Source organism: Onychomys torridus, chromosome 2 (assembly GCF_903995425.1).
Source record: "Onychomys torridus chromosome 2, mOncTor1.1, whole genome shotgun sequence".
NCBI lineage: Eukaryota > Metazoa > Chordata > Mammalia > Rodentia > Cricetidae > Onychomys > Onychomys torridus.
The window spans coordinates 133437873-133582051 of NC_050444.1; the positions used below are offsets into that span (position 1 = coordinate 133437873).

The following is a 144179-nucleotide window of genomic DNA, read 5'->3' on the forward strand; positions in this document are numbered from 1 at the left end:
GGTTTAGGATTCCTGTGAGCTGCCCCTTAAACACAGCCAATAGTAAAGGTGATTTATAATGACAACTAAATAAATTGGACAGGAAACAAAGACAGAGTGTCTAGGAATGTGGCTCAGCTGTATAGCACCCAAGTAATTAGAGTGCTCGGGCTAGAGTTTGAGTCACAGCACTAATAAAAGTGAACAACACAACTCTGAACTCTGCACAGCCTGGTGAGCACCTCCACTGTCCTGTGCCCTGTGCTCTAGCAGTTGTTTACTGTGGCGCCTTTGCTGCTTGACACACTGGACAATAACACATGATCTCAGCTGCTGTCCAGAGGCATGTGTTGTCACCATGACACTGCCATGATGGGTGGATTTAGACCTTAGTAATTGGCCATCAGCACCAATCAGAAGCACCTTGACACAGCCCTGACCCCTGCAATATTGTTACTCAGCCTTGTCCCACAGCTCTGACCCCAACTCTTCCCACTCCCGCTGTTGGTCCTCATCAGCTCTGGAGAGGCAGTGGAGTCCAGGCAGAGGTTCTTCTCCACCAGGATAGACAAGGAGACAGGTTCAGAGAGAAGCAGACAGAACCCATTGAGTGTCACATAAAGAAATAGCCACCTTTCTCTGTTGGGTTTAGTCTTGGATTATTTATTATAGATTCATAGGGAGGAGCTCAAGGAAGACACACACACACACACACACACACACACACACACACACACATACATTAAGTTAGATATGGATGTCAGCAACATGGCCAAAAAGCAGTCACAGGATGGGGACAGAATTTGGAAAAATTGAAAAATCCCAAGTCCCACAGAAAGCATATTTGATAACTGGCAAATAAAAAGATAGAAGAGTGAAAACAGAAAACAAAAAACCTAGAGGCAGAGTGGATGTTACACCTTCTAGGTGAAGACTAAAATGATAAGCAGAACTAACAGAGGCTCATTGCTACCCTAAGGGACTGTACACTGTTTTTTAAATCATTGCTGTACCAAGATGCTTTTCAAACATGGCCCTACCTTTCCATTGCCTAGATAATGTACAATGACCCAGAAAAATCTTCATGATTTGGCAATGGTCACCAGGCTAGTGAATGGTAGAACCAACTACAGGACCTAGCCACATACCCTTTGAATGAGGCTGAATCTGCCACGTCTATAACATGCTTGATTGTTTGAGTTCAAGCTAATGGCAGTACCTGTGATCTAAAAAACACCACTCCTGCTCTTTCAGAGCTGGGCCTACTCCATGGTGGTCATGGGACCATCCCAGAGGTCAACATGAAGGAAAAGTCAAACTTTAGAGGTTTCCATCTGCACTAAGTGAACTCACAGGCCTAAAGGAGAAGATGGCAAGCTTGGAGGAAGGAGAAGCACATCCACACTCTTACATCCAGGGACTCCTTAATTGGCCCCCAGTAGGCAATGCCTCATTAATGGACCATGTGAGAACTGGCTCATTTGGTAAAATGAATAGTTCAAAAGGTTTTCTGGATTTGTATCCAGGGAAGAAAGTTAAGATGACCATGTCAATCAGTGAGAGGATGGCAAGGGAAAGAGTTGACAGGTGTCCTCAGAGAATGCCTTCCTATCCACTCACTTCTTTGCAGCCTGTCCTCTTGATGACACCTTTCATGAGAATTCACATGGGACAAAAACATCTTCACATTTTTTTCCAATTTCTAAGAAGGTTACCCACAGATCTTATTCTCTCCAATTTTACAATCCTATTCTATGGGTGTTCACGACCATGTAACAAACCCATGGGCCACAATGCACTCATGAATATAGACTCTTATCTGGAAGATATTTCTCCTTCCAAGAAAAGTGATAACCAAATGTCCTGCACAGTGTTCTCTTCCCTGGATTAGTTTCTCCTCACCACTGTTTTCAGCATATCCCAGAAATAGCACATAGTGCTCTCCTGTCCTCTTTCATAGCATGAGTTTGTTCCTCAATACAACATAGAGAACTGCCCTTGGGACCACAGATTCAGGCTGTGGAAAGGATGTAGCCACAGTAGACCACAAGAGCTATTTGCTTGTATAAGCTACATGTGCCTTTGTGGACTACTAGAGATATCTGTGGGTACACACTAATATTTGATTGTGCCAGCTTTGAGACCCAGTTATTGGTGCTCAGTTAATTATGGGTACAGATGTGGAAAAAAGAATGATAAAATGAAACAGAAGTGTTGTGGAACAATCTTTTATACTGTGAATACTTATTAATCTCATTGCCTAATAAAGAGCTGATGGCCAATACCTAGGCTGGATTTTGGGTGAGAGGATTCTGAGAAGAGAAAGAGAAGAGTCCCAGGAGTCTCATGGAGATGCAGAGGTAGCAGGAGATCCATACTGGGATAAGGTACTGAGCCTCATGGGAAAACATAGATAAGGACATGGGTTAATTTAATATGTAAGAGCTACTTAGTAACAAGCCTAAACTATTAGCCAATTATTTATAATTAATAATAAATCTTTGCGGTTACTTGGGAGCCAGCTGGTGGACAGAACTGACCATTGGTCCCAACAAAAAAACTCTGCTTACACAGAAGAATTTTCATGCATTAAAATATATTGTTTACACACACACACACACACACACACAGAGCCCTGATTTCACATGATCATTTGAAGGCTTGTGGTTCACATAGCAGGAGACTATATTGCTAAGATGTCAGTACATCCCAAACAAATACATACATTCAATGTGCCTCTAGCATAATCCTAGCATCCACTCTTTTGAAACTGCCAAATAGATCCTAGAGTTCAATGGAAATTGCAAGGGTACCAGAAGAGGCCTGTGGTGGTTTGAATAAGAATGATCCCAAGGCTCTTATATTTGAATGCTTGGTCACCAGGGAGTGCAGCTCTTTGGAAAGATTAAAAGGATTAGGAGGTATGGACTTGTTGGAGGAAGTGTGTCACTGGAGGTGGGCTTTGAGGTTTCAAAAACCCATGTCAAGACCAGTGTCTCTCGGCTCGTGGATCAAGATGTAGCACTCAAACTACTCCAGTTCCCATGAGTGTTATCAGTCTTTCTAGTTGGACTTCCTTTTGGGACTGCCAGCTCCCAAATAATGACATGGAGCCTTCTTATTAATTATGAAAGCTTGGCCTTAGCTTAGGCTTATTTCCAACGAGCTCTTATAACTTAAATTAACCCATTTCTATTCATCTGTTTTGCCATATGGCTTGTTACCTCTTCTCAGTACCATATGTCTAGCTTCCTCATTGTCTCACTGGTGAATCCCCCATGCCAGATTCTAACCCAGAGTTCCTATATCTGCCTGGAAGTCCCACATACCCTCTCCTGCCTATCTATTGCTCATTCGGCTCTTTATTAAACCAATAAGAATAAAACAGTGACACATTTTCACACAATGTGATCAAATATCTGAACCATTTCCCCTTTTTGTCTAAATAAAAAGACTTTCTCTCTGACATAGTAAAACTATATACAATAAGAACAATTATCAGTTAAAATTGCATTTACAATGTCCAGTCCATTTGGGCCAGCCCCAACTTTCTAGGCCAACCTGTGTTGAATATCCCAGCCTTACCCTCTATGAGGAGTGGGTGGGGGTAGGATGGGACAGATAGGGGGGAGCAGAAGAAGAGGAAGGAGGAGAAACAGTGGGCAGTATGTAAAACAAAACAAAAAAAACTTTAAATAAACAAGTAAATCTTAAAAAAAAAAAAAAGTAATAAAGACCTGATTTGATTGGTGGACATGTCCTGAAAAATCTTGGCTGCAGATATGAAGTAAGAAACCAAGAAAAAGTATAAGACAGGTGATGTATAAGCCAATCCTTCAACATGGGAACAGATCAGAATGGATGAGACATGATAAATCTTGTTAGCAAGAGGCCTCGTGATTTATTATTAGATGTGATCCTTTCATATGAAATTGATGGAGATTTGTATTACAGTTTACTTATACAGTCCAAACAGACATATAAAATTGACAGATGTCTTTTACGTGCTCAAACATAGATCAAAAATCACCTTTAGCTGACTTGTGCATACCACATATTCCATACCTGGGTTAATGCAGATATGTATATTACCTTAAAAATTTTATGTGTTTCCACAACAAAAGGACAAGACCAGATATCAATGAAGGAGACAAGTAGCCCAGGTGATCCACCCTCTCATAATGCCTCTATTGCAGTTTCTTCAAAAATATGAAGCTGGGGTACACGCCTGTAATCCCAGCACTCAGGAGGCAGAGGCAGGCAGATCTCTGTGAGTTCGAGGCCAGCCTGGTCTCTAAAGCTAGTTCCAGGAAAGGCGCAAAGCTACACAGAGAAACCCTGTCTTGAAAAACAAAACAAACAAACAAACAAAATGCATCCAGAATAACTTGAAAGCTGCTAGCTGAGTGGTCCAGCCTCACAGACTACTCCCATCAGGACTTCAGCTCAGCTCTGCACTCTTTCCCATCACACAAAGACTGAACAACAAATAAAGCAGCTAGCTCTCCCAGGACTTGATCATTATTTCAATTTTCTCAGGGACCCTAAAAATGTTGTCACCCTCAGACAACATGAAGCCGTCTAGAGAACATGATGCCCACATTCCCAAATGTGAGGGGAGTGGGTTTTGTTGTAGAATATTATTTTAAGGTTGTTACTTTTATTTATGTTGCATTTGTTTAACTCTGTGAAACTACATTGCTGTGCCTATCTAAAACACCTGATGGTCTAATAAAGAGCGGAATGGCCAATAGCAAGTCAGAAGAGAGAAATAAATGAGGCTGGCAGACAGGGAGGATAAATAGAAGGAGAGATCTGGGAGAATAATAAGGAGTGAGAAAAGGAGGAGAGGAAGCTAGGGGTCAGCCACTCAGCCACCCAGCCAGCCATGGAGTAAGAGTGAAAGTAAGATATACAGAAGTAAGAAAAGGAAAAGCCCAGAGGCAAAAGGTAGATGGGATAATTCTTAAAATATTTTTATTTTATAATTAATTTAATTTTACATATCAGCCACTGATTCCCCTTTCCTCCCTCCTCCCACCCTCAGCCTCCTCCCCACCCCCAAATCCACTCCCCATTCCCATCTCCACCAAGGAAAGGTCTACCCTGGGGAGTCAGTCCAGCCTGGCAGATGAAGTTGAAGCAGGTCTAGTCCCCTCCTCCCTGCACCAAGGCTCAGCAAAGTATCTCAACATATGCCCTAGATTCCAAAAATCCAGCTCATGCACCAAGGATAATTTAAGAAAAGCTGGCTAGAAATAAGCCAAGTATAAGTAATAACAAGATTCTGTGTATTTATTTGAAATCTAGGTGGAGAGCCCTCAGAGACCAAAGAATAAAGAGCCAAAAGAAAAGAGCAAAAACAACCAAGTATAGTTTTTGTCATTTGATGGGTTATGGATGTTTATCATTGTTTAGGGGAGTTGATTGCAAATTGTTATTGGTCATGGTTAGGGTAAAAACTAAAAAACCAAAATTAGATTCAGGGATCTCTTTTTGAAAAGATTTTTAAAAAGGGGGGCATAGGAATGGTAGAATAAAAAGGTGGATTACTGAATCTACTTTTAAACTAGAAAGCAACTATTAATCTCAGATATTTTACATTGGCATGGATTTTTGTATATTGATGTAAATTTAAAGTTAGAACATACTGCATATATGTTTCTACTCTTTTTAAGGGATTTTTGTATATTGATACAAATTTAAGGTTATTTAGTTTTAACATACTGTATGTATCTACCATTGTTTAAGGTATTGTACTTATGCAGCTCATTAAAAAATGTAATGTTTGGTTCTAGTCCTTGAAAGTTATTATAAACTATTTAGGATACTAATTAAATGCAGGTTAGCAGTTAGTCATCTATAACATTTAGACTTGTAGTCATATTTGGTATGTTTTCAAGGTCAAACAGATATATTTTAGATAGATAGGTGGTCTTCAAACATTTCAAAGACCTACTTAATTTGGCATTTAAGATGTTTTCAGAACATGAGGCTTTTTATGACAATGTCTGCTCCTGGCAGCACCAATCTACTTCAAAAAGGATAATGGGCATTGAAGAACCTCCATATGGAGTTTGTTTTTATTGTGGCAAATTCAGCCACTCAATAAGAAACTTTTCTTGCCTTAACTGATCACAGTATGCTGTCCAATTTGGACAAGCAGGACACAAAAAAAGGTGACGGCCAAACTTTGCCAAGACAAGGTAGGACAGTCCTGCAAAACTTCCTGCTTCACAGAAAAGTTTGTCAGATGGTCTAGGCCTGTAGACCAAAGATGGATGCCCCAACCTTGGGTGGGAACCTTGGGAGACTCTCCAGACAGCCAGTTGTCCTTGTCATTTCTATAGTTTTGGATATTGTTTGCTCTTCATGTTCTGATTATCAGATGAAATTTTATCTCTCCTGGGTCTCTGATGAGGGTTGAAGATTAGATAGTTATACCTTTTTATACTAGGTAGTTATACCTATGTTTTCTTTGTTACTGTTTTCAGAAAAGAAACTTACACCAGGCGGTGGTGGCACATGCCTTTAATCCCAGCACTCAGGAGGCAGAGCCAGGTGGATCTCTGTGAGTTTGAGGCCATCTGGTCTCCAAAGCAAGTTCCAGGAAAGGCACAAAGCTACACAGAGAAAGTCTGTCTCAAAAAAAAAACCCACAAAAAAAAAAAAGAAAAAGAAAAAAGAAACTTACAAAAGAGATGCAAAGTTTATGAGGTTGAGTGACTTAAAAGCTCATGTTTTTCTAAGAAAATATTTTAAGATCTAAAAAGATATTTTTAGGTAATTCAAGTTATGATAGAAAATAGTTTAGGTATAAAACTTTGGACTCGGGTTGGGAATTTAGTTCAGTGGTAGAGCACTTGCCTAGCAAGCGCAAGGCCCTGGGTTCAATCCTCAGCTAAAAACAAAGTCAAATACAAACAAACAAAAAACACTTTGAACTCATCAAGATAGGATAGATAATAATAATTTCTCTGATTTTACCAAATACTAATAGACTGGACATTGTAAATGTAATTTTATTTAATAATTGTTCTTATTGTATATAGTTTTATTGTGTTAGAGTTTAACCCTTTCCTTTTTATTTAGACAAAAAGGAGGAATTGTTGTGGGATATTTATTTGATTGCCTTATGTGAGGTGCCTTCTGATTACCTTAATAAAGAGCTGAATGGCCAATAGCTTGTCAGGGGAGAATTGACAGGACTTCTGGGGAAAGAGAGGAATTTGGGATGAATCTAGGCTCATGAGGGTGATGCCAGCAAGATGTCTAGCAAGTCAGACATGCCAAATGCAGGAGAGGTAAAAATTCACATAGCAGAGTTTACATTAATAGAATCAGTTCATTTAAGCTATAAGAGCCAGTTGGAAACAAACCTAAGCTAAAGGCCAAACTTTCATAAATCAATAATAAGGCTCCATGTCATTGTTTGTGGGCTGGCAGTCCAAGAAAGTCTGAAGAAGAAGTCTGACTACATACATAGATATCCAAATTTAAAAAAAAAAAAAAAAAGATTGTAGGGGTTGGGGATTTAGCTCAGTAGTAGAGCGCTTGCCTAGCAAGCACAAGGCCCTGGGTTCGGTCCTCAGCTCTGGCAAACAAAAACAAAAACAAAACAAAACAAAACAAAAAACAATTGTAAATAGGCCTTTGTAACATACCATATAAAACAATTAATTCAGAAAGGATCAAAACCTAAAAGTAACTTTTAAAAAATCATCCTGGGAGTAATTTTCATGATATTGGATCAAGAAATAATTTCTTAAGTATACTGCAAAATGACAAGAGACAAAAGTGCTTAGTCAGGTGGTGTGAAGTATGTCTTTAATTCTAGCACTACTAGGTCAGAGATTGGAGGATCTCTGAGTTTGATGCCAGCCTGGTCTGCATAGTGAGTTCCAGAAGAGATGGGGCTACCTAAGAAAAATCTGTCTTTTAAAAAAAATTATGAATTGTATTATATCAAAGTAAAAACTTTTATAATACAAAGGACATCATGAAAGAAGCAAAAATTCTCCCTTGTATGGTGTCCCATCCTATAATCACAGCACTGGGAAGAAAAAATGAAGAAAGACCAAAAGTTAAAGGTTGTCTTCAGGAATGTGGAAAGTTCCAGGATAGCCTAGGAAAATGGGAGAATTCTAAATACAATATATATATATATATAACAGTAATGAGGATTAACTATAAATAAAAGGTACCCATTATCTAAAAATACATGACCCTAGAATAAAACTGGAGGGCCTGAAGTCTTCTCAGGAAAGAATAGTTCAGGCACTGAATCAGATAGGAATCTGCTGATTGGTCAGGTAAGAGCTACTCTGAAGATGAGAGGCAATCCATACCCACCACCAGGAAATGGTAGAAAAGAGCCAGCAGTCACAGTCAACGGTTGGACATGCCCTTGGCTGCTGTCTATGGGGAGAAAAGTTGGGAAGGGTCTGAGGAGAAGCCAGATTTCTTCATTCCAGAGTGGTCATTGGACAGATGAGGTCATCATGTTTCCCAATAGATCACACTGAGTTTATGTGTGAAGTTTCTTCTCTGAATTATATTACTGCTGTTCCACAATCTATCAGCTTAATTCTGGCATGAAAACACACATTGTGTTAGCATATAGGTCTCAACCTTCTGTTCTCTCTACTATCATGCTATCCATAGTTAGCACGTTTTGTGTTGGATTATAGGTATGCTGTTATTTCCAGGAAATACAGCAGGCTACATGATGCATATTACTTGCTAGCTTCTAAGTAGATAAGCTAACCTATCAGACCATGGCCAAAGAACTTGTATTACTTCTGTCTAGACAAAAAACTTTCCACTGGCTGCTGTCAGGCTGGACCATAATACTTGCTTTGGAGTGACATGAAGCAGATCACTCTTGAGAAGCTGAGTCATTGTAAGTTTGTCCACTGTTCCTTTCCTTGTGTTCTAGGGTGACATGTTGGATATACGATTTCTACTTCAGGATGGATAAGAGAGGTCAGAAGGTCATTCCCAACCTACAGCTAAGATAGAGCAAAAATTGGTCCTTTGCAGCTATGATCCAGTAAGATTACTGAGGTGTTTGGAATTGTACCTTAGTGGAGCCTGTCAACCAAGATAGCCCCCTTGGTTCCACAGTTGTTTGTCCTAGTTATCAAGTGCTATGTTGGTCAAATACAAAGACAGCTAAATAAAATAAAGACGTTGTCCCTTTTCCAAAAAGTGATAATCCACTCCAACTTCCCCTGGGTTGTGGTTAACTAATCCACCCTACCATGCCCTATCACCTTGAGAAATGCCCTCTTAATGTCTTTGTTTCTCAGACTGTAGACCACGGGATTGAGCAAGGCTGTGAAGGCATTGTAAAAGAGTGAGATCTGCTTGTCTTGCTCAGGGGAGTAGCTGGAGTTGGGCCTCATGTAGATGTAAGTGCATGGACCATAGAAGAGTATGACCACAGTCAGGTGAGAGGCACAGGTAGAGAAAGCCTTGCAGTGGCCCTGGGTGGACTTGATCTTGAGAATAGCCTTGACAATATGAATGTAGGAGACCACAATGAGGGAAATGGGAATAACAACAAGAAAAACACTCAAGACCAGGTCCACCATCTCAATGACGTGGGTATCCATACAAGCCAGGCTACGCACTGAAGGACCTTCACAGAAATAGTGGTTGACTTTGTTGGGCCCACAATATGGCAGACTCATGGTGAAGAAAGTATGTAACACAGAAAAGAAGAAACCACAGATCCATGTCCCTGCAGCCAACCGTATGCACAGTCCCCAGTTGAGGATGACAGTATAACGAAGTGGGTAGCAAATGGCCACATATCTGTCATAAGCCATGACAGCAAACAAGGTGCATTCAGTAGCAGCCAGAGAACCAAACACACACATCTGCAGCCAGCAGCCAGCAAAAGAGATGGTTTGAGAGTGAGCAAGAAGATGCACCAGCATCTGGGGCATGGTGGTGGTCACATAGCATATATCCAACAGGGCAAGTATACAGAGGAAGAAGTACATGGGAGTGTGCAGCTGTGTGTCCAGGCAGATCAGCATGATGATGAGCCCATTGCCCAGGACTGAGCACAGGTAGATGAGAAGGAACACAATGAAGAGGATGCTGTTGGTTGTGGGGTCACTGGAGAAGCCAAGCAGGATAAATTCAGAAACCCAGCTTTGGTTCTGCCCTGGAATCATCCACATGATGGGGCCTGTAAAAGAGTCATTTTCATCTATGTGTCATCTGACACATGTCAGTTATAGAGTGAGAAAGGGAAGATACAGGCTGGTGATATGGCTCAGAAGTTAAGAACACTGACTGCTCTTCCAGGGACCAGATAATTCAGAGCTGTTTGTGCTTCCAGTTCCAGGGTATCTGACTCCCTCCTGTCACCTCCACAGGCAACAGATTCACATGGTGCACAAGCATGCATGTAGGCAAAACCCCATCTACATAAAATAAATAAAAATAATAATTTTAATTAAAAAATAAAGACTGGTGTGTGGGTTCTGAACACACATTTCAGTTTCTGTGCACACTTCTCAAGTTACTGAAATCTCAATGCCTCAGTCTCTTCATCTATAAAATGAATCTGATGACACTCACGTCTCAGGATTATGATGAATATCTAAAGCATCTCATATAACTGTTGGAAACACCATGTAGTACATGACATGTCATATGCAATCTAAAAGTCTCATTCCACTTCTGGAAAGGCAGAGACAGGGAATCCTCAGAACAGGAGTGCTAGCTACACTAGATAAAATGTTGAGCACTGGGTTCAACTGAGAGACTCTCAATAAGGTGAAGGCAATTGAAGAAGAACCCTACATCAGTCTCTGACCAGATACACATACACACACACACACACACACACACACACACACACACACACACACACACACCACAGACATATGCAAAAGAGAGCAAACAAGTATATGAAGACAGAACACATGGAATTTAGACACGGGCCCTCACACATACAGTCCCATGAGTAATGACAAGTTCACGTGTGCAATGCAGTGGAGTCTTCCCAGGGAATGCTGATGGACCATGTGGATATGGGAGCAGCAAAGTCATTTCTTCCCTCTTCAGTCCTACCTCCCTCTGCACACAAACAATCAACTCCAGGTGTACTGTAGCTTTAAGTGGTAAATCTAAACCAACCAATTATTTAAGAATAAAACCTGATAAATATATTTATCATTTTAGGGAAAGCAAAGGTAACATTCCTTTAAAAGAGCACTTTCCTTGGAGGGAAAAATAATGATAATCTAGCATAAGCAAAGTGAGTACTCACAGTATTTACAGAAAGAATTAGAAAAGCACAAACATAACAACAGATGCTCCGATGGAACAGTGAACAATATTTAAAGGGCATTTCACAAGGCAGCTGTCTAGTGAGCACTGATGAGGCTCAGGTCCTCAGCACCACCACTCATCTGGAAATTGCAGAACACCACAGGGCCAACGCCCACCCTCCTCTTCTCCATCTCACATCCCCACACAACTACAATCATGGCTACAGTAACAGATATGTAGTATTGACACGAGTAGCTGGATCCCATGGGAGAGTAAATTAAAATGATCCCTTTAGTGTGTGCATGGCTGTGTTTCCTAATGTTGAACACACTTAATACATTGTCCAGCAATATAAATGTTAGCCATATTTCTAAAAGAATATGTAAACACATATGCACATACACAGATGTATTCATGGAAAGATATATAAAGGAAATTTCCAAACACCACTCAAAATAGTCTGAACTAGGGCATTACTAATACGCTAAGCACTACAATGGTTAAGGTGGGAATAGACTTTGATGGGAGTAGAAATATGAAAGAGATTTCTAGACATCCTGTCTTCTCTTTCCCTGCCCCCATCCCCTCTCCTGACCAGTCTACTGCTCATGACCCTCACCATTGTCCTTCCTTTCAACCCAGGTCAGGAGCCCATCATCTCTCCAGCAGTTCTGCATCAGCATCTCCAGGTGCCCCTTACCTCTATGTTTTCCACCCCAGTACAATCTTTTCTTTTTCTTTAATTTTTCAAAATTATGTTCATGTGATATACTTTAATCATATCCCTCCACTACACCAACTTCTCCCGGAACCTCTCCACCCAACTACATATTTTTTCATCCCACTTTTTCTTTCAAGACAAAAAAAATACAGAAATTAAAAGAATAAACTAAAAGAAAGACAATCAAAACAAACAACAATAACGGAAAAACCAAACCAAAATCAAATCTGTGGAGAAAGTCTCCTGTTGGCCAACTGCTCCTGAGCATGTGGCCAGCCATAGAGTGTACCTGATAGGTGCAGGGACACTCTATTGAAGAAAACTGATTTTCCCTTTCATGATAGGGATCAATTGGAAATAAGTTCTTGTTTAGGTGAAGATATTTGTGTCCACTTCTCTTTCTCAGAGCTGGGCATTTGTCATCCTCAACATGTTCTTCATGTGACTCCTGCAGTGGTTTTTCAAAGGCTTCCTATTGCTGCTCTGTGGTCCCTGCTGAAAGCATTTTACAAGTTCCCATGGCATATCATTTGAAGTGGGTGCACAGGTCATTCCTAAACCTCCTGCTCTGTGGAGACTAAGCTCAGCAGACAACAGTCTCCTCCATCTCTGCTCTCTCCACACACACATCCCCATACAAGCACTCCCACTGTCCTACATGCCTCTGACTCTCCCACCTGCAGAAACTGCCTAGTTTTCATCATGGAGGGGAATAGAACCTGTACTGTGTTGCCCACACTGTTGCCACAGCAGGATTCAGCTTAGCCAGAAGCCTTCCCTGTTACGCTACACTTCCCACCCCTAACTCTGGTACATGCTGTATTCCTTGTTCATTGGTCTGTTACAATCTGAAGAATCCTAGAGGGGTTTGATATCAATTTTGACACCAAATAACTTGGACAAGCCATTTGTTACTCCTTTGTTAACTGAAACTCCACACAACTAAGAAAGGATTGTCACTGAAGGAGTATAGCTATATGGGTGACTTTCCAACCTTTGCAATAATAAAAAAACACTAATATTTATTGAGTCAATTGTACATTCCAACTATTTTTGCACTAACTTTAGTTTAAGAGCACAACAGTTCACTGAAGGAAGTATTCTTACCTGTGTGTTATAGGTGAACACCTAAGGCCTGGAGAGGGAGGGCGCTTTTTTTTCAGATTGCAAGTTCAGCATGGGAGAAGTGGGGGTTTAGGTGGTGTGTCCTCAGAGCCTGGCTCTCAGTCACCTTCTCTACTTCTGGCACACAGGCTCTGAAGTGGGGAAGTGAGGAAGGCAAAGTCCTCACATTGTCCATCTAGTTGAGTTTATTGAGTCTCAGCACAGGCCAGAGCCCTTCTAGGACAGAGCTGGATGGCTAGTCACAGACCAGCTCCCCTGGTGAGATTTCCCCTCCTGTCTGAATGTGGGAGGCTCTGGGAGGCTGAAAGTAGAAAGAACCAAGGAGAGACCATTTGAGGTGTGATTTCTATGGCATGGGGATAACATTTAGTGATCCACAGCATGGTATTGTTTACTTCGTTTACAGTGTCCCAGCAAGAGAGCAGCTCAATTCTATGAGCCAAGGATTCATAGATAAAGACATCAGGATTTAGTGGCAAGACAGAAAAAGCTACATGTGTTAGCCTCAACCTACAAAACCCAAATCTGGAAGGTTTAAGATCAGGAGTTCTAGGATATACTCAACTATATAGCAAGATTAAGGCCAAGTTGGCTACAGCAGACTAACCAAAGGAAAACAAAACAACAACAAAACAAAAATCATGATTGCTCTGCCCACTAAGTGCATCAAGCTGTGACTCTGTGGTGTGGGAAGACTCCTTCAAAGACATTGACCATCACTGCTCTCAGGGACATGACTTTCTGCTTCACTTGGGATCTTTTAGCTTAGTACTCTATATTCTTTATGTCTCAACTTGATTTGAAACAGAAAAACTCTCTGTAAATGTTTATTAAATTAATAAATGGACAAAGGAAGAAGGAAGTAAGAACACAAGGTTGAGAAAGAGGAAAGAAGAGTAGGTGATGATGGGAAGAGGTCTGTTAGTTTGAGATGTAGCACAGAGGACCTGAGATGGATAGCTAGACTAATTATTACCTCTAGACCCACAGATGCCTGAACCCCAAATACAAGCCAAGCACCAGTGACCATCTTACCACTTGTGAATCCAAGGAATGTGTCACAGAGTTGCTGTTTCTTGGTTATATGAGGTAGGGCTCTAATATAACTGAGTCCAGAGAGTTGGAATTCTAGGCAGCTCAGTCTCCAGAAAAAATTCCAAGATACTGTAGAGTTTGAGGGACTGAATATCTCACTTACTCTGTAAATAGGCCAGCTGGGATCCCTGAAGATGGTCCCTATAAAATCCTGCTTAACAAAGTCAAGCTCAGACATCTTCACCTCCTCTCAGTGGAACCAGAGGCTGAGGTTTTATGGCCCTGCCTCCTCTCTGAGCCTCCCCAGGAGAGCTAGGAAAGGACCACTTCTGTTCCCAGTAGGGATGCTAAGATGATTCCTGGATGCTGTCAACAAGAGCGCTTCAATGAGGCCCTTTGGGGCAGAGCAGGAGGAAAGAACCCACAGGAGGAGGGCAGTGACCTGTTCCCTTCTCTAGACTAACTGGGAATAAGAGCAGCTCAGAGAAGAGGAGGTGGGACCTGGTCACCTGAGACACAGGTCAGGGACTTGAGTTCTCATTCTGATTCCTCTTTTACTGCCCAAATCCTGAGCCCTGACACTCATGAGACCATGTTTGAGTCACACTCTTCTTCCTTCCTCAAGCACCTTGGTGCAATCACAGTCCTCCCTTTTCTGCTGTGCAATACCTAATCAAGTTGCTCAGCCACTCTGCTGCTAATGAAGAGTCAACAACAATCCGGACTGAAGGGTGGGTATGAGAAAAAATGGATTTGCTGCTTTTGCAGAACACCCAGTTTGTTTCTAAGCACACATGTGGCAGGTCACAACAATGTATATCTTCAGTTCTAGAGGATCTGGTGCCCTCATCTGACCTCAGGGAACAGGCATACATGTGCTAGTCATACATACATGCAGGAAAAACGATCATATAAATGTACAAGCAAATAAAAGGGGTCTACTATAGTCACATGGAGGTCAGCAGTAACATCTCCATGCTAGGGAAGTGAGAAAACACTCATACAGCTCATGTCTCTTAGATACAAATAAGAATTTGGGTCCAAATATATCAAGCTCTGGAGCATATTCTGTCTAACTTGCTGTTATTTGTTATTCTGCCTCAATTTCATCTTCCGTAGAATTCTGATAGTAACCTCTTCCCTTCTATGATGGCTTGTGGATAAATGTGATGATGTCAGCACCCTGCCACATGTTCTGGACAGTGTTCCATGACCTAAAATCTCTATCCCTGCCTTCTGTCTGTGTCTTTGTTTCCTAAGGAATCAAAAGGAGAAGCCCAGACTATAAAGTCTTCCTGCTGAGAGTGATTGATTGACAAGGGTTTAGGATTCCTGTGAGCTGCCCCTTAAACACAGCCAATAGTAAAGGTGATTTATAATGACAACTAAATAAATTGGACAGGAAACAAAGACAGAGTGTCTAGGAATGTGGCTCAGCTGTATAGCACCCAAGTAATTAGAGTGCTCAGGCTAGAGTTTGAGTCACAGCACTAATAAAAGTGAACAACACAAGCTCTGAACTCTGCACAGCCTGGTGAGCACCTCCACTGTCCAGTGCCCTTTGCTCTAGCAGTTGTTTACTGTGGCGCCTTTGCTGCTTGACACACTGGACAATGACATATGATCTCAGCTGCTGTCCAGAGGCATGTGTTGTCACCATGACACTGCCATGATGGGTGGATTTAGACCTTAGTAATTGGCCATCAGCACCAATCAGAAGCACCTTGACACAGCCCTGACCCCTGCAATATTGTTACTCAGCCTTGTCCCACAGCTCTGACCCCAACTCTTCCCACTCCCGCTGTTGGTCCTCATCAGCTCTGGAGAGGCAGTGGAGTCCAGGCAGAGGTTCTTCTCCACCAGGATAGACAAGGAGACAGGTTCAGAGAGAAGCAGACAGAACCCATTGAGTGTCACATAAAGAAATAGCCACCTTTCTCTGTTGGGTTTAGTCTTGGATTATTTATTATAGATTCATAGGGAGGAGCTCAAGGAAGACACACACACACACACACACACACACACACACACACACACACACACATACATTAAGTTAGATATGGATGTCAGCAACATGGCCAAAAAGCAGTCACAGGATGGGGACAGAATTTGGAAAAATTGAAAAATCCCAAGTCCCACAGAAAGCATATTTGATAACTGGCAAATAAAAAGATAGAAGAGTGAAAACAGAAAACAAAAAACCTAGAGGCAGAGTGGATGTTACACCTTCTAGGTGAAGACTAAAATGATAAGCAGAACTAACAGAGGCTCATTGCTACCCTAAGGGACTGTACACTGTTTTTTAAATCATTGCTGTACCAAGATGTTTTTCAAACATGGCCCTACCTTTCCATTGCCTAGATAATGTACAATGACCCAGAAAAATCTTCATGATTTGGCAATGGTCACCAGGCTAGTGAATGGTAGAACCAACTACAGGACCTAGCCACATACCCTTTGAATGAGGCTGAATCTGCCACGTCTATAACATGCTTGATTGTTTGAGTTCAAGCTAATGGCAGTACCTGTGATCTAAAAAACACCACTCCTGCTCTTTCAGAGCTGGGCCTACTCCCAGAGGTCAACATGAAGGAAAAGTCAAACTTTAGAGGTTTCCATCTGCACTAAGTGAACTCACAGGCCTAAAGGAGAAGATGGCAAGCTTGGAGGAAGGAGAAGCACATCCACACTCTTACATCCAGGGACTCCTTAATTGGCCCCCAGTAGGCAATGCCTCATTAATGGACCATGTGAGAACTGGCTCATTTGGTAAAATGAATAGTTCAAAAGGTTTTCTGGATTTGTATCCAGGGAAGAAAGTTAAGATGACCATGTCAATCAGTGAGAGGATGGCAAGGGAAAGAGTTGACAGGTGTCCTCAGAGAATGCCTTCCTATCCACTCACTTCTTTGCAGCCTGTCCTCTTGATGACACCTTTCATGAGAATTCACATGGGACAAAAACATCTTCACATTTTTTTCCAATTTCTAAGAAGGTTACCCACAGATCTTATTCTCTCCAATTTTACAATCCTATTCTATGGGTGTTCACGACCATGTAACAAACCCATGGGCCACAATGCACTCATGAATATAGACTCTTATCTGGAAGATATTTCTCCTTCCAAGAAAAGTGATAACCAAATGTCCTTCACAGTGTTCTCTTCCCTGGATTAGTTTCTCCTCACCACTGTTTTCAGCATATCCCAGAAATAGCACATAGTGCTCTCCTGTCCTCTTTCATAGCATGAGTTTGTTCCTCTTGTTCAATACAACATAGAGAACTGCCCTTGGGACCACAGATTCAGGCTGTGGAAAGGATGTAGCCGCAGTAGACCACAAGAGCTATTTGCTTGTATAAACTACATGTGCCTTTGTGGACTACTAGAGATATCTGTGGGTACACACTAACATTTGATTGTGCCAGCTTTGAGACCCAGTTATTGGTGCTCAGTTAATTATGGGTACAGATGTGGAAAAAAGAATGATAAAATGAAACAGAAGTGTTGTGGAACAATCTTTTATACTGTGAATACTTATTAATCTCATTGCCTAATAAAGAGCTGATGGCCAATACCTAGGCTGGATTTTGGGTGAGAGGATTCTGAGAAGAGAAAGAGAAGAGTCCCAGGAGTCTCAGGAGTCTCATGGAGATGCAGAGGTAGCAGGAGATCCATACTGGGATAAGGTACTGAGCCTCATGGTAAAACATAGATAAGAACATGGGTTAATTTACTATGTAAGAGCTGCTTAGTAACAAGCCTAAACTATTAGCCAATTATTTATAATTAATAATAAATCTTTGTGGTTACTTGGGAGCCAGCTGGTGGACAGAACTGACCATTGGTCCCAACAAAAAAACTCTGCTTACACAGAAGAATTTTCATGCATTAAAATATATTGTTTACACACACACACACACACACACACACATACACACACACACAGAGCCCTGAGTTTACATGATCATTTGAAAGCTTGTGGTTCACATAACAGGAGACTATATTGCTAAGATGTCAGTACATCCCAAACAAATACATACATTCAATGTGCCTCTAGCATAATCCTAGCATCCACTCTTTTGAAACTGCCAAATAGATCCTAGAGTTCAATGGAAATTGCAAGGGTACCAGAAGAGGCCTGTGGTGGTTTGAATAAGAATGATCCCAAGGCTCTTATATTTGAATGCTTGGTCACCAGGGAGTACAACTCTTTGGAAAGATTAAAAGGATTAGGAGGTATGGACTTGTTGGAGGAAGTGTGTCACTGGAGGTGGGCTTTGAGGTTTCAAAAACCCATGTCTCTCTGCTCGTGGATCAAGATGTAGCACTCAAACTACTCCAGTTCCCATGAGTGTTGTCAGTCTTTCTAGTTGGACTTCCTTTTGGGACTGCCAGCTCCCAAATAATGACATGGAGCCTTCTTATTAATTATGAAAGCTTGGCCTTAGCTTAGGCTTATTTCCAACGAGCTCTTATAACTTAAATTAACCCATTTCTATTCATCTGTTTTGCCATATGGCTTGTTACCTCTTCTCAGTACCATATGTCTAGCTTCCTCATTGTCTCACTGGTGAATCCCCCATGCCAGATTCTAACCCAGAGTTCCTATATCTGCCTGGAAGTCCCACATACCCTCTCCTGCCTATCTATTGCTCATTCAGCTCTTTATTAAACCAATAAGAATAAAACAGTGACACATTTTCACACAATGTGATCAAATATCTGAACCATTTCCCCTTTTTGTCTAAATAAAAAGACTTTCTCTCTGACATAGTAAAACTATATACAATAAGAACAATTATCAGTTAAAATTGCATTTACAATGTCCAGTCCATTTGGGCCAGCCCCAACTTGCTATGCCAGCCTGTGTTGAATATCCCGGCCTTACCCCCTATGAGGAGTGGGTGGGGGTAGGATGGGGCAGATAGGGGGGAGCAGAAGAAGAAGAAGGAGGAGAAACAGTGGGCAGTATGTAAAACAACAACAAAAAAAACCTTTAAATAAACAAGTAAATCTTAAAAAAAAAAAAAGTAATAAAGACCTGATTTGATTGGTGGACATGTCCTGAAAAATCTTGGCTGCAGACATGAAGTAAGAAACCAAGAAAAAGTATAAGACAGGTGATGTATAAGCTAATCCTTCAACATGGGAACAGATCAGAATGGAAGACACATGATAAATCTTGTTAGCAAGAGGCCTCATGATTTATTATTAGATGCGATCCTCTCATATGAAATTGATGGAGATTTGTATTACAGTTTACTTATACAGTCCAAACAGACATATAAAATTGACAGATGTCTTTTACGTGCTCAAACATAGATCAAAAATCACCTTTAGCTGACTTGTGCATACCACATATTCCATACCTGGGTTAATGCAGATATGTATATTACCTTTAAATTTTTATGTGTTTCCACAACAAAAGGACAAGACCAGATATCAATGAAGGAGACAAGTAGCCCAGGTGATCCACCCTCTCATAATGCCTCTATTGCAGTTTCTTCAAAAATATGAAGCTGGGGTACACGCCTGTAATCCCAGCACTCAGGAGGCAGAGGCAGGCAGATCTCTGTGAGTTCGAGGCCAGCCTGGTCTCCAAAGCTAGTTCCAGGAAAGGCGCAAAGCTACACAGAGAAACCCTGTCTTGAAAAACAAAACAAACAAACAAACAAAATGCATCCAGAATAACTTGAAAGTTGCTAGCTGAGTGGTCCAGCCTCACAGACTACTCCCATCAGGACTTCAGCTCAGCTCTGCACTCTTTCCCATCACACAAAGACTGAACAACAAAGAAAACAGCCAGCTCTCCCAGGAGTTGATCATTATCTCAATTTTCTCAGGGGCCCCTAAAAATGTTGTCACCCTCAGACAACATGAAGCAGTCTAGAGAACATGATGCCCACATTCCCAATAGTGAGGGGAGTGGGTTTTGTTGTAGAATGTTATTTTAAGGTTGTTACTTTTATTTATGTTGCATTTGTTTAACTCTGTGAAACTACATTGCTGTGCCTATCTAAAACACCTGATGGTCTAATAAAGAGCAGAATGGCCAATAGCAAGTCAGAAGAGAGAAATAAATGAGGCTGGCAGACAGGGAGGATAAATAGAAGGAGAGATCTGGGAGAATAATAAGGAGTGATAAAAGGAGGAGAGGAAGCTAGGGGTCAGCCACTCAGCCACCCAGCCAGCCATGGAGTAAGAGTGTAAGTAAGATATACAGAAGTAAGAAAAGGAAAAAGCCCAGAGGCAAAAGGTAGATGGGATAATTCTTAAAATATTTTTATTTTATAATTAATTTAATTTTACATATCAGCCACTGATTCCCCTTCCTCCCTCCTCCCACCCTCAGCCTTCCCCCCCACCCCCAAATCCACTCCCCATTGCCACCTCCACCAAGGAAAGGTCTATCCTGGGGAGTCAGTCCAGCCTGGCAGCAAAGTATCTCAGCATATGCCCTAGATTCCAAAAATCCAGCTCATGCACCAAGGATAATTTAAGAAAAGCTGGCTAGAAATAAGCCAAGTATAAGTAATAACAAGATTCTGTGTATTTATTTGAAATCTAGGTGAGAGCCCTCAGAGACCAAAGAATAAAGAGCCAAAAGAAAAGAGCAAAAACAACCAAGTATAGTTTTTGTCATTTGATGGGTTATGGATGTTTATCATTGTTTAGGGGAGTTGACTGCAAACTGTTATTGGTCATGGTTAGGGTAAAAACTAAAAAAACCAAAATTAGATTCAGGGATCTCTTTTTGAAAAGATTTTTAAAAAGGGGGGCATAGGAATGGTAGAATAAAAAGGTGGATTACTGAATCTACTTTTAAACTAGAAAGCAAATATTAATCTCAGATATTTTACATTGGCATGGATTTTTGTATATTGATGTAAATTTAAAGTTAGAACATACTGCATATATGTTTCTACTCTTTTTAAGGGATTTTTGTATATTGATACAAATTTAAGGTTATTTAGTTTTAACATACTGTATGTATCTACCATTGTTTAAGGTATTGTACTTATGCAGCTCATTAAAAAATGTAATGTTTGGTTCTAGTCCTTGAAAGTTATTATAAACTATTTAGGATACTAATTAAATGCAGGTTAGCGGTTAGTCATCTATAACATTTAGACTTGTAGTCATATTTGGTATGTTTTCAAGGTCAAACAGATATATTTTAGATAGATAGGTGGTCTTCAAACATTTCAAAGACCTACTTAATTTGGCATTTAAGATGTTTTCAGAACATGAGGCTTTTTATGACAATGTCTGCTCCTGGCAGCACCAATCTACTTCAAAAAGGATAATGGGCATTGAAGAACCTCCATATGGAGTTTGTTTTTATTGTGGCAAATTCAGCCACTCAATAAGAAACTTTTCTTGCCTTAACTGATCACAGTATGCTGTCCAATTTGGACAAGCAGGACACAAAAAAAGGTGACGGCCAAACTTTGCCAAGACAAGGTAGGACAGTCCTGCAAAACTTCCTGCTTCACAGAAAAGTTTGTCAGATGGTCTAGGCCTGTAGACCAAAGATGGATGCCCCAACCTTGGGTGGGAACCTTGGGAGACTCTCCAGACAGCCAGTTGTCCTTGTCATTTCTATAGTTTTGGATATTGTTTGCTCTTCATGTTCTGATTATCAGATGAAATTTTATCTCTCCTGGGTCTCTGATGAGGGTTGAAGATTAGATAGTTATACCTTTTTATACTAGGTAGTTATACCTATGTTTTCTTTGTTACTGTTTTCAGAAAAGAAACTTACACCAGGCGGTGGTGGCACATGCCTTTAATCCCAGCACTCAGGAGGCAGAGCCAGGTGGATCTCTGTGAGTTTGAGGCCATCTGGTCTCCAAAGCAAGTTCCAGGAAAGGCACAAAGCTACACAGAGAAAGTCTGTCTCAAAAAAAAAACCCACAAAAAAAAAAAGAAAAAGAAAAAAGAAACTTACAAAAGAGATGCAAAGTTTATGAGGTTGAGTGACTTAAAAGCTCATGTTTTTCTAAGAAAATATTTTAAGATCTAAAAAGATATTTTTAGGTAATTCAAGTTATGATAGAAAATAGTTTAGGTATAAAACTTTGGACTCGGGTTGGGAATTTAGTTCAGTGGTAGAGCACTTGCCTAGCAAGCGCAAGGCCCTGGGTTCAATCCTCAGCTAAAAACAAAGTCAAATACAAACAAACAAAACACACTTTGGATTCATCAAGATAGGATAGATAATAATAATTTCTCTGATTTTGCCAAATACTAATAGACTGGACATTGTAAATGTAATTTTATTTAACAATTGTTCTTATTGTATATAGTTTTATTGTGTTAGAGTTTAACCCTTTCCTTTTTATTTAGACAAAAAGGAGGAATTGTTGTGGGATATTTATTTGATTGCCTTATGTGAGGTGCCTTCTGATTACCTTAATAAAGAGCTGAATGGCCAATAGCTTGTCAGGGGAGAATTGACAGGACTTCTGGGGAAAGAGAGGAATTTGGGATGAATCTAGGCTCATGAGGGTGATGCCAGCAAGATGTCTAGCAAGTCAGACATGCCAAATGCAGGAGAGGTAAAAATTCACATAGCAGAGTTTACATTAATAGAATCAGTTCATTTAAGCTATAAGAGCCAGTTGGAAACAAACCTAAGCTAAAGGCCAAACTTTCATAAATCCATAATACGGCTCCATGTCATTGTTTGTGGGCTGGCAGTCCAAGAAAGTCTGAAGAAGAAGTCTGACTACATATATAGATATCTACATAAAAAAAAGATTGTAGGGGTTGGGGATTTAGCTCAGTAGTAGAGCGCTTGCCTAGCAAGCACAAGGCCCTGGGTTCGGTCCTCAGTTCTGGCAAACAAAAACAAAAACAAAACAAAACAAAACAAAAAACAATTGTAAATAGGCCTTTGTAACATACCATATATAAAACAATTAATTCAGAAAGGATCAAAATCTAAAAGTAACTTTTAAAAAATCATCCTGGGAGTAATTTTCATGATATTGGATCAAGAAATAATTTCTTAGGTATACTGCAAAATGACAAGAGACAAAAGTGCTTAGTCAGGTGGTGTGAAGTATGTCTTTAATTCTAGCACTACTAGGTCAGAGATTGGAGGATCTCTGAGTTTGATGCCAGCCTGGTCTGCATAGTGAGTTCCAGAAGAGATGGGGCTACCTAAGAAAAATCTGTCTTTTAAAAAAAATTATGAGTTGTATTATATCAAAGTAAAAACGTTTATAATACAAAGGACATCATGAAAGAAGCAAAAATTCTCCCTTGTATGGTGTCCCATCCTATAATCACAGCACTGGGAAGAAAAAATGAAGAAAGACCAAAAGTTAAAGGTTGTCTTCAGGAATGTGGAAAGTTCCAGGATAGCCTAGGAAAATGGGAGAATTCTAAATACAATATATATATATATATATCAGTAATGAGGATTAACTATAAATAAAAGGTACCCATTATCTAAAAATACGTGACCCTAGAATAAAACTGGAGGGCCTGAGGTCTTCTCAGGAAAGAATAGTTCAGGCACTGAATCAGATAGGAATCTGCTGATTGGTCAGGTAAGAGCTACTCTGAAGAGGAGAGGCAATCCATACCCACCACCAGGAAATGGTAGAAAAGAGCCAGCAGTCACAGTCAACGGTTGGACATGCCCTTGGCTGCTGTCTATGGGGAGAAAAGTTGGGAAGGGTCTGAGGAGAAGCCAGATTTCTTCATTCCAGAGTGGTCATTGGACAGATGAGGTCATCATGTTTCCCAATAGATCACACTGAGTTTATGTGTGAAGTTTCTTCTCTGAATTATATTACTGCTGTTCCACAATCTATCAGCTTAATTCTGGCATGAAAACACACATTGTGTTAGCATATAGGCCTCAACCCTCTGCTCTCTCTACTATCATGCTATCAATAGTTAGCACGTTTTGTGTTGGTTTATAGGTATGCTCTTATTTCTAGGAAATACAGCAGGCTACATGATGCATATTACTTGCTAGCTTCTAAGTAGATAAGCTAACCTATCAGACCATGGCCAAAGAACTTGTATTACTTCTGTCTAGACAAAAAACTTTCCACTGGCTGCTGTCAGGTTGGACCATAATACTTGCTTTGGAGTGACATGAAGCAGGTCACTCTTGAGAAGCTGAGTCATTGTAAGTTTGTCCACTGTTCCTTTCCTTGTGTTCTAGGGTGACATGTTGGATATAAGATTTCTACTTCAGGATGGATAAGAGAGGTCAGAAGGTCATTCCCAACCTACAGCTAAGATAGAGCAAAAATTGGTCCTTTGCAGCTATGATCCAGTAAGATTACTGAGGTGTTTGGAATTGTACCTTAGTGTAGCCTGTCAATCAAGATAGCCACCTTGGTTCCACAGTGGTTAGTCCTAGTTATCAAGTGCTATGTTGGTCAAATACACAGACAGCTAAATAAAATAAAGATGATGTCCCTTTACCAAAAAGTGATAATCCACTCCAACTTCCCCTGGGTTGTGGTTAACTAATCCACCCTACCATGCCCTATCACCTTGAGAAATGCCCTCTTAATGTCTTTGTTTCTCAGACTGTAGACCACGGGATTGAGCAAGGCTGTGAAGGCATTGTAAAAGAGTGAGATCTGCTTGTCTTGCTCAGGGGAGTAGCTGGAGTTGGGCCTCATGTAGATGTAAGTGCATGGACCATAGAAGAGTATGACCACAGTCAGGTGAGAGGCACAGGTAGAGAAAGCCTTGCAGCGGCCCTGGGTGGACTTGATCTTCATAATTGCTATGGCAATATGAATGTAGGAGGCCACAATGAGGGAAACTGGAATAATGCTCATAAAAACAGTCAAGAGCTGGTCCACCATCTCAATGAGGTGGGTATCCATACAAGCCAGGCTACGTACTGAAGGACCTTCACAGAAGTAGTGGTTGACTTTGTTGGGCCCACAATATGGCAGACTCATAGTGAAGAAAGTATGTAACAAACCAGAGAGAAAACCACAGATACAAATTCCAGCTGCCAACCGTATGCACAGTTCCCAGTTGAGGATGACGGTATAATGAAGTGGGTGGCAAATGGCCACATATCTGTCATAAGCCATAACAACAAACAAGGTGCATTCAATAGCAGCCAGAGAACCAAACACACACATCTGCAGCCAGCAGCCAGCAAAAGAGATGGTTTGAGAGTGAGCAAGAAGATGCACCAGCATCTGGGGCATGGTGGTGGTCACATAGCACATATCCAACAGGGCAAGTATACAGAGGAAGAAGTACATGGGAGTGTGCAGCTGTGTGTCCAGGCAGATCAGCATGATGATGAGCCCATTGCCCAGGACTGAGCACATGTAGATGAGAAGGAACACAATGAAGAGGATGCTGTTGGTTGTGGGGTCACTGGAGAAGCCAAGCAGGATAAACTCAGAAACCCAGCTTTGGTTCTGCCCTGGAATCATCCACATGATGGGGCCTGTAAGAGAATCACATTCATCTATGTGTCATCTGACACATGGAAGTTACAAATGCAAAAGGGAGGATAACAGGCTGGAGAGATGGTTCCAAGGTTAAGAGCACTGACTGCTGTTCCAAGCACCAGATAGTTCAGAGCTGTCTGTGTTTCCAGTTCCAGGGCATCTGACTCTCTCCTTTCACCTCCACAGGTAAGACACACATAGTGCACAAACATGTATGTAGGCAAAAACCCTCACACATAAAATAAAAAATAATACTTTTTAATTAAAAAAAGAATGGCTGGGGTCTGGATTCTGAGCACACTGTTCAGTTTCTGTGCACACTTCTCAAGTTGCTATACCTCCCAATGCCTCATCTCTTCACCTATCAAATGAGGCTGATGACACTCATGTAACAAGACTATGATGAATATCTAAAACATCTCACAGAAATCCTGGAAACACCATGTAACACATGAAATGTTGCATGCAGTCTCCTACTCTCATTCCATCTCTGTGAAGACAGAGAGGGGATCCTCATGTTAAGAAGGCTTCTAGCTACACCAGCTGAAATGATGAGCACTGGGGTCAACTGTCTCAATGAATAAGGTGAGAGCAATTGAGGAAGGGTCCCCTGTCAGTCTCTGAACACACACACACACACACACACACACACACACACACACACACACCAGAGACATATGCAAAATAGAGAGTAAACAGTAGATGAAGATGGAACTATGTCATTCAGACACAGGCCCTCACACATATAGTCCCATGAGTAATGACAGAAGTTCACATGTGCAATACACTGGAGACACTGGAGTCTTCCCAGGGAATGCTGATGAACCATGTGGATATGGGAGAAGCAAAGTCATTTCTTCCCTTTTTAGTCCTACCTCTGCATACAGACAATCAATTCTTGGTGTACTGTACATTGGATTGGTTAATCTAAAGCAACCAATTTTCGGAATCAAATTGGTAAATATATTTAAGACTTCTTTAAAAGAGCACTTTCCTTGGAGGGAAAAATAATGATAATCTAGCATAAGCAAAGTGAGTACTCAAAATATTTATAGGAAGAATTAGAAAAGCACAAACATAACAACAGATGCTCTGATGGAACAGTGAACAATATTTAAAGGGCATTTCACAAGGCAGCTGTCTAGTGAGCACTGATGAGGCTCAGGTCCTCAGCACCACCACTCATCTGGAAATTGCAGAACACCATAGTGCCAACGCCCACCCTCCTCTTCTCCATCTCACATCCCCACACACCTACCATCATGGCCACAATAACAGATATGTAGTATTGACAAGAGTAACTGGATCCCATGGGAGAGTAAATTAAATGATCCCTTTAGTGTGTGCCTGACTGTGTTGCCTAACATTGAACACACTTAATACATTGCCCAGCAATACATATGTTAACTACAGTTCTGAAACAATGTTTAAGACTCAAAGGCACATAGAAACACATGCTCGAGGGAAGACATGTAAAGAAAATTTCCAAACCCTACTCACAATAGTCCTAAGGCACCACTCATATGCTAACCAGCAAGACAGTGGTTAAGGCAGGAATTGCTTTTCACGACAGTAGAAATATGAAAGAGATTTCTAGACATCCTCAGTCTTCTCTTTCCCTGTCCCTATCCCATCTCCTGACCAGTCTACTATTCATGACCCTCACAGCTGTCCTTCCTTTCAACCCAGGTCAGGAGCCCAACATCCCTCCAGCAGCTCTGCATCAGCATCTCCCCCTGCCCTTTGCTTCTGTTCTCCTCCTCAATATAGTCTTTTTGTTTTCTTTAATTAAAGAAAAATATTCATATAATATACATTGAGCATGCCTCTCCTTTCCCCAACTTCTCCCAGGCCCTCTCTACCCAATCTCATGTTCTTTTCCCTCCCACACTTTCTTTCAAGACAAAAAAAGCAAAACAAGCTACAACAACAACAACAGAAACCTAAGAGAAGAATATCAAACACAAAATTACCAAACCAAAATCAAATCCATGGAGTCAGTCTCTTGTTGGCCAACTGCTCCTGAGCATGTGGCCAGTCATAGAGTGTACCTGATATGCATGGTGACACTCTATTGAAGAGAACCGATTTTCCTTTTCCTGATAGGGATCAATTGGAAATAAGTTCTTGTTTAGGGGCAGAATTTGTGTCCAATTCCCTTCTTCAGTGCTGGGCATTTGTCTTCCTCAGTATGTTCTTCATGGGACCCCTGTAGTGGTTTTTCAAAGTTTTCATATTGTTCCTATCTGGCCCCTGCTAAAAGCCGTTTAAGGGCTCCCAAACCCTGTCATTTGAGGCCAGTTCACAGGTCATTCCTAAACTACCTGCTCTGTGGAGACTTAGCCTCAGCACACAGCTGTCTCTTCCATCTCCTCTCTCTATGAACACAAATCCCCATGCAAGCACTCTGAGTATTCTGCATGCCTCTGCCTCTCTCATATAAGGAAATTCCTAGATTCTCATAATGGAAGGGGACCACCATGTTCACTGTGTTGCCCAATGGTGGCCACAGGAGGACTCAGATAGACCAGGAAGCCTTCATCCCCAACACTTGTAGGATACATCCTGCATTTTTAAATCACTCAATGGTTGCAATCTGAAGAATCCTAGAGGGGTCTGATATCAATTTTGATACCAAAAACACTTGGACAAGCCCTTTGTTTCTCTCTTGTTAACTGAAACCCCACACAACTAAAAAACAATTATCTCTGAAGGAATATGGCTGGATGGGTGACTTCCTAACCTTTCTAATAATAAAAAGTAACTAATATTGACTTAGATAATTTATATATTCCAGCTATTGTTGCACTAACTTTAGTTTAAGAGCACAACAGTTCACTGAAGGAAGTATTCTTACCTGTGTGTTATAGGTGAACACCTAAGGCCTGGAGAGGGAGGGCGCTTTTTTTTCAGATTGCAAGTTCAGCATGGGAGAAGTGGGGGTTTAGGTGGTGTGTCCTCAGAGCCTGGCTCTCAGTCACCTTCTCTGCTTCTGGCACACAGGCTCTGAAGTGGGGAAGTGAGGAAGGCAAAGTCTTCATATTATCTATCTAGTTGAGCTTATTGAGACTCAGCACAGGCCAGAGCCCTCCTAGGACAGAGCTGGATGGCTAGTCACAGACCAGCTCTCCTGATGAGATTTCCCCTCCTGTCTGAATGTTGGAGGCTCTGGGGTTTACTGATAATAGAAGGACCCAAGGAAAGAGGATTTGAGGTGTGATTTCTATGGCATTTGGGACACCTGTTGTGTTTTCCCAAGCCAGTGGTCTCTGATTTCACTTACAGTGTCCCAAAAGGACAGTGACCCAATTCTATTAGACCAGGACTCATGGATAAAGACATCAGAATTGAGTTGCAGGCCGGAAAAAGCTACAAATGTTAGCCCCAACCTAAAAAGCCTGAATCTGGAAGGTTTAAGATCAGGGGTTCTAGGATATATTCAAATGTATAGCAAGATTAAGGCCAAGCTAGGCTACAGCAGACTAACCATCCCCACCCAAAAGAAAACAAATAAAACAATCATGATTTCTCTGCCCACAAAGTGCATCAAGCTGTGACTCTGTGGTGTGGGAAGACACTTTTCAAAGACATTGACCATCACTGCTCTCAGGGACATGGCTTTCTGCTTCACTTGGGATCTTTTAGCTTAGTACTCTATATTCTTTATGTCTCAACTTGATTTGAAACAAAAAAAACTCTCTGTAAATATTTATTCAATTAATAAATGGACAAAGGAAGAAGGAAGTAAGAACACAAGGTTGAGAAAGAGAGGAAAGAAGAGCAGGTGATGATGGGAAGAGGTCTGTGAGTTTGAGATGTAGCACAGAGGACCTGAGATGGATAGCTTGACTAATTATTACCTCTAGACCCACAGATGCCTGAACCACAAATACAAGCCAAGCACCAGTGACCATCTTACCACTTGTGAATCCAGGGAATATCTCACTGAGTGGCAGTTTCTTTCTTGTATGAGGTAGGCCCATAAATCAACTTGAGTCCAGGGAGTTATGATTCTAGGCAGCTCAATCTCCAGAAAAATTCCAAGGTACTGTAGAGTTTGAGGGACTGAATCTCCTGCTTCTTCTGCAAGTAGGCCAGCCCCAGCTCCTGAAGATGGTCCCTATAAAATCCTGCTTAACAAAGGCAAGCTCAGACATCTTCACCTCCTCCCAGTGGGACTAGAGGCTGAGGTTTTATGGCCCTGTCTCCTCTCTGAGCCTATCCCAGGAGAGCTGGGAAAGGACCATTTCTGTTCCCAGTAGGGGTGCTAAGATAATCCCTGGATGCTGTCAACAAGAGCACTTCAGTGAGACCCTTGGGGGCAGAGCAGGAGGAAAGAATCCACAGGAGGGGGAGTGGTGACCTGTTCCCTTCTCTTGTGTAGATGAACAGTCTTATTAAATAAGAAATACAGAGACAAATACAGAGTTAATAGCCAAAGGGGTCAGAGCAATAGCTAAGAGCTAAAAACCTTACCCTTCACTGCCGCTGCTGTCCTTCTCCTCCACAAGAGGGCTACTTCCTGTGTGTCTGTCTTTTTCATTGACTTTCTGTTCTGCCTTCTCATTGGTTGTAAACCCAACCACATGACCTCCTCATCACTGCCTGTCTGTACAGACCTCCAGGTCTTCTATGGTTGGTATTGAGATTAAAGGCGTGTGTCTTCATGCTGGCTGTATCCTTGAACACATAGAGATCCGCCTAGCTCTGCCTCCCAAGTGCTGGGATTAAAGACGTGCACCACCACCACCCAGCTTCTGCTAAGGCTTGCTATTAGCTCTGACCCCCAGGCAACTTTATTTATTAACATATAAATAAAATCACATTTCAGTACAAATATAATATCACCATATTTCCCCTTTTCTATTTTAATTAAAAAGAAAAAAGGAAAAAAGTTATAACTAATATAAGAAAAACTATATACAAAAGTACCATAACTATATACCATATATACAAGTAATAAATACCTAAACAATGTCTAGTCCATTTGTATTTGACAAATTCAGAGAAAATAATTCCATTATCCATCCTATTTTGGTAAGTGCAAAATGTACCTGATTCACTTTCTATCCTAACTTATTTTACTAACAGAACTGTCTTATAACATCTTTCAAATTTATACACTTACACCTCTTTAGTGAGTTTCTTTTCTGAAATTCTTAACAAGGAAAACTACACCTATAACTAACTAATCTTCAACTCCCTCAGAGACCCAAGAAGGAAATAATATTACCTAAAAGTAAAAATAAAAACAGGAAGTGCATGCAAGCTCCTTCCAAATATATATATGTGTGTGTGTGTGTGTGTGTGTGAGTTGACAGAAACAGCCAGCTGCTTGGACAGTCACCTGAGGTTTCTCCATAGTGTTGTGACATCATCTTCAGCCTATAGGCTTAGTGTATCTGACAGACTCATTTGTGAACTAGGATGTACACAAGGTCAACAGTTCAACCTTACATTTGGTGAGAGCAGTCCATGTACCAGAAACACCTGAATTCCACTAGTGTCATGTTATGATTCAGGATTTTAAATTCTGGAAATTATTGATGTTTTTTTAATTCACCTGTCCATTCTTCTTGGCTGTGTGTGTGTGTGTGTGTGTGTGTGTGTGTGTGTGTGTGTGTCTTTACCTCAGCATCCCATTCTTCTCCACATCCCTCTATTAAATGCCAGTCTACTATTGAGAGGTGTGAGCTTAGTTTTTCTGCAAGAGTAACTGTTTCAGCTGCTGTTCCACTGCACATCAGAAGCCAACAGCCCACTGCCTGTTCAGCTGCCTTCAAAGAAAAGGGCACTGTACCTTTCCGGATTACAAAGGCCACTTTAGGGATGGTGCCATATTGTCCTGGCCTCAGAAGATGCCTTTTGATAAAGCCACAACCACACTTGTTTTGGCAAGAATCTGTAGTCCTTTGTTTCATGTCCTGTTTGTCAGCAGTCAATTCGAGGATACTTGTTGTCCGGTGCCTAACTTTTGCCACAATGTTAACTCCATATGCATTTTCTTCAATGCCCATATTTTCTCTGAAGTAGATTGGTACTGCCAGGAGCTGACATGTCTCATAGTCATGACAAAAAAAGAAAAAATTCTAAGTTATTAAAACATTTTAAATGCCCTATTCTGTGGATCTTTGAAGGGTTTGAAGATGACCTATCTATCTGAAATATGTCTGCTCGATCTTTAAAACACACCTAATATGACTACAAGTTCTATTGTAATGTCTAACTACTAAATTTCACTTCTTTTTATCCTAATAGTTGGTAATAATAACATTCAAGGATCCGCAAATTGCATTACATTGTTAAATGAACTGTATAAGTACAATATCTTGAAAAAGATTAGAAATATATGTATGGCATTTTCTGACAATCTCAATATATATATATATATATATATATATAATTTGTATATGATATTTAGCTCAGTGGTAGAGTGCTTGCCTAGCAAGCGCAAGACCCTGGGTTCTATTCTCAGCTCAAAAAAAAAAAAATCCAACCCAATGTAAAGTATTTAAAACTAGTAATTGTCTTTTTTTAAACAAGAACCTTAAATCTAATCTCCTTTGCTTAGCCCTTTTCCTAACCCTTAACAACAACTTGTAACCAACCCTTTTAAACAATGAAAATTGTCTGAGACCCAAAACCCACTAAAAGACAAAAAAAAAAAAAAAAAAAGAAAGAAAGAAAGAAAGAAAAAACAAACAAATAACAACAATAAAAAAAAACCACCTGCCCCCACCACCTCTTTGGAAATGCGGGTGTCGTATTCTTAAAATTGCTTCCTGCTGGGTAAGGGCGGAGGTATCTTTATTGTGAAAAGAAAAATTTTGGGTAAATTGTCAAATTTTAGGAAGGTAGCTATACCCTTTGTTATCTAGTCTGTGTATAATGCCAAAGTTCAGTGTTATCTCAAGTCCTTATTCAAGTAGTCTTTGAAACTGGATCATCTCAGCTAGCCATCTCAGAATTGCTCTGAGCACTTTGTAGTCCAAAGCTGATCTGTAGATGATATTTGTCATCTTAGTGGTATTATTATTGTCCACGTGGAATTATTCTTGTTGTGGGGCCCCATCTTCTTCCTGGAGACTTCAGTTGATGTTAGGTCTGGCTGTTATTTCCTACAGAAAACTGATAAGAGACTCGAACACAAAGATGTGTATAGGCAGCTAATTGAAACCTCTTTTCTAGAAATAGTTAGTACTCTATATGACCATTAATATCTTTTTTTTTTTGGTAGAGTTTTGGTTTTTTTTTTCAAATATTTTTCAAAATTTTTTTTTGTTTTTTGATTTTTTTTATTAAATATGTTTATTAAAATTTTTTCCAATTTACATACCAACCCCAGTTTCCCCTCCCTTTCTCCCACCTCCTCACTTCCCTACCACTCTGCCACCATCCACTCCTCAGAGTGGGTAAGGCCTCCCATGGTAATCAACAAAGTCTGGCATACCAAGATGAAGGAGAGCCTAGCCCCTCCCCATTGTATCAAGGCTGAGCAAGGAATCCCACCACAGGGAATGTACTCCAAAAAGCCAGTTCATGCATGTGGGATAAGTCCTGGACCTGCTGCCAGGGACCCCACAAACAGATCGAGCCTCATAGCTGTCACCCACATTCAGCGGGCCTAGTTCAGTCCCATGTAGGTTCCTGAGCTGACAGTCTAGAGTCAGTGAACTCCAACTAGCACTGGTCAGCTGTCTCTGTGGGTTTCCCCATCATGTTCTTGACCCCCCTCTTCTTCTTCTTTTTTTTTAAATGTCAAATGCCATTTATTGAAGGAGGGAGGTATTTTATTTTTTTATACGGATATTTGTGTTTCAATTTTACATATCAGCCAAGGGTTCCCCTGTCCTCCCACCTCCCACCCCTGCCCCCACCTTTCCCCCATCCCCTCCCCCCCATTCCCATTTACTCCAGGGCAAGGACTCCCCTGGGGATTCAGCTCAACCTGGTAGATTCAGTACAGGCAAGTCCAGTCTCCTCCTTCCAGGCTGTGGTAAGTGTCCCCACATAAGCCCCCAGGTTCCAAACAGCCAGCTCATGTACTAAGGACAGGTCCCGGTCCTACTGCCTGGGTGTCTCCCAAACAGTTCAAGCTATTCAATTGTCTTACTTATCCAGAAGGCCTGATCCAGTTGGGGTCTCCACAGCTTTTGGTTCATAATTCATGTGTTTCCATTAGTTTGGCTATTTGTCCCTGTGCTTTTTCCAATCTTGGTCTCAACAATTCTTGCTCATACAATCCCTCCTCTTTCTCACCATTTGGACTCCTGGAGCTCCAACTGGGGGCTGGCCAAGGCATCCACTTCCATCAGTCATTGGATGAGAGTTCTAGCATGACAGTTAGGGTATTTGGCCATCCAATCACCATACTAGGTCAGTTCGGGCTTTCTTTCAACCATTGCCAGTAGTCAACAGTGGAGGTATCTTTGTGGATTTCTGGGGGCCTAACATTTTGCTTCTTCCTGTTCTCATGTGGTCTTCATTTATCATGGTCTGTTATTCCTTGTTCTCCCTTTCTGTTCTTGATCCAGATGGGAAAAGGTCTTCACCAACCCCACATCTGACAGAGGGCTGATATCCAAAAAATATAAAGAACTCAAGAAATTAGACATCAAAATGACCAACAGTCCAATTAAGAAACAGAGAATTCTCAACAGAAGAAGCTCAAATGGCTGAAAGACATTTAAGGAATTGCTCAACATCCCTAATTATCCAGGAAATGCAAATCAAAATGACTCTGAGATACCACCTTACACCTGTCAGAATGGCTAAGATCAAAAACACAGAAGACAGTTTATGCTGGAGAGTATGTGGAGCAAGGGGAACTCTCCTCCACTGCTGGTGGGAATGCAAGCTTGCATAGCCACTTTGGAAATCAATATGGCGCTTCCTTAGAAAATTGGGAATCCATCTCCCCCAAGACCCAGCTATACCACTCTTGGGCATATACCCAAGGAATGCTCAATCAATGTTCATATCAGCATGGTTTGTAATAGCCAGAACCTGGAAACAACCTAGATGCCCTTCAACTGAAGAATGGATAAAGAAAATGTGGTACACAATGGAGTACTACTCAGCAGAGAAAAACAATGACATCATGAGGTTTGCAGGCAAATGGATAGATCTAGAAAAAATCATCCCGAGTGAGGTAACCCAGACTCAAAAAGACAAACATGTATATACTCACTCATAGGAGGATACTAGATGTAAAACAAAGATGACTAAACTGCTACTCACAACTCCAGAGAGGCTACCTAGAAAACAGGACCCTAAGAAAGACACAGGGATTGCCCAATGACAGAGAAATGGATGAGATCTACATGAACAACCTGGACATGAGTGGGAGTAATTAAGGGCAAGGTAATGAAGGAAACAGTGCTTAGGGGAGCAGGAGACTATTAATATCTTAACAAAGTATATATATATAAATCTTGTAAATTTTGATATAAAATTCATACTTTAAGAAAAGTTTAAAGAGATCCTGCCCTGGAACTCCCACCTGGACCAGAGGTGAGTGCCTGGGGACACACCTAGAGAGGCCTGCACCTGGGTCACAGCCTGGGGCACCAGCCACTCCAGGGAAGACCTGCCCAACTGGGCCCCAGGTTCTGGCCATAGGGCAGGACCTGCCATCCCCACTGGGAAGGTTCCCCCTTCCAAGACCCTCTGGTGAACCCTACAACCTCCACACCCTGCCCCCACACCCATCTGCCGGAGACCCCAGCCACTTCCTGAGACTCAGAGACCAGCCCCCAGCTTCCATCCTGCCCTAGAACTGCCATCTGGACCAGAGGTGAGTGCCTGGGGCTGTAGTCAGAGAGGCAACCACCTCTGGGTCCCACCCCTGGGCACCAATCATCCCGGGAGGACCTGCCCAACTTAGCCCCACTTTCCCGCCATTCTTCATGCCCTGCGGGAAGGCTCCCCTTTTCCAAGACTACAGGCAGACCCTGCAGTCTCCACACCCTGCCCCCACACCCATTTGCCCAAGACCCCAGCCACTTCCTGAGACTCAGAGACCAGCCCCCAGGTCCCATCAGCCCTGGAACTCCCATCTGGACCAGAGCTTCCATCCTATCCCAGAACTCCCATCTGGACAAGAGGAGCTCCCATCTGGACAAGATAAGGAGACCCCAGGGACTTCCTGAGACTCAGAGTCCAGCCCCCCAGCTCCTATCCAGCCAGCACTCTCATCTGGACCAGAGAGAGGCTCCCTAAATCTGTCAGCTCTGTCTGGGCCAAGATAAGACCAAGAATGAACCCACGAGGAGATGGGCAGACATCAAGGCAGAAGTACACACAACAAAATAAAGAGCAATACAGCATCACCAGAACCTAGCCCTTCTCCAACAGCTAGTCCTGAACATCATGGAATGGAAGAAGAAGAAGAAGAAGAAGAAGAAGAAGAAGAAGAAGAAGAAGAAGAAGGAGGAGGAGGAGGAGGAGGAGGAGGAGGAGGAGGAGGAGGAGAAGGAGAAGAAGGAGAAGAAGGAGAAGAAGAAAACAACCTTATAAGTAACATCATGAAGAGGCTAGAGCCTTATATAGAATAAATCAAAAATGAAGTGGAGGAACAGACAAACAAAAAATGGGAAGAATGCTATAAAAAACTAGAGGAAAGGACAATTAAAGCAGAAGAAAACAATAAGTCCCTGAAAGAAAATCATGAAAAAGCAAGGGAAACAGTCCAAGACCTGACGAGGGAAATAGAAAAAATGAAGAAGACACTAGCAGAAGGAATGCTGGAAATAGAAAATCTGAGTAAACAAACAAGAACTTCAGATGCAAGTATAACCAACAGAATGCAAGAGATGGAAGAGAGGATCTCTGGTGTTGAAGATACGTTAGAAGAAATAGATTCATCAGTCAAAGAAAACACTAAAACCAACAAAGTCATGACCCAAAATGTCCAAGAAATTTGGGACACCATGAAAAGATCAAACCTACGAATAATAGGGATAGAGGAAGAGAAGAATACCAACTCAAAGGCACAGAAAATATATTTAACAAGATCATAGAAGAAAACTTTCCCAACTTGAAGAAGGAAATGCCTATGAAGATACAAGAAGCCTATAGAACACCAAACAGACTAGACCCCCCAAAAAAGTCCCCTCACCACATAATAATTAAACAACTAAACGTACAGAATAAAGAAAGAATATTAAGGGCAGCAAAGGAAAAAGGCCAAGTGACTTATAAATGCAAACCCATCAGAATAACACCTGATTTCTCAATGGAGACTTTGAAAGCCAGAAGGACCTGGACAGATATAATGCAGACACTAAGAGACCATGGATGCCATCCTAGACTAATATACCCAGCAAAACTTTCAATCATCATAGATGGAGTGAACAAGACCTTCCAAGACAAAACCAGGTTTAAACAATACTTATCCACAAACACAGCCCTACAGAAAGCACTAGAAGGAAAATTCCAACCTAAGGAAGGCAGATACACCCATGAAAACACAGGCAATAGATAACACCACAGCAGTAAACCCCAAAGAAGAGAAGTACACATACACTACCACCAAAAAATAAAAACAATAACAGGAACAAAAAATCACTGGTCATTAATACCCCTTAATATCAATGGACTTAATTCACCCATAAAAAGACACAGACTAACAGAATGGATATGAAAACAGGACCCATCTTTCTGCTGCATACAAGAAACACACCTCAAATTCAAAGACAGATACCTCCTAAGAATAAAAGGCTGGGAAAAGACTTTCCAATCAAATGATCTTAAGAAGCAAGCTGGTGTAGCCATCCTAATATCCAGCAAAATAGACTTCAAACTAAAATCAATCAAAAGAGATGATGAAGGACATTACATACTAATTGCAGGAAAGATCAACCAAGATGAAGTCTCAATTCTGAACATTTATGCCCCAAACACAAGGGCACCCACATATGTAAAAGAAACATTACTAAAGCTTAAATCACATATAAAACCCCATATATTAATAGTGGGAGACTTCAACACCCCACTTTCACCTCTGGACAGATCAGCCAAATTGAAACTTAACAGACATAATGGTCTTAACTGATGTTGTGGCTCAAATGGACTTAATCAATATCTACAGAACATTCCACCCAAACAAAAAAGAATACACCTTCTTCTCAGCACCCCATGGAACCTTCTCTAAAATCAATCACATACTTGGCCACAAATCAAATCTCAACAGATACAAAACAATTGGAGTAACCTCCTGTGTTCTATCTGACCACCATGGTTTAAAGTTAGATTTCAACAACAGAAAAAACTACAGAAATCCTACAATCTCATGGAAACTGAATAATGCTCAATTGAATCACCAATGGGTTAATGAAGAAATTAAGAAAGAAATTAAAGACTTCCTAGAGATCAATGAAAATGAATACACCACATACCCAAACTTATGGGACACTATGAAAGCAGTGCTAAGAGGGAAATTCATAGCACTAAATGCCAACATAAAGAAGCTGGAGAAATCTCATGCTAGTGACTTGACAGCACGCCTGAAAGCCCTTGAGCAGGAAGAAGCAAAATCTCCCAGGAGGAACAGACGCCAGGAAATTATCAAATTGAGAGCTGAAAATCAATAAAATAGAAATAAAGAGAACAATACAAAGGATTAATGAAACAAAGAGTTGGTTCTTTGAGAAGATCAACATGATAGACAAGCCCTTATCCAAACTATCCAAAAGACAGAGAGAGAGCATTCAAATTAACAAAATCAGAAACGAAAAGGGGGACATAACAAAAGACAATGAAGAAATCCAAAGAATCATCAGGTCATACTTCAAAAACCTCTACTCCACAAAACTGGAAAATCTAAAAGAAATGGATAATTTTCTGGATAGGTACCTCATACCTAAGTTAAATCAAGACCAGATAAACCATTTAAATAGTCCAATAACCCCTAAGGAAATAGAATCAATCATTAAAAGTCTCCCAACCAAAAAAAGCCCTGGACCAGGTGGTTTCACTGCAGAATTCTACCAGATCATCAAAGAAGACTTAATACCAATACTCTTTAAAATGTTCCACACAATAGAAGCAGAAGGTATATTACCAAACTCCTTCTATGAGGCTACAATTACCCTGATTCCTAAACCAAACAAAGATTCAACAAAGAAAGAGAACTACAGACTGATCTCCCTCATGAACATTGATGCAAAAATACTCAATAAAATTCTGGCAAACAGACTCCAAGAACACATCAAAACAATTATCCACCATGATCAAGTAGGTTTCATCCCAGGGATGCAAGGGTGGTTCAACATACGAAAGTCCGTCAATGTAATACACCATATAAACAAACTCAAAGAAAAAAACCACATGATCATCTCACTAGATGCAGAAAAGGCATTTGACAAAATCCAACACCCCTTCATGATAAAGGTCTTGGAGCGATCAGGAATAGAGGGAACATACCTAAACATAATAAAGGCAATCTACAGCAAGCCAACAGCCAACATCAAATTAAATGGAGAGAAACTCAAAGCAATACCTCTAAAATCAGGAACAAGGCAAGGCTGTCCCCTCTCCCAATACATATTCAATATAGTACTTGAAGTCCTAGCCAGAGCTATAAGACAACATAAAGAGATTAAGGGGATACAAATTGGAAAGGAAGAAGTCAAGCTTTCCCTATTTGCAGATGACATGATAGTATACATGAGTGACCCCAAAAATTCAACCAAGGAACTGATACAGCTAATAAAAACCTTCAGCAACATAGCACGATACAAGATCAACTCAAAAAAATCAGTAGCCCTCCTATATACAATAGACAAACAGGCTGAGAATGAAAGCAGAGATACATCACCCTTTACAATAGCCACAAATGATATAAAATACCTTGTGGTCACACTAACAAAGCATGTGAAGGACCTATATGACAAGAACTTTAAGTCCCTGAAAAAAGAAATTGAAGATGTCAGAAAATGGAAAGATCTCCCATGCTCATGGATAGGCAGGATTAACATAGTAAAAATGGCAATCTTACCAAAAGCAGTGTATAGATTCAACGCAATCCCCATCAAATTACCAACACAATTCTTCACAGACCTGGAAAGAATAATACTCAACTTCATATGGAAAAATAAAAAACGCAGGATAGCCAAAAGAATCCTGTACAATAAAACAACCTCTGGAGGCATCATGATCCCCGACCTCAAGCTCTACTATAGAGCTATAGTAATAAAAACAGCTTGGTAATGGCATAAAAACCGACATGTGGACCAATGGAATCAAATTGAAGACCCTGACATTAACCTGCACACCTATGAACATATAATTTTTGACAAAGAAGCCAAAAATGTACAATGGAAAAAAGAAAGCATTGCTGTGGATATTGCTCTGTGTAAATAAAGTTCTGATTGGCCAGTGGCCAGGCAGGAAGTATAGGCAGGACAAGAGAGAAGAGAATTCTGGGAAGTAGAAGACTGGAGGGAGACACCGCCAGCCGCTGCCATGGAAAACAACATGTAAAGACACTGGTAAGCCACAAGCCATGTGGCAAAGTATAGACTAACAGAAATGGGTTAATTTAAGATAGAAAAAATAGATAACAAGAAGCCTGCCACAGCCATACAGTTTGTAAACAATGTAAGTCTCTGTGTGCTTTCTTGGTTGGGTCTGAGTGACTGTGGGACTGGCGGGTAAGAGAGATTTGTCCTGACTGGGCCAGGCAGTAAAACTCTAATTACAAAGCATCTCAACAAATGGTGCTGGCATAACTGGATGTCAATGTGTAGAAGGCTGCAAATAGATCCATACCTGTCACCGTGCACAAAATTTAAGTCCAAGTGGATCAAAGACCTCAACATAAATCCAGTTACTCTGAACCTGATAGAAGAGAAAGTAGGAAGTACTCTTGAATGCATTGGCACTGGAGATCACTTCCTAAATATAACACCAGTAGCACAGACACTGAGAGAAACAATCAATCAATGGGACTTCTTGAAACTGAGAAGCTTTTGTAGAGCAAAGGACATGGTCAACAAGACAAAGCGACAGCCTACAGAATGGGAAAAGGTCTTCACCAACCCCACATCTGACAGAGGGCTGATATCCAAAATATATAAAGAACTCAAGAAATTAGACATCAAAATGCCCAACAGTCCAATTAAGAAATGGTCTATAGAACTAAACAGAGAATTCTCCACAGAGGAAGTTCAAATGGCTGAAAGACATTTAAGGAATTGCTCAACATCCCTAATTATCCAGGAAATGCAAATCAAAATGACTCTGAGATACCACCTTACACCTGTCAGAATGGCTAAGATCAAAAATACAGAAGACAGCTTATGCTGGAGAGTATGTGGAGCAAGGGGAATGCTCCTCCACTGCTGGTGGGAATGCAAGCTTGCACAGCCACTTTGGAAATCAATATGGTGCTTCCTTAGAAAATTGGGAATCCATCTCCCCCAAGACCCATCTGAAGCACTCTTGGGCATATACCCAAGGAATACTCAATCATACCACAAGGGCATTTGCTCAGCTATGTTCATATCAGCTTTGTTTTTAATAGCCAGAACCTGGAAACAACCTAGATGCCCTTCAACTGAAGAATGGATAAAGAAAATATGGTGCATATACACAATGGAGTACTACTCAGTAGAGAAAAACAATGACATCATAAGGTTTGCAGGCAAATGGATGGATCTAGAAAAAAATCATCCTGAGTGAGGTATCCCAGACTCAGAAAGACAATCATGTATGTACTCACTCATAGGAGGATACTAGATGTAATACAAAGATGACTAGACTGCTACACAACTCCAGGGAGGCTAGAAAACAGGACCCTAGGAAAGACACAGGGATTGCCCAATGACAGAGAAATGGATGAGATCTACATGAACAACCTGGACGACAGTGGGTGTAATGAAGGGCAAGGTTTGAGGGAAAGAAAGCTAAGGGGAGCAGGAGATCCCAGCTGGATCAAGAACAGAAAGGGAGAACAAGGAATAACAGACCATGATAAATGAAGACCACATGAGAACAGGAATAGGCAGAGTGCTGGAGAGGTCCACAGAAATCCACAATGATACATCCTCTGTAGACTGCTGGCAATGGTTGAGAGAAAGCCTGATCTGACCTAGTCTGGTGACCAGATGGCCAAACACCCTAACAGTCGTGCTGGAACCCTCATCCAATAACTGATGGAAGTGGATGCAGAGATCCTCAGCCAGGCCCCAGGTGGAGCTTCAGGTGTCCAATTGTCGAGAAAGAGGAGGGACTGTAAGAGCATGAATTGTTGAGACCAATGTTGGAAAAATCACAGGGACAAATAGCCAAACGAATGGAAGCACATGAATTATGAGCCACAGGCTGTCGAGCTGCCAGCTGGATCAAGCCCTCTGAATAAGTGACACAATTAAATAGCTTGAACTGTTTGTGAGGCATCTATGCTGTGGGACCAGGACCTGTCCTTAGTTCATGAGCTGGCTGTTTGGAACCTTGGGCTTACACAGGGACACTTTGCTCAGCCTGGAAGGAGGGGACTGGACCTGTCTGTACTGAATCCATCAGGTTTAAATGAATCCCCAGGGGAGTCTTGGCCCTGGAGGAGATGGGAATGGAGGGAAGGAGATGTGGGGAATGTGGGGGTGGGGGCAGGAGCAGGGAGGGGGGAGGACAAGGGAACCCCTGGCTGATGTGTAAAATTAAAACACACATATAAAAATAATAAAAAAAGAAGAGTTTAAAGAATCAGAATAGAATCAAAGAATTGAGATTAGTAATAGAATAGTCCCTTAATTAATTTGGTTTTTCTCCTGTCTCATATCAGAAGATGGCTCTTTCTTCTGGAATGATACAGAGTTTGCATTTTCTTTTTAACAACATGCTTGAGTTTAAAGAAGGAGAGAGCCATTCTCCAACTCCAAAGTCAGCTTTAAATTTTAATTGAACTGAGATTACAAGAAGACCAATAGTGCTAAATTTCTTTAGAGAAAAGCAGAACAAATATTTAGGAAGACTTATGAAATTTTGTAGGTGATATACCAATAGGCCATTTTACTCTTTTTCCTGGAACAGATGATTTGTACTTTTTCTTCAGTTGTCTCATTTGTCCAGTGTTCTTCAGATTCCTTAGCCTTCATTCTCCTAAAAGACAAAAACAAGGGCTGGAGAGATGGCTCAGAGGTTAAGAGCACCAACTGTTCTTCCAGACTTCCGGAGTTCAATTCCCAGCAACCATGTGGTGGCTCATAACCATCTGTAATGAGATCTGGCACCCTCTTCTGTATACATAATAAATAAATAAATCTTTAAAAAAAAAAGAATATAGATGCTCGGACTAAAGACATGGCTTAGCAGCTAAGAGCGGGTGCTGTTAAAAAACAAAAACAAAACAAAACAAAAAAAAAAACCAAACAAACAAAAAAACCTTTCCCCAAGACTAATTTTGGGGATGTTCCCTTTTGGCAAGTTATTATCTGATTAAATGAAAAGGCATGTGTTAATGGTATAAGTTAGTTTAAATTGGATGGTCATTCTGGTTGATAAACTATCACCTCTTCTAATTAAGAGGTCTCTCTTGTTCAAATCAAACTTTTATCAATTTTGATGGTACCCACAGCTTCTCTTCTCCTGTAGAAACAAAAGCAAAACCTCATCCCCAACATAACACATATCCTGGTTCCTAGTCTGAGGTCAGCACATCCTTAAAGTATATAGGCTGATATAATTCTGTAGTTTTTTTCTATTATCCAATGTCTCTCTGCAGCTGTTGTTCCTGTCTCATTAGCACTGAGAAAATTCAAAGTTAATAGAGCATTATGCAGTCTATTTCTGGGTGTTTTGTTACCCCTTTCTGTTTATTTAGCATATCCTTTAGAGTTCTGTTTGATCTTTCTATAACTGCTTGGCCTGTAGGATTATGTGGTACACCTGTAATATGCTTTATATTCTAATAAGTGAAAAACTGTTTCATTTTAACAGAGACATATGCTGGAGCGTTGTCAGTTTTAATTTGTGCAGGTATACCTGTGATGGCCGTAACTTCTAGCAAATGAGTGATTACAGAATCAGCTTTTTAGGACCCAAAGCAGTTGCCCATTGAAATCCTGAGTAAGTATCAATAGTATGGTGTACATATTTCAATTTTCCAAATTCTGCAAAGTGAAACATGTCCATCTGCCAGATTTCATTCCTCTGAGTATCCTTTGGGTTACATCCTGCTGGTAATGGCATCTGATTGTAAAAGGAACAAGTAGGACATTTCCTTACAATTTCCTTGGCTTCTTGCCAGGTTATGGAAAAATACTTTTTTTTTAAGCTGGTGATCCTACCCAGGGCCTTGCCCTTGCTAGGCAAACACTCTACCACTGAGCTAAATCCCCAACCCAGAAAAATACTTTTTTAAACCTTTACTATTGACATGATGGGTTTCTTTTCTTTTCTTTTCTTTTTTTTTCTTTTCTTTTTTTTTTGGTTTTTCGAGACAGGGTTTCTCTGTGTAGCTTTGCACCTTTTCCTGAAACTCACTCTGTAGCCCAGGCTGGCCTCGAACTCACAGAGATCCACCTGCCTCTGCCTCTCAAGTGCTGGGATTAAAGGTGTGCACCACCACCGCCCAGCAAAATGATGTTTTTAATGAAATTCTGAGGCCTCCAGCACATTTCCTATCAATCTCATCATTACCTTGTGCTAGAGGGCCTGGCAGACCAGTATGGGATTGGATGTGAGTTATATATAAAGGTTGACTCCTTTCCCTGATTGTATCTCGTAACTGAATAAATAGTGAAGTTAATTCTGACTCATCAGGGATAAATTCTGCAGGCTCAATATGTAATACCACACTTTCAGCATACTGAGAGTCAGTAACTATGTTGAGAGGTTGTGAAAAATCCATTAATACCAACAGAACAGCATACAATTCCGATTTTTGAACTGAATTATAAGGACTTTGAACCACTTTACTTAAATTTCTTATTTGTAACCTGCCTTTCCTTGTTAGTTTGCATCTTTATAAAATGTACAAACACCAGATATGGGTTTTCCCATGCAATTCAAGGCAAGATCCAATCAGCTCTCTTTATAAGATAAATTCTATCACGTTTGAGATATTTGCTGTTAATTTCTCCCCCAAAAAATAAATAAATAAATACTGCAAGCTCTTTGCCAAGGTTCACTTTCTGTCCATAATTTTTCAATATCCTCCTTAGTTGAATGTACAGCAATTTCTGTTGGGTCTATTCCTGCTAATTGACGAAGTCTCAATTTTCCTTTCAAAAATTAAGTCAGAGATTTTTTTCCAAATAAGTTTTTAAATTTTTATTCTGTTTATTTGGTAAAAATATATCTTCCCTCTGCATTAATATTCCTGTAGGAACATGCCTAGAGAGTAAAATAACCAAAATGCTATCCAGCTTTGGATCGATATAATCCACGTGTCCTTCATGTACTATCTTTTCTACTAAGGCCAATTCTTTCTCAGCTTCAAGGGATAATTCTCTTGGACTATTTAAGTCATTGTCACCTTCTAAGGTTTTGAACAAATTATTCGGTTCATCATTTTTTACCCCAACAATAGTTCGTAGATGAGAAACATCTCCAAATAATCTTTGAAAGTCATTAAGAGTCTGTAGTCAATCTCTCCTAATTTGCACCTTTTTGGGGTTTAATATTTTGTAGCTCTATTTTATATCCTAAATAATTAATAGAATATCCTCTTTGTATCTTTTCAGGAGCAATTTGTAATCCCCAGTAAGGCAAAATTTTCTTTACTTCTTCAAACATTCTTTCTAAAGTATCTGCATTTGAGTCAGCTAGTAAAATATCATCCATATAATAAAAAAATTATAGATTTAGGAAATTTTTATGTATCACTTCCAATGCCTGTTGTATGAAATATTGACACAGGGTTGGGCTATTCAACATTCCCTGTGGGAGGACACTCCATTGAAATCTTTTAACCAGTTGAGAATTATTATAAGTAGGCACTGTGAAAGCAAATCTTTCTATGTCTTTTTCTTGTAAGGTTATTGAAAAGAAAGAGTCTTTTAAATCAATAACTATGAGAAGCAATCCTTTAGGCAAAGGAATTCCAGATTGTAGAGAGCCCATTGTCTGAATTACTTTGTTAATTGCTCTAAGATATGTTACCATTCTCCATTTACCAGATCTCTTTTTAATAGCAAATATAGGAGAATTCTGAAGGCTGGTTGATTCTTCAATATGTTTAGCATTTAACTGTTCTTCTACAAGCTCTTCTAAAGCCTGAAGTTTCTCTGTTGTTAAAGGCCATTGATGAATCCATACAGGCTTGTCTATTAACCATTTGAAAGGTAGAGCTGTTGGTGTCTTTGGAAGATCATCAGTTGTTGTGCCCTGTTCTTGTATAATATGGATGGCTGGTGACTACTCGTTAGAATAATACTTTCTAATATTTCTCTCAGAAACATGTGCTAGTTTGTGATTTGTTTCTGAGGTTGGAGGGATGTTAATCTGAGTATTCCATGGTTGCAACAGGTCTCAACCCCACAGGTTCATAGCTATGTTAGCCACATATGGTTTTAATTTTCCCCTCTGTCCTTCTGTACATTCAAGACATGTTGTACTCTGTTTCTCTTGAGATAATGCTCCAATTCCTAACAGCTGAACGTTTACTTCCAGAAGAGGCCAAGTTGAATGCCAAAATTCTGGTGCAATTATGGTCACATCAGCACCTGTGTCTACCAGACCAGACAACAAAACACCATTTATTTTTATTGTTAATTTTGGTCTTTGTTCATTCATAGAAGTTTGCCAAACATTTTTATGTTTTCTCCTGAATTTTCTGTTCTCTCTGTTTAATCATCCTGAGCAGCCTAGTTTATTTCAATAGGCATTTGGTTATTTAATTCCTCTGAGTAGGGGTCTCCTCTATAACTGCAGGAAAAGTCTGAACTGGATTCATTGTGGGGGTCTGCCTGAGGCACTTCTGGGAGTTTCCTGAAGACTCGGGCAAAGTATTACCTTGTCTGTCCCTTGTTTATCTACATTCATTGGTCCAGTGTTTTCCCTTACCACACCTTCTGCATACTCAAGAAGGAAGGGGCATTCTATTGCCATTGTTCCTTGAAGAAACATTGTTTCTAAGAATGCCCTGTTTATAGTCCCTTTTCAAATGTCCTTGCTTTCCACATCCAAAACATCTGACATTCCTCAAACCTCTTGAAATTGCTTCTCCTATCCACATATCATCATGGTCATGAGCCTCAACATTAAACGTGTCTCTAACCCAATCTTCCAAGGGTGCAGATTTTGCCTTTAACAGCCTGATTATTCTCTTGCATGCTGTATTCATGTTCTCAAAAGCCAAAGATTCAATTATTATCTAGCTGGCTTCTGAATTTGGGACCATTCTCTTTACTAATGAAGTCAATCTTTGTAAGAAATCTGTAAAAGATTCTTTTGGACCCTGTATAACCTTTGTAATGACTCAGTTTCCTTTCCTGGTTCCTCAACTCTGTCCCATGCATTCAAGGCTACCATTTGACATAGAATTAGAGTTTAGTTATCATATAAACATTGTGTTTGTATCGCAGCATACTGGCCTTCTCCAACAAGCTGATCCTGGAAGATTTGTATACCTTTAGCCCTCCATTGTTTTTCTATGTTTTTAACTTCCTCTTTGAACCACATTTGCCACTGCAGCTGTGCCTTGGGTTTCAGAACAGCATGTGCCAGCTCCCACCAGTCCTGTGGTATAATTCTATTATAAGCTGACCAGGAGTTTAACATTTGCTTTACATGTGGGGAATGTATACCATAAGATACTATTGCCTCCTTAAACCTTTGTAAATATAACATTTCAACTGGAGTCCAAATATTTTGTGTATTCATTTGACCAGGTAGCTGCTGTACTGGATAAATTAAGGGTGATTTATGAAAACAGGCTTGCTTTCTGTAACATTATAATCCAATCCTGAAACAATTTCACTGTTAATTTCTTCTGTCTGAATCTGAATTTCATAATTCATTTTAACAGGTTTAATAGGTTTTTCTAAAGCTTTTATCCTGGCACTTAAATTGACTATCTTATTTTTTTAAGATTTATTTATTTATTATGTATACAATGAGTGTTCAGCCTGCAGACCAGAAGAGGGCACCAGATCTCTCATTGTAGATGGTTGTCCCATGTGGTTGCTGGGAATTGAACTCAGGACCTCTGGAAGAACAGCCAGTGCTCTTAACCTCTGAGCCATCTCTCCAGCCCCATTGACTATCTTTTTAAATAGTAAAATAAGGATAAGGAAAGTAATAATGTGCATAATCCCATCAACATTAATCTTCTCATATAGTTGTTCCATTTTCAGACTGCCTAAAATGTTATCAAACAAATTTTCTTCCAATGTACACATAAAACCCATTTTTTTAATGTGGAAAAAATTCTCTTTTAAATAGTTTTTTCCTTTAAAATATCTGATATCTTAGTTGACTTACCAAATCTGCATAGAACAGTAGAAATCCAAGGGAATTTCAAAACAGCTACCTAGTGTCCGAGGTGGGAATCCAGAGAGAGAGAGAGAGAGAGAGAGAGAGAGAGAGAGAGAGAGAGAGAGAAGAGAGCAAGCAAGAAAGTGTAGCCACGTTCTGGCTAAAAGCTTAAATCCAGCCACATGTTCCTCCTTGAGCAGAGTTGAGACTGAGCTCTGGCTTCCTTAAGCTCCAACCACGAGTGTGCATTGACGTTTTAGCCAAAAGCAGCCTATCTGCAATTGTGTGTAGCTCCTGCAATTAGCAGTAGCTCTGGCATGCCTGAGTTGTTCGTAGCACCGGCTTTTTAAGCAAGTACCTCCAGCTGTGGTAGCTAAGGTCGGTTGGGCCTGGGGCCTAAGCCCAGCTACGCCGGAGCTAGGGAGACAGGCCTGCCCAGGTGGGAAACCAGACCCACCGCCAAGCCAAGCAGTTTTTAATGAATTCTTGCCACATTGGGCGCCAAATGTAGATGTAACTGTCTTATTAAATAAGAAACACAGAGTCAAATACAGAGTTAATAGCCAAAGGGGTCAGAGCAATAGCTAAGAGCTAAAAACCTTACCCTTCACTGCCGCTGCCGTCCTTCTCCTCCGCAAGAGGGCTACTTCCTGTGTGTCTGTCCTTTTCATTGACTTTCTGTTCTGCCTTCTCCTTGTTTGTAAACCCAACCACATGACCTCCTCGCCACTACCTGTCTGTACAGAACTCCAGGTCTTCTATGGTTGGTATTGAGATTACATGCTGGCTGTATCCTTGAACACACAGAGATCTGCCTAGCTCTGCCTCCCAAGTGCTGGGATTAAAGGCATGCACCACCACCGCCCAGCTTCTGCTATGGCTTGCTATTAGCTCTGACCTCCAGGCAACTGTATTTACTAACACATAAATAAAATCACATTTCAGTACAAATAAAATATCATCATACTCTAGACTAACCGGGAATAAGAGCAGCTCAGAGAAGAGGAGGTGGGACCTGGTCACCTGAGACACAAGTCAGGGACTTAAGATCTCATTCTGATTCCTCTTTTACTGAGCCCTGACACTCAGGAGACCATGTTTGAGTCACACTCCTCTTCCTTCCTCAACTACCCTGGGGCAATCACAGTCCTCCCTTCTGTACAGTGTAACACCTGAGCAAGTCACCCAGAACCTCTGGTGCTAATAAAGAGTCATCAACAAGGAGTGCCGGAGGGTTAGCCCTGGGAAAAACAAGATTTGCTGTGCTTGCAGAAGACCCAGTTTGGTTGCCGGCACATGTATGGAAGCTCACAGCTTATTTGAAAAATCCATGAGAGTCTGCTTAAATAGTACCAGGGAATTTATTAAGATTGGGGAAATACACTCACGAAATACAGAACCGAGTAAACAGCTGGAATCTTCCTTTGTTCCTCCAGGAGCTAACACACCTGGCTGTCTGGTCTCCTTTCACACCAAGAAGAGATGATGACCCCTCTAACTGGCCTTTTAAGAGGTCTCATCCTCAGGCAAGAAGCACCACCTCCTTCAGGCTGTATAGCCCAAGATCATGGGTGGAGCAAAAATCACTATACACAATCAATGTATCTCCAATTTTAGAGGATCTAGTACCCTCTTCTGACCTCCTCAGGGACTAAGCACATGTGTGCTGTATATATAGACAAAACGCTGATACACATAAACAAACAAAGAGTCAACTGTGACATAGTGATATGGAAGTCAGCAGTTACATCCCCATGACAGTGAAGTAAGAAAACTCTCCAGGGGGCTCATGTCTCTTGGGTGCAAATGAGAAATTGGGTTCAAGTCAGAATATCAAGGTCTGGAGCTTGTTCTCTTGAACTTTCCTTTTTTCTGCCTCAGTTCCATCTTCTGTGTAATTCCAATAGTAACTCTTCCCTTCTAGGATGGCTACAGGATAAATGTGAAGATGTCAGCACCTTGCCACATGTTCTGGCCAGTGTCCCATGACCTGGAAATCTCCATCCCTGCCTTCTGTCTGTGTCTTGGATTCCTAAAGATTCTGAAGGAGAATACTAGACTATAGTCTTCCTGGTTAAAGAGATTGATTGGTAAAGAGTTAGAATTCCTGTGAGATGCTCCTTAAATACAGCCAACAGTAACACTTAATTATAAAATGACAACTAAATAAATTGGACAGGAAACAAAGACAGAGTGTCTAGGAATGTGGCTCAGCTGTATAGCACCCAAGTAAATAGAGTGCTCGAGGCTAGAGTTTGAGTCACAGCACTAATAAAAGTGAACAACACAACTCTGAACTCTGCACAGCCTGGTGAGCACCTCCATTGTCCTGTGCCCTGTGCTCCAGCAGTTGTTTACTGTGGCACCTTTGCTGCTTGAAACACTGGACAATAACACATGATCTCAGCTGCTGTCCAGAGGCATGTGTTGTCACCATGACACTGCCATGATGGGTGGATTTGCACCTTACTAATTGGCCATCCGCACCAATCAGAAGTACCTTGACACAGCCCTGACCCCTGCAGTGCCGTTACTCAGCCTTGTCCCACAGCTCTGACCCCAACTCTTCCCACTCCCGCTGTTGGTCCTCATCAGCTCTGGAGAGGCAGTGGAGTCCAGGCAGAGGTTCTTCTCCACCAGGATAGACAAGGAGACAGGTTCAGAGAGAAGCAGACAGAACCCATTGAGTGTCACATATGGAATAACACAGCCATCCTGGCTCTGTTGGGTTTAGTCCTGGAGATTTTATTATAGATTCATAGGAAGAGGCTCAAGAGGGAGAGAAACACAGACACACACACACACACACACACACACACACACACACACACACACACACACCCTGTTTGAGTCAGACATGGATGTCAGCAACATGGCAAAAAAGCAGTCACAGGATGGGGACAGAACTTGGCAAAGGTGATAAAGCCCAAAGTCTCCTAGAAAGCATATTTGTGATCTGGCAAAAGAAAAAGACAGACCAGAGGATAAAGAAAATAAAATGAAAAAATGTTGGGTGTGGATCTTACACCTTTGTGAGTGAAGACTCAAAAAGGTAGGCAGACATAACAGAGCCTCATGGCTGCTCCAAGAACAGCACACCCTGGTGTTCTAAATGACTGCAGCATGAAGAGATTCCCAAGCATGGTCCTAAATGCCAATTGCACAGATATTGGACAATGACCCAGAAGACATGAGCAATTTGACAAAAGTCACCCATTTAGTTAAAGGCAGATCTAACTCCAGGGTCTGTCCACTTTCCTCTTGGGTGAGATTGGATGTACCGTGTCTATCACATGCTTAATTGTGTGAGTTCAAGCTAATGGCTATACCTCAGCTCTAGTCAAAAATTCTCCTGCTGCTTAGAGCTTGGCCATTTCCACAATGGTCATGAGACCACCCCAGAGATCAACATGAAGGAAAAGTCAAACTTTAGATATTTCATTCTGAACCAGAAGTACCATAGGCCTGAAGGAGAGGAATGTGAGCTTCAAGAAGCAGCAGATCCACGACTCTTACAACCAGGGACTCCTTAATTGGCCCCCAACTGACAATGCCTCATTAATGGACCATGTGAAAATTGGCTTATTTGATTAAATGAGTGCTTCAAACTGCTTTCTGGTTTTATGTCTAGAGAAGGAAGTAAAAATGACCATGACAAGCAGTGAAAGGATGGCCAGGGAAAGAGCCTGACAGGTGTCTGCAGAGAATGTCATCCTATCTGCTCTGTTCTTCATACCCTTTCCTGTTTAGGACATCTTTGATGAGAATTCACATGAGACAGAAACATCTTACCATTCTTTCCATTTCTAGGAAGGCTATGCACAGATCTCTCCATATTCATTCTCTCCAATTGTACTATTATATTACATGGATGCTCATAACCATGTAACCAACCCATGGACCACAATGCACTCAATCAATATAGACTCTTACCTGGAAGACATTTCTTCTTCCAAACCAAGGAACAACCAAATTCCATGGACAGTGTTCTGTCCCCTGAAAGGGTTTCTCCTGACCACTGTCTTCAGGGATAACCAGAAACAGGACACAGTGCTCCACTGTCTACTTTCAGGTGTGTCAGGCATGTCATTTAAAACCATGTGTAACCAGAAAAAGTTTGTTCCTCCTCTTCAGTTCACCATAGGGAACTACCCATAGGGACCACAGGCTTGGGCTGGGGAAGGGATGTAGCAGGAGTTCAGCAGATGGGCCACTTGTTCGTGTAACTACTTGTGCCTTCATGGACTACTAGAGATATCTATGGGTGCACCATGATATTTGACGATGCCAGCTCTCAACCCACTACAGGGGTGCTGACTTAATTATGAGCACCAATGGTATATATATATATGGCAGGTGATTGAGTTCACATGGTCATTTGAAGCTGTGGTTCATGTAACAGAAGACTATCATTAAGATGTCAGTGCATCCTAAACACATACACAGACTTAATGTGCCTCTATCATAATCCTAGCAGTCACACTTTTTTTTTCCCTTTTGGCTTTTCAAGACAGGGTTTCTCTGTGTAGCTTTGTGCCTTTTCTGGAACTTGCTTTGTAGACCAGGCTGGCCTCGAACTCACAGAGATCCACCTGCCTCTGCCTCCTGAGTGCTGAGATTAAAGGCATGCGCCACCACTGCCTGGCGCAGTCACACTTTTGAAATTGCCAAACAGATCCTCTAGTTCAATGGAAAGAGCAAGGGTACCAGAAGAGGCCTGTGGTTGTTTGAATAAAAATGGCCCCATAGGCTCATATATTTGAACATTTAGTCAAATATATGAGTCAGAGAGTGGAATATTTTGGAAGGATTAGAAGGCTTAGGAGGTATGGCCTTATTATAGTAACAGTATTGATGGAAGTGGGATTTGAGATCTCAAAAGCCCATGCTAAGTCGGGTGTCTCTCTGTCAGAGGATCAGGATGCAGCTCTCAGCTACTGCTCCATGACATGCATGCTACTGTACTCATGCCATGATGGTAAATGATGGACCAAACCTCAGACATTGTTAGCATGCTTCCACTACATGCTTCCCTTCATAAGAGTTACTATGGTCACAGTGTCTCCCCACAGCAATAAACTAGTAACTAAGAGAAGGTCAAACAACCTTGAAAGAAGGACAATGTGCAAGAACTAATGTTTTCCTCTTTTAAAATCATCCACAAAACCATAGCAAACCTAAAAAGGATGACACTGGCCTGAGATTGACATGGAATTTAATAGACTAGGATTGTCACTCCAGACACAAGCACTAATACATATTGACTATTTTAGTCAAGGACATAAAGAATGTTCAATGGCCAGGCGGTGGTGGAGCATGCCTTTAATCTCAGCACTTGGGAGGCAGAGCCAGGAGGACCTCTGTGAGTTCGAGGCCAGCCTGGGCTACCAAGTGAGTTCCAGGAAAGGCACAAAGCTACACAGAGAAACCCAGTCTTGAAAAAAAAAATGTTCAATGGGGAAAGGATAATATTTTCCAAAAATGTAGATGAAACACATGGATGTCAACATGAAAAAGGATGTAAGTGGGCCTTTGCCACATACCATACACAAAATTAATTCAAAATGGATCGAAACCTAAAAGAAACTTTAAAAACAAAACACAGGAGTAGATTTTCATGACATTGGATCAAGAAACAATTTCTTAAGTCTACTGAAAAATGACAAGAGATAAAAGTGCTTGGCCAGTTGGTGTGGAATGTGCCTTTAATTGCAGCATGCCTAGACAGAGGTTGGAGGATCTCTGAGTGAGTTCCCAAACAGCCAGGGATACCCAGGGTGATTCTTTCTCCAAAAAAAAAAATGCATTAATTATATTTTACCCAAGTGAAGACTTTTAAAATACAAAGGACATTATTAAAGAAGAAAAAAACAAAAACCCAGGTATAGTGGCCCATCCTACAGTCATGGTGCTGGGGAGGTGGAAGTGATAGACCCCAGACTCAGGGTACTACCTTCTCGGGTAGGCGCCCCAAGAACCCAGACTCCAGTCCAGTTAATGCAAGCTGCAAGAGGGTTTATTCAGGAGTTTGTACAAATGGGCTGTCTCCTCTCCACAGAGCAAAAGAAGCCCTGAACTACAGTCATGTACAATTTTTTATAGGCCAAAACCTCAAGCTTCACATAAGTTTGTGGGGCTCTACAGGATTGGTTACTTTAAAGGTTACCTTAGGTTCAGTTGAGGTTTTTCCGAGAACTTCTGGGGGGCGGGGTTACACATCAGGGCATGGGCAAAGGTTACAGTTGTTTTCCCTGGAACACAGTAATGGTCTTAACTACAGTTGAGCAACATATCTTAACAGAAATCTTAACTGTGGTTAAACAATGGTTCAGCAATTCTGCTTTTAGTACAGGTTTTAGTTCCTCATTCCCAAGTAAGGGGTAGACCTGAAGGCTCAGGGTCTTTCAGAAGCAGGAAGATCAAAACCTTAAGGTTATCTTCAGGAATGTGAGAAGGTCCAGGCTGGCCTGGAAATGAGAGAATTCTCAAAACAGTAAAGATATAAGTAAACAATAGTAACGAGTATTAACTATGAATGAAGGGTACCATTATTCAAAAATATGTGAGCACAGAATAAAACTAGAGGGCCTGAGGCTTCCTTAGGAAAGAATAGTTCAGGCACTGAATCAGAGAGAAATCTGCTGATTGGTCAGGTAAGAGCTACTCTGTAGATGAGAGGCAACCCATACCCACCATCATGCAAGGGTAGAAAGGAGGCCAACAGTCACAGTCAATACTGGGAAGTGCCCTTAGATGCCACCTGAAAATTGGAGCAGAAGTTGAGAGATTCTGATGAGACCCCAGCTCCCTTCACTACAAGCATTGCATCATTGACAGAAGAGGTCATCATATTTCCCCACAGACCACACTGAGTTTATATGTGAAGTTAGTTCTCTGAGTTATATTTCTGCTGTTCTATAATCGATCAGCTTATTTCTGTCCTGACAACACATATTGTGCTACTTAGCATATAGGCCTCAACTTTCTGCTGTCTCTACTATCATGCTATCCATAGTTAGCATGTTTTGTGATGGTTTATAGGTATGCTGTTGTTTCCTGGGAACTGCACCAAGTTACCTAATGCACATTACTTGATGTCTTTCAGGTAGAGCCACCAACATATCAGACCATGGCCACAGAACTTGTATTACTTCTGTATAGATAAAACACTCTCCACCTGCTGCTGTCAGGCTTGACCATACTACTTGCTTTGGCCAAAACAATGTGTGGACAGAGAAGCAGGTCACTCTTGGGAACTGAGCCATTGTGAGTTTGTCCACTGTTCCTTTCCTTCTGTTGGGTGACATGTTGGATATAAGGTTCCTCCTTCGAGGCAGATGTGAGAGAACAAGTCACTCCCAGCCTACACCTACAAACATGAGCAACAAATGGATCATTGCAGCTATGATCCTGTAAGATCACTGAGGTGTGTGGACTTGTACCTTAGTGTAGCCTGTCAATCAAGACAATCATGCTGTTTTCACAGTGGTTTGTTCCAATTACCAAGTACTATATTGGTTCAAATGCACAGGTCAGTTACATAAAGATACTGTCCCTTTCTTAAATAGTGAATCTATGGCCCCGAGGCATTGGGTGGCACTATGATGGACAATTATGTAATCGGAAGATTTCCTGTGTCCTGGCCTGCTGGCAGTCAATACAAATCTCTCCCAATCGTGGCCCCCAAGTAAACACACAGAGGCTTATATGAATTATAACTGCATGGCCATGGCTCAAGCTTTTTGTTAGCTAGCTCTTATATCTTAAATTACCCCATAACTATTAATCTAAGTATCACCACATGTTCAGTGTCTTTACCTGTGTCCCATTACATGTTGCTCCTTGGGCGGCTCACTGGCATCTCTCCCCACCTTCTTCCTGTCTCTCCCTTAGAATTTCCTGCCTGCCTCTAAGATGCCTTGCCATAGGCCAAATGGCTTTATTTATCAACCAATTAGAGCAACACATATTCACAGCATACAGAAAGACATTCCCCTATCACAAATATGTGATGGGAAGATGAGAAAGAGAAGAGTCTGTAGTGGAGAGACAGAGTGAAAGAGAAGGGAATCAGTTCATGAGATGTGGAAAGAGATGGAACTGGATATTTGATGGTGGTGAAGAGCAGGCCAGTATGAGGAGCCTGTGCAGCTACGTGAAGCCATGGTGTGGCTGGCTCTGGGCTGCTGCCAAGGGTTGTGTCTGGGTCAGAGGTCCAACAGCAGCCAGAGTCTGTGTTGAAGTCTGAGGCCCAGATTACCATGAAGAGCCATGTAGATGTCCACGGTCTGGGCTGCCACCTGAAGATAGGAGCTTATCTCACCCTTGCCAGCAGCAGGAGAGCTGGTACCTCACTGGCCACTGCACTTGGGAGAGCTGGCCCCATCCCTCACTGACCTGTAGCAACAGAACTGATGTAGGCTCAAAAGAGCTGGCTCCACTCCTCAAGGAGTCAGGGAGAGGTGGCTCCGCCTCTTGTTGGGGGAGACACAGTGGAGACCCAGGATGACAAACTCAGCTACCACCCAGGCCCAGATCCAGGGCCTTGAATTGACCTACTCCAACATCTACCCGATCTATGAGAGGGTGGAGAACAAGAAGGGGCCTGTTCTGTGGAACCATGGCCACAGGATCTCCATGACTCTGGGCAACAATAGGATATTGGAGAAAAGTCTAGGTGAGGTCCAGTATTAATACTGTAGCAGAAGACAGAGGCCTTGAACAAAAACAATGACCTATTGCAATGAATATTTGCAAGTGAAGCTGTATAGGAAAAGGGTATACTATGTAACACATTGCAGCTTCCAATGCCACCATGAAGAAGGAATATGTGATGGAGATGTAAGAAAGACAGAGGAGCAGAGTGGTACATCACTGCAGAACAGGAAATGTAACAGCTGTGACTGGGATGAGAGAAGACTGGAATTGAAAGAGAAACCAGTCATTATGAAGAGGGGTCAGAAAGATGTTTTTTATTTTATTTTGGGATGAAGTTATGAGGGTAGAGGACAGATATGGAAGAACTGGGAAATGTGTGTGATTAAGGTGCATAATGTGCAATTCCCAAAGAATAAATAAAAAATATGTTTAAAAAGAATAAATTTCTGCAGGTGTTATCCAGTAAGCTTACTAAGGTGTTTTGAATTATACCTTAGTGTAGCCTGTCAATCAAACAGCCACCATGGTTTCACAGGGTTTGTCCCAGTTACCAATTACTATGTGAGTTCAAATACACAGGTCAGTTACATACAATAAAGACACTGTCCCTTTCTTAAACATCAAATTATCTAACTCAGCTTGTCCTGGATTCTGGCTCAGCAGTCTACCCTACTATGGCCCATCACCTTGAAAAAGGCCCTCTTGATGTCTTTATTCCGAAGACTGTAGACCACAGGGTTGAGCAAGGCTGTGAAGGCATTGTAAAACAGTGAGATCTGCTTGTCTTGCTCAGGGGAGTAGCTGGAGTTGGGCCTCATGTAGATGTAAGTGCATGGACCATAGAAGAATGTGACCACAGTCAGGTGGGAGGCACAGGTAGAAAAAGCCTTGCAGCGGCCCTGGGTGGACTTGATCTTGAGAATAGCCTTGACAATACGAATGTAGGAGGCCACAATGAGGGAAATGGGAGTCACAACCACAAAAACACTCAAGACCAGATCTATCATCTCAATGATGTGGGTATCCATACAAGCCAGGCTACGCACTGAAGGGCCTTCACAGAAGTAGTGGTTAACCCTATTAGGCCCACAATATGGCAGATTCATAGTAAAGAAAGTATGTAACAGAGAGAGGAAGAAACCACAGATCCAAGTCCCAGCTGCCAACCATATGCACAGTCCCCAGTTGAGGATGACAGTATAACGAAGTGGGTGGCAAATGGCCACATATCTGTCATAAGCCATGACAACAAAGAAGGTGCACTCAGTAATAGCCAAGGAACCAAACACATACATCTGCAGACAACATCTAGCAAAAGAGATGGTCTGAGAGTGAGCAAGAAGATGCACCAACATCTGGGGCATGGTGGTGGTGACATAGCACATATCCAATAGGGCAAGTATACAGAGGAAGAAGTACATGGGTTTGTACAGCTGTGTGTCCAAGCAGATCAGCATGATGATGAGCCCATTGCCCAGGACTGAGCACAGGTAGATGAGAAGGAACACAATGAAGAGGATGATGTTGGTTGTGGGATCACTGGAGAAGCCAAGCAGGATAAACTCAGAAACCCAGCTTTGGTTCTGCCCTGGAATCATCCACATGGTGGGGGCTGTATGAAAATCACATGCATATATGTATCACTTCATAATTGCCAGCTATAGAGGCAGACAGAGAAGACATATGATGGATTGATGGCTCAGAGTTTAGGAGCACTGACTGCTGCTCTTCCTGGGACCTAACAGCTAACAGCTGTCTCTTCCTCCAGTTCCAGAGAACCTGACTCCCTCTTCTGCCTCCACATGCCAGGATTACACATGATGCACAGACATGCAGGTAGGCAAAAATCCATATACACAAAATAAAAAATAAGACATTTTAAATAAGAAAAGAAAGGCTGGGTTCTGAGCACACTGTTCAGTTTACATGCACACTTCTCAAATTACTGAACCTCAAATGAGGCTGATGATACTCATGTCTCAAGATTATGATGAATATCTAAAGCATCTCACAAAAATCCTGGAGACAGCTTGTAACATATGGCATGTCTTATGCAGTTTCACATTCTCATTCCATCCCTGGGAAGGCACAGACAGTGGATCCCCAGAATAAGAGAGCTAGCTACACTTGCTCATAGAATCCTTCTTCTCTTTCTTTGACTGGACCCCTGGAGCTTTTCCATGGTGTTTGTCTGTGGATGTGCTTCCATCAGTAACTGCAGAAAAGCTCTGTGATGACAGGGTATTCACCGATCTGATCACTGGGGTAAGCCAGTTCAGTTCGGGCACCTTCTCCACTATTTCTAGTAATCCAAGCTGGGGTCATCCTTGGGGATTCCTGGCAATTTCCTTAGCACCAGGTTTCTCTCTATCCCTGTGATATCTCCCTCTATCATGGTATCTTTTTCATTGCTTTCCCACTCCATCCCTGTTCCAGCTCGGCCATCCCATTCTCTTATTTTCTCATCCCCTATCCCCTACTCTCCATCAACGGCTGCATGGGAGCCTGCATGGGACTGGGCTAGGCCCTCTGCATTGTGAAATAGTTGTGTCGCTTGATCTGCTTGAGGGCCCCCTGGTGGTAGAATCAGAATCCATCCCTGGTTCATGAGGGGGCTTTTTGGAGCCCACTACATATGATGCAACACCTTGTGCAGCCTTGAGGCAGGGGGAAGGGCTTGGACTTGCCTCTACTGGATGTGCGTCCCCATGGGAGGCCCTGTCTTCTTGTAGCGGTGAGTGGGGGTGGCTTGAGAGGGGGACGCTGAGGGGCAGGAGGAAGGAAGAGGGGGATCTTTGATTGGTGTGTAAAATGAATGAAAAAAAATTCTTAATAAAAATAAAAGAGGCAGGGCGGTGGTGGCGCATGCCTGTAATCCCAGCACTCGGGAGGCAAAGCCAGGCACATCTCTGTGAGTTCGAGCCAGCCTGGTCTCCATAGCGAGTTCCAGGAAAGGCACAAAGCTACACAGAGAAACCCTGTCTTGGAAAACAAAATTAAAAATAAAAATAAAAGAGGGCTAGCTACACTAGATGAAATCAGGAGCACTGGGTTCAACTGAGAGACCCTGCTTCAGTGAATAAGGTGAGAGCAATTGAGGAAGAATCCCCTGTCAATCTCTGAACACACACACACACACCAGAGACATATGCAAAATAGAGAGTAAACAGTAGATGAAGACAGAACACATGTCATTCAGACATGGGCCCTCACACATATATATATAGTCCCATGAGTAATGACAGGAGTTCATGTGTGCAATGCGACACTGGAGACACTGGAGTCTTCCCAGGGAATGCTGATGGACCGTGTGGATATGGGAACAGGAAAGTCATTTCTTCCTTTTTTAATCCTGTCTCCCTCTGCACACAATCAATTTTGGGTGTACTGTAGCTTTACATGGCAAATACAAAGCAACCATTTTTTTGGAGTCAAACCTGATAAATACATTTATCCTTTTAGGGGAAGCAAAGGTAAGTTTTTTTTTAAAGAGCACTTTCCTTGGAGGGAAAAACACAATGGTAATCTAGAATAAGCAAAAAAGAAGTGCTCAAAATGTTTATACAGAGAATTGGAAAGATATATAATAAAAACATATGTTCCAATGGAACAGTGAACAATATTTAAAGGGCATTTCACAAGGCAGCTGATTGGTGTGCACTGATGAGGCTCAGGTCCTCAGCACCATCACTCATCTGGAAATTGTAGAACACCACAGTGCCAACCCCACCCTCGTCTTCTCCACCTCACATCCCCACACACCTACCAACATGGCTACAGTAACAGATATCTAGGACTGGCAAGAGAGGCTGGATCTAATGGGAGAGTAAATTAAAATGATCCCTTTAGTGTGTGCCTGGCTGTGTTCCCTAATGTTGAACACATTTAATGCATTGCCCAGCAATACAAATATTAACTATATTTCTGAAACAATATGTAAACACAAAGGAATATACAAATGCATGCTCAAGAAAAGACCTGTGAAGGAAATATCCAAACACTACTCAAAATAGTCTGAACTATGGCACCATCTATGCTAATTAACAAGACAATGGTTAAGACAGGAATTGCTTTTCATGGCAGTAGAAATATGAAAGTAATTTCTAGATATCCTGTCTTCTCTTTCCCTGTCCCCATCCCCTCTCCTGACCAGTCTACTGCTCATGCCCCTCACTTCTGTCCTTCCTTTCAAACCAGGTCAGGTGCCCATCATTTCTTCCAGCAGTTCTGCATCAGCATCTCCATTTGCCCCCTGCCTCTATGTTTTCCTCTTTCAATACAGTCTTTTTTATTTTAAATTTTGAAAACATTTCAGTCAATATACTTAGATTATATTCTTTCCCTCCTCCAACTTCTCCAGATCCTTCCCACCCAGCTTCATGTTCTTTCTCCCCCATTCTCTCCTTCAAAACAAACAAACAACATTGTTTTTAAAATTAAAGAAAGAAAATCAAAAGAAAATAAAAACAGAACAAAAGCAAAACTAAACCATGGAATCAGTTTCCTATTGGCCAACTCCTCCTGGGCAAGTGAGCTGCCATGGAATATAACTGATATGCTCAATGACACTGTTGGAAAAAAGATTTTACCTTTCCTAGCAGGTATCAACTGCAATAGCTTCTTGTTTAGGGGCAGGACTTAGAGTACACTTCCCCTTCTTACTACTGGCCATTTGTCTGCATTCTCCATATGACTGCTACCTCAGTTTTTAAAAGAAATCACACTGCTACTATCTGGCCCCTGTTAAAAATCCTTTTAAAATCTCCCATGACCCATCATTGGAGTCAGATGCACAGGTCATTCCTAACCTGCCTGCGTGTGAAAACTCAGACTCAGCACACAACTGTCTCCTCTGTCTGCAATCTCTCCATGCAGAAATCTCCATGCAAGCACTATGGGTATCCCGCATGCCTCTGCCTCTCTCACACCTCAAGGCATGTGCCTAGATTCTCATCATGGAGAGGTGGCCTGCATCATGACCACAGGAAGACTCAGCTCGCCAGGAAGGCTTATCTGTTATGCTACCACCTCCCACCCCAACCCAGGTAGGATGCATCCTGAATTTCTTATTCATTTTCTGATTACAATCTTAAGAATCCTAGAGGGGTCTGATATCAATTTTGACACCAAACCACTTGGACAAAACATTTGTTACTCTTTTAACTGGGGTTAACTGAAACCCCAGACAACTAATGAAGAATTATCTCTGAAGGAATATGGCTGGATGGGTGACTGCCTAACCTTTCTAATAATAAAAAGTAACTAATATTGACTTGGATAATTTATATATTCTAGCTATTGTTGCACTAACTTTAGTTTAACAGCACAACAGTTCACTGAAGAAAGTATTCTTACCTGTGTGTTATAGGTGAACACCTAAGGCCTGGAGAGGGAGGGTTTTTTTCAGATTGAAAGCTCAGCAAGGGAGAAGTGTGGGTTTAGGTGGTGTGTCCTCAGAGCCTGGTTCTCAGTCACCTTTGCTGCTTCTGGCACACAGGTTCTGAAGTGAGGAAGTAAGGAAGGCAAAGTCTTCACAGTGTCCATCTAGTTGAGCTTATTGAGACTCAGCACAGGGCAGAGTCCTCCTAGAACAGAGCTGGATGGCTAGTCATAGACCAGCTCTCCTGATGAGATTTCCCCTCCTGTCTGAATGTGGGAGGCTCTGGGGTTTACTGATAGTAGAAGGATCCAAGGAGAGAGGGGTTGAAGTGTGATTTCCATGACATGGGACATCATCTAGTGATCCACAGCCTTTTGTGGTTTCCCAGCCCCAGGCCTCTGGCTTGGTTTACAGTGACCCACCAGGAATGCTGCCCCAAGTCTGTAAGCCCAATATTCACAGTTGAAGACGGCATGGTTGATTTCCAGCAGGAAAGGCTATACATGCTAGCTCCAACCTGAAAAGCCTAAACCTGGAAAGTTTAGGATCAGGGGTCTAAGGATATACTTGAATATATAGAGCTTAAGGCTAGAAGAGGCTACAGCAAATTCACAACCCCCCACCTCTCCCCGCAAAAATCATGATTGTTCGGCCCACAAAATATGAAGCTATATCTCTGTGGTGGGGTGTCTCCTTAAAGACATTGACCATCACTGCCTCTTCATGGACATGGCTTTCTGCTTCACTTCAGATCTTTGAGCTCAGGACTCGATATTCTTTGTTTCTCAATATGATGCAAAAAGGACAGACGTGCTGTAACTATGTATTACATTAATAAAGGGAGAAAAGAAGGAAGAAGTAAGAACACAATGTTGAGAAAGGGAGGAAGAGCAGGCAATGAGGGAAGAGGTCTGTGATTCTGAAATTTAGCACAGAGGACCTGAGACAGATGGCTTGACTAATTATTGCCTCTGGACCCACTTGCCTGAACCCCACCCGCCACCCACAAGCCAAACACCAGTGACCATCTTACCACTTGTAAATCCAGGGATTGTGTCACTGACTAGCTGTTTCTTTCTCTAATGAGAAAGAGTCTAAAGAGTAAGCCCCCTAATGCAACTGAGTCCAGAGAATCAGGAGTCTAGGCAACTCAATCTCCAGAGAAATTCCAGGGTGCTGTAGAGTTCGAGAACCTGAGTCTCTCATTTCCTCTGCAAGTAGGCCAGTGCTGACCCCTGAAGAAGGCACCTGTTAAATCCTTAACAAAGGCAAGCTGAAACATATTCACTTCTTCCCAGTGGGACTAGAGGCTGAGGTTTTATGGCTCTGTCTCCTCTCTGAGCCTCCCCAGAGAGCTAGGAAAGGACCATTTCTGTTCACAGTAGAGATGCTAAGATGATCTCTGGATGCTGTCAGCAAGAGAGCTTCAGTGAGACCCTTGGGAGCAGAGCAGGAGGAAAGAACCCACAGGAGGAGGAGTGGTGACCTGTTCCCTTCTCTAGACTAATTGGGAATAAGAGCAGCTCAGGGAAGAGGAGGTGAGACCTGGTCACCTGAGACACAGGTCAGGGACTTGAGTTCTCATTCTGATTCCGATTTTACTGCCCAAACCCTGAGCCCTGGCACTCTGAGACCATGTTTGAGTCACAAGCCTCTTCCTTCCTCAACCACCTTGGTACAATCACAGTTCTCCCTTCTTTACTGTGTAATACCTGAGCAAGTCACCCAGAACCTCTGATGTAATAAAGAATCATCAACAGTGGAGGCTGGAGGGTTAGCTCTGGGAAACAGAGAACTTGCTGGACTTGCAAAAGACCCAGTTTGGTTCCCAGCACACACATGGCAGCTCACAACCACCTCTATCCCCAGTTCTAGAAAACCTAGTACTTTCTTCTGATCTTCTCAGGAATCAGACATGCACGTGGAATACACACATAGGGCAGTCAAAACACTCATACAATAAATAAAAACCCAAAGAAGTGTCAACCGTGACATTTTAGGATTTTTCTTTGGGCTGCCAGCTCACAAATAACAACTTGGAGACTTATTATTAACTATGAAAGCTTGGCCTTTACTTAAGCTTGTCCCACTACCTCTTATAACTTAAATTAACCTGCTTATATTAATCTACATTTTACTGTGTGGCTTTTTACCTTTCTTTTATTCTGTATGTCCAACTCTCTGTGTCTCCATGGCATCTTCTGAGTGCCATGATTATCTTCTTCCTCTCTCTGCCTAGAAATCCTGTCTACCTCTCCTTCCTAGCTACTGACCATTCAGCTTTTTATTATGCCAGTCACAGTAATAACTCTTCATAGTGTACAAATATCCTACAGCATTTCTCCCCTTTTGTCTAAATAAAAAATGTTTTTAACTCTAACTTATAAAACTATATACAATAAGAACCATTATCAGATAAAATTACATCAAAATGTCCATCCATTTCACTTGTATTTGGCATATTTGGAGACAGTACTGTATTACCTATCCTATCTTAGTGAGTTCAAAGTTTTATACCCAAACTACTTTCTATCAATACTTGTATTTGTTGTAGGTTGTTTTTTACTCTTTTGGGGAGCCTACCACCTAGCTCCCAAATAAACCATACATGGAGTTTTACTATTTCTTCTAAATGCCCAGCCTTAGCTTGGCTTGTTTTTTGCCATCTTTCCTTAACTTATCCCATCTACCTTTTGTCTGAGTTTTCCTCACTCTTTTACTTCCTTAAATCTCCTTTCACTCTTACTCCATGGCTGGATGGGTGGCTGGGTGGCTGGCCCTTTGCATCCTCCTCCTTCTCTTGTTCTTCCTTCTTTTTCTTTCCAGATTTTTTCTTCTATATATTCTATCTGCCTGTCAGCCTCATCTGTTTCTGTCTCTTGCCTTATTATTGGCCATTCAGCTCTTTATTAGACCATCAGATTTTTAGGCAGGCATAGTAACACAGCTTCACAGACTTACACAAATGCAACATAAACAAAAGTAACACACCTTAAATAATATTCCCCAACATATACTACCATCCTAAAAAGTGTCTTTTTTATCTTAAAACACCTTCTTAGATAAACAGCTTAAGCATTTGTGTTTCCCAACCATATAAACTTTACATCTTTTATGTAATTTTTAATTCTGAATTTGGTAACAAGGAAAACTGTAAATATGACTATCTCATCTTCAACTCCATCAGAAAACCAAAAGGGATATACTATTACCTGAATAAAATGGAAGTGCAGAACAAACAACTGCCCAAACTGTAAAATTGACAGAGACAGCTGGCTGCCTGGACAGTCACCCAAGGTTCCTCTGCAATGTGGGGGTATGCACCTTCAGCCTACAGGACTAGAATATCTGACAGACATTTGTGTCAAGCAGGAATTTTGAAAGACTGGCCTACCTAGTTTTAGCAAAGTTTGGCATTTATTTTCTTTTGTGTTCTGCTTATCCAATTTGGACAGCACGCTGTCAGTAGCTGAGGCAAGGGCAATTTCTTTTTTCCCTTTTTCTTTACTAAGAAATTTTCTACTCACTCCACATACTATCCACAGATCCACCCTCCTTCCTCTTCCCACCCCCCAGCCCTCTTTCCCAAGCCACCCCAAATCCCCACATCCCCCAAATCGAGGTCTCCCATGGGGAGTCAGCAGAGCATTGCACACTGAGCCTAGGCAGGTCCAAGCTCCTTCCCACTGCACCAAGGCTGTGCAAGGTATCACACCACAGGCACCAGGTTCCAGAAGCCTGAAAGGCAATTTCTTGCCCAGTGGCTAATTTTACCACAAATAAAAGTAAACTTAATATGGAGGTTCTTCAATGCTGATCATGCTTTTTTATTGTAGTACATTGTTGCTACCAGGAGCAGACAAGTCTCATTGTCATGAAAAGCCTTATGTTATGAAAACATTGTAAGTGCCATATTCTGTAGAACTCTGAAGTGTTTGAAGACCAACTATCTATCCAAAATATATCTCTATTTGACCTTGAAAACATACCTAAAATGGCCATAAATTTGACTATTATAAATGGCTAACTACTAACCTTCACTTCTTATTATCCTAAATAACTTTTAAGGACTAGAACTTTGCATTACATTTTTAAATGAATGGCATAAATACAATACCTTAAATAGGAGTAGAAACATATATACAGTATGTTATAACAAAAATAACCTTAAATGTGTATCCATATACAAAAATCCATATCAATGTAAAATATATGAGACTAGTGGTCTTTCAAAAGTAGACTCAACAGTCCATTCTTTCATCGCATCATTTCCATACTATATTTCCCACCTCCTTTTCCATCAGAAAGAGATCCCTGAGTCTAATCTCCTTTGTTCAGTATTTTTCCTGACCATTACTAATACAACTTGTAAGTAACACCTATAAACAATGACAAACATCCATGACCCACCAAATGACAAAAATCTACCCACCTCAACTCTTGGGAATGTGAGCATCCTATTCTCTAGATTGCTTCCTATTGTCTGGGGTAATGGCATCTTTATAGGACCCTGAGAAAATTGGGATGATGGTCAAGTCCTAAGAGATATCTATATTATTCTTTGTTTAGTTTTGTGTGATGGGAAAGTGTAGAGTTTATTTGAAGTCTTGGCTAGATAATCTGTGAGGCTGGACCATCTCAACTAACAGCTTTAACATTGTTTTGGATGCAGAATTTTGAGGAAACTTGAACAGAGGCATTCTGAGAGGCTGGATCACCTAGGCTATTTGTCTTTGTTGGTATCTGTTCCAGAAAGTTCAAAACTCATTTCATGGCCAAAACATCTGTATGGAATGTGGTATTACCCTTGATTTCCAGGTAAGGAAACTGAACTATAGAGTTGGTAACACACCAGCATCTACAGACAGAACATTGTATAGTAAGATGTTTATACTAGGTGTGGGATGCTAAATATTTAATAAACTCTCCATAAGAACAGATCAAAGGAAGATGAAGCCAGGCCTGCTTCTAAGCCAGTCGCCAGCCATGCTGCTGAGCCCATGCACAGCCTCCTTCCCTGACACCTGAGCCTGGTGTTCATCAGTTCATTGGGAAAGTTATTAGTTATGTTCCTTGTTGCTGTGATAAAATACCTAACACAAGCCACTTGAGAAAGGATTTATTTAGACTGAGGGTCTGAGGACACAGTCAGTAATGGCAGGGAAGTCGTGGAAGTAGGAGCAGACTCAGAGTCATGTTGTATTTCCAGTCAGGAAGCAGACAGATGGATGCCCTTGCTAAGACCATTCTCTCCTTTATACTTTGTAGGACCCAGACCCTGGAAAGGTGACACCCACAATCAAGGTGGAGCACCCCACATCAGTTAAAACTTTCTGGAAACACACTCACAACATCCCATAGGGGTGATCCATGGTGATTCAAAATCCAGAAGAGTTGACAGTGGAGATGACATGACAAGCAGTGAGAGGATGGCCAGGCAAAGGAGCTCACAGGTATCTGCAGAGAATGTCATCCCATCCACTTAACTCCTGTATCTTTTCCTGTTGAGGACACCTCTGATGGGGATTCAGCTGAGACAGAAAAATCTTCACATTCTTTCCATTTCTAAGAAGGCTACACACAGATCTCTCCACACTCATTCTCTCCAATTTTGCTATTATATTACATGGATGTTCATGATCATGTAACCAGTCCATGGGACACAATCCACCCTTCAATATAGACTCTTACCTGGAAAACATTACTCTTTCCAAACAAAAGGAACAACAAAATGTCCTGCACAGTGTTCTTCCCCTGAGAGGGTTTCTTCTCACCACTGTCTTCAGGTACATTCCACAAACAGGACACAGTACTCCGCTCTTCACTTCCAGCTGGGGCAGGCATGTCATACAAAACCATGTGTAACCAGCTCATTTGCTCCTCCTCCTCAATCCACCATAGGGAACTGACAATGGGGACCACAGGCTCAGGCTATGGAGGGAATGTAGCAGGAGTAGGCCACTTTTGCCACTACCTCCTGTAACCTACTTGTGCATTCAGGGACTGCTAGACATATCTGTGGTTGCACATTGACATTTGATGATGCCAGCTTTGTGATCCATGTTATGGGTGCCCTATTAATTATGGGTTCTGATGAAAAAAAGAATTACAAAAGGGAACAAAAGCATTCTTATCCATTGAAATATATTTTACATATGTATTTAAATATAAATATCTGTAAGACAGACAGACAGATAGATAAGGGGACTGAGTTTCAGAAGGCTATATTCTCAGGATTTCAGTACATACTAAACAGATATGCGGATTCATTGTGCCTCTATTGTAATCCTAGCAATCACTCTTTTGAAATTGCCAAATGGATCATAAAGTTCAATGGAAATTGCAAGGGATTCAGAAGAGGCCTGTGGTGGTTTGAATAAGAATGACCTTATATTTATATTTGAATGCTTAGTCACCAGGGAGTGGAACTCTTTGGAAGGATTAGAAAGACTAGGAGGTGTGGTCTTGTTGGAGGAAGTCTGCCAATGGAGTTTGGGTTTCAGGTTTCAAAAGCCCATACTAAGTCTACTGTCTCTCTGAGTGTGTATTAGGATGGAGCTCTCAGCCACTGGTCCAGTGCCATGAGTGCCACCATGCCCCTATAATGATGATAATGAATTAAACCTCTGAAACTATAAGAAAGCACCCAATTACACATTTCCTTTAAAAGAGTTGCCATGGTCTTGGTGTCTCTTCACAGCAATAAACCAGTGATAAAGACAAGGCCAAACAAACTTGAAAGGACAAAGTACAAAAGCTTGTGTTTTCTATTTTGAAACCATCCACAAACCCATAGCATACAGGAAAAGGATTACAACAGCCCGAGATTGACATGAAATTTAATAGACTAGGATTGTTAACCCAAATACAAGCACTAAAACCTATTGACTGACAATTTTATTTAGGAACATAAAGATCTTTCAACAAGAAAAGAATAATACTTTCCATTATTGTGGTTGAGACACATGTATTATCACATGAAAAAGAGTATAATTGAGCCCTTACCACAAACCATACAAAAAATTAATTCAGCATGGATTAAAAACTTAAAATAAACCTTAAAATACAAAACAAAACACAGGAGTAAATTTTCATAACATTGGATCCAGAAGCAATTTCTTAGATCTACTGTAAAATAACAAGAGATAAAAGTGCTTGGCCAGGATTGGTGTCACACACCTTTAAGCCCAAAATTCCTGAAGCGAAGGCTGGAAGATGTCTATAGTTTGAGGCCAGCCTAGTCTATATAGTGAATTCCAGAACAGCCAGAGTTATATGGAGCAAATCTGTCAAAAACAAAACACAAAACAACAACAACAACAACAACAAAAACTGGTGTGAGTTGGATTTTATCAAATTCAAACTTTTATAATACACAGCACATCATCAAAAATGCAAAAATTCCCTGAGCTGTGGTGTCACAAGCCTATCATCCCAGGACTAATGAGGGGGAGGCAGGCAGATCAAAAATTCAAGGTTATCTTCATGAATGTGGAGAATTCCAGACTGGCCTAGGGAATGTGAGGCTTCTAAAAAAATTATAGCTAGATAGAGATAATTAAACAATAGTAATGAGTATTAAGTATGAATGGAGTGTATTCATTATCAAAAATATGTGACTACAGAATAAAACTGGAGTCTGAGTCCTCCTAGGGAAAGACTAGTTCAGGCACCAAATCAGAGAGGAATTTGTCTGATAATCATACTCTGACGATGGGAGGCAATTTATACCTACCACAAGCTCACCTCACTTCCAACATTGCATCATTTTTTACAGAGAGGTCATCATGTTTCCCCATGGACCCCAGTGAATTTATGTGTGAAGTTAGTCCTCTGAGCTGTATTAGTTCTGTTCCACAAACTATCGATCAACTTACTTCTGTCCTGACAATACATGCTGTGCTACTTAGCATATAGTGCCTTGTTAATCCCATCAATCATGAATAAGACTACCACCACAGTTTAAAGCCAAATTTGAAGCAATCTTTAATTAAATACTGGCCATGGGGAAATGACCCAGAATCACAATTTGTAGCAACTTAAGAAGGAAAATCCATAATTCATTGCATTTCCCATCTGGGTCAAGCATACAGCCTGACACACCTCCAGCCTATGAATCTCCTGCCCATATGTGATCAAGTACATCAATGCAGATGGGTCAAAACACTTGCTTAGGGGAATGAAGAACAAGTGGCTCATTATCTCCCATCAACAACAGCCCCCAGCATTTCAGGAATATCTGTCCTTGGGAAAAGGGCTTGCAGATTAGAGGCATTTTTGTTTCATGGATCTCTTAGGCATAATAATTAAAACTTAAAATGTAACTTTGACTCTCACATTGCCCCCTTGAGATGTATCCTGAGTCAAATCCTTGACTCTGTAATAGGTGCCTGTTTATACTGGGATCTAATAACCATCAGCTTAATGACACCCAGACAGGAATTATTGTTTAGTTAAGGCATTAATGATGCAAGAGCCATCAGCAGTTAGCAAAAGCAGAAGGCCAAAGGCCCTGTGATGAATGACAGAGTTTCTATCAAAAAAGAACCTGGAAATGAGAATGGAAAACAGTTTTTATTTCATCTCAGATCCCCCTTTTCTACAGTGATTTCCTTTAGTACAGACAGATTATTTCTAATGATTCCAGCGTGGTTTATATAGAAATAATATTTTTTTCTTAAAGCTATGTGATATGTTTTTGTTTTATGTAGAACAGGTTGAGTACCCTATCATAGCCCTATTTGAGCTAATGAATCTACCTGCTGATAAATTTGGGTCTATTTGGTTCCAGCAGGTACCTTTCCATGTATGCCAAAAGGCACTATAGGTAGCTGTTTTGCCCCCTATGTCAGGGAGTTTCCTTTTGATTTGACATTCCAGCCTGTTGTGGGACAAGGAGTGATGAACTCTCTTCTGTAACTACTTCCTGCTGAGACAAGGACATTGTTGTCAGGGCCCAGGAAGGCTGCAATGCTAGTCAAATGCAAGATGGAATTCAAGCAATGGGATATTTAACAGAAGCATCTTGTTTGCTGACACAGCTGAAGAGATAGGGAGCATTCATATCAGCTGGACTGGTCCATATCAGCCTTCAGCAAGTCCAGGGCTCTCAGTCATTTGGAGCCAGTTGTAGTCCACAGACGATGCTTGATGTGTCTGTCAGCTATGTAGAAACCTGCTAAGACAGGTATAGACTAGGGAAAGAAGTTAAAATTTATGAACTTAAAGGAAAATACTACATTTGGAACTTTTTCAGGCCCATAATCCTAGTAATTGGGGAAGGGGAGGAGACCCAAGACAAGAGAGAGAGAGAGAGAGAGAGAGAGAGAGAGAGAGAGAGAGAGAGCCATCTTCAGGAATGCACAGGTGGGAAACTAGGCTATACTTATCTGGGGTCCTTTTGACTTGTGAGGAGTGGATCCAAGTCTTATGACTCCCTTGATTTGCTGAAGCTTACATGATTTTTTCTAAGTTTACAAAAAGATACAAAAGTTTTAGGTATTATAAGCAGGTGACTGGTGCTGTAAAACAGCTGTAGCAGACTCACACCTTTTAGTACTAGCAAAAGCTATAGATTTGGGTTAAACTCTCAATATATCATATATAGTCCATATATAAATTGTACTGAAATGTCTTTAGCCCAATATGAAGCATCTTTAAGTATATACTTAGAAGACAAACAAAAGAAATCTAAAATCTTGAGCTTGTGATTGAACAGTAAGTAGTCAGTGCTCTACCAGCTTATCAGAACTCCATTGATCAATGTTAAAACTCTGAACTTTTGAAATCTTGGTGTAATATAACAATAGCATAGAAATCATAGATGGGAAAAGAAATCTGAAACATTTCCCATTTTATATATCTTAAATCATTTATTTATATCTTTACAACTTGCATTACATCTTAAATCATTCTGAGATTCTTAAAATGTATTTAAGCTTTTATATCCTCAGACTTTGATATATCTTAAAACATTCTTAGACCCTCAAAACTTGCACAGACTTTAACCCTTTTTTCCACCTATTTATTTACCAGAGATAATAGCAGTTATTACTGAGAACAATAATTTCAAATCATGTTCCTTTAGTGGAAAGTTGTACATGAAACCTGTTTATCTTTTCATATGAAGCCTGTTAACAAGTCAAACCTGCCTACCTTTTCTCAACAGGATACCTAGGAGCTCTAGAAAAAGCAAGGCTTGATTATTAATATATTAAATGAGATAACAAGCTGATGTAGCCTTGGGGAAGAACCCTATTGCCTGCTGCTACTAAGCTAACAGTTACAATTAGCCTAGCCATCAATACCATCAGAGATTTGAGAAGGCTAATGAATTCTGTGAGTTCAAGACACACTGGAAACAGAGTCAGGCAGTGGTGGAAAACACCTTTAATCCCAGTACTGGGAAGCACACATACCTTTAACCCCAGGAAGTGATGGCAGGGCAGAGAAAGGTATATAAGGTGTGAGAAAACAGGAACTAAAGCAGTTCATCTAAGATCCTTTAGGGTGAAGACTCAGAGGATTTTGGTCAGAGGATTCATGGAGTTGAGAAGATAATAGGTGGTGGCTGTAGCTTGCTCTGCTTCTCTGATCTTTCAGCTTTTACCCCAATATCTGGCCCCAGGTTTTTTATTAAAAGACCATCTTAGATTTTAACAATACCAAATGGATCAAAGACATCAACATAAATCCAGTTACAGTGAACCTGATAGAAGAGAAAGTGGGAAGTAGCGTTGAATGCATTGGCACAGGAGACCATTCACTAAATATAACAACAATAGCACAGACACCGAGAGCAACAATTAATAAATGGGACCTCCTGAAACTGAGAAGCTTCTGTAAGACAAAGAACATGGTAAATAAACAAATGGCAGTCTACAGAATGGGAGAAGATCTTCACCAAACCCACATCTGACAGAGTTCTGATCTCTAAACTATATAAAGAACTCAAGAACTAGATTTAATATACCAAATACTCCAATGAAAAAAATGGGATACAGAGCTAAACAGAGAATTCTCAACAGAAGAATCTCAAATAGCTGAAAGACATTTAAGGGATTGTTGAACATCCTTAATCATCAGGGAAGTGTAAATCAAAACAACTCTGAAATACCATCTTATGCTTGTTAGAAAGGCTAAGATTTAAAAAAAAAAAAAACAAACACAGATGACATCTTATGTTGGAGAGGAGGTGGAATATGAGGAACACTCCTCCACTGCTGATGGGATTGCAAACATATGCAGTCACTTTGGAAATTAGTATGGCGGTTTCTCAGAAAATTGGGAATCAATCTACCTAGCAATTATTATCTTGGGCATATACACATATACTCAATCATACCACAGGATACTTGCTCAACTATGTTCATATCTGCATTATTCATAATATCAGAACCTAGAAATGACCTAGATGTCCCTCAATCAAAGAATGGATATGGAAAATGTGGTACATTTACACAATGGAGTATTACTCAGCTGTAAAAACCAATGACATGGTGAATTTTGCAGGCAAACAAATGGAACTAGAAAAAAAATCATCCTGAGTGAGGTAATCCAGACCCAGAAAGACAAACATGGTAGGTACTCATTCTTTTTTTTTTTCTTCATTTTTCTTTATTAAGAAATTTTCTACTCACTCTACATACCACCCACAGAGGTACTCACTCTTAAGTGAATCTTAGATTTAAAGCAATGATAACCAGGCTATAATCCACAGCCCTAGAGAAGCAAGGTAACAAGGAGGACCCTAAGCTGATGTGAACCAATCCAGTCAATGAGATTGCTCCCTGTCTCTTTAGCTGGGTAAGCTAACCAGATGCTTCTGAAGAACACCCCATTGCCAGAAATCCCCTCCAGGCCTTTGACCAGTATTCCAGCCTTCCTGGACCCTGACAATGAAACACTGGTTTCATCAGAAAGTAGTTACAGAAGAGAATATGTCACCCCTTGCCCTCAACAGGCTGGAATATTGGGTCAAAAGGAAACTCACTGGCATAGGGGACAAAATGGCTACCCACAGTTTCTATTGGCATACAGGTGATGTGCCTATTAAAACCAAATAGGCCTAGATTTACCAATAGGTAACTCTATTATCTAAACTTGTTCTACAATATGATGTGGCATTCAACCTGCTCTAGGTTAAACAAGAAGGTATTATATGGCTTTAAAATAAAAATGCTGTTTCTATACAAATCCACTCAGAAATCATTAGAGATAATTTGCCTGTATTCAAAACTGTTGCCAAATAAAGGGGGACCCAATATGAAAAAGATCTAGTTCCCATTCTCCTAGTAACTCTGATATCAGCCATCACAGAAAGTATGACCCTTTTGTTTCTGCTAATTACTATTAGCCCTTGCACCACTAATATATCAATTAGATACATAAATTCCAGTTTCAGTGTCATTAAGTTCATGGCTATTAGATCTCAATATAACCAAATGTTCACAACAGAGTCAAGAATTTGATCAGGATACATCTCAAGGAGAGAATGTGAGATCAAAACAAGATCAGAGAAGCAGAGCAGGCCACAGCCACCACATATAAAATGTAGTATTATCCTTGATTTCCAGGTCTGGAAACTGAACTGTAGAATTAGTAACACACCAGCATCTATAGACAGAACTTTCGATAGTCAGATGTTACACTTGATGTGGGATGATAGATGTTTAACAAGCAACTCACCATAAGAACAGAAGCAAAGGAGGGTGAAGCCAGGCCTGCTTCTAAGCCAGTAGGCAGCCATGCTATTGAGCCCATGCATAGCCTCCATCCCTGACACCTGAGCCTGGTGTTCATCAGTTCACTGGGCATGTTATTAGTTATGTTCCTTTTTGCTGTGATAAAACACCTAACACAAGTGACTTGAGGAAGGATTTATTTAGACTGAGGGTCTGAGGACACAGTCAGTAATGGCAGGGAAGTTGTGGAAGTAGGAGCAGACTCGGGGTCATGTTGTATTTCCAGGAAGCAGACAGGCAGATGCCCTTGCTAAGACCATTCTCTCCTTTACACTTTGTAGGACCCAGACCCTGGAAAAGTCACACCCACAATCAAGGTGGAGCACTCCTCATCAGTTACACCTTTTTTGAAACACACTCACAACGTTCCAGAAGGGTGATCCATGGTGATTCAAAACCCAAAAGGGTTGACAGTAGACATGACCATGACAAGCAATGAGAGGATTGTCAAGCAAAGGAGCTCACACTTGTCTGCAGAAAATATCATCCCATCTACTTAACTCCTGTATCCTTTCCTGTTGAGAATATCTCTGATGTGGATTAAGATGAGACAGAAACATCTTACCATTCTTTTCATTTCTGAGAAAGTTGCCCACAGATCTCTCCACACTCATTCTCTCCAATTTTACTATTATATTGTGGATGTTCATGATCATGTAACCAGTCCATGGGACACAATCCACCCATCAATATAGACTCTTACCTGGGAGACATTTATTCTTCCAATCCAAATGTCATAGACAGTGTTCTGTCCCATGAATGGGTTTCTCCTCATAGCTGTCTTCAGGCACATCCCAGAAATAAGACACAGTGCTCTGCTGTCCACTATTAGGCAGGGCAAGGATGTCACTCAAAACCATAGGTAGCCAGCATGAGTTTGCTCCTCCTGCTCAGTGCAACATAGGAAACTGCCAATTGGCACCACAGGATCAAGCTGTTGTAGAAATGTATCAGGAGTAGATCATTTCAGTCACTTTCTCATGTTGCCTACTTGTACCTTCATCGACCTCTAAAAGATATCTGCATATACACACTGAGATTTGATGGTGCCAGCTTTGTGATCCAGTAGATGGGTGCCCGGTTAATTATGGGCACCAATGAAAAAAAGAGTGATAAAAGGTAACAAAAGAGCCAGATGTGGTGTCACACACCTTTAATCCCAGTACTCAGGAGACAGAGGTAGGCAGATCTCCATGAGTTCAAGGCCTGCTTGGTCTACAAAGGGGTTTCCAGGGATGTTACACAGAGAAAACCTGTCTTGAAGAACAAAAAAAATATTATGTGTGTATTCAAATATATAGTATCTGTATCATGTAGACAGATAGGAGCGAGGGGTAGGACTGAACGCACATGGCCATTTGAAGATGTGTGGTTCATTATCAGAAGAATATATTAATAAGATGTCAGTACATCCTAAACAGATACACAGATTCAATGTGCCTCTATCATATTAATAAGATGTCAGTACATATTAAACAGATACACACAGATTCAATGTGCCTCTATCATATTAATAAGATGTCAGTACATATTAAACAGATGACACACAGATTCAATGTGCCTCTATCATATTAATAAGATGTCAGCACATATTAAACAGACACACAGATTCAATGTGCCTCTATCATATTAATAAGATGTCAGCACATATTAAACAGATGGCACACAGATTCAATGTGCCTCTATCATATTAATAAGATGTCAGTACATATTAAACAGATGGCACACAGATTCAATGTGCCTCTATCATATTAATAAGATGTCAGCACATATTAAACAGATGACACACAGATTCAATGTGCCTCTATCATATTAATAAGATGTCAGTACATATTAAACAGATGACACACAGATTCAATGTGCCTCTATCATATTAATAAGATGTCAGTACATATTAAACAGGTGACACACAGATTCAATGTGCCTCTATCATATTAATAAGATGTCAGCACATATTAAACAGATACACACAGATTCAATGTGCCTCTATCATAACCCTAGCACAGCCACTCTTTTGAAATTGCCAATTTCAATGGATCCTTGAATTCAATGGAAAGTGCAAGGGTACCAGAAGAGGCCTGTGGTGGTTTGAATAAGAATGACCCCAGGGCTCATATATTTAAATGCTTAGTCCCCAGACAGTGGAACTCTTTAGAAGGATTAGAAGAATTGGGAGGTGTGACCTTATTATAATAACAGTGTCAATGGAGGTGGGATTTGAGGTCTCAAAAGCCCATGCTAAGTTCGGTGTCTCTTTGACTGTGGATCAGCATGTACCTCTCTCAGCTACTGGTCCAGTGAAAGAAGTGCCACCATACCCCTTCAATGAGGATAAGTAATGAATTAAACCTCTGAAACTGTAAGCAAGAACCAAATTGCACGCTTTTATTTATAAGAGTTGCCATGGTCATGGTATCTCTTCATAGCAATAAATTAGTGACTAAGACAAGGCCAAACAATATTGAAAAATAAAGACAATGTGCAAAAACTCATGCTTTCCACTTTGACATAATCCACAAAGCCATAGCAAACAAAAAAGGGATGATAACAGCCTGAGATTGACATGAGATTTAATAGACTAGGATTGTCAATCCAGACACAAGAACTAAGACCTATTGACTGACCATTTTTAGTTAAGGAAACAATGATCATTCAAAGGAGAAAGGATAATATTTTCTAAACATGTTGATGAGACAAATGTATATCCACAAGAATAAGAAATAGTAGGAGACGTGTGAGCAGGCTGCATTAACACCACTGACACTATTTGGACTCTGTAACCTGTATGACCCACTATGGCACTCAAACCCGTTGGCCCCATCATCCTCTCCTTGGCCCACCATCCTCTACAACATCAGCAGCCCCTATATGAGCACTATCTACTCCAATTGGAAGAACAGGCACAGCCCACACCAGTAAGAGGAACAGACTCCATAGGCATAAGTAAAGCCCACACCAGCCAGAAGAACTGGATGATACACTGTATCTAGGTACCCAACCCCCACAAATCTCAGCTGAAACAGCCCTACTCTACTTGACAACCAACCAACTACCAGAACTCTTAGCCAATCAGGCCAAAAGAAATTAAAGGTAACAGACAATAAAGGAACAAAAACCCATTCAACAAAGACATCACAAGGATCAGCACCTGTACCTATAACTATCTCAAACTTAGATGGATAAACAACAGTGTAGAATACATGCAACAACATAGAGGGCATATAGGACCCAGTGGTCCTACAACAGCAAGACCTGAACATCCCAATACAGATGAAGCAGAATGTAGGTGGAACCTACCTGTTCCCAAATATCTGGCAGCCACTTTTTAAATAATTGACTCAGATATTTAATGTTACTTATAAATGCTTGGCCAGTAGCTCAGGCTTATTACTAATTTTAGCTCTTACACTTAATTAACCCATATTCTCAGTGTGGCATTCTCATCTCACTTCCTCTGCATCTGGCTGGTGACTCCTGACTCCATCCTTCCTCTTCTTAGAATTTTCCTAGTCTGGTTGCCCTGCCTACACTTCCTGCCTGAATACTGGCCAATCAGCATTTTATTAAACCAATTTGAATGATAAATCTTTGCAGTGTACAAGAACATTATCCCACAGCATTTCTCCCTTTTTGTCTAATTAAAAAAGAAGGTTTTAATCTTAATTTAGTAAAACAAAAACAGTTATTAAATAATAATTAGAGTAACAGTATCCAATCTATTTGCACTTGACAAAATTAGAGAAAATATTTAATTATCTATCTTATCTTGATGAGTATAAGGTTTTATACTCATAATCTTCAACTCCATCTAAGACCCTAGAAGGGTGAAGTATTACCTAATGACAGGGACATCTGGCTGCCAGAACAGTCACTCAAAGTTCCTCTACAATGTTGTGGCATCCAGCTTTAGCCTACAGGACTAGAATATCTGACAGACTTTTCTGTGAAGCAGGATTTTCTGAAGGGCCATCCTACCTTGTCTTGGCAAAGTTCAATAGTCTATCCTTTTATGTACTGCTTGTCCCATTTGGACAGCATACTGTCATCAGTCAAGGCAAGGGCATTTTCTTGCCCTGTGATTTACATTTGCAACAAAGAAAGTAAACTCTATATGGAGTTTCTTCAATGCTCATCATCTTTTCTGAAGTAAATTGGTGCTGCCAGGAGCAGACATTTTTCATTGTCATAAAAAATAAAAACCTATGTTATTAAAACATCTTAAATGCCATAGTCTGTAGATCTCTGAAGTCTTTGAAGATGACCTGTCTATCTAAAATACATCTGTTTGACCTTGAAAACTTACCTAATATGACTATAAGTTTGCTATAATAGATGACTATTAAATTATAGATGATTATTATATTATCTATATTTCTTAATTAGATATTAAATTTTTAAATGAGCTGCATAAACATAATATCCTAAACAAGAGTAGAAATGTACATACAAGTATAACAAAATTAACTTTAAATTTGTATCAATAAACTAAAATCCATACTGATATAAAATATATAAGATTAACAGTTGTTTTTTGGATTGAAGTAGATTTAATAATCTACTCATTTTCCCCATCATTTCTATATCATAACCCTCTTTCTTCTTTTAGAAAAAGATTGACTATGACAAATAAAAATTTGTAACCAAATCCCCTAAACAAAGACAAACATCCATAATCCATTTTTTGAGAATGTGAGTTTAGTTTCTAGGCTACTTCCTGTTGACTGGGGGTGCTGTTAATCTTATGAGGATACTGAGAAAATTTAGGATTATGGTCAAATCCTGACTGAAGTAGTCTGTCTGAAGAAGCCTTTTGGAATGCAGAACTCAGAGGAAACTGCATCAGAGGCACTCTGAAACATTGAATCATCTAGGCCATCCATTTCCATTGGAGATTTTTCTGGGGGACTTTCTCAATCAAATCTGATTTTTCTTAACACAGAATGAATCTACAGCCTCTCATTTTCTGTGGAAATAAAAGCATAACCTCTTCTCCAAAGCAACATATCTTTTGACTTAAATTTTGAAGTCACGGCATTTTCAAAATATATAAATTGGATTAATCCAGCAACATTTATAATCAAATGTCTTTTAACAACTGTTGTTCCTTCTTCAACTGTCAAACAGTTTAAAGACAACACAATAACATACAATATCCAGACTCTCAGTGTATTCTCCACCTTTACATATTTTTATATTACTTTACTCCCTTTTTAAGGACTTTATTGTTTTAGAACTACATATTTCTTTTTATGACTGTCTATACCTTCTCTTTACTCTCTCAAGCCTACATATATTTTTAAATACACTGTAAACCACTTAGAGGGTTTTCTGATTTTGTTTTTAATCTGTCTTTACTGCATATCTCTATCTTTTTCTGACCACATGAGCATTTAATCTGATAAACAGACGTCTTTAGGACTAAAGCAGCAGCTTTGACAGGGTTCTGCCCCATTCCTTGGTTCTTTGAGAATCTAGTCTCCTAGTGTAGGCATGTTTACCACCAGCTCTGAAAGCCATGTTTACTGCTCCAATTCTGAGAAGTTTTTGGATCCACGCTGCCACTGAGTAGTATGTCACCACTACTCATAAACTCCATTTAAGTGTTTGGTAGCAGGAAACTTTAAAATAGCCACACAGTTTTTGCTGCTTATGCTGAGTCAGGAAGCCATCTCTAAAAGCCATACCTCTGTGGGCTGCCAACAAACAAAGCCTATGGGAGAAAAGACGGTTACCAAGAAGCTGTGTTTGATTCTGTTTTTGTGTTTAGAATCCTTTTCTTTAGCTTTCTCAGGTTTTATGTGGAAATTCTTGCCAAACATTTGGGTGCCACATGTAGGCAGAAAATTCTCTTCCACCCACCTGATCCCAAATAATTGACTTAGAGGCATAATATTAGTTATAAATGCTTGGCGAGTAGCTCAGGCTTATTACCTACTAGCTCTTACACTTAAGTTAACCCATAATTCTTATCTATGCTTAGCCATATGGCTTGGTGCCTTTTCTTAGTATGGCATTTTCATCTGGCTTCCTCTGCATCTGGCTGGCGACTCCAGACTCTACCTTTCCTCTTCCTAGAATTCTCCTAGTCTGGTTGCCCTACCTTTACTTCCTGCCTGGCCAGTCAGAATTTTATTAAACCAATTTGAGTGACAAATCTTTACATTGTATAAGAGCATTATCCCACAGCAGCAGAAAATGACCTTAAAAATAACTTTATATGATAGAAGACCTTAAAGAGGAAATGAAAAGTTCCCTTAGAAATAGAGAAAAACAAAAACAAAAAATTGGAACAAATCAATAAATCACAGAAGAAAACTTTTCCAACCTAAAGAAGGACATGTCTATGAAGGTACAAGCAACTTACAGAACACCAAATAAATTGGATTAAAAAAAAAGTCCCCTCACCACATAATAATCAAAACAGTAAACATACAGTATAAAGAAAGAATATTAAGTACTGTAAAGGAAAAAGGCCAAGTAACACATAAAGGGAGACCTATCAGATTTTTACCCAACTTCGAAATGGAGACTCTGAAAGTCAGAAGGTCCTGGACAGACACCATCTACAGGAGAGCTGGCTCTGTCCCTTGTAGGCCTCTGTTCACAAGAAATCTGGCTTAGCCTCACAGGAGGAGCTGCAAGACATCTTGGCAGTGGCATGTAGGGGACTGGGCCCACCATTCATGGAGACAGGGAGAGGTGGACCCACCGCTTATTGGGGGAAAGCACAGTGGAGACCCAGGATGACCAACTCAGCTACCACCCAGGCCCAGATCCTAGACCTGACCCACTCCAACATCTACCTGATCTATGAGGGGGTAGAGAACATGAGGGACCTGTCCTGTGGAACCATAGCCACAGGATCTCCATGACTCTGGTCAACAATAGGATATTGGAGAAAACTCTAGGTAAGGGTCCAGTATTGATGCTGTAGCAGAAGACAGAGGCCTTGAACCAAAACAATGGCTCATTGCAATGAATTTTTGCAAATAAAGCTGTATAGGGAAAAGGGTTTACTGCGTGACACATTGCAGCTTCCAATGCCACCATGAAGAAGGAATATGTGATGGAGATGTAAGAAAGACAGAGGAGCAGAGTGGTACATCATTGCAGAACAGGAGTTGCAACAGCTGTGACTGGGATGAGAGAAGGCTGGAACTGATAGAGAAACAAGTCATTACACAGAGGGGACAGCAACATGTTGGTTTTGTATTTTAATTTTTTATTTTCTTTTGGGGAAAAATTATAAGGGTGGAGGGCAGATATGGAATGACAAGGAATAAGTTGATTGGAGTACATAATGAGCAATTCTGAAAAAAAAATAAAAAATATATTTAAACAGAATAAATTTCTGCAGGTGTTATCCAGTAAGCTTACTAAGGTGTTTGGAATTATACTTTAGTGTAGCCTGTCAATCAAAACAGACAGCATGGTTTTACAGGGTTTGTCCCAACTACTAGACACTGTCCCTTTCTTAAACACTGAATACTCTAACTTAGCTTGTCCTGCATTCTGGCTCAGCAGTCTACCCTACTATGGCCCATCACCTTGAGAAATGCTCTCTTGATGTCTTTATTCCGAAGACTGTAGACCACAGGGTTGAGCAAGGCTGTGAAGGTATTGTAAAAGAGTGAAATCTGCTTGTCTCGCTCAGGGGAGTAGCTGGAGTTGGGCCTCATGTAGATGTAAGTGCATGGACCATAGAAGAATGTGACCACAGTCAGGTGAGAGGCACAGGTAGAGAAAGCCTTGCAGCGGCCCTGGGTGGACTTGATCTTGAGAATAGCCTTGACAATATGAATGTAGGAGACCACAATGAGGGAAATGGGGATAACAACAAGAAAAACACTCAAGACCAGGTCCACCATCTCAATGAAGTGGGTATCCATGCAAGCCAGGCTACGCACTGAAGGACCTTCACACAAGTAGTGATTGACCTTGTTGGGCCCACAATATGGCAGACTCATGGTGAAGAAAGTATGTAATAGACACAAAAAGAAACCACAGATCCAAGACCCGGCTGCCAACCGTATGCACAGTCCCCAGTTGAGGATGACAGTATAACGCAGTGGGTGGCAAATAGCCACATATCTGTCATAAGCCATAACAACAAAGAAGGTGCACTCAGTCATACCCAGAGAACCAAACACAAACATCTGCAGCCAACATCCAGCAAAAGAGATGGTCTGAGAGTGAGCAAGAAGATGCACCAACATCTGGGGCATGGTGGTGGTGACATAGCACATATCCAACAGGGCAAGTATACAGAGGAAGAAGTACATGGGAGTGTGCAGCTGTGTGTCCAGGCAGATCAGCGTGATGATGAGCCCATTGCCCAGGACTGAGCACAGGTAGATGAGAAGGAACACAATGAAGAGGATGCTGTTGGTTGTGGGGTCACTGGAGAAGCCAAGCAGGATAAACTCAGAAACCCAGCTTTGGTTCTGCCCTGGAATCATCCACATGGTGGGGCCTGTAAGAGAATCACATTCATCTGTGTGTCATCTGACACATGTTAGCTATAGAGGGAGAAAGGGAAAATACAGGCTGGAGAGATGACTCAAAGGTTAAAAGCACTGACTGCTGTTCCAGGGACCAGATAGTTCAGAGCTGTCTGTGCCTCCGGTTCCAGGGGATCTGACTCCCTCCTGTCACTGCCACAGGCAAGAGATACACATGGTGCACAAGCATGCAGGTAGGCAAAACCCTATTACTTAAAATAAATAAAAATAATACTTTTTAATTTAAAAAAGAAAGGCTGGGGTCCGGGTTCTGAGCACACTGTTCAGTTTCCATGCACACTTCTCAAGTTACTGAACCCCAGTCTCCTCATCTATCAAATGAGGCTGATGACACTCATGTCTCAGGACCATGATGAATATCTAAAGCATCTCACAGAAATCCTGGAAACACCACATAACACATGACATGTTGCATGCAATCTCCCACTCTCATTCCATCCCTGCGAAGGCAGAGACAGGGGATCCTCACAGTAAGAAGGCTTCTAGCTACACCAACTGAAATGATGAGCACTGGGGTCAACAGTCTCAATGAATAAGGTAAGAGCAATTGAGGAAGAATCCCCTGTCAGTCTCTGAACACACACACACCAGACATTCAGAGGAGAATAAACAAGTGAGGAAGAATCCCCTGTCAGTCTCTGAACACACACACACACACACACACACACACACACACACACACACACACACACACACACACACACACCAGACATTCAGAGGAGAATAAACAAGTAGATGAAGACAGAACACATGCCATTCAGACACAGGCCCTCACACATACAGTCCCATGAGTAATGACTGAAGTTCATGTGTGCAATGCACTGATTCTTCCTGAATACACTGGAATCTTCCAAGAGAATGCTTGGAATCATTTCTTCCTTTCTAATCCTGTCTCCCTTGCACACAATCAATTCTGGTGTGTATTGTAGGTTTAAGTAGTAAATCTAAAGCAACCAATTTTTTGGAATCAAACCTGATAAATATATTTATCATTTTAGCAAGAAGCAAAAGTAAGATTTTTTAAGAACATAATAGTAATCTAGAATAAGGGAAAAGGGAGTATTCAAAATATTTATGCAAAGAATTGGAAAGATATATCATAACAACAGATGCTCCAATGGAACAGTGAACAATATTTAAAGGGCATTTCACAAGGCAGCTGTCTAGTGAGCACTGATGAGGCTCAGGTCCTCAGCACCATCACTCATCTGGAAATTGCAGAACACCACAGTGCCAACCCCACCCTCCTCTTCTCCATCTCACATCCCCACATGCCTACCATCATGGCCACAGTAACAGATACGTAGTATTGACAGGAATAACTGGATCCAATGGGAGAGTAAACTAAAATGATCCTTTTAGTGTGTGCCTAGCTGTGCTCCCTAACATTGAATACATTTAATGCATTGCCCAGCAATACAAATGTTAACAATATTTCTGAAAACAATATGTAAACACAAAGGAATATACAAATGCATGCTCAAGAAAAGACATGTGAATGAAATATGCAATCACTACTTAAAATAGGCTGAACTAGGGCACCACCCATGCTAATTAACAAGACAGTGGTTGAGACAAGAATTGCTTTTCATGGCAGTGGAAATATGAAAGTGATTTCTAGACATCCTATCTTCTCTTTCCCTGTCCCCATCCCCTCTCCTGACCAGTCTACTGCTCATGCCCCTCACAGCTCTCCTTCCTTTCAACCCAGGACAGGACCCCATCATCTCTCCAGCAGTTCTGCATCAGCATCTCCATTTGCCCCTTGCCTCTATTTTCCTCTTTCAATACATTCTTTTTTATTTTATAATTTAATTTAATTTTACATATCATCCATGGGTTCCCCATCCTCCCCGCTGTGGTGGTTTTGTGTTCCCCAAAATATTGTGCAGGCTAATAAAGTTATCTGGGGTCAGAGAACAGGGACGGCCACAATATTAAACACGAGGATAGGCAGTGGTAGCACACGCCTTTAATCCTAGCATTCCAGAGACAGAAATACCTCTGGATCTCTGAGTTCAAGGCCACATTAGAAACAGCCAGGCTTGGTGACACACGCCTTTAATCCCAGAAATCTAGCCTTTTATCCCAGGGAGTGGCTGCAGAAAGTAGAAAGATATATAAGGCGAGAAGACCAGAAATTAGCAGCATTTGGCTGGTTAAGCTTTTAGGCTTTGAGCAGCACAGTTCAGCTGAGAGCCATTGGGATGAGGACACAGAAGCTTCCAGTCTGAGGAAACAAGACCAGCTGAGGAACTGGCAAGGTGAGGAAGCTGTGGCTTGTTCTGCTTCTCTGATCTTCCAGTATTCACCCCAATAACTGGCCTCGAGTTTATTTTATTAATAAGAACTTATAACAATTCTGCTACACCCCCTCCCGCCCCCACTTCCCCTCCAGCCCACCCCCATTCCCATCTCCTCCAGGGCAAAGACTCCTCTGGGGATTCAGCTCAACCTGGTAGATTCAGTACAGGCAGGTCCAGTCCCCTCCTCCCAGGCTGAGCAAAGTGTCCCTGCATAAGCCCCAGGTTCCAAACAGCCAGCTCATGCACTAAGGACAGGTCCCGGTCCCACTGCCTGGGTGCCTCCCAGACAGTTCAAGCTATTGAATTGTCTCACTTATCCAGAGGGTCTAATCCAGTTGGGGGCTCCAAAGTTTTTGGTTCATAGTACATGCGTTTCCATTAGTTTGGCTATTTGTCCCTGTGCTTTTTCCAATCTTGGTCTCAACAATTCTCACTCATACAATCCCTTCTCTTTCTCAACAGTTGGACTCCCAGCTATACCACTCTTGGGCATATGCCCAAGGAATGCTCAATCATACCACAAGGGCATTTGCTCAGCTATGTTCATATCAGCATTGTTTGTAATAGCCAGGACCTGGAAACAACCTAGATGCCCTTCAACTGAAGAATGGATAAAGAAAATGTGGTACATATACACAATGGAGTACCACTCAGCAGAGAAAAACAATGACATCATAAGGTTTGCAGGCAAATGGATGGATCTAGAAAAAAATCATCCTGAGTGAGGTAACCCAGACTCAAAAAGACAAATATGGTATGTACTCACTCAGAGGAGGATACTAGAGGTAATACAAAGATGACTAGACTGCTACTCACAACTCCAGGGAGGCTACCTAGAAAACAGGACCCTAAGAAAGACACAGAGATTGCTCAGTGACAGAGAAATGGATGAGATCTACATGAACAACCTGGACATGAGTGAGGGTAATGAATGGCAAGGTAATGAAGGAAAGAGAGCTTAGGGGAGCAGGAGGTCCCAGCTGGATGGAGAACAAGGATTAACAGACCATGATAAATGAAGACCACATGAGAATAGGAAGAAGCAAAGTGCTAGAGAGGTCCCCAGAAATCCACAATGATACCTCCACTGTAGACTACTGGCAATAGTTGAGAGAAAGCCCAAACTGACCTAGTCTGGTGATCGGATGGCCAAACACTCTAACTGTCGTGCTAGAACTCTCATCCAATAACTGATGGAAGTGGATGCAGAGATCCACGGCCAGGCCCCAGGTGGAGCTCCAATAGTCTTTTTTATTTTAAATTTTGAAAACATTTCAGTCAATATACTTAGATCATATTATTTCCCTTCTCCAACTTCTTCCAGATCCTTTCCACCCAACCTCATGTTCTTTCTCCCCTCATTCTCTCCTTCAAAACAAACAAACAACATTGTTTTTAAAATTAAAGAAAGAAAATCAAAAGAAAAAAAACAGAACAAAAGCATAAACCAAACCATGGAATCAGTTTCCTATTGGCCAACTCCTCCTGGGCAAGTGAGCTGCCCTGGAATATAACTGATATGCTCAATGACACTGTTGGAATAAAGATTTTACCTTTCCTAGCAGGTATCAACTGCAATAGTTTCTTGTTTAGGGGCAGGACTTAGAGTCCACTTCCCCTTCTTACTACTGGCCATTTGTCTGCATTCTCCATATGACTGCTACCTCAGTTTTTAAAAGAAATCACACTGCTACTATCTGGCCCCTGTTAAAAATCCTTTTAAAATCTCCCATGACCCATCATTAGAGTCAGATGCACAGATCATTCCTAACCTGCCTGCCTGTGAAAACTCAGACTCAGCACACAACTGTCTCCTCTGTCTGCAATCTCTCCATGCAGAAATCTCCATGCAAGCACTATGGGTATCCCGCATGCCTCTGCCTCTCTCACACCTCAAGGCATGTGCCTAGATTCTCATTATGGAGTGAGGATGATCTCATGCATTGTGTTGCCCACACTGTAGCCACACTAGAACTTAGCTTGGCCAGGAAACCTTTCCTGTTATGCTACTACCTCCCACCTGCTACCTAGGTAGGATACATCTTGCATTTCTTGTTCATTAGCCAATTACAAGCTGACGAATCCTAGAAGGGGTTTGATATCAATTTTGACACCAAACAACTTGGACAAAACCTATTACTCTCTTGTTAACTGAAACCCCAGACAACTAATGAAGAATTGTCTCTGAAGGAGTATGGCTAGATGGGTGACTTCCTAACCTTTCTAATAATAAAAAGTAACTAATATTGACTTGGATAATTTATATATTCTAGCTATTGTTGCACTAACTTTAGTTTAACAGCACAACAGTTCACTGAAGGAAGTATTCTTACCTGTGTGTTATAGGTGAGCACCTAAGGCCTGGAGAGGGAGGTTTTTTTCAGATTGCAAGCTCAGCATGGGAGCAGTGTGGGTTTAGGTGGTGTGTCCTCAGAGCCTGGCTCTCAGTCACCTTCACTGCTTCTGGCACACAGGCTCTGAAGTGGGAAGTGAGGAAGGCAAAGTCTTCACAGTGTCCATCTAGTTGAGCTTATTGAGACTCAGCACAGGGCAGAGTCCTCCTAGGACAGAGCTGGATGGCTAGTCACAGACCAGCTCCCCTGGTGAGATTTCCCCTCCTGTTTGAATATGGGAGGCCCTTGATGTATATAAATTAGAACAAACCATGGACAGAAGATTTGGCTTGTGATTTTCACAGCATGGGAAACCATTTAGTGATCCACAGCCTTTTGTAGTTTTCCATCCCAGTGGCCTCCAACTGTATTACAATGTACCCAGCAGGACTGCTCCCCAAGTCTGTGAGCTCACACTCACAGAAAAAGACATGATTGATTTCCAGGCAGGAAAATGCTACACATGCTAGCTCCAACCTCCAAAGCCAGCATCTGGGAGTTTTAGAATCGGGATTCCAAGGAAATACTCGACTATATAGCAATTTGAGGCCAAGCTAAGCTAAGGCACACTCACAATCCCCATCACCCAAAAAAATCATGATTGGTCTGCCCACAAGTATCAACAGTGTCTCTGTGGTGTGGTGTCTCCTTTAAAGACATTGGCCATCACTGCCCCTTCATGGACGTGGCTTTCTGCTTCACTTCAGATCTTTGAGCTCAGGACTCCATATTCTTTGTTTTTCAACATGATTTGAAACAGACAACCCTCTGTAAACATTTATTAAATGAATAAAGGGAGAAATAAAGAAAGAAGTAAGGAAACAACGCTAAGAAAGGGAGGAAGAGCAGGCAACAAGGAAAGAGATCTGTGAGTTTGAGATGTAGCACAGAGGACCTGAGATGGATGGCTTGACTAATTATTACCTCTAGACCCACAGATGCCTGAACCCCAAATACAAGCCAAGCACCAGTGACCATCTTACCACTTGTAAATCCAGGGAATGTGTCACTGAATAGTTATTATGAGGAAGCCTCATGAAGCAACTGAGTCGAGGGAGTTGGGATTCTTGGCAGCTCAATCTCCAGAAAATTTTCAAGGTGCTGTAGAGTTTGAGAACTGAATCTCCTGTATCCTCTGCAAGAGGCCAGCTGTGACTCCTGAAGATGGCATCTATAATATCCTTCTTAACAAAGGCAAGCTGAAACATCTTCACCTCTTCCCAGTGGGACTAGAGGCTGAGGTTTTATGGCTCTGCCTCCTCTCTGAGCCTCCCCAGGAGAGCCAGGAAAGGACCATTTCTGTTCCCAGTAGGGATGCTAAGATGATCTCTGGATGCTGTCAACAAGAGAGCTTCAGTGAGACCCTTTGGGGCAGAACAGGAGGAAAGAACCCACAGGAGGAGTGGTGACCTGTTCCCTTCTCTAGACTAATTGGGAATAAGAGCAGCTCAGAGAAGAGGAGGTGAGACCTGGTCACCTGAGACACAGGTCAGGAACTTGAGTTCTCATTCTGATTCCGATTTTACTGCCCAAACCCTGAGCCCTGGCACTTGGGAGACCATGTTAGAGTCACACACCTCTTCCTTCCTCAACCACCTTGGTGCAATCACAGCCATCCCTCTTAGCTATGTAATACCTGAGCAAGTCACCCAGAACCTCTGATGTAATAAAGAATCATCAACAGTGGAGGCTGGAGGGTTAGCTCTGGGAAACAGAGAACTTGCTGGACTTGCCAAGGACCCAGATTGGTTCCCAGAACATACATAGCAGCTCACAACCACCTCTATCCCTAGTTCTAGAAGATCTAGTACCCTTTTCTGATCTCCCAGGAACTAGACATGCATGTGGAATACATACATAGGTGCAGGCAAAATGCTCATATACAAAAACAAAAAAACAAACAAAAACAAATAAAAAGGTGTCAACCATGACATTGTAGCCCAATATTTCTTTGGGCTGGGATCTCACAAATAACAACATGAAGAATTATTATTAATTATAAAAGCTTGGCTTTAGTGTGGTGGTATTGTATTCCCCACAATATTGTGCACCCTAATAAATTTATCTGGGGTCAAAGAACAGACAGCCACTAGAACAGAGGCAGAAATGGTGGTTAGAAAATGGGTCAGAGCAAGCCATAGCAGAAGTTGGGCAGTGGTGGTGCATACCTTTAATCCCAGAACTTAGGAGGCAGAGCTAGCTGGATCTCTGAGTTCAAGGCTATTTTAGAAACAGCTAGGCATGGTGACACAGTCTTTAATCCCAAAATTCCAGTCTTTAATCCCAGGGAGTGGGGGCAGAAAGAGAAAGGTATATAAGGCGTGAAAACCAGGCACCAGAGTTAGTTAAGCATTTGGCTGGATAAGCATTCAGGCTTTGGAGCAGCACAGTTCAGCTGAGATTCATGTGGAGGAGGACTCAGAAGCTTCCAGTCTGAGGGAACAAGACCAGCTGAGGAACCGGCGAGGTAAGAAAACTGTGGCTTGTTCTGTCTCTTTGATCTTCCAGCATTCACCCCAATAACTGGCCTCAGGTTTGATTTTATTAATAAGAACCTTTAAGATTCCTACTACACTTTAGTTTAGGCTTGTCTCATTAGCTCTTATAACTTAAATTAACCTGCTCATATTAATCTACATTCTACCATATGGCTTTTTACCTTTCTTTCATTCTGTCTGATGCTCCAGGTCTCTTTGGCATCTCCTGATAATTGAGAGCCTGAATTATCCACTTTGTCTCTCTGCCGGGAAGATCTACCTATATATAGCTCTTGTCTAGCTACGAGCAGTCAGCTTTTTGTTATGCCGAACACATCAATACCTCTTCACAGTGTACAAATATCCCATAACATGACATACCAACATGGAATCAGCAGTGACATCTCATGCCAGTGGAGTGAGAAAACACTCATACAGTTCATATCTCTCAGATGCAAATAGGAACTTGGGTTCAAATATATATAGCTTTGAAGCATGTTCTCTTGAACTTGCTGTTTTTCTGCCCCAGTTGCATCTTCTGTAGAATTTCAATAGTAACTCTTCCCTTCTAGGATGGCTAGAGGATAAATGTGATGATATCAGCACCCTGCCACATGTTCTGGCCAGTGTTCCATGACCTGGAATCTCCATCCCTGCCTTCTGTCTCTTAGTTTCCTAAGGATTCAGAAGGAGAAGACGGGACTATAAAGTCTTCCTGCTAAGAGTGATTGATGATAAGGGGTTGGAGTCTGTGAGCTGCTCCTTAAACACAGCCAACAATAACAGTTAATTATAAAATGACAACTAAATAAATTGGACAGGAAACAAAGAGTGTCTAGGAATGTGACTCAGCTGTATAGCACCCAAGTAAATAGAGTGCTTGAGGCTAGAGTTTGAGTCACAGCACTAATAAAAGTGAATAACACAAGCTCTGAACTCTGCACAGCCTGGTGAGCACCTCCACTGTCCTGTGCCCTGTGCTCCAGAAGTTGTTTACTGTGGTGCCTTTGCTGCTTGAAACACTGGACAATGACATGTGATCTTGACTGCTGTCCAGAGGCATGTGTTGTCACCATGACACTGCCATGATGGGTGGATTTGCACCTTAGTAATTGGCCATCAGCACAAATCAGAAGCACCTTGACACAGCCCTGACCCCTGCAGTGCTGTTGCTCAGCCTTGTCCCACAGCTCTGACCCCAACTCTTCCCACTCCCGCTGTTGGTCCTCATCAGCTCTGGAGAGGCAGCAGAGTCCATGTAGTGAGTAGCCATTCCAACCTTGGTCTGAAAGTTCCAATCCCCACTGAGGTTTTGGTAATGGTCACGCCTAAAAGGTGAGGTTGAGGGAGGACGCTGAAGACCCAGGATGAAGAGGAGAGGCTTCTCTTGGTTCCAGGACCCAGGACGCTGGAGGTAGACTGAGCAGAGGTCTCCAGAGAACACTGCCAGACTGTGCCATCCCTTTCCCAGACCTGCAACCTATCCCTTCATTTGTAAGTTACCCCACAAAATAAACCTCTTTTTTAACTACGTGGAGTGGCCTTAGTAATTTCACCAATATCTGGCGCCCAATGTGGGGCATGAACCCATGACCCTGAAATTAAGAGTCTCATGCTCTACCAAATGTTTGACTTCATTTGCATTTGGAAGTTTGTCTTCTTGGCACAAAATGGCCTACTGGGCAAAGAACTTCCCTTGCCTCAACTGCTGACAGTATGAATGCTGTCCTTTCTGAACAAGTGGGACACAAGGAAAGCAATCACTGTACTTTGCCAAGACAGAGTGAGATGATCTTTCAGAATTCCTACTTCTGAAAATGGTCTGTCAGATACTCTTGGCCTGTAGCCAATTTGAATGCACCAACGATGCTGAGAAACATTAGGTGACTGTCCAGGCTGCCAGCTGTCTCTGTCTACTCTTACAAGACTCCCAAAAGTTGCTTGCATCCTTCTCCCATTTCTCAGGTATTATTATATTCCTTCTCAGGTCTTTGATGAGGTTGAAGACTAGCAGTTATAGTTATAACTTTATATATAATATCTTAGATAGAATATATTAAGTATTAGACCCAGGTTCTTTAGGATAGGACACCTTTTGGAATGATCTTTGTAACATGCCATTTACTCACACACTAGACTTCCCTAGATTTTAGTATGTGTTTTTTGCTTGATATTGTTTGCATTGATTGTAATTCCAACTGATCTATGTCATTATCCCTCATTACTCCTGGACAATATTTGATAACCATTTCTTTGTATATAGTCTTGTATTAGGCTAGAACCTTCTTGTTTAGACAAAAGGGGGAGATGTAGTGGGTAGCCATTCCAGCCTTGGCCTGGAAGTTCCAACCCCCGTTGAGACTTTCGTAATGGTCACACCTACAAGGTGGGGCTGAGGGAGGATGCTGAAGACCTAGGATGAAGAGGAGAGGCTTCTTTTGGTTCCAAGACCCTGGACACTGGAGGTAGACTGAGCAGAGTTCTCCAGAGAACACCACTGGACTATGCCATCCCTTTCCCAGACACTGCAACCTATCCCTTCATTTGTAAGTTACCCCACAAAACAAACCTCCTTTTTAACTACATGGAGTGGCCTTAATAATTTCACCAATAAGTTCAGGCAGAGGTTCACTCCACTGGGATAGACAAGGAGACAGGTTCAGAGAGAAGCAGGCCGAACCCATTGAGTGCCACATACTAAATGACACAACCATCCTGGTCTGTTATTTTTGTTTTGTTTGTTTGTCTGTTTGTTCGTTTGTTTTTAGTAATAGAGATTTTATTATAAATTTATAGAGAAAGGCTCAAGAGGGAGACACACACACACACACACCATTTGAGTTAGACATGGATGTCATCAATATGGCAGAAAAACAACTACATGTTGGAAATCTGGACTTGAAAAGATAGGTAGACATAACAGATCCTCCTGTCTACCCTAAGTGACTGCTGTATTTTTAAATGACAGCAGCACTTTGAAATTCTCAAAACAGTTTTACATGCCCATTGTACAGATAAAGGAACAGTGACCCAGAAAACATGAACAATTTGGCAAAGGTCACCCAAGTAGTTAATGACAGAACCAATTCCAGAGCTTGGCCACTTGTCTCTGTGGTGACACTAAATCTGTCTTGTCTATCAGATACCTGATGTGTGAGTTCAAGTTAATGGCTATACCTGGGCTCTGACCAAAAATGCTCTTGATACTCAGTGGTCGTGGGGTCACCCAGAGGTCAGCATTAAGAAAAGTCAAACTCTAGAGGTTTCATTCTGAACCAGGTGGACCTACAGGCCTGAAGGAGAAGATGGTGAGCTTTGAGAAAGGAGAAGCCAGAAGATCCACAGTTCTTACATCCAGAGACTCCTTAATTGGCCCCCAGATGGCAATGCCTCATTAATGGACCATGTGAGAATTGGCTCATTTGATAAGAAAACTTCAAAAAGCTTTCTGGTTTTGTGTTTGGAGGACCCTGAGGGGAATAGTAAGTTGTGCTGTTACTAAACAGTGAGACCATTAAAATAGTCCCTTGGGACATCACACTGAATCTTATAGCTAGTTTCTCATCAGATCTTCACAACAGGCCTACAGTGTAAGCCTAAGGTCCCCATTTCACAGATGTGGTGAATGTAATGATAGATACTGAGCCTTTGCCATGGCCAAGACTACTTTGTTATTGATGTTGGTTTAAGGCATTCTGGTGTTCTCTGAATCAGAAAGGGCATGTGAGACCAGCATAGCCAGCTCCTTAATCTTTTAGAGCTATGAAATCTAAGTCCCCCAAATAAAAGTGATTCTCAAGCAGATGAGATAATTGGTGGAAGCCTGGAACCTTCATGTATGGCCTCTCAGCTGTGGGTTCATTCAATCATCCCAGGATCCCCGCTCCAGGCTGTGAGCCCTAAACATTATGCCAGGATCCCCACTCTGTTGTCTTGCAACTTGAAGGAAGACCTGTACTCCTGCTGCCCAGTGATAATTAACCTGTCACAAGACCAGACTGCATGTGTTCTCAGTATCCAGGGCCTTGTGTTTGGAAATTCAGGGCTCTGAGTCCTGTGTGATAGAACATATGGACACACAGACTTGGCAAGCAAGAGAATGATGAATAGAACGTTGATGGTGTCAACAACAACAACAGAAAACAAATAGTATGTAAGGATGACAGTGATGATCATAGTACCAATGATACCTAAGAATGTTACTGTTGTCAGTGTTAACTTTAAAAAAAAAAGTCATTTCACAGCTAAAACATCCATCTGAAATGTACTGTTAATCTTGATGTCTGGCTCAGAAAATTGAACTATAGAGTTGGTGATATACCAGAGTCTACAACAGAACTTTGCATAGTCAGATGTTACCCTTGATGTGGGATGCTAGATGTTTAACAAGCAACTCACCATAAGAACAGAAGCAAAGGAGGGTGAAGCCAGGCCTGCTTCTAAGATAGTCACCAGCCATGCTGTTGAGCCCATGCATAGCCTCCATCCCTGACACCTGAGCCTGGTGTTCATCAGTTCACTGGGCAAGTTATTAGTTATGTTCCTTGTTGCTGTGACAAAATACCTAACACAAATGACTTGAGGAAGGATTTATTTAGACTGAGGGTCTGGGGACACAGTCAGTAATGGCAGGGAAGTTGTGGAAGTAGGAGCAGACTTGGGGTCATGTTGTATTTCCAGTCAGGAAGCAGACAGGCAGATGCCCTTGCTAAGACCATTCTCTCCTTTACACTTTGTAGGACCCAGACCCTGGAAAGGTGACACCCACAATCTAGGTGGAGCACCCCACATCAGTTAAAACTTTCTGGAAACACACTCACAACATCCCATAGGGGTGATCCATGGTGATTCAAAATCCAGAAGAGTTGACAGTGGAGATGACCATGACAAGCAGTGAGAGGATGGCCAGGCAAAGGAGCTCACAGGTATCTGCAGAGAATGTCATCCTATCCACTTAACTCCTGTAGCCTCTCCTGTTGAGGACACCCCTGATGCGGATTCAGATGAGACAGAAACATCTTCATATTCTTTCCATTTCTATGAAGGCTATGCACAGATCTCCCCATGCTCACTCTCTCCAATTTTACAATTATATTCCATGAATGTTCTTGACCATGTAACCAGCCCACAGGCCAAAACGTATTCATCAATATAGACTCTTACCTGGAAGACACTTCTTCTTCCAAACTAAATGTCATGGACAATGTTCTGTCCCCTAAATGGGTTTCTCTTCACGGCTGTCTTCAGGTACATCTCAGAAATAAGACACAGTGCTCTGCTGTCCACCATCAGGTAAGGCAGGCATGTCATACAGAACCATGTGTAACCAGCATGAGTTTGCTCCTCCTGCCCAACTTACTGTAGGGAACTGCCCCTGGGGACCACAGGATCAAACTGTGGAAGGGATTTAGCAGGAGTAGATCACTTGGATCACTTTCTCATGTTACCTACTTGTGCTTTCATAGACTACTAGAGATTTCTGTGGGTGCACAAAGACATTTGATGATGCCAGCTTTGTGATCTAGTACATGGGAGCCCTGTTAATTATAGGCATCAATGATAAAAGGAAACTAAAGCATTTTCATCATTTAAGGTGTGGTTTATATATGTATTTAAATATATAATATCTGTAACAGCACCATATATACCAGCACTGAGTTCACATGGTCATTTGAAAGCTGTGGTCATTATATCAAAAGACTATATTGTTAAGATATCTGCACATTCTAAGCAGACACACAAATTCAATGAACTTCTATCATAATCCTAGCTGTCAGTCTTTTGAAATTGCCAAGTGGATCCTAAAGTTCAATGGGAAGTATAAGGGACTCAGAAGAGGCCTGTGGTGGTTTGAATAAGAATGGCCCCATAGGCTCATATATTTAAATGCTTAGTCACCAGGGTGTAGAACACTTTGGAAGGATTAGAAGGTATGGTGGTTTGAAAGAAAATGACCACCAAAGAGAGTGTCTCCATTAGGAAGTATGGCCTTTAGTGGGTGTGGCCTTGGTTTAGGAAGTGTGTCCCTATTGGGGTGGACTTTGAGGTCTTCTATGCTTAATCTATGCCCAGTGTTAAAATTCACTTGCTCAGCTCCTTCTCTAACACCAGGTCTGGTTGGATGCTACCCGCCATGATGATACTGGGCTAAACCTCTGAATTGTGAGTTAGCCTCAATTAAATTCTTCCTTTATAAGAGTTGCCATGGTTGTGGTGTCTCTTCACAGCAATAGAAACCCTAACTAAGACAAGTTGGTACCAGGCACTAAGGACTGCTGTGATAGGCCTAACCATGCTTTTGTCTGAAGGAATATGGACTTTGGGACTGTGGATTAGAAAGTCTGTTGAACACTTTAAGTGCTACTTAATGGGCCCTACTAGTAGAAGTGTGGAAGGCAGTGGTGCTGTGCAGGCAGAGTTTTCCTGTCCCAAATGCCCTCTCTCAAATAACCACTCAGAGTCTTAATATTAATTGTAAATGCTTTGCCAATGTCTCAGGCTTGTTACTAGCTAACTCTTACAATTTAAATTAACCCATTTTATGTTCTGCTACATGGCTTGTAGCTTTATCTGTCCTCCAGCATGGCTTGTTCCTTCTGTGCCTGCTGGCATCTCCTCTGACTCTGCCTTTCTACATCCCAGCATCCTTAGTTTGGTTGTTCTGCCTATATTTCCTGCCTAGTTATCAGCCACTCAGCTTTTTAATAAAGCAATTCAAGTGATAAATCTTTACAGTATACAGAAGAATTATTCCACAGCAGTGCCATGTGGTGATATTTTGTTTGGGATCTTGTAAGGTGTCCCTAATTATGTCACCAGCCTAAAAAGCGGGCGTGTCCTCTGCGCGTTCTTTCTTTCCAAACTCTCTCTCCTTCCATCTGTCCTCCCCCACTCTGTGCGGTTTCTCTCTCTCTCTCTCTCTCTCTCTCTCTCTCTCTCTCTCTCTCTCTCTCTCTCTCTCACACACACACACACACACACACACACACACACACACACACCCTCTCCCAATAAAGCTCCAGAAAGGAAACCATGGCTCATGATTTTTCCACCAACCAGCTCTGCCACTTAACCAACAGTTCTAACGAATAAAGCTTGCTTGAAGATCCGAGTTCAGAGCTAAACCACTAGCTAGCCATAGAGACCAGACAGTGGTGGCACACACCTTTGATCTCAACACTTGAGATCTCATGCCTTTGATCCCAGCAATTGGGATCTCAGACCTTTAAGCCCAGCACTAGGGAGGTGGAGGCAGGAAGTGATATGGCTGGGTGGAGAGAGGAATACAAAGTGGGAGGAGACAGAAACTCAGTCTCTTTCAGCTGATGATTTTGTAGAGGTGAGAACTAATGGCTTTCTACCCTGCTTCTCTGATCTCAGCTTTCACCCTGATATCTGATTTTGGGTTTTTATTAATAAGACCAATTAGGATTCATACTACAATGCTGAGTGTGATTTCATGAACTGTGGGTACATGCCTTAAGGGGTTTCAAAGAACTTTAGTATGTTGCCTAGAGATCTTTCTTGTGATATTCTGTTGAAGAATGTGGCTGCTTTTTGCCCTTGTCCAAAAAGTCTGCCTGAAGCTAAAGTGAAGAGCTTTGGATTCTGTTGGCAGAGGAAATTGCAAAACAGTCTGCTATAGACTCTGTCATGTGGTTATTGAGGTTAACTCTAATGAAGATTTATAATTAAAAGGAGCACGCTGAGAAAATAAAAATACAAGACAGAGAACAACTTGAGGAGAAAAGGAGCACCAGAAAGTGGAATGGAGCTAAATCCGGTGTTCAAGGAGATAAACAGATCAAGAAATGGAATAAAGGGACCTCAGGGCAAGATCCCACCCAGCTAAGTTTCCAACTTGTGAAAAGGAATTAAAGAAAATCCTAGAGCCAGGTGTGGTGGCACACACCTTTAATCCAGGCACTGAAAAAGCAGAGGCTGGCAGATCTCCGAGTTTGAGGCCAGCCTGGTCTACAGAGCAAGTTCCAGGACAGCCAAGCTTCGGCAGTGAAGAAAACAATCAGAAACAGAAAGCTGGTGAGGATGTAACTGAACATGAGGATGTTCCAGCCCTAGCAAGCAGCAGAGCTTGGCAGCTTTGGCCATGTGGTTCTGGCTTTAGAAGTAAGGACAGAAGAAATGGGGTATGGAATTTGCCTTCACATCTAAGGAAAATCGCTGAGGCAAAGCATGTGTCAGGGATGTCCCTGAATGGAGGCCTAGAGAGGACATTGTGTGAAGCTCTGTGGATTGCCTTGGAGATCCCCAGATTATAGAGATGCTGGAGTCATGCGATACCTTCCAAGGAAAACTGCTAACAGGGAATGGAACCAGCCCAAGAGAAAGATGTATGTTGCAGTCAACAAAGCTGAAAGGAGTTGGAGATCTGAAGAGCGATTTGGCATGAGACATGGAAGTGCAGAGTTAGAATTTTTCCCTGCTGGTTTTTAGTCTTGAGTTAGTCCAGTACTTCCTCACTATGCTCCCTTTCCTATGATTAGGAATGGTAATGTATAACCTGTGCCATTATATGTTGGAAGTATGTGATCTGCTTTTTTATCCTGATTATATAGGGGATTTACAGTTAAAAGATTGCATGAGGGGCTGGAGAGATGGTTCCGTGGTTAAGAGCACTGTCTGCTCTTTCAGAGGACCCAGGTTCAATTCCCAGCACCCACATGGCAGCTCACAATTGTCTGTATCTCCTCCAGTTCCAGGGAATCTGACACCCTCACACAGACATACATACAGGCAAAACATCAATGAACATAAAATAAAAATAAATAAATCATTTAAAAATAAAGGTTGCATGAATCTCAGAGGAGAATTTGAACTTCCGAGGTTTTTTTCAAATTTTATTTTTTTAATACGGATATTTGTGTTTCAGTTTTGCATATCAGCCATGGGTTCCCCTGTCCTCCCTCCTCCCACCCCCGCCCCTACCTGCTTCCCAGCCCCGCCCTCCTCCATTCCCATCTTCTCCAGGGCAAACACTCCCCTGGGGATTCAGCTCAACCTGGTAGATTCAGTACAGGCAGGTCCAGTCCCAACCTTCCAGGCTGAGCAAAGTGTCCCCACATAAGCCCCAGGTTCCAAACAGCCAGCTCATGCACTAAGGACAGGTCCCGGTCCCACTGCCTCGGTGTCTCCCAAACACATCACGCTATTCAATTGTCTCACTTATCCAGAAGGCCTGATCCAGGTGGGGGCTCCAAAGCTTTTGGTTCATAATTCATGTGTTTACATTAGTTTGGATATTTGTCCCTGTGGTTTTTCCAATCTTGGCCTCAACAATTCTCGCTCATACAATACCTCCTCTTTCTCGTCAATTGGACTCCTGGAGCTCCATCTGGGGCCTGGCTGAGGATCTCTGCATCCACTTCCATCAGTTATTGGATGAGAGCTCTAGCACGACAGTTAGGGTGTTTGGCCATCTGATCACCAGACTAGGTCAGTTCAGGCTTTCTCTCGACCATTGCCAGTAGTCTGCAGTGGAGGTATCATTGTGGATTTCTGGGGGCCTCTCTAACATTTTGTTTCTTCCTGTTCTCATGTGGTCTTCATTTATCATGGTCTGTTATTCCATGTTCTCCCTTTCTGTTCTTGATCCAGCTGGGATCTCCTGCTCCCCTAAGCTCTCTTTCCCTCAAACCCTGCCCTTCATTACCCCCACTTACTTCCAGGTTGTTCATGTAGATCTCATCCATTTCTCTGTCATTGGGTCTTTCTTAGGGTCCTGTTTTCTAGGTAGCCTCCCTGGAGTTGTGAGTAGCAGTCTAGTCATCTTTGTTTTACATCTAGTATCCTCCTATGAGTGAGTACATACCATGTTTGTCTTTTTGAGTCTGGGTTACCTCACTCAGGATGATTTTTTCTGGATGTCATTGTTTTTCTCTGCTGAGTAGTACTCCATTGTGTATATGTACCATATTTTCTTTATCCATTCTTCAGTTGAAGGGCATCTAGGTTGTTTCCAGGTTCTGGCTATTACAAACAATGCTGATATGAACATAGCTGAGCAAATGCCCTTGTGGTATGATTGAGCATTCCTTGGGTATATGCCCAAGAGTGCTACAGCTGGGTCTTGGGGGAGATGGATTCCCAATTTTCTAAGGAAGCGCCATATTGATTTCCAAAGTGGCTGTATAAGTTTGCATTCCCACCAGCAGTGGAGGATAGTTCCCCTTGCTCCACATCCTTTCCAGCATAAGGTGTCTTCAGTGTTTTTGATCTTAGCCATTCAGACAGGTGTAAGGTAGTATCTCAGAGTCATTTTGATTTGCATTTCCTGGATAATTAGGGATGTTGAGCAATTCCTTAAATGTCTTTCAGCCATTTGAGTTTCCTCTGTTCAGAATTCTCTGTTTAGTTCTATAGACCATTTCTTAATTGGACTGTTGGGCATTTTGATGTCTAATTTCTTGAGTTCTTTATATATTTTGGATATCAGCCCTCTGTCAGATGTGGGGTTGGTGAAGGCCTTTTCCCATTCTGTAGGCTGTCGCTTTGTCTTGCTGACCATGTCCTTTGCTCTACAAAAGCTTCTCAGTTTCATCAGGTCCCATTGATTGATTGTTTCTCTCAGTGTCTGTGCTACTGGTGTTATATTTAGAAAGTGATCTCCGGTGCCAATGCGTTCAAGAGTACTTCCTACTTTCTCTTCTATCATGTTCAGAGTAACTGGATTTATGTTGAGATCTTTGATCCACTTGGACTTAAGTTTTGTGCACGGTGACAGATATGGATCTATTTGCAGCCTTCAACATGTTGACATCCAGTTATGCCAGCACCATTTGTTGAAGATGCTTTCTTTTTTCCATTGTACATTTTTGGCTTCTTTGTCAAAAATTATATGTTCATAGGTGTGTGGGTTAATGCCAGGGTCTTCAATTCGATTCCATTGGTCTACATGTCGGTTTTTATGCCAGTACCAAGCTGTTTTTATTACTATAGCTCTATAGTAGAGCTTGAGGTCGGGGATCATGATGCCTTCAGAGGTTGTTTTATTGTACAGGATTCTTTTGGCTATCCTGGGTTTTTTGTTTTTCCATATGAAGTTGAGTATTATTGTTTCCAGGTCTGTGAAGAATTGTGTTGGTATTTTGATGGGGATTGCATTGAATCTGTAGATTGCTTTTGGTAAGATTGCCATTTTTACTATGTTAATCCTGCCTATCCATGAGCATGGGAGATCTTTCCATTTTCTGACATTTTCTTCAATTTCTTTTTTCAGGGACTTAAAGTTCTTGTCATATAGGTCCTTCACTTGCTTATTTAGAGTAACCCCAAGGTATTTTATATCATTTGTGGCTATGAACTTTGGACTTTTAAACATTGTTGAGGCGATGTGGCTTGTTGGAGCAGGTGTGCTCTTGTTGGAGGAAGCATGTCACTGTAGGGGTGGGCTTTGAGGTCTCCTATGCTTAAGCTGCTCCCAGGGTTATGGTTCACTTCCTGTTGCCTGTGGATCAAGTAGTAGAACTCTCAGTTCCTTCTCCAGGAACATGTCTGCCTGCATGCTTCCTGCCACGATAATAATGACCTGAACCTCTGAACTGTAAGCTAGCCTCAACCAAATGTTTTCCTTTGTAAGAATTGCTGTGGTTACGGTACCTCTTCACATCAATAGAAACACTAATTAAAACAGGAGGTATTGCTGGAGGAAATATGTCACTGGATGTGGGCGTTGAGGTTTCATGATAACTCCTGGTCTCTCTGTCTGTGGATCAGGATGTAGCTCTCATCTACTGCTCCAGTGACATGAGTGTCACCATAAGGAGACCCTATCTCCACCACCTCACAAAAATTACACGAATTGTATTTTACCAAATTGAAAACATTTATAACACATCATCAAAGAAGCAAAAATGTCCTGAGCTGTGATGCCACGAGCCTATCATTCCAGCACTGGAGAGGTGGAGGCAGGAAGATCAAAAATTCAAGGTTATCTTCATGAATATGGTTAAGTTCCAGGTTAGCCTAGGGAATGTAATAGAATTTATGTGTGTGTAATGTGAAAGCGGGGGCAGGGAGGATTATGGGAGCCAAAGAGGCCAAGGACACCAAAAGAAAACCACAAAATCAACTATCCTGGGCTCATAGGAGCTCACAAAGACTAAATGTTGGTTAAGTGGTGGCAGTCGCATGCCAACAGAGGAGAGTGCTGGTTAGCAGAAGAATCATGAGCCATGGTTACCTTTCTAGAGCTTTATTGAGAGAGAGAGAGAGAGAGAGAGAGAGAGAGAGAGAGAGAGAGAGAGACTTGCAGAGGGGGGAGAAGTACGGAAGGAGAGACTGTGGAAAAGAGGACACAGAGAGAGCACGCCCTCTTTTTAGGCTGGGACACCAGCGCAGGCTGGTGACGTAATTAAGGACATAATCCTTACACTAAACCACTAACCAGGGAACCTGAATGGGACGACTGGGGCCCTCTGCATATTTGTTACAGGTGTGTAGCTAGGTCCTCTTGTGGGTCTCCTAACAGTGGGAGAGGGGCTGTCTCTGAGTCTGTTACCTGTTTGGTGGACCCTTTCCTTCAAGTGGGTTGTCTTCTCTAGCCCAAATAGGAAAGGAGGAGCCTAGTCTTACTGCAACTAGATACACATGGGAGACCTGCCCTTTTCTGAAGAGAAATGAGAAGTGGATTGTGGGGTGGGGGGAGAAGAGAGGTTTGAGGGAGGGACTTGGAGGATAGCATAGGGGAAAGGGAAACTGTAATTGGGATGGAAATAATTAATAAAAATAAATTTTGAAAATTGTAATGAGTATTAACTTGAATAGAGTGAACCCATTATCCAAAAATACCTGGCCACAAAATAAAATTGGAGTCTGAAGCCTTTTTAGAAAAGAATAGTTCAGGAGACTGAACCAGAGAGGAATTTGCTGATTGGTCAGGTAAGAGCTCTTCTGAAGATGAGAGGCAATCCATACCTACCACCATGCAAGGGAGGCAACAGTCTGAGGTCAACATTGGGAAATGCCCTTGCATGGTACCTGAAATTGGAGCAGAAGTTGAGAGATTCTGATGAGACCCCAGCTCCCTTCACTACCAACATTGCATCATTGACAGAAGACGTCATCATGTCTCCCCCACAGACCACACTGAGTTTATATGCGAAGTTAGTTCTCTGAGCTGCATTGTTTCTGTTCCACAATCGATCAGCTTACTTATGTCCTGACAACAAACGCTGTGCTACTGAGCATATAGGCCTCAGCCTTCTGCTGTCTCTACTATCATGCTATCCACAGTTAGCACATTTTGTGGTGGTTTGTAGGTATGCTGTTGTTTCCTGGGAACTACATCAGATTACCTAATGCACATTACTTGCTGCCTTCCAGGTAGAGGCACCAACATATCAGACCATGGCCACAGAACTTGTATTTCTTCTCTCTAGACAAAACACTTTCCCACCTTCTGCTCTCAGACTGGACCACACTACTTATTTGCCAATAGAAAGTGGACATAGAAGCAGGTCACTCTTGAGAAGCTGAGTCATTGTGAGTTTGCCCACTGTTCCTTTCCTTCTGTTCTAGGACAACATGTTGGATATAAGGTTCCTGCTTCAGAACGGATGTGAGAGAAAAGGTCACTCCCAACCTACAGCCACAAAATGAGATGAATCTTTGCAGCTATGATCCAGTAAGATTACTGAGGTGTGTGGACTTGTACCTTAGTGTAGCCTGTCAATCAAGACAGCCACCTTGGTTTCACAGTGGTTTGTCCCAAGTACAACACTAGTTCATTTGCATAGATCAGTTACATTCAATAAAGACACTCTGCCTTCCTTAAATACTAAATACTTCAATCAAGCTTCTCCTAGATCCTGGTTCTCTAGTTCACCCTACCATGCCCCATCACCTTCAGAAATGCTCTCTTGATGTCTTTGTTTCTCAGACTGTAGACCACGGGATTGAGCAAGGCTGTGAAGGCATTGTAAAAGAGTGAGATCTGCTTGTCTCGCTCAGGGGAGTAGCTGGAGTTGGGCCTCATGTAGATGTAAGTGGCTGGACCATAGAAGAATGTGACCACAGTCAGGTGGGAGGCACAGGTAGAGAAAGCTTTGCAGCGGCCCTGGGTGGACTTGATCTTGAGAATAGCCTTGACAATACGAATGTAGGAGACCACAATGAAGGAAATGGGAGTCACAACCACAAAAACACTCAAGACCAGATCTATCATCTCAATGACGTGGGTATCCATACAAGCCAGGCTACGCACTGAAGGACCTTCACAGAAATAGTGGTTGACTTTGTTGGGCCCACAATATGGCAGACTCATGGTGAAGAAAGTATGTAAGGAAGCAGAGAGGAAACCACAGACACAAGTCCCAGCTGCCAACCGTATGCACAGTCCCCAGTTGAGGATGACAGTATAACGAAGTGGGTAGCAAATGGCCACATATCTGTCATAAGCCATGACAACAAAGAAGGTGCATTCAGTTATACCCAGAGCACCAAACACATACATTTGCAGCCAGCAGCCAGCAAAGGAGATGGTCTGAGAGTGAGCAAGAAGATGCACCAACATCTGGGGCATGGTGGTGGTGACATAGCACATATCCAACAGGGCAAGTATACAGAGGAAGAAGTACATGGGAGTGTGCAGCTGTGTGTCCAGGCAGATCAGCGTGATGATGAGCCCATTGCCCAGGACTGAGCACAGGTAGATGAGAAGGAACACAATGAAGAGGATGCTGTTGGTTGTGGGGTCACTGGAGAAGCCAAGCAGGATAAACTCAGAAACCCAGCTTTGGTTCTGCCCTGGAATCATCCACATGGTGGAGGCTGTAACAGAATCACATTCATCTATGTGTCATCTGACACATGGTAGCTACAGAGGGAGAAAGGAGAGATGGAGCCTGGTGAGACACCTCAAAGGATAAGAGCACTGACTGCTATTCCAGGGGATCAGATAGCTTAGAGCTGTCTGTTACTCCAGTTCAATGAGATCTGACTACCTCTTCTGGCCTCCAGAGGCAAGACATACACAAGGTGCATAGATATGCATGTAGGCAAAAACCTACATACATTTTCAGGTATATAGAAATATATACATAAAATATATACATTAAAATACATTATAATTTTTAAAAAGAAAGGCTGAGGTCTGGGTTCGAGCATGCTGTTCAGTTTCTATGCACACTTCTCAAGTTGCTGAACCTCCCTATGCCTCAGTTTCTTCATCTATCAAATGAGGCTGATGACACTCATGTCTCAGGACTATGATGAGTATCTAAAGCCTCTCCTATAACTCTTGGAAACACCATTTAGCACATGACACATCACATGCAATCTCACACTCCCATTCCAGATCCCCACAGTAAGAAGGCTTCTAGCTACACCAACTGGAATGATTAGCACTTGGGTCAACTGAGAGACCCTGCGCCCCAGTAAGGTGAGAGCAATTGAGAAAAGATCCCATGTCAGTCTCAGAACACCCACACAGTGCAGCACAGACAGGCAGGAAAAGAGAGTAGGAGAGAGTAAACAAACAGATGAAGATGACAAACCAAATTCAGGCCCACACACATCCAGTCAAATGAATAAGGATGGAAGTTCACATGTGCAGTGCGCTGGAGACATTGCCTTCTCAGGGAACCCTGATGGGTGTGTGCATATGAACGAAGGAATCATCTTCCTTATTTACTCCCACCTCCCTGCACACACAAAACATCAATTCCAGGTGTACCATAGCTTTAAGTGACAAATCTAAAACAACCAGATTTTTATAATAAACCAGATAAATATCTTTATCCTTTCTGGGTAAGCAAAATTTTCTCTAAAAGAGCACAAAAAGGTACTTTTCATAGAGAGGAAAAATAATGGTAATCTAGAATAAGCAAAAAAGAAGTGCTCAAAATATTTATAGAAAGAATTAGAAAAGCACAAACATAACAACAGATACTCTGATGGAACAGTGAACAATATTTAAAGGGCATTTCACAAGGCAGCTGTCTAGTGAGCACTGATGAGGCTCAGGTCCTCAGCACCATCACTCATCTGGAAATTGCAGAACACCACAGTGCCAACCCCACCCTCCTCTTCTCCATCTCACATCCCCACATGCCTACCAGCATGGCCACAATAACAGATATGTAGTATTGACACGAGTAGCTGGATCCCATGGGCGAGTAAATTAAAATGATCCCTTTAGTGTGCCTGACTGTGTTCCCTAACGTTGAACACACTTAATACATTGCCCAGCAATACAAATGTTAACTATATTTCTGAAACAATGTGTAAGACACAAAGGCACATACAAACACATGCTCAGGGGAAGACATGTAAAGGAAATTTCCTAACTCTACTTAAAATAGTCTGAACTAAGACACCACTCATGCTAACCAACAAGACAATGGTTAAAGCAGAAATTGGCTTTGATGGAGGTAGAAATATATATTTTTTTAAAAAAAAAAAAAAAACCTTCTAGACATCCTGTCTTCACTTTCCCTGCCCCCATCCCCTCTCCTGACCAGTCTACTGCTCATGACCCTCACCACTGTCCTTCCTTTCAACCCAGGTCAGGAGCTCATAATCTCTCCAGCAGTTCTGCATCAGCATCTTCAGGTGCCCCTTGCCTCTAAATGTTCCTCCTTCAATACAGTCTTCTTATTTTAATGCTTAATATCTTTACTAATATATTTTGATTACTTCTTTCCCCTCCCTGTACCTCATGCTCTTTCTCCTCCCTCTCTCACTTTTGAGACAAAACAAGACAAACAATAGCCGGGCAGTGGTGGTGCACGTCTTTAATCCCAGCATTTGGGAGGCAGAGCCAGGTGGATCTCTGTGAGTTCAAGGCCAGCCTGGGCTACCAAGTGAGTTCCAGGAAAGGCACAAAGCTACACAGAGAAACCCTGACTTAGGGGGGAAAAAAGAAAAAAGAAAAAGATAAGCTACAAGAAGTAAAATTTAAACAAAAAACTACAAAAACAAACATGGAGTCAGTTTTGTGTTGGTCAACTACCCCTGGGCATGTGGCTTGCCATGCAGTGTTACTGAATATACACAGTGATACTCCATTGGAAAACACAGATTTCCCCTTTCCAAATAGGGATCAATTGCAAATAGGTTCTTGTTTAGGGCAGGACTTTGTATCCACTTCCCCTTCTCAGTGCTGGGCAGTTGTCTGCACCAATCCTTCATAGGTCTGCTATAGCAGTTTTTGAAAAATTTCACACTGGTCCTGTCGGGCCCCTGTTTAAAGCCTTTCAAACACCCACACCCTGCTCCTCTCATCCCTGTGGTTCCCACTCCCTCCCACCTACCAGAGGAAAGACAATAGATCCAAAGGTTCTGCTCACTGGAGACTTCAGCCTGGCACACAATTCTCTCCTCTCTCTCCATGCACAAATCTCCATGCAAGCACTCCTAGTATTCTGCCTGCCTCTGCCTCTCTCACAGTCTAAGGCATTTGCTTAGTTTCTCATCAAGGAGTGGGGACCACAATGTGGCCACATCAGGACTCAGATCAGCCAGGAACTCCTCCCTGACTTGTGCTAACCCAGACTGGATAATTCCTGCATTTTTTGTTCACCGACTGCTTACAATCTGAAGAATCCTGGAGGGGTCTGATATCAATTTTGACACCAAACAAGTTGGACAAACTCTGTGTTACTCTCTTGTTAATTAGCCCCACACAACTAAGGAAGAAATATCTCTGACAGAGTATGGCTGTACGAGTGCCTTCCTAACCTTTGCAATAATAAAACCAACTGATATTTATTGGGTTAATTCTATATTCTACCAACTGTTCCACTAACTTTAGTTTAAAATAATCATTCAGTATTTTTACCTGTTTCTGATTGCAGGGCATGAGAGAAGTAGGGATTTAGGTGGTATGTCCTCAGAGCCTGGCTCTCAGTCACCTTCTCTGCTTCTGGCATACAGGCTCTGAAGTGGGGAGGTGAAGAAGGCAAAATCTTCACATTGTCCATCTAGTTGAGTTTATTGAGACTCAGCACAGGCAAGAGCCCTCTTAGGACAGAGCTCTCCTGGTGAGATTTCCCCTCCTGTCTGAATGTGGGAGGCCCTGAGATGTACTGAAAATAAAGGGATCCAAGGAGAGAGGAATTGAGGTGTGGTTCCATGGGACAGATAATGAGAGAAGAGGTCTGAGAAGTTTGAAATGTGTGCACCAAGTACCAGAAGTGTGTGGGGCATGGGGGTGGGGGGGCTTGGCTATTCCTCATCTCCAGTCCCACAGATGCCTGAACCTCACCCAAAAACCAAACACCAATGACCATCTCACCACTAGTATATCCAAGGAATGTTTCACTTAGTGGCTGTTTCTTCCTCTCATGGAAAAGAGACTAAAGGGGAAGCCCCCCTAAAGCAACTGAGTCAAAAGACTCAGGATTCTAGGCTGCTCCAGAAAAATTCCAAGGTGCTGTAGAGTTTGAGAGCCTGAGTCTCTCATTTCCTCTGCAAGTAGGCCAGCTGTGACACCTATTAAACCCTGCTTAACAAAGGCAAGCTCAGACATCTTCACCTCTTCCCCAGTGGGACCAGAGGCTGAGGTTTTATGGCCCTGCCTCCTCTCTGAGCCTCCCCAGGAGAGCTGGGAAAGGATCATTTCTGTTCCCACTAGAGATGCTAAGATGATTCCTGGATGCTGTCAACAAGAGAGCTTCAGTGAGACCCTTGGGGGCAGAGCAGGAGGAAAGAACCCACAGGAGGAGGAGTGGTGACCTGTTCCCTTCTCTAGACTAATTGGGAATAAGAGCAGCTCAGAGAAGAGGAGGTGGGACCTGGTCACCTGAGACACAGGTCAGGGACTTGAGTTCTCATTCTGATTCCGATTTTACTGCCCAAACCCTGAGCCCTGACACTCATGAGACCATGTTTGAGTCACACTCCTTAGGGCAATCACAGTCCTCCCTTCTTTACTGTGTAATACCTGAACAAGTCACCCAGAACCTCTGATGTAATAAAGAGTCATCAGTAATGGGGGCTGGAGGGTTAGTTAGCTCTGGGAGAAAGAGAACTTGCTGTGCTTGCAGAAGACCCAGTTTGGTTTCCAGCACTCTCTTCTGACTCCCCCAAGACCAGGCATGCATGTGGTACACAAACATACGTGCAGGCAAAATGCTCATGCACATAAACAAAAACAAATGAAAAAGAGTCAACCATGACATACCAACATGGAAGTCAGCAGTGACATCCTTTTAAACCTGAGAATCGTGAGGATTAAAGACCAAATCCATAGGGGCTGGAGAGATAGCTCAGAGGTTAAGAGCACTGACTGCTCTTCCAGAGGTCCTGAGTTCAATTCCCAGCAACCACATGGTGGCTCACAACCATCTGTAATGAGATCTGGTGCCCTCTTCTGGCCTGCAGTCATACATACTGTATACATAATAAATAAATAAATCTTTTTAAATAAATAAATAAATAAAGACCAAATCCACAATTGTCCAGTTTAAGCAAGATGTATATTGAGGTGCACCCTGTACTGGCTAGCTGGCTGTCTCACCCTAAGTTGGTTGGAGACAGAAGCCACTGCTGGTCTCTTGAAGTCCCTTTTATAGGAGAGATACAGTGTCCACAGGGGTAAGAGAATTGGCCATTGTACATTGTTAGAAAAACACAACAAAAGGGAAGGAAAAGGGTAAAGATATACAACATGTGCATAGGGTCGAAATTTTAGCATAAGTTGAAAAACATGTTTTGCAGTTTATATCAGATTTAATAAACAGGAATTTGTTCTTTAATTACAAATAGAACCCTTAGAAACCTTAACTTGCAAAGACTTAATCCCAGCACTTAGGAGGCAGAGCTAGGCAGGATCTCTGTGTGTTCAAGGATACAGCCAGCATGGCAACACACGCCTTTAATCTCAATAACAACCATAAAAGACCTGGAGGTCTGTACAGACAGGCAGTGACAAGGAAGTCATATGGTTGGGTTTCCAAGCAATGAGAAAGCAGAACAGAAAGTCTATATAAAAGACAGGACACAGGAAGTAGGTCTCTTGCGGAGAGGAAAGACAGAGCAGCAGTGAAGGGTAAGGTTTTCAGCTCTCAGCTATTGCTCTGACCTCTTGGCTTTTAACTCTGCAATTGGCTCTGTGTTTCTTATTTAACAAGATGGTTACATCTACAGGAGAGGAAGGATTGTAGAAAACAAAGGGGTCAAGGGCACCACAAGAACACGGCCAACAGATTCAGCTAAACAGGGCTTATAGTGGCTCACAGAGACTGAAGCAACAATCATGAAGTCTGCATGGATCTACAGTAGGTGCTCTGCATACACGTTATGATTGTGTAGTTTGGTATTCTAGTGGGAATCCTAACAGTGTGAGTGGGCTGTCTCCAACTCTTTTGCCTGCTCTCAGGACCCTTTTCCTCCTACCGGGTTGCCTCATCCAGCCTTGAGATGAGGGTTTGTGCCTAGTCTTATTGCATCATTTCTGTGCCATGTTTGGTTGATATCCCCAGGAGGTCTGCCCTTTTCTGAAAAGAAACAGAGGAAGAGTGGATCTGGATGAGAGAGGAGGCAGAGGTGGAGGGACTGGGAGGAGTGAAGGGATCAGAAGCCGAGGTTGGAATGTAATATATGAAAGAAGAATTTGGAAAAACCAAAGACTGGAGCTGAAGGTGCAGCTCACATCAGAGCCCACACCTGTACACAGTCTCCTGGGTTCAATCCCTGACATCGTAACAACAGGAGAAAGTAAACAAGGCTCACTGTGAAGTTACAGTCATTGAAATTTACATAAGAAACAAATCAGTGGGCAGAACAAGTGAACCTCAGACACAGGCCCGTGTGTATGCCATCAAGTGATTAATGACAAATTTGATACCATAGTGCAAAGGAAGAAGATGGGACTCTCCATAAATGTTGCTAAACCATGTAGATAGGGGAATTCTTCTTTATGTCCTATCCCTACCTCAGAGTGCACAAAAAAGTCAATTCTAGTTTTACTTTAGATTTAAGTGGTAAATGTAAAAGCAACCAGTTTTAGGATCAAAGTCAGAAAATACCTTTATCCTCTTGAAAAGTTTTTTTTAAGATTTATTTTTAATTTGTGTGTGTATGTGTGTGTGTGTGTGTGTGTGTGTGTGTGTGTGTGTGTGTGTTGCCAGCATGTATATATATGTACACTACATATGTTTAGTGCCTCTGGAGGCCAAAAGAGGATGTTGGATCCCCTGGAACTGGAGTTACAGATGGTTTTAAGCTGCCATGTAGGTGCTAGGAATTGAACTCAGGTCCTCTGGAGGAGTAGCCAGTGCTCTTAACTGTTGAGTCATCTCTCCAGCCCCAGGTGTAGATTTCTTAAACAGGACATACAAAAAAGCACTTACCACCAAGAGAAAAGTCCCAAAGCAGAGTACATTAACAAGAAGGACTTAGAAGATTGATATTCATTTTAAAGATCTCCTACAGACCAACAAGCAAACAAGCTCTACAACAGAATAATGGGGAGAAAGTGAAAGGCACTGCAGGAAAGAGACCATCTAAACAACCACTAACTAAGCAAAACAGTGCTCAGCACTTGGGGACCATGAAAGAAGACTACACTGTAAGCCTTCCTCCTCTCTCCTCTGTAGACACACACCTACCAGAATAACTACAGTGAAACATACCCAGTATTGAAAAGGCAGCTAGAACCAACAGGAGACTAAGATTTAAATGCCATATGCTGGTCTACTAGCTTCAGCTCAACTTCTCAAGAACTTGTTGAAGAAAGTATATTTGCCTACATCACCAATAGATGAGAAACTAAGGCATAGATGAATAGGTGCCAAGTGGCACAATTGCTTTATGGGTAAAAGCACTTGCTGTGTGTGTGCCTGAGTTCAATCCTCAGAATGCACAGTGGAAAGACAGAACCACATCCCAAAAGTTGTCCTAGGACCTCCCCATATGTGCAGTGTCCAGATCTGAACTCACATAACACATATTGTGTGTGTGCAGGCACACACACACACACACACACACACACACACAGAGAGAGAGAGAGAGAGAGAGAGAGAGAGAGAGAGAGACAGAGACAGAGACAGAGAGAGAGAGAGAATAAATTAATAAATTAATTTTTTTAATTATTTTTTTCGTTATAAAAACGGTGATTTGTCCTAGATAGTATACTTCGTTTAGTAGAATTAGGAGATGAGTTGACATGGTCTGACCTCCAAGCCTGGCTCTCAATCACCTTCTCTGTTCTGGTACACAGGCTCTGAAGAGGAAGAGGTGAAAGTCTTCACACTACACATCTAGTGGAGCTTATTGAGATCCCTGAGGTCACTTGGGGTGCTACAGCCTGTGGAGAATTGGAAGCAGAAGTAATGCCACCACACAAGACTGAACCAAAACCTTCGTAGGTGAGAGGGGTGGGGTAGGAAACACAAAGTCCATCTCATCCTAACATGACCTCATCTGCTCTCACACTTGAGTGTGCCAGGCCATGGAGTTGGGTTGAAAAGGCAGAGAAAGTCCATGGAAACTGAGTTGGGAAATATGACCAATCTGGCCACATACTGGACTTCTCAGTAAATAATTATTGGAGGAAGGAAGGAGGAAGAAATGAGAGAGGGCTGAGATGGTGGCCAGCTGGGAAAGAAGAGCAGGCAATGGGGGAAGGCACTACTGGGGGCAGGGGTAGCATGTACACACAAAACAACTGAATGTAGTGTCCTAGCTACTGCTCACCTCCAGTCTCACAGACACCTCAATCTTGCTAACAGCCTGAAGATGAGAGGCTGCCTCATACCTAGTAGATACACAAGACTGTTACTGAGTGGCTCTTAACTGGAAAGAATCAGATCAGGAAGCCCCATGGGCAACTAAGAATCTGATCAGGAAGCCCCTTGGGCAGCCAAGTCCAGAGAGTCAGGATTCCAGACAGCTCCTTCTCCAGAATAGTCAAAGAGTTTCTAAGAGTTCAGGGTCCTCTGACTTCTTCCAAAGAGCAAGCTAGCACTACCCCTGAAGGCCTTACCCAAAGGATCCTGGGATGCTGACAGAGGGAGACAGCCATTTCAACCTTCTCCAATGGGACAAGCTGCTGAGGTTCTATAAGCCCTGACTCCACCCACCCCATCTCACCCCTGTGCCAAGATGGAGTTCCCTGAATACTATCAACAAGAACACTACAAGAGAGAGAGAGAGAGAGAGAGAGAGAGAGAGAGAGAGAGAGACCCCTGAGGACAGAGAAGAAGAATCAAGCCACAGGGAAGGGTTGGTGACCTATTTTCTTTTCCAGCCTGCTTGAGGGATATGAGCAGCTCAGAGCAGAGGAGATAGGAACTTAACACTGCTAGACACACTGATGACTTCAATCTTTATTCTGATTTCTCACTTAGGACCTAAACCCTAAGTCCTCCATTCTCCACCCACAAGATACCCACACAGTGTCTTCTATGATAATTAAGAGTCTGCCGACCTTATGCCAGGTCTTGAATCAGGTTCTGGCAAGAAACATAGAGGTCGTCAGTGTCATCCTATGATGTCATCCCCCAGGGACTCATTTCACAGGTGTAGAGGCAGAATTGGGAATCTAGAAAGTTCTGTTGCATGTTCTCTAATACTCCCTGTTATTCCTACGCAGTTGCTTCCTCTTTGAAATGTTGGTAGGGTAACCTCTATCCTCTGTAGTTGCTGGGAAAATTAAATATGACAGTTGAGCACCATGGCACGCATGCTGGCCAACATTCCACAACTGTGATTGTCATCCCAGGCCTGTCTGTGCTCTGTTCTCCAACTATTTCGAAGGAGGTTGAGCTGTGAGGCCCTTCCCGGTCAGACCACCAGAACAACTGATAACAGTTTAGAAACTATAAAACAGTATTTCAACAAACTGCACTAAAGACAAAGGCTGCAGTCCTGGAAATGTGGCTCAGAGACAAAGTCTCGGCTAGAATGCTTGAGCCCCAGCTTTGATCCCTAGAACTAACAACAAACAAACAAAAAATAAACAATGAAAAAAAATCCACAAAACTCCCAGCACTCAGGAGGCAGAGAGGCAGGAGGATCTCTATGAGATCAAGGTCAGCCTGGTTTATAAAGGGAGTTCTAGGCCAGCCAAAGCTACATAGTGAGACCCTGTCCACCACCCCCCCAAAAAAGGGAAATTAATTCAAGGATAGAATGCTCCTGCCTTGACTTTGGCCATGATAGGGGTATTTATACTACAGAATTTGGGAACAATTCAAATTTAAAGAAAGAAAAGAATGGAGAGAGATAAAGGGAGGGAGGGAGGGAGGGGAGGGGGAAAAGGCAAAGTGGGAGGGAGGGAAGGAGGAAGGGAGGGAGGGAGGGAGGGAGAGGGACGGAGGGAGGGAGGAAGCCAGTCCAGAATCCTTTCCAGCACTAACTCTTCCTACACCTCACTGACCCTCACTTCAGCATCCCACCACTATGTAGCATGCAACTCACTAGATGGCCCAGGCTGGCCTCAAGCTCATAGAGATCAGCCTGCCTCTGTCTCACTTCAGTTCTTAAGAGGCAGTCCAATCCAGAACAGGATTCATCTCATCTTAGACAGGCGAGGAAACTGGGGTTCAGAGAGATGGAGTCACTTGCCTCGGGAAGGAATCAACCTATGGCTGTAAATAGGATGGAATGTCAGCCATCTTGATTCTTTAAATATAAGAAATACTTGAAGATAGTCAAGTGTGGTTCTACCTGCTTGTTTTTTAGACAAACAAATCCAGAAGATAGGAGGAATCTGGCAAAGTTCATGCAACTAAACAATGGGAAAACCAACACGAAAACCTGGCCGCTTGCCTCCTGAGTCAAGGATGAATCTGCAAAGTACATAATAAGTTTAATTACCTAAGTTAATGATAGTGGCTGGACATGAACTCTGACCAGCATGTCCCCTGCTGCTGAGGGCCATTCCCACTCCACCTTGGGCATGAGGCTGCCAGCCCAGAGGTCAACATGAGGAATAAGGGAGACTCTAGAAGTTTCTTTCTCAATAAGATGAGCCCACAGACTCCAGAGAAGGGATAAGCCTTGAGAAAGGCAAAGCTAGAGGCTAACTACAATCCTAACACCCGGGGACTCCCTGCTTGACCGAAGCTGACAATGTCTCCTTGAAGTGCCACTGTGAGAGTCAGCTGATTTTGGTAAAAAGAGCACTTGAGGAAGTTTTTCTGGGTTGGTGTCTGAACAGGGAAGATGAGGTGGACAGCAGGAGGCTGTGAGCATCCTAGAGTTTGAGAGCATTAAAATGGTCCCTTGGGACATCACACTGAATGTCACAGCTTATAGAGCACTTTCACATGTATTTTCTCACAGTAGGCCTAGGAGAGAGGAGCTGTGATCCCCTCTTTCACATCACTGTGATGAAGATGATGATGATGACGACGACGATGACACTAATCACTTACCATGAACAAAGAAAGAAGAGGATGGGCTGGAGAGATGGCTCAGAGGTTAAGAGCAGTGGCTGTTCTTCCAGAGGTTCTGAGTTCAATTCCTAGCAACCACATGGTGGCTCACAACCATCTGTAATGAGATCTGGTGCCCCTTTCTGGCCTTCAGGCAAACATGCAGGCAGAACACTGTATACATAAAAAAAAAAAATTCATTAAAAAAGAAAAGAAAAGAAAGAAGAGGATATGAGTACTGAGTTTGGTCATTTTGCTACTCCCTGCTTCAAGGTCAGTACATCACTACTCTTGAAAAGAGAAGTCCCTCCCACAAAAGAAATATTCTCCAGGTGGGGATTTAGCTCAGTGGTAGAATGATTGCCTAGCAAGGGCAAAGCCCTGGTTTCAGTCCTCAGCTCCAAAAAAAAAAAAAAAATTCTCCATAGCCAGATGTGTTAGAGTTGGAGTCCAGAACCTTGATGTCCTGCCTCCCAACTCTGTGCCCCATCCATCATCCCTGGCTGTCCCTGACGCTTTGTTTTCTAAGAAGCTGAGCAAGATCTGTCCATCTGCCCAGCAACAATTGTCCAATCAGCATCTTGAGTTTGCTTGTTTGTTTGTTTGTTTGTTTGATTGATTGTTTTTAACATCCCCAAGACTGTGAATCTTGTTTGAGCCAACAAGGGACATAGAATGCTAAGCTGGTAGAATCACAATCTCAGTGACAACAACAGAAATGTCAACCAAAATTATATCATAATAATGGTGATAACAGCAAAACTCATGGCTTGTCTCTTCCTATGTGCCCGACGTTCTTTTAAGTGTCTACTTGCAATAACTCATTTAATATCCAAAACATAGCTATGAAATATGGATGGGTAAACTGAGTTTTACTCATTAACAAGCTAGGATTTAGCACATGGTAATACTATGGTAAATTGCTTAATAACTAACTCTACAAAGAGTGAAGGTAATTAATGGAAGCAAATGCAAAGACCCACGACCAAGCACTTGGCCAAGCTCCTGGAGTTCAGCTGAAGAGAGGGAGAAAGGATTATAGGAGCAAGGGGAGTCAAGATCATGATGGAAAAACCGCAGAGAGAGCAAATCCAAGCTAGTGGGAGCCCACAGACACTGGACTGACAGCTGGGGAGCCTGTATGAAACTAGGCCCCCTGAATGAGGGTAACAGTTGTGCGGTTTGATGTGTTTGTGGGACCCTGGCAATGGAACCAGGACTCATCCTGAGTGCATGAGCTGGCATTTTTAGAGCCCATTCCCTATGGTGCCATGCCTTACTCAACCTTGATGAAGTGGGGAAGGGTTTGGGCCTGCCTCAACTTGGTAAGCTAGCCTGTGTTGAATACCCAAGGGAGGCCTTACTCACTATGAGGAGTGGGTGGGGGTGGGATGGGCAGAGTTGGGGGGGAGCGGGAGAAGGGGACGACGGGGTAACAGAGGGCAGTATGTAAAATGAAAAACACTTTAAATCAATAAGTAACCTCTTTAAAAAGAAAAGTGAAGGTAAAGGGAACGAAAGCAGCTCACAGTCTGTATTGCTGAGCCCAAGCATGACCTTTGTCCCCGACGCCTTAGCTGCTTGTATTTGATCCCATTGGACGGTGTTGAGGGAAAGCAGCTTAACTGGTATACACAGAGAATGTCATCCTATCCGATTAATTAACCAACTCTTTTTCTATTTAGACCCTTTTGTGAGCTTTCATATTGCAAGCATTCCTATGAGACACAATTTTTTTTTTTTTTTTTACTTTTTCCAGTTCAAGGATGGTTATCTACAGATCTCTCCCCCTACTCATGCTCACAAATTATCTAATTGAGTTCTTTCCAAGTCCCTGACTATCTAGCCCCACATCCAGCCAACTCACAGCCAGCGTGCTTTAGTCAATATAGACTTTTACCTGTAAGCCATTTATTCTTCTAAACCAAAGGAGCAAACAAATGCTCTCCTCAGTGTCCTGTCCCCTGGAGGGTTTATCTTCACCATTGTCCTCAGGCATGTTCCAGAAAGACACATGGTGTTCTAGCTATCAACTTGTAAGTAGGGCAGGCACATCACATAGAACCATCTGTAACCAGCACGCACTTGTTCCTACTCAGTCCATTACAGAGAACTCACCAGGGAGACTATAAGTTCAGGCTGGGGAGGGGAAAGTGGTAGGCCACTTTTGCCACTTCCTCATGCAACCTGCTCTTGCTTCCAGGGACTATTTGTACTCATCCTGAATGCACATTGACATTCAATGGTGTGTACCTACTGCCAGCTTTGTGACCTGAAAAGTCAAGTAACACTGAGTTTATGATGTGTATGTAGCAACTTTGGGAGTTTTAAAGTTCATGGATCAGACTTTAAATTGTTTTTAAAGGCTTATTTTATTTTTAATTATTATGCATATGAGAGACAGTATGTGCATTTGTGATTGCTGTTGGTGCTCATAGAGTCCAGAAAAGGGCTTCAGATCTCCTGGAGCTCGAGGTACAAGCAGTTGTGAGCCACTCAACATGGGTATTTTAAATTGAACATGGCAAGAGCAGTACATACTCTTTTGTTTGTTTGTTTGTTTGTTTTTGACTTTTCAAGACATGGTTCCTCTATGTAGCCTTGGCTGTCCTGGAACTAACTCTGTAGACCAGGCTTACAGAGATCCACCTGCCTCTGCCTCCCAACTGTTTGCTGGGATTAAAGGCATGCACTATTACTTCCCAGCCAGTATGTACTCTTAATGGCTAACCATCTCTCCACCCCAACTTCATATTGTTAAGACATCAATATATCCTAAAGTAATTAATCAGCAGACTTAATCAATGCACTTCTATCCTAATCCTAGCTGCTCCTTTTCTTCAAACTAGTCAAGGAATTCAGAATGGGTCAAACAACCTTGAGAGATGAGAATAAAGCCATAGGTCTCTTGTTTCCTAATTTCAAGACCTACTGTAAACTATAGCAGTGTGGTCTGGCATAAGGACTGATTTGTAATGTGATAGATTAGAACTGACAGTCCAGACATAGCCTTAAAATTTATTATCAATTCATTTTCATCAGAGATACAGAAATTGTTCAATGAAGGAACAATGGTGTTTTCAAAACCAGTGCTGAGACAAATGGATACCAATGTGCCAAAGAATAAAATTGGGTCCTGCAGTATATAATAAAGAAAATTACTTCAAAATGAATCAAAGACTTAAACAACACTTTTAAGACAAAACATGAGAGTAAATTTTCATGCTCTTGGATCAGGCAAATGTTTTTTAAGTCTACTCCAAAAGTAACAAGAGAAAAAATTAATTGAACTTTATCTAAGTGGAAACCTTTATAATACAAAGAATGTCATCAAGAAAATTCAACCAGGTAGGTGTCACAAGCCTGTAATTCCAGCACCTGGGATATGGAGACAGAAAATCAGGAGTTCGGTTCCAGCTTCATCTACAAAGCCAGCCTGGACCTGGCAGTTTGATCATGCTTCAATGGATGCTCTGACACCTACAAGTATATTAACAGCATGGAGTCAATGGGTTATTAAATAAAATTTTTAAAAGAAGACACAAAGTTGGGGAGTTAGAGAGATGGAGATGGATCTGGAAAAAGCTAAGGGAATGGGGTGAGGGTGAATATGATCAAAATACATTGTACAAATTTTCAAAGAATTAGTAAAAATAAAAAATATCAGAAAAGAGAAGAGAAAGTAGTAATACAAATGCACAGAAGAATATTTGCACATTAAATATCTGATTAAGGACTTGTGTCTATAATATAGCTTTCAAAGCCTTAAAGCTCAGGGCTGGAGAAATGGTTCAGTGGTTAAGAGCTCTTGCTGCTCTCTCCCAGAAGACCCATGATCAGTTCCTGGCATCTATATGGGTACTCATAAACATCTGTAACTGTGGTTCCAAGGGAATGGACCATCTTCTGGCCTCCAATGGCACTGCACACATGTGGTGCATAGACATACATGCAGGCAAAACAGATACACACATAATAAAAAATAAATATTAAAAAATAAAACCTGCCAGGTGGTGGTGGCACAAGCCTTTAATCCCAGCACTCAAGAGGCAGAGACAGGTGGATCTCTGTGAGTTCGAGGCCAGCCTGGGCTACCAAGTGAGTTCCAGGAAAAGGCGCAAAGCTACAGAGGGAAACCCTGTCTCAAAAAACCAAAAAATAAAATAAAAAATAATAAATAATAAATAAATAAATAATACCTTAAAGCTCAATAATTTGGAGAGAGATAATCCATTGACAAGATGGATAAATGACCTGAATAAACATTTCTCTGAAGGGCATATTTGACTAAGCAATAAGCATGTAAAAGACATTTGTAATTGTTTGAAAAAAAATGGTCCCCATAAGGAGTGGCACTATTAGGGAGTCTGGCTTTACTGGAGTAGGTGTGACCTTGTTGGAGGAAGTATGTCACTTTGAGGATGGGCTCTGAGGTCTCCTTCGCTCAAGCTATGCTCAGTATGAAACAGCTGCTCCTGCAGATCAAGATGTAGAACTCTCAGCTCCTTCTCCAGCACCATGTCTGCCTGCATGCTACCATGTACAGCCACGAAGATAATGGACAAAACCTCTGAAATTGTAAGCCACCCTCAATTAAATGTTTTTCTGTATAAGAGTTGCCATGGTCCAGTCAAACATTGGGCTGAGCCAGGGAGTCCTACTGAGGAGAGGGAGGAGGGATTATAGAAGCCATGGGGGTCAGGGACATCAAGGAAAACTCACAGCTAGCCCAATACAGAGGAGGAGTGGATTGGGGGGGTTAGGGGAGGAGAGAAGGTAGGGGAGGCTGTGGTTGGTATGTAAAATAAATTGATAATTAAATTTTCAAAGAATAAAAATAAATAATAATAGTGAATTTTAAAAAATGTCATGGTCATGGTGTCTCTTCACAGCAATAGAAACCCTAAGACAATATTCCTCATCAATAGCCATTGGGGAAATGGAAATCAAAACCCTAGAAAGACACCATTTCACACTCCCACAGTGCTATGCTAGATCCTTCATAGACTGCTGAAATAATGAGCTACTGGTTTACCTACAGGAACATGGGTGACTCATGGGTTGTTCTACTACCAGAGCCCCACCCCAACACAACCTTCTGCCCCTTATGTATCCTACACCCCCCAAGATCCTGTGCAGCTGGCTCAGGAGGGAATGGTGACTGGAATCTCAGACCAAGGACTGGCGACCCTTTCTCCCCTTTCCTTCCATGAGGTAGTGTTAATGGCCTCATTATCCTGGACTTAGCTAACAACTGTATTAATAGCTACAATAGAATAAAAGCAGCATAATATGGTTATGATAGGGTAATTGGGTTATCCTAGACTTAGCATTGTCTGATTATTCTTTTGTCTTGCCTGTGGTCAAGGTCTTCCCAAATCACAGTACCTGCCCTGCTTCAAGATGGTGATGCTCGTCAAACCTAAAGAAAACAGCTACACTACACATCATCTCAGGTCAGCCTTGAAACAGTATGAAACATATGGTGATGTAATCCAAGCAATCAGGAAGCTGAGGCAGAAGGATTTGGAGTTCAAAGTCATCCTCATATATACAAGATACTTCTTTAAAAAAAAAAAATGCTGGGCGGTGGTGACACACACCTTTAATCCCAACACACTGGAAACAGAGACAGGCGGGTCCCTGAATTTGAGGCCAGCCTGGTCTATAGAGCAAATTCCAGGATAGCCAAGGTTACACGGAGAAACTCTGTCTTAAAAAACAAAAATATAAAAATGAAAAATAAAAAACACCCTCAAATCAAATTCCTAGGAAGAAGGTATTATTGGCCTGTGTCTTGAGTAAGAAAACCAGAAATGCCAAGCTCAGAAACGTATCAGCTCTGTATCCCAAGACACACAACTCTGCAGGACACATCAGGACTCAAACCCAGATCTGTCAACTCTACTGCTGCTGCCCTTCCCCCACACCACTCCTGATGCCAGGATCCCAGGCTTGGGCCCTGGGTATTGTGTGCCCTACCCACCCCCCACTCCTGTCCTCTCCCAAGCCCCATCCTGCTGGTTGGGTTCAGAGTTTCTGTTCATTTCCCTTGCCAGCCAGTCTGTGAACAAAAGCTAATCTTGGCAGAACACCTCCTGGCTCCATTCGTTATGGGAAGGAATTCCATTGCCAGAGAAGTACACTGTGTCTAAGGAAGCCCTGGAGGTCCAGGGGAAGGGAAATGTTCTCCTCTACAAATGGGTCAGGCCAGAGACTTCTGCCTACCTGCCTACCTACCTTAGACCCTTAGAGGGATTGGGCAAGAAGAGCATGATCCTTGCACAGGAGCTCATGGCCAGATCCCTCTCCCAAACAGACATCAGAACAAAGGGTCACAGTGGAACAGTAGAGGCATTCTGTATGGGGACAGTGGGGACAATCAGGAGCTCTGGCTTGGCCTGGAAGTTCACAGACTGGATGTCTAACCCCTTCCCAGGGTGATCACAGCAAGTTTAGAGTGGCCTACCTGCTCCCATTCCCATTCTGTTCCTTAGCAGCAGGAGGGCTGGGCTAGGAGAAGGGGCTTTTCCTAGGGGACAAGACTGTCATGGGGGAAGGTGGGATAAAGAAGATGAGGGAGGGTGGAGTCAGTTATCACTGCCATCTCACCCGACAGGTCAGGCTTTAGTGCAGGGCTGCCTTACTTGGCTGAGTCAATCAGGCCAGAGGCGGATTGGTGGGATAAGAGCCAAATATTGCCAGAGTGGTACGGCTCCTCCATAAAGAGAGGATGAGCTGCTCAGACTTCAGCATGAGTTTCAGAGCCATGGCCAAGACGAATGGTAAGTGGAGTCTTCCTCCAGGTCTGGAAAAGACCAAGCCAGGAAGCGTTAGACACTGAAACAGGCATAGGTACTGGATGGGAGAGGGACATGGGTCAACGGGGTGGGCATAGGTCTGAGGACATCTCAGCCGAGGACCACATTAAAGAGGGTAAGGACTGAGGCAGGGATTTGGCTTCAGCAGGACCTGTTGAAAATGAGTTCAAGCCGGGCGGTGGTGACGCACGTCTTTAATCCTAGCACTGGGAGGCAGAGGCAGGAGGATCTCTGTGAGTTCAAGGCCAGCCTGGTCTACAGAGCAAGATCCAGGACAGGTGCAAAGCTACACAAAGAAATCCTGTCTCAAAAACCAAAAAAGTAAAAGAAAAAGAAAAGAAAAGAAAGAAAGAAAATGAGTTCAAAGGAGAGGGATCTGGAGGAGGAGTCTGGGGGTTGGATCCACTCAAGGCAAAGTACAGAGGGACCAAGAAACAAATACTGATAGCTCAGGGGAAAATATACAGGCTAGAGACTGGATAAGAATGTTAAGATAGATCTGTGGGGTGGGAAGAGGGATTGAGGTTTAAGGAGTCTCTTCTTGGGGCTTGGCAATGTCTCGCCTCTTTTCTGGTGAGTTGTTCCAGCAGCAAGCTGTCTTGGCAGTGGGAAGGGTCTAACGTACCTCCTTCGTGTCTGGCCCCTAAAAATCCTCTTCCTTTGAGGAGCTCCAGTTGTCTTGACACCACAAAGACCAAACTAAGGGGGTTCTCACCAGCCAGAAACTCAGCTTCTGGGAGAAGCTCAGAGTTCCAGTCCTTGCCTGGTCCACTTAGGAGCAGGTGACATGGAAGACAGCCTCTGTGTCAGACAAGACTAGCTAACTGTGAAAAAAAATTAAGTCACTCAAGACTTGTTATGTGGTAGTCATTAGCTATCTGAGTGATGAGTTCTAATCTTGGTATCACATTACATACCCAGGGAGCTTGGAGAAACATCGATGAGGCTGGAGAAAACATAGGGACTGCCTGTTTGTCACAGGTCACTTCTCACTCCCACTCAGAGAACTGAATCTATCACACACACACACACACACACACACACACACACACACACATCTTTTCACAAGTATGCACACACCCCTCTCTCCCTCTCACTCACTCTCTACCCCACACAGCCTCACTGTCCAGATGCACTCAGAGAACCCTCACATACACCCACCTTCTCACACATCTCATCCTCCTCACTGTCAAATCCAGCCCATCTCACACTCCAGTTCTCAGTCCATCTCACTTTTCCATAGATTCATACACACTCAGACAACCACACTGTCCCACAAAAGCATCCTTCACATATAGTCATGAACCATGCAGTCATACAAAGCGAGAGCAAACCACAGCCACACTCCCACCCACAAACTGACAGTTATACATGACCACAGTCCTTTACACACTCATAGGTGAGCACACATGCACACTCTCCATCAGGAGCAGACACATGTGTAGTCAGCTGTGAACTTCCCACACCCACCAGCTTCCAAGGTACAAGCTGTATTCACATTCACTCATTAATCACACAAATAACACTACAGTTCACAATACCCTGCACAGCACAATTGCCATCATAGAGACATAATACCAAATACTTGTATCTAAAGCCACACACTTGTCAGACACTGCTCTCACCTGACTGCCCTGTGCCAGCTTCCACAGTCAAGCTCATCCTAGATAAACAGGTCCCAGAGCCTGGGCTCCAGAGAGAACACTCCTTGCTTTCTCTGCCCCCAGGAATCTTTATTTTGGGGATCCTGCTATCCATCTCCAGCTGCCTTGCCTTCCACGAGGACCTTGACAAGTGTTTCCAGGACCCTAAATATGAGACCTTCCTTCTCACAGCCCAGAATGGGCTTCACACCTCCCCACTGTCCAAGCATGTGGTGGTAGTGGGAGCTGGCATATCAGGCCTAGTGGCAGCTAAGACCCTACAGGATGCTGGTCACAAGGTAAGAAGGTCTTGAAAGGCCTTGATCATCAGCTTCCAATTTGCTTCCTGGGGTGGAAAAGGAGTGAGTGACCCGACAGGGGGTGATGCACAACTGCATGTCCCAGTCTCCGAACCCTTAGTCATCGCTAACCGCCCTTGGTGTTCTTATGGAGACAAGAATGAAGATCCGTGCTACCAAGGCAAAGGCCTCAATCGCTCAGGACCCCAGGGAGCAAACAGCCCCAGTGAGGATATCCTCCCTGCTCATGGCCTCCAGGCCAGAGCCTATGGCCATTTGGAGGTGAGAAGTGGTTTGGGGAGAAAGGACAGCACTCCCTAAAAATGACAGCCACTTCTCTCAACTCCAGGTAACCATCTTGGAGGCCAGTCACCACATCGGAGGTCGGGTGGTCACAGTCAGAAACAAGGAGGAAGGTTGGTACTTTGATCTAGGACCCATGCGAATCCCGGAAAGCCACAAGTAAGTCCTATACAAGAGAAGGAGCAAAAAGGGGTGGAGTGGGGATGAGGAAAAGGCAGGGGGGACCCTGATGCCATCCTTCAGACTCACTGTGTCATGTGATCCAACCCAGTAAGTCAGGGCTGATACTCCATTCCCACTTCAGAGGGAAGACTGTGGTCACAGGAAGTGATAGACCCAAACTGACCATTACAATCATTGTTGCCAGCTCATCAAACTATAGAGTGTAAACATGGGCAGTTCCATATTTGTCACTTACATCAAAATACGCTGAGAAATTATAACACATTACTATTAATAATACCTATTATTTGTTGAGCACTAACTTTGTTCTAGACCCTATCTCCACAGATGTTTCTTTTTTTTTCTTTTTGCCTTTAATATAAATTGAACCCACACTCACCCTCAGATCAACAAAAACATAAACAACTGCACCAGCCCAAAGTGGGAGTCATTAAATATAGCCTTGAAGTTCTTAGAAGTGCACGGCGGGATCTCAAAGGCTGTCTGAAACAAAGGACATCTGTCTATACTTTTGAGTCCTATTAGCTAGGATTTCATAAAGGGAGGATCTTAATTCAATGAACTTCTCACCTTCTACAGCCTTGGGAGACAGGGAGCCAATGCCCACAACATTAAATGAGATTTCAATTGAACAAGAATTACCTTGAGTTTCCTAGGCACAAGCTTATACTGGTTTCACCAGAAATAGTTTCTAATATAGGACCAGAAGGAACAAGAATGTGACGATGCCTGTCTCTGCTCCAGGCTAACCCGCGCCTATGTCAAGAAGTTTGGTCTAAAGCTGAATAAGTTCATCCAGAATAATAACAACACCTGGTACCTACTCAATGGACACCGTTATCGTACCTGGGAAGTCAAGGCTAACCCAGAGATCTTGGGTTACCCCGTGAACTCCACAGAGAAGAGCAAAACCGCCCAATACCTCTTCCAGCAAGCCATCACTAAGGTGCCTGTTGCCTTTCCCAGCTGGGATCAAGTAGGAAAGGGGAGGTGCCTAAAGTCATACAACAAATCAATATGTGGATTCAGATCACCTGATCCCACCCAACATTCTTATGATTGGTCCACTGGCCTTATAATATCTGTTGATGATGTCACCACCCTCAACTCCACCTTCAACCCTTCTGTCTTTGAGGAATCCAAGGAACATGACTTGGTGGGCAGCAGTGTAAAGAAAGGGGCAACTAGATGAGGCAGCCCTTGGTAGTGAATCAGTCATCCTAGATGACAGTGAAGATCTTTATCTTAAGATGTCTGTGTGTCTGTGTTTGTGTGTATGTATGTGCCTATTCGTGTATGTGTGTGTGTGTGTGTGTGTGTGTGTGTGTGTGTGTGTGTGTGTTTAGGTAAATGTGGGTGCATATGCATATTTGTGTAGAAGCCAGTGGTCAACATCAGCTGTTGTAGAAGCCAGTGGTCAACACCAGCTGTCTTCTTCAATTGCTTTCTGCCTTATTTTATTTTATCTTAGGCAGTATTTTTCACTGAACCAAGAGCTTACTAATTCTGCTAGACTGGCTGGCCAGCAAGCCCCAGGAATCCTACTGTTTCTTCCTTCTGGCATTACAGTCATGTGATACCACACCCTGATTTTTTAAAAAATTTGATGTGCATTGGTGTTTTGCCTGCATGTAAGTCTGTGTGAAGTTGTCAGATCCCCTGGAACTGGAGTTACAGACAGTTGTAAACTGCTATGTGGGTGCTGGGAATTGAACCTGGGTCCTCTAGAAGAACAGCCAGTGCTCTTAACCACTGAGCTGTCTCTCCAGCTCCAACACACCCTACTTTCATGTGGGTGCTGGGGATAGCACTCAAGTCCTCAATCTTGTACAGCAAGTGTTCTACAAACTGAATATACACCTTAGATTTTCATCTTGAACAGGTCCTTTGTTTCAGGTCAGGTGTGGTAGTACAAGCTTTCAATCCCAGTACTTGGGAGGTGGAGGCAGGAGGATCTAGAACTGAGGAGCAGCCTCAGCTATACAGTGAGTTTGAAACCAACCTAAGCTATGTGAGACTCTGTCTCAGCAACAGTATGACTGTCTTTAAATGAAGGGAAGGAGCAGCGTCCAGGAGCTCTGGGAACTGCCCTTTCCTGGATTTCCCAGCCTCCCCAAGGACATCCAAAGAACCTGACTCTAATCTAAAGGCATGTGAGGCTTCTGTCACCCTGTGACCTTGTCTACAGCAGCCTAGATGTCCTGGTCACCTGGAGGCCCAGCTTGATTACTATCTCTTCTCCCTTCTGCAGATCAAAGAGCATATGAAGTCATCCACCTGCAGCCAACTGATGTCCTTTTACGACTCTTACTCCACCAAGGTAAGTGACACAGGAGGCCCAGAATGGAGCGGGAGTGACAGGCTCTGTGCTCAGCCAAGGCCCTGGGGCAGTGTCCTGCAGACAGAATGCCCTCTTCCTACTGCCAAAGCCTTTGCCTCCCTCAAGCCTGGAGCTAACCTTGCCTGGCCCAGGCCCCTGCTAAAGCTTTCCTACATACCACACCCTCTAGCCCACACTTCCATCTATGGTACCTGCTTCCACAGGCTTATCTGATGAAGGAAGGAAAGCTGAGCAAAGGCGCAATCAAGATGATCGGGGATGTGATGAATGAGGATGCTGGGTACTACAAGTCCTTCCTGGAGTCCCTAAGGACTGCTAGCCTCTTCTCCAGAAATGATGAGTAAGGCTGATTCGGGGCCAGGAAGAACCCAGTCCCCAGCACTGGCTTATTGGGTATTTACTATGTAAGGGGTGCTCAGGTAACAATGCCTGCCTGACATGGGGCTGTGTATCATGAAGGTGATGTTTATAAAACATCCCACACAAGAGTTCAGGGACCAAAGAAATGGCCAGTACTGGGACACACAGAACTAGGGGTGTCTCCCCATCTCATCTCCCCCTCTCCACCCCTGTAGATTTTCAGAGATCACCGGTGGCTTTGACCAACTGCCCAATGGCTTTAATGCCAGCCTGAAGCCTGGCACCATCCATTTGAAGTCCAAAGTAGAAACTGTGGTGAGAGATGGGCCTAAGGTGAAAGTTTTGTACCGCACAGATGGGCCCACCTCCACACTGCACCAACTCACTGCTGACTACGTGATCAACTCAGCCTCAGCCAAGGCCACACGCCTCATCACCTTCCAGCCACCCCTGTCCCCAGATAAAACACAAGCCCTGCGCTCCGTGCATTATATCAGTGCTACCAAGGTGGGTTTTGTGTGCAACAATTGCTTCTGGGAACAGGATGGCATCCGGGGAGGCAACTCTGTCACAGACCGGCCTGCACGCCACATTTACTATCCTAGCCACAGCCTGCCCAGTGGCAAGTGTGTCCTGCTGGCCTCTTACACTTTGGGAGATGATTCCTCCTTCTTGACTGCCATGAAGCCCAAACAGGTGGTGAATATTGTCCTGGACGACCTGGCAGCAATGCACCACATACCCAAGGAGGAGCTAAAGCGCATGTGTCCAAAAGCGGTGGTCAAGCACTGGTCTTTAGACCCCTTCACCATTGGTGCCTTTGCTCAGTTCACACCCTACCAATCCGTGGACTATTCCGAGCAGCTCTTCCAGCCAGAGGGCCGCATCCACTTTGCTGGAGAGCACACCTCCCTGCCCCATGGCTGGATAGACACTGCCATCAAGTCTGGCATCCGGGCTGCCATGAACATTCAGGCCATAGTGAACAAGGAGGCTACTCAGGGACAGGTACCTCTCTAGACGCCCTTTACCAACAATTGGGGTGGTTTTTTCCCCAAAGAACGGACTGTAGGAGTCTGGCGGAGTAGGCTGGAAGGTGAAAGCCGGCAGAACCAGGACAGAGGTCACCACTGGTCACTTGTCTGCAACCAGGATCCCAGCTGGGAAGCTGGCAAGAGACATCACCCCTTTCCTATCTCACTCCCTGCCTAGCTCTCCATAGGAAACAACAGAGCTGGAGTGCATGGAGGCATGGGTGGGAGCCAAGGCTGGGGAGTCCTACAATCTGCCCTTAGCTTGAAAGAAAGTGTCTCCTGCTGCAAAACAATAACAAGCAAAGAAGAAAAGCTTCAGCACCTGACTTGTGTCACCTCCAACTAGAAGACCCTAAACAAGCAGACAAACCCCAAGGTAGTGGCACATTGAATGGCAGGCTGACACACGTGCTCACACCCACAATACACACAAACTCCATCGCAGTGTGTCCGAGCCAAGGGCCTCTCATCTTGGTCCAATGTGGGTGGAAAAGGAGGGCTTCTTAATTAGTTTTTTCCTAAGCATTAGTGGGATCCTGGTCACCCTGAGAGACCCTCTCCGCTTCACCAGCCAGAAACCCTACCTGTAGCTACAGTCTACACACAGTCCTGAGGGGACACCATCCTCATTTTGCAACTCCTTCTCCGACTGTCCCCTCACTAAAACCCACCTGTCTTTACAAAATCAACCTCAGTCATCCTTCCTCAGATCCTCCCTCAGCCCTTCCCCAACTCCAAGGTCCTCTCTCCTCTGAGTCACAATTCTCCCCCACCCAGAATGCCAAATGGGCTGAAGACCTTACTGAGTTCGAATCCCCAACCAGACCAGGAGATGCCCTAAGGGCTGAGATCACATATTTTATGCTGTGGGGTGTGTGTGTGTGTGTGTGTGTGTGTGTGTGTGTGTGTGTGTGTGCGCGCGCACGCGCGCACATGCACACTATTTTCTTTAGCCTACCAATCCTTACTAAACATCCCATATGCCTGGCACCACCTGGCTGAGAAGCAGAGACACAGAGAGTATGAAACAGTGAACATCAACTCCCCTCCACTAGCCTCCCCATGTGGTCAAAGATCAGTTCCCAAATGTGACTCAATTTTTGTTCCAAAGTCTTAGAAACCAAGAGTTATTCCTGAGTCTTGGGGGAATCAACTAAGTAAAAGGAAAGGTAAACTGAGTCACAAGCACTCCTCATTTGAGAGACTGGGGAGGACCCAGGAGGCAAGCACAATGACATAGGAGGGAGGAAGAGGGAAAGAAAACTCCCATCTTCTCCTACAATGCCGCCCACTGTTAAATCTAGACATCTCTTCTCGGATACCCAATGGTCACAGACAGTCAGGACATTGTTAGTTCCAGGGGACAGAAATCAAACTGGGGTTTTTTTGGGGGGATGGGGAGTCCTATGTCCAGAAGTCCAGGATGAACAGAGCGACTAGGCTCCAGACTGCAAAACTAGTAGTAAGGACCCAGAGTCTAGGTCTGGGCGGGCTCTGTCCTCTTCTTACAGACGAATGCCTGTGGTGTTGTGTACACAAGGACGCAAAAGGGTGGGCTCTTCTCCAGTGCAAATAATCACAAGATGCACACTTGGTTAGGCTGCTATAGCAAGCAAACCAGGTACTCTCTGAGGCCTGGAAACACACTCAACCACCATTCCTGGGGTTAAGCTGCTGTACCTGGCTACAGGGATCTACACAGGGAAACTATCTAGGGAGTATCTTGGTGACATTAAGCAGGCACCCTTCCCTTGCAGGTTCACCCAGTGAGCTTAGGCTGGTCCCATTTACAGCTGTTAGTGTTGGAAGTGCAGCTTGTTGTTTGATTAGTTCCAATCCCAACATCATATGGAGGTTTGGGGTCTAGGCATAGCCAGCAGTCTCTACCTATATCTGGCTGAGAATGGCTAAGAAACTGGTACCCTCCACTTAGGATACCAAACTCCAAGGGGCTGGCTTCTTCTGTCCCTTGACTTTTATCCTCATGGTTACTGAGGGAGTTCCTGGGCAAAGTGGAGGTTGAGAGTTTACTGCCTTGGAGAGGGTCAGATCTTGGGGGTGCCAACATAGGCTAGTTCAGCCCAACAGGCTGAAGACCCTAGGTACAGGTTTCTTTTGAATAGTAAACTGCTGCCTGGGTTTGGACCATTCAGGTATAACTTGACGCCCCAGATTCTACCAGTTTCCCAATAATGGGCTTCCTGCCAGGCCCTAACCTTTATGGACATGAGATTGCATTGCCTGTGGCCACAGGTAAGAGATGATGGTTTTCTCTCTAGGACTATAAAGGGATCAGTGTGTCCCCAGGAGGACTTGGTTTTGCAACTCCACTGAGCTCAATAGTATTCTCCTAGATTCTGGCAACTGAGGGGGATGGGGCATGAGGCAGGCATAGTACTGGATAAATCAGTACTCCTTCTCTTCACCAGTGGACCCACAGCCCCAGAAGTGAGTGAACCATCCCCCTGGAGCTTCTGGTTGTAATAGTTTACAGAAATCTACTTGTAAGATGGGTTGGGTCTCAGTAGATAGATTGGCTGTGAGCTCCCCAGTCCTGTCTGGTCTTTCTTAATTCCCATATGCAAGGTCCTGACCTATGGGAGTTTGAGGCCTTTCCCACAGGGAAACAAAGAAGATAAAATTGGACAATCATAGTTGTAGGGTCCATGTCAGGCATGGAAAGAATGTAATGATGACCCATCTGTCATCTGTAGCCTCCTTCAGCTGGGTCTGGTGGATCCATGAAGTGACCAGTGACCTTCAGTGCTGTGGGGGTGGTGAGGACCACAGAGCACAGGCCTTTCTATGTTGGCTCCAGGCTCTGGGTTGAGATTCTCTTTATTCACACAAGGTCTCCAGGCTGGAACTCGTAGGCAGGCTCATATATGGGCAAAGGTGCAGCCTCTTGAATTGTCTGATGAATAGTTAGTCCTCTAGGTCTGTTTCCAGGCCTGTAAGGACTTAAGGAGGGGATGGTTAGTAATGTCTGCCTTATGAATAGCTTAAGAAGGGAGGGGATGGCCTCCCAAATGATTTCCAATAGGGTGACAGGGACCTTTAGAAAGGCATATGGTAGGAATTTGGCCCAATTTTTGCTGGTCTCAAGGATGTATTTAGTTAAAGTCTCTTTTAAGGTCCTAGTCATCCTTTCTACCTACCCTGAGTTTAGTTTCCAATCAACATTTAGGACCTTTGCCAGATTTGGGGAAATGTTGGCCATGAAGGCCAAGCCATGGCTGGACCACGTGGAGAAGGGCAACCCAAATCTAGAAATTAACTCTTTGAAGAGTTTCTTGGTAACCACTGGGGCTGCCTTCATTCAGGTGGGATAGGCTTCCATCCATCCAGAGAAGGTATCCATGACAACTAAGAAATACTTATACCTGAGAACCATGGGTAAATTCCACTTCCTGATGTTCTCCAGAAGTGCTTTCTTGGGTATAAATTCCTTCCAGAGCTTTTTCTCCTTCTTTGGGGTTCACTTGTGTGCAAATGGTACATCAGGACACTATGTCTTTGACAAGATTGTCTAGTTGAGGGATGTAATCCATGGGCCTGAGGAAGTCAGCAGTTTTTGGTGCCTCCATGTGAGTGGCCTGGGAGAGTTTGTTGAGCACTCATCTCTGAAAGCAGCAGGGAGTTGGGGTCTCCCATCCTGAAAGAACCACCACTTGTTAGTGTCCTGCTTCACATCTTCCCTTCCTGACATTTGGCCTCTTCCTGTGTATAATTTGGGCATTGGAGCAATTCAGGTTCAGACAAGGTGACCAAGATCTGGAGAGGCCCCACTAATTCTAAGGTCACCTCCTGGGTGGCTAAGTCTGCTGCCTTGTTTCCTTGGGCCTTCTGGGATCCCCCCTTTTGATGCCCTTAGCAGGAAACAGCAGCTACCTCTTTGGGCAGCCATGCAGCCTCTAGTAGGACCAGCATTTCCTCTTTATTTTTAATTTCCTTCCCGACTATGGTGAGGAGTGCCCTCTCCCTATAGAGGGCACTATGGACATGGGCTATGGCAAATGCATACTGACTGTCTGAGCACCCAGTGATGGCTTTGCCCTTCCCCCTACAAAGCACCTGGATTAATGCCAAGAGCTCAGCCCTTTGTGCTGATGTCCCTCAGCTGAGAGACTGGGCCTATACTGTCCTGTCCAAGGTGACACTGCAGCCTGCCATATCTGATTCCATCTTGAGTAAAACTGCTCCCATTCATCTCTCTGGGGTCTCCCTCAAGAGTGCTCTACAGAGTGTGGGGTGGTTAGGAACAACAGTTCCTAACCCAAAGTTGGTCTGTCAGCTTCTTTTACTAGCATGGTGGTAGCTCCCAACCAGCACAAACAGGATAGAGTCCTTTGGATGAGTAGGCCTTCTCCAGGGTCTCTTCCATGGTCCCAGTGCCTGGGCAAGGATCCCCTTTGCAGTCACTTACATAGGACAGGGTGTCCTTCTCTCTCCCACTTTGAGGTATTTCAGACTTCCCCCTCTGGGATCTTTTACTACTGCTTGGGCAGATCTTTTGGGGTTTTTTTCTCCTACAGAGAGAGTCATGGTATGAGCCTTCTGAGCAATCTCCCATTATTGGGACCTATTCATACCCTCAACCCCTTCTAAGTTCTGAAGTTTCTTTTTTAAAATTTTTATTGCATGTGCATTAGTGTTTTGCCTGCATTCATGTCTATGTAGGGGTGTTGCATTCCCTAGAACTGGAGTTACAGATAGCTGTGAGCTGCCATGTGGTGCTGGGAACTAAACCCAGGTCCTCTGAAAGAGCAGCCAGTGCTCTTTTGTTTTGTTTTGTTTTTCAAGACAGAGTTTCTCTGTAGCTTTGGAGGCTGTCCTGGAACTCACTTTGTAGACCAGGCTGGCCTCGAACTCACAGAGATCCACCTGCCTCTGCCTCCCAAATGCTGGGATTACAGGCGTGCGCCACCACTGCCCGGCCAGCCAGTGCTCTTAATAGCTGAGCCATCTCTCCAGCCCCCTGAAGTTCCTTTCTAATATTTGGGTCTGAATGCACAACAAAAACAATATCGGTTGCTTGTTGGTTTTTCTGGTGTGTCTGGGTCTACAGGAGTGAACACTGGATAAGCCTCACAAAGGTGCTCCAGGAACCAGCAGGTGCTCCTTGAGATTATTGTATTACCTCGTTCATCCTAGAGACAAACTGGCAGGCTTGCTGGCAGCTGCCTTCAATCCTTCTAAAAGGGTCTGGTGAAAACTATCCAGAGCCTCCTTACCTTGGCCAGTGTTGGGGTCCCAGTCATGTTGGGCAAAGGGGAATATCCACTCTCTGGGCTGCACTTGGGCAGGGATCCCCTGCCCAGCCCCAGGACAGCTTTCCTATTCTCAAGCTGGATTCTGACCCACTCCTTGGCCATGAAGAGGTGGCCAAGAGCTTTTGGCAATCATTCCAGTTTGCCTGGTGGGTGTAAAAGACTGTCTCCAGGCGACTAATGAGAGCCTGAAGTTCTCTAGAAAATAATGGATTCTGAGTTTTCCAATTGTACATATCACTGGTTGAGAAGGAGACATAAACCAAAAGGGGATGGAGGTGAACCTCCAGGTGTTGGACCCTTTGGAGGCAACTCGTTTAGGTGGATGGGGGCTGCCTATGTCCAGGGGAGTTCCTCCCAGAACCCCCATAACTACAGCCACTCTGCATGTATGCATGTGAGGAGGGGAGAGGAAGCCCAAGGTAGGAAAAACTTCTTCTTCCACCAACCCCAGCACAGCTGGAGGAACTATCTCCTCCTTCCCTGGTGCAGATGTCTACTGGAGTGGGCATAGGAGGAAACAAAGGGAGCGTGGGGCCTCAGAACTGTTTCCCCTTCCCTGTGCATACTCCACTTACAACCACACAGATGGCAAGAAGATGGACAGCAGAAGGATCCTTGTGGATGCATTGAGGGGCCACACTGTGAAGGGCTAGAGGCTCCAGAGAGGCCAGGTACCTCCCCATCTCCACATGGGGACCTAGATAGGGGCCATAAGCAGGGGTGTAGAGAAAGAACCAGTAAATGAAACAAGGAGAGAGAAGGGTGACCCACCCACAGAGATGCTCTTGGAGTCAAGACAAGGGGCACAATGGCGAGATGCACATGTCCAGTACCATTCCAGGGAGCAGAGCAAAGACAAGGACCTGGACAGCAAGTGAAAAGCAGTCAGAGCTAGGAAGCTAGGATCAAGCAGAAGGAAGAGCTTCACAGTGTTGGTAGAGGGAAGCTGGGGTGTAGCTGGAGACCTTCTCTCCAGCCCCCACCAAGCCCTGTCAGTCCAACAGCCCACTTATAAAATAAACACATAGACACTTATATTATTTAAACTGCTTGGCCATTAGCTCAGGCCTGCCATTGTCTAGCTCTTACTCTTATATTTAGCCCATTTCTATTAATCCATACTTTGCCACGTGGTTTGTGGCTACTGATACCTTACATCTTTCTTGTCCTGGTGGCCACTGGTTGTGTCCCTCCTGCCTTCCTGTTCTTTCAATTCTCCCCTTTGTTAGTCCCACCTATTCTTCCTGCCTGGCTACTGGCCAATCAGTGTTTTATTTGCCAATCAATCATCCACAGCACTTCCCCTTTTTTAAAAAAAGGAAGGTTTTAACTTTAACATAGTAAAAGTACATATAACAAAACAATTATCAAGCAAGAATTACAGTTACAATATTATGAAGATATCCTATCTATCTTATATTTGTGAGTCTAAGGTTTTATATCTAACTTATCTTTTATCATAACTGAGGAAATTATAACTCTAGTCTTCAACTACATCAAAGACCTCAGAAGGATATAATATTACCTGAGAAATGGGAGAAAGATGCAAGCAACTTTCAGGAGTCTTGCAAGGTAGACAGAGACAGCTGGCAACCTGGACAGTCACCTTGCCTCAACTGCTGACAATATGAGTGCTGTCCTTCTGGACAAGCGGGACACAAAGAAAAGGGACTTCTGAACTCTGCCAAGACAGGGTAAGATGGTGTTTCACAATTCCTTCTGACAATGGTCTATCAGATACTCGAGGCCTATAGCCAATTTGAATGCACCAACAATGCTGAAAAACATTAGGTGACTGTCCAGGCTGCCAGCTGTCTCTGTCTACTCTTGCAAGATTCCCGAAAGTTGCTTGCATCCATCTTCCATTTCTCAGGTACCATTATATTCCTTCTCAGGTCTTTGATGAGATTAAAGACTAGCAGTTATAGTTACAACTTAGTATGTATATAATATCTTAGATAGAACATATTAAGTCTTAGATTCAGGTTCTTTACGATAGGACACCTTTTGGAATGATCTTTGTAACATGCCATTTACTCACACACTAGACTTCTCTGGATTTTAGTATGAGTTTCTTGCTTGATATTGTTCGAATTGATTGTAGTTCCATCTTATCTAGGTCATTATCCCTCATTACTCCTGGACAATATTTGATAACCATCCCTTTGTATATAGTCTTGTATTAGGTTAGAACCTTCTTATTTAGACAAAAGGGGGAGATGTACTGGGTAGCCATTCCAGCTTTGACCTGGAAGTTCCAACCCCCATTGAGGCTTCAGTAATGGTCACGTGGTCACGCCAAAAGGCAGGGCTAAGAGAGGATGCTGAAGACCCGAGTTCTGGATGCCAGGGCTCTCTTGGTTCCAGGACCCTGGACGCTGGAGGTAGACTGAGCAGAGTTCTCCAGAGAACACTGCCGGACTGCGACACACCTTTCCCAGACCCTGCAACCTAACTATCCATTCATTTGTAAATTACGCCACTAAATAAACCTCCCTTTTAACTACGTGGAATGGCCATAATAATTTCACCAATAATGGGGGGACTATTTACCCTACCCTGGGCACAACCAGGGGCCCCACTGGGGCATATGGAAGGAGAAAATAAATTTTCTCCAGTGTGGCTGAGAGAACAGGAGGAGATTTGGGATTTCTCTGGTTGACCTGAATGAGCCAAAAGGATTCAGGTCCCCAGCAAGAGGACACAGGTCTTAGGCCAGGGGTGTTGTAGCAGGAATCTTAGATAGTCTTATTAATAAGATCAAACCTGAGCCAAGTATTGGGGTGAATGCTGGAAGATCAGAGAAGCAGAACAAGCCACAGCTTTCTCACCTCAACAGTTTCTCAGCTGATCCTGTTTCCTCAGACTGGATGGCTCTCAGCTGAACTGTTGCTAGAAGCCTAAAAGCATAACCAGCCAGATGCTTAACCAGCCAAATGCTTAACCAGCCAAATGCTTAACCAGCCAAATGCTTAACCAGCCAAATGCTTCTAGTTTCTGGTCCTCATGCCTTATATACCTTTCTGCTTTCCACCATCACTCCTTGGGATTAAAGGCTCACTTTCTGGGATTAAAGGTGTGAGTCACTATGCTTGGCTGTATCCTTGAACAGATGGATTTCTGCCTCTGGAATGCTAGGATTAAAGGCATGTGCTACCACTGCCTGTCCTCTATGTTTAATATTGTGGCTGTTCTGTCTCTGACCCCAGATAAGTTTATGTGGGTGCACAATATTTCAGGGAACACAATACCACCACAAGTTGTGGGTCTTACATCACAGAAAGCCACCCATCAATATATTGGTGCTAGTCTGTAAAACCTTCCTTGAAGTCATGCACTTCAATGGTGGCTGGAGACTGTTCCCTCCCCCTCCCACTTTAGATTTGTCTCTCCAACCAAAGAACTGGCTGAAACACACTGAGACACTCAGACAGACAACCATTAAGACAACTAGGGTGGCCACCACACAGACTGAAACCAGCAGATCTGGTAATGTCTCTCAGGATCCCAGACACTGGAATTAGGGGTATATCCAGCCTTCCCTAAGTGTCCTATTCAGAAGATGCCATAAACAGACTCACCTCTGGAGGGAACAGATCCAGGGGATTTCCTGTAGTTCCCCATTTAGGGTGGAGATGGCAAGAGCCTCTGGATTGACAGAAGCAGAGATGAGAGGAGTTCCTGGGGCCCTGGAACTTCTCAGGGTGTGCACCCCCCTAGGAACTGTCAGTTCCCAGTGCTCAGCCCAAGGAATCCAAGGCCCTCAGTGTCCTGGCATCTCAGTCTCTAGCAATTAAAGAAAGTCTGTATTGCTGGCTGGCAGTCACAGGGGGACCTTACCCAAATCATGCAGCCCAAACCTCATTGTCCTTTGTCTTTTATGCACAAAATCCACCTCCTGGCTGACACACTTCAGTTAGCAAGAACAGTTAGCAAAAACCAAAACTACAGAAGCCAAAAAGCAAGGTTAGGACAGTTAGGGACTTTCCCAGATCCTAGAACTACATCTAGGTCTTTGGTGGATTAGTCTTTTGTTCCCTTTTTGGCAGGTGTTGGCATCTATGTGCTGAGTTCTAAGGTCAGGCTGGTGCTGCCAAAATGGCATCAGTATGCTAAGATCTGGGGGTCTGTTACAGGCAGCCCCAATGGTCACCAAAGATAAGCAAAGAAACAGTGCTAAGGATTATAGGTAGATAAATGCAACAGACACACAATACAGACTGCATCTCCCCTGGATCCCAGGGTAGAGCCAAGGAAATCAGCTGAGCTACTCCAAGGCTTGAGGGAGCCAGCTCCATTGGGTTTCTGAGGTCGACCAGTTCACCATAGACAGTGTCACAATGTCCACGGAGAACCAGAAGCCAAATAAATGACACCCTATGATCTGACTCATTGAGGAAGGAGTGTAGGTGGACTTTTCTATCCCACCAGCCAACTCCCAAATAATCACACAGAGACTTATTATTAATTATAAGTGCTTGGTCAATAGCTTAGGCTTGTTACTAACTAGCTCTTTTAACTTAAATTAACCCATATTTTTTTCTTTTTTTCTCTTTTTTTTTTTTTTTTGGTTTTTCAAGACAGGGTTTCTCTGTAGCTTTGGAGCCTGTCCTGGACTAGTTCTGTAGACCAGGATGGACTTGAACTCACAGAGATCCACCTGCCTCTGCCTCCCGAATGCTGGGATTACAGGTTTGCACCACCACCACCTGGATAACCCATATTTTTTATCTATACTTTACCATGTGACAGTATCTTTTTTTCAGCATGGCATTTCCATCTCCTGCTTCCTCTGCATCTCCTGGTAACTCCGCCCTTCTTCCCTGTTGCTGGATCATATCCACCCTTTTATTTTATTATTTGGGTGCTCAGCAGGAGTTGGAGTTCTTTGCTCTGGCCTTGTTGACCCCACCTCATGGGAGGCTCAGTAACTGGACTGTGCCTGCCTTAGGTTGCCTTGCCAAACAAGCTTTTATCCATCACTGACTATCAGCTCTCAAAGAGCATCCATCCCTGGTGAGTCACACCAGGTTGCAAGGGTCAGGTAGTAGCCTTTTGAATTTCAGAAAGCCAAGCATGCATAACCTTCTGTGGAGGGTTATGAGATGGATGTTTAAGAGCCATTAATACCTGTAAAGTCACTTTAGTGGCTGCCTGTTGTTGCCAGATATGCTGTGGGAGACACTTAAAAATGAGAAAGATTAAAAGCACCACCCTGAGCTGGAGAGATGGCTCAGAGGTTAAGAGTACTGACTGCTCTTCCAGAGGTCCAGAGTTCAATTCCCAGAAACCACATGATGGCTCACAACCATCTATAATGAGATCTGGTGCTCTCTTCTGGTCATACATGCTGTACATAATAAATAAATAAATCTTTTAAAAAAAAATCACCACCCCACCAATCAAAACATAAGTGATCCAGGAGGGATCAAACAGCCTTTTTATATTATGCTAAAACTTTTCAAAAGATAAAGAATCAAAGGCTATAATCTCTGCCCTTGTCTGATTTAATTAGAAATTTTCATGTTAGCTGTTCTATGTGCCCCATCTTTAGCTGTTCTGAAACAACTTCCTTTAAGATTGACAGCTTGTGTTCAATTATAGGCCACTGTTCCACCAATACTTTGGGGGGGTGTCTTTTTCGAGACAGGGTTTCTCTGTGTAGCTTTGAAGCCTGGAACTCACTCTGTACACCAGGCTGGCCTTGAACTCTCAGAGATCTGCCTGCCTCTGCCTCCTGAGTGCTAGGATTAAAGGCGTGCACCATCACCACCCGGCCCACCCATACTTCTTGATCTGAGAGTCACATCAATGTAATAGGGCTAAGGGGTTTGATTGTGGAGGATCTCGTGGGGACATTGGCCCTTAGAATTGGGGGTATGGGTCTTGTGCAGGGTTGTGGACCTACCTTTTCACGGACCTCAATGTCATCTAAAAAGGCCCTGTCATCTGTAATTAGGACAACACCCATATTCTCCAAAATATCTCTGCCCCACAGGTTCCTAGGTACAGTAAAAAATGATAGGGTGAATGGCTCCCCAATTGCCATCAATATCTTTCCAATGGACCAGGTGAGTGGTCATCTTAGAATTTTGTTGGCCTCCCACACCACTGATCAAGGGGCTAGATTTAAACTTCCAATGAGGGAAGCAAAGCACCTCCATCTCAGTTAAAATGGTGACATCTGCACTCATGTCAACCAAGCCTTTGACAGCTTATCCATCAAGACTGACAGTCAGCATTGGGGAGTATGAAAAAATGGGCATTGTTAGATTTTACCAGAGCCTCCTCTTACTAGTGGAGCTGAGGAGCACCCCACCTGGAGTTTAAATGGGCTACTGTTTTGGCAGGCTATGATCTGCAGTCCTTTGCCCTTATTGCATCTGGGGCATCAGGTCCTAGATTTTCCATGGAGGCAGTCATGCTGCAAATGGCCTGGTTTGCCACATCCCCAGTAAGTTCTATCTACCTGGGAGCCTTTGGGAGTGCCATTAGCACACTGCCTGTCAGTGAGAAAAGCATCCAGGGAGGCAATAAGAGTGGCAATGGGACTGGTGCTGGGGTCGAGATCTCTGGTGGCCTGCACCCATTTATGTATGTTCTTTTTTTTTTTAAGATTTGTTTATTTATTATACATACAATGTTCTGTCTGCATGTGTCCTTGCAGGCCAGAAGAGGGCACTAGATCTCATTACAGATGGTTGTGAGCCACCATGTGGTTGCTGGAAATTGAACTCAGGACCTCTGGAAGAACAGTCAGTGCTTTTAACCATTGAGCCATCTCTCCAGCCCTTATGTATGTTCTTGTTTCACACAGCTGCAACTGAGTTTGGGCATTGAGCCCCTCCCAAGTCCACTGTTTAATCAACATATCTCTAGTGGGGCCCTCATCCACTTTGCACTCTACTGCCTCATTGACATGAACCAGGAAGTCGGTGAAGAGCTCCCCTGGCTGTTGGATGAGATTGTGAAAGTAAGTTGAGAGGATCTAGGGAGTACAGGCTCTGAAGGCCTTGAGGGTCCAAGACCTGTTAAAAATAGGCATTCAAGCCAGGTGGTGGTGGCACACACCTTTAATCCCAGCACTCGGGAGGCAGAGCCAGGCGGAGAATTAGAGGCCAGCCTGAACTACCAAGTGGGTTCCAGGAAAGGCACAAAGCTACACAGAGAAACCCTGTCTTGAAAAAAAAAAAAAAGGCATTCAAGCTGATCTGTGCCTACCGCACAGGATAGACCTATTCCCCCATGCGCTGTGAGCAGATCATAGGTCACTGGGACATTAAGTAGGATGTTCATCTGGGCTTGGGATTCTACCTGATCATCATAGGCCAATCTCCAACTGAGAAAGACTGCAAGTTCCAACATAGTTTAAGCAAATGGTACCAAACAAAATAATTTTTATAACCATATGGACCGTTGAGCAAGGACCTGCTAAAAGTAGGGCGAGTCTGGGCCTGACTCATCGACTGCCTACTGGATGAGGGAGAGATCAGCTATGAGGGTGAGAATCCAGGCCTGGGAGTCAGCATATGGTCCCACACTGACTGGGCAGGCTTCTATGGGCCTACAGACTGGCAGTGGTGCAGGCTGTGAGGGTTGTCAGACATCTGGTGCCATGGGAGAGTAGCCACCTCCTGAGGCAGGTGGGTACTGGGGTAGATGGCCCTAAGATAACCGCCATGGACGTATAGCCATCCACCATCCATGGTGGTGGTGGAGCAGAGGGGAAGCAGCGCAGCTGCCTTCTCCTTGACAGGTTTTATGGGACCCAAACTGTCTGTCTCCTCATCATCAGATATCATAGAGATAACCAACAGGGAAATGGTGGGGTGATGAAAAGATTTCCCATCTTTTAGAGGGAAACAGCAAGCAAACAATAGTCAGAGAGAAGATGACAGTCAACAGGAGTGGAAATTTGTATCAGACCCTTATATCTTGTGCTTAGTGGGGGACTTCTGTGGGTTTTTAGGCCATTGTCATATGCCCACAGAGTGTCTCCAGATGAGGTATGGTGTTCAGGAGCCAAGTCTTGGTTCCACCTCCTAGAAGGTCAATCCTTATGTGGAGGTACCAGGCAAACCAAAACAGAAAAAAAAAAAAAAGTGCCTTCCTAAGGGAATGGGAAGACAAACACGACAGACAACACGAAAGAAGGAAAGAAATGAGGATCACAACACTTAACTGCCAAAGGGACTGAAAGAACACAACACCAAAGGGCTTTCTCACTGAAACACACCGCCTTAGTGGTGCTTTCAAACACCCCGAGTGAAGGGAGGGAGATGATGCTGTGGATATCACTCTGTATAAATAAAATGCTGTTTGGCCAGTGGCCAGGCAGGAAGTATAGGTGGGACAAGAGAGAGGAGAATTCTGGGAAGTACAAGGTGGAGAGAGAGACACCGCCAGTCACCGCCATGACAAGGAGGATGTAAGGTAATGGTAAGCCACGAGCCACGTGGCAAAATACAGATAAATAGAAATTACAGTTTGTAAACAATATAAGTCTCTGTGTGCTTACTTGGTTGGGTCTGAGCGACTGTGGGACTGGCGAGTAAGAGAGATTTGTCCTGACTGTGGGCTAGGCAGGAAAACTCTAACTACAAGATGATCTGAATCTGCCCTGGAAAAGAGAAAGCAACAGAAGCCCCATATTCAGGTGCCAGATGTTGCTGGCTCCTAATGGATCCCTTGGGGGAAGGGGTGAGAAGGTGCAGTATCAATGGCACAGACACCAGGAGTCAGTTGAAGGCAAACAGTAGACTCATTTATTCAATCATAGGGAAGGTTTTATATACCCTCCTCTTAGCACCCAAGATGTGTCCCAATTTGGTGGCATTGTGTGGTCATCCCTCATTGGCTGGGCATGCTCAGGCACTCTGACAGTAATCAGGAATCTGACAGTGCCTGTTGCTTAGGCAGACCCCAGGTTGGCTCATAAGGAAGTACATCATGTGCATGCCTTGGCAACTGGTTTAAGCCAATTTCCTCGACCCTGTGGGCCTGTCCTACTACACTATCCCTATGCTTTCTTTTTATTTGCAAGTCCTGCCTAACCTCTACCTACCTAGCTATTGACATTTAGCCTTTTATTAAACCAATGGAAGCAACATATTCACAGTATACAAAAGGATTATTCCACAGCATTTCCCCCTTTTGTCTAATTAAAAAGGAAGGTTTTAGCTTTAACATAGTAAAACTATATATAACAAAGTAGTTATCACATAAGAATTACAGTTACAATATCCAGTCCATTTCTATTTGGCAAAATTAGAGAAAATACTCTATCATATTTTTGTGAGTCTAAAGTTTTATACCTAATTTACCTTTTATCATAACTAAGGAAAAGTAAGTCTAATTATTTAGGCTTTAACTCCATCAAAGACCCCAAAGGGTGTAATGTTACCTAACAACAGGGATATCTGGCTATCTGGACAGTCACCCAAAGTTGCTCTGTAGCACTGGGGTATCCGCCTTTGGCCCACAAGCCTAGTACATCTGACAGAGATTTCTGGGAAGCAGGGAATTTTGAAAGACTGTTCTACCTTATCTTGGCAAAGTCTGGCAGTCACTTTCTTTTACATCCTACTGGTCCACTTTGGACAGCATATCATCAGCAATTAGGCAAGGACAGTTTCTTTGCCCAGTGGCTGGCTTTTGCCACAAAGAAAGTAAACTCCAATATGGAGGTTCTTCAATGCCCGTCATCCTTTTTATTAAGTAAATTGGTGCTATCAGGAGCAGATACGTCTCATTGTCATGAAAAAACTTCAAGTTATTAAATACTTTAAGTGTCATATTCTGTAGGTCTTTCAAATATTTGAAGACCATCTATCTAATATATCTGTTTAACCTTGAAAACATACCTAGTATGATTATAAGTTTGATTATTATAGATGACTATTAACCTGTATTTCTTAATTATACACCACATTTTAAAATGAGCTAAATAAGCACAATACCCCAAACAAGAGTAGAAACATACATACATATAACAAAAGTAACTTTAAATTTTTATCAATAAACCAAAATCCATACCAATGTAAAATATTTAAGGCTAATATCTGCTTTTTTAGTT

The 144179-nt window shown here is 42.7% G+C and overlaps 5 protein-coding genes, 1 long non-coding RNA gene and 1 pseudogene across 6 annotated transcripts; 1 reads left to right on the plus strand and 6 right to left on the minus strand.

The window, feature by feature from the left end:
* Positions 1 to 9227: 9227 nt before the first annotated feature.
* Positions 9228 to 10221, minus strand: LOC118578788 (olfactory receptor 2D2-like). Its single transcript, XM_036179997.1, is given in 2 exon segments — positions 9228 to 10199; positions 10201 to 10221. Coding segments are annotated over 2 exon segments (993 nt in total).
* A 14428-nt stretch (positions 10222 to 24649) lies between these two features.
* Positions 24650 to 25643, minus strand: LOC118578801 (annotated as a pseudogene).
* Positions 25644 to 57342: 31699 nt separating this feature from the next.
* Positions 57343 to 58290, minus strand: LOC118577985 (olfactory receptor 2A12-like). Its single transcript, XM_036178604.1, has one exon. It carries the CDS (start codon positions 58288 to 58290, stop codon positions 57343 to 57345), a length of 948 nt encoding a protein of 315 aa, XP_036034497.1.
* A 24036-nt stretch (positions 58291 to 82326) lies between these two features.
* On the minus strand, positions 82327 to 83323 carry LOC118577986 (olfactory receptor 2A12-like). The gene has a single exon (XM_036178605.1). It carries the CDS (start codon positions 83272 to 83274, stop codon positions 82327 to 82329), a length of 948 nt encoding a protein of 315 aa, XP_036034498.1. The 5' UTR covers positions 83275 to 83323.
* Positions 83324 to 104341: 21018 nt separating this feature from the next.
* On the minus strand, positions 104342 to 105335 carry LOC118578680 (olfactory receptor 2A12-like). The gene has a single exon (XM_036179828.1). It carries the CDS (start codon positions 105284 to 105286, stop codon positions 104342 to 104344), a length of 945 nt encoding a protein of 314 aa, XP_036035721.1. The 5' UTR covers positions 105287 to 105335.
* A 17250-nt stretch (positions 105336 to 122585) lies between these two features.
* Positions 122586 to 129381, plus strand: LOC118578374 (L-amino-acid oxidase-like). The gene is made up of 7 exons (XM_036179272.1): positions 122586 to 122632; positions 124396 to 124610; positions 124960 to 125072; positions 125841 to 126042; positions 127348 to 127416; positions 127641 to 127777; positions 128013 to 129381. The coding sequence occupies exons 1-7, from the start codon at positions 122602 to 122604 to the stop codon at positions 128815 to 128817; spliced, it is 1572 nt and encodes a 523-aa protein (XP_036035165.1). The 5' UTR covers positions 122586 to 122601; the 3' UTR covers positions 128818 to 129381.
* Positions 129382 to 131551: 2170 nt separating this feature from the next.
* On the minus strand, positions 131552 to 137826 carry LOC118578375. The gene is made up of 3 exons (XR_004944254.1): positions 137686 to 137826; positions 132215 to 132486; positions 131552 to 131791 (listed from the first exon to the last, which is right to left on the minus strand). It is a non-coding gene; the product is annotated as an uncharacterized LOC118578375 (long non-coding RNA).
* Between the last annotated feature and the right edge of the window lie 6353 nt (positions 137827 to 144179).

Bases quoted from the DNA above. Each gene is read 5' to 3' on its own strand.
- LOC118577985 (XM_036178604.1), bottom strand. From the start codon at position 58,290: ATGTGGATGATTCCAGGGCAGAACCAAAGCTGGGTTTCTGAGTTTATC.
- LOC118577986 (XM_036178605.1), bottom strand. From the start codon at position 83,274: ATGTGGATGATTCCAGGGCAGAACCAAAGCTGGGTTTCTGAGTTTATC.
- LOC118578680 (XM_036179828.1), bottom strand. From the start codon at position 105,286: ATGTGGATGATTCCAGGGCAGAACCAAAGCTGGGTTTCTGAGTTTATC.
- LOC118578374 (XM_036179272.1), top strand. From the start codon at position 122,602: ATGAGTTTCAGAGCCATGGCCAAGACGAATG. The intron at 124,611-124,959 runs GTAAGAAGGTCT...TCTCAACTCCAG, and splicing joins TACAGGATGCTGGTCACAAG to GTAACCATCTTGGAGGCCAG. The intron at 126,043-127,347 runs GTGCCTGTTGCC...TCCCTTCTGCAG, and splicing joins TCCAGCAAGCCATCACTAAG to ATCAAAGAGCATATGAAGTC.